The 127,643-nt window shown below is 36.6% G+C and overlaps 9 protein-coding genes and 1 long non-coding RNA gene across 12 annotated transcripts in view; 3 read left to right on the forward strand and 7 right to left on the reverse strand.

The window, feature by feature from the left end:
• LOC129750894 (dynein light chain 1, cytoplasmic) overlaps window positions 1-39,729 on the reverse strand; it is a 109,985-nt gene extending 70,256 nt beyond the window's left edge. Inside the window, exons 1-3 of one of the 3 annotated variants that reach the window (XM_055746047.1) lie at window positions 39,645-39,729; window positions 35,295-35,447; window positions 15,979-16,198 (exon numbers count right to left, since the gene is read on the reverse strand). In XM_055746047.1, coding sequence (XP_055602022.1) covers window positions 15,979-16,198; window positions 35,295-35,350 — 276 coding nt within the window. In that variant the 5' untranslated portion in view covers window positions 35,351-35,447; window positions 39,645-39,729. Of the gene's footprint in view, window positions 1-15,978; window positions 16,199-33,913; window positions 34,226-35,294; window positions 35,448-37,920; window positions 38,131-39,644 lie in introns of those variants that run through there. The other 2 variants (XM_055746046.1, XM_055746048.1) reach the window with 2 other exon arrangements.
• Window positions 39,730-40,985: 1,256 nt separating this feature from the next.
• Window positions 40,986-42,448, reverse strand: LOC129755720 (uncharacterized). Its single transcript, XR_008739311.1, has 4 exons — window positions 42,076-42,448; window positions 41,663-42,009; window positions 41,183-41,595; window positions 40,986-41,120 (listed from the first exon to the last, which is right to left on the reverse strand). It is a non-coding gene; the product is annotated as an uncharacterized LOC129755720 (long non-coding RNA).
• A 17,306-nt stretch (window positions 42,449-59,754) lies between these two features.
• LOC129754836 (60S ribosomal protein L17) lies at window positions 59,755-61,083 on the reverse strand. The gene is made up of 3 exons (XM_055751063.1): window positions 61,059-61,083; window positions 60,642-60,735; window positions 59,755-60,344 (listed from the first exon to the last, which is right to left on the reverse strand). The coding sequence occupies exons 2-3, from the start codon at window positions 60,720-60,722 to the stop codon at window positions 59,865-59,867; spliced, it is 561 nt and encodes a 186-aa protein (XP_055607038.1). The 5' UTR covers window positions 60,723-60,735; window positions 61,059-61,083; the 3' UTR covers window positions 59,755-59,864.
• An 840-nt stretch (window positions 61,084-61,923) lies between these two features.
• Window positions 61,924-63,634, forward strand: LOC129755840 (NAD-dependent protein deacetylase Sirt6). Its single transcript, XM_055752527.1, has 2 exons — window positions 61,924-62,758; window positions 62,826-63,634. Exons 1-2 carry the CDS (start codon window positions 62,039-62,041, stop codon window positions 63,162-63,164), a joined length of 1,059 nt encoding a protein of 352 aa, XP_055608502.1. The 5' UTR covers window positions 61,924-62,038; the 3' UTR covers window positions 63,165-63,634.
• Window positions 63,635-63,686: 52 nt separating this feature from the next.
• Window positions 63,687-68,231, reverse strand: LOC129755839 (Fanconi anemia group D2 protein homolog). Its single transcript, XM_055752526.1, has 3 exons — window positions 68,170-68,231; window positions 66,950-68,110; window positions 63,687-66,892 (listed from the first exon to the last, which is right to left on the reverse strand). The coding sequence occupies exons 2-3, from the start codon at window positions 68,093-68,095 to the stop codon at window positions 63,734-63,736; spliced, it is 4,305 nt and encodes a 1,434-aa protein (XP_055608501.1). The 5' UTR covers window positions 68,096-68,110; window positions 68,170-68,231; the 3' UTR covers window positions 63,687-63,733.
• Window positions 68,232-68,917: 686 nt separating this feature from the next.
• On the forward strand, window positions 68,918-112,496 carry LOC129757111 (COMM domain-containing protein 4). The gene is made up of 3 exons (XM_055754237.1): window positions 68,918-69,080; window positions 111,773-111,913; window positions 111,980-112,496. Exons 1-3 carry the CDS (start codon window positions 69,078-69,080, stop codon window positions 112,445-112,447), a joined length of 612 nt encoding a protein of 203 aa, XP_055610212.1. The 5' UTR covers window positions 68,918-69,077; the 3' UTR covers window positions 112,448-112,496.
• Window positions 80,532-85,026, reverse strand: LOC129757116 (uncharacterized). The gene is made up of 2 exons (XM_055754243.1): window positions 84,745-85,026; window positions 80,532-80,899 (listed from the first exon to the last, which is right to left on the reverse strand). Exons 1-2 carry the CDS (start codon window positions 84,935-84,937, stop codon window positions 80,733-80,735), a joined length of 360 nt encoding a protein of 119 aa, XP_055610218.1. The 5' UTR covers window positions 84,938-85,026; the 3' UTR covers window positions 80,532-80,732.
• Window positions 89,832-101,650, reverse strand: LOC129757109 (leucokinins-like). The gene is made up of 2 exons (XM_055754235.1): window positions 101,251-101,650; window positions 89,832-90,463 (listed from the first exon to the last, which is right to left on the reverse strand). Exons 1-2 carry the CDS (start codon window positions 101,528-101,530, stop codon window positions 90,060-90,062), a joined length of 684 nt encoding a protein of 227 aa, XP_055610210.1. The 5' UTR covers window positions 101,531-101,650; the 3' UTR covers window positions 89,832-90,059.
• On the forward strand, window positions 104,502-105,794 carry LOC129757107 (uncharacterized). The gene is made up of 2 exons (XM_055754234.1): window positions 104,502-105,015; window positions 105,074-105,794. Exons 1-2 carry the CDS (start codon window positions 104,599-104,601, stop codon window positions 105,401-105,403), a joined length of 747 nt encoding a protein of 248 aa, XP_055610209.1. The 5' UTR covers window positions 104,502-104,598; the 3' UTR covers window positions 105,404-105,794.
• LOC129757110 (uncharacterized) lies at window positions 112,461-121,641 on the reverse strand. The gene is made up of 4 exons (XM_055754236.1): window positions 121,491-121,641; window positions 121,219-121,425; window positions 112,979-113,068; window positions 112,461-112,910 (listed from the first exon to the last, which is right to left on the reverse strand). Exons 1-4 carry the CDS (start codon window positions 121,560-121,562, stop codon window positions 112,659-112,661), a joined length of 621 nt encoding a protein of 206 aa, XP_055610211.1. The 5' UTR covers window positions 121,563-121,641; the 3' UTR covers window positions 112,461-112,658.
• Window positions 121,642-127,643: the final 6,002 nt, after the last annotated feature.

A 127,643-nucleotide genomic window follows, 5' to 3' on the forward strand; every position in this document is an offset into this window, starting at 1 on the left:
TTTTGAAGGTAACTTTTGTTATATATAGAAGAACTTTTGACAAAAGATTCTTAATTTTTTTAAACATTTTCTAAAAATAAATTAATTATTTTTAATTTCATGCTTTAATCCGCATTACATTTTAAAAAAATGTCAACGCATTACGAAAAATGTTTAAAAAATTCTAAAAATACAAAAAAAAAAAATCGAATACAGTTTAAAATGTTAAAAACTGCTCGGAATCATACATTCAAAATCGACCATTTAGTCACTTATACCCCTCTGTCTCTGAGGGCTTCATTTGTAATTTGATCATGGCCGTAAGAACAGGGGGGTGAAGGTCGAAAAATGCCAAGTGAAATATTTTTTCACTAAACATAAAATTTAAAATTTCTAATCAAATGTTGATGAACAATTAAAATAATTCAAGAGTAACAATAGTGTAAAAATCAGAGCTCCAAATTCTCGAAATCTCATTTCAATACCACAATTCTACAATTCACAATTTAAGATTTTTTTTTTGTAGAGAAATGAATCCAACTTAGATGAAATTTCAGGGACTAGATAAGAGAAAATCGATGTTGAAAAACATGCGAAAAAATTTGCCTTGTCTCCCGGTGAGACTTGAACCCACATCTTGCGCCTCTCCGGGGCCCATGTATTAACATTCTACTACAGGAGACCAACCTGGCATATGAATATTATACTGGTTGAGTGTCGATGTCTATCGGAATGAAGGGAATAGTTCTCCCTGTGATCATAATCATTTTTCTTGGTCTATTTCTATTCCCATCATTTCATCTTACGGTAGTTGGAATCAAGTTTGGACATTTTTAAGCACGGCAAGATTTGCATTGCCTTTTCATATCCTGCACGGGTTGTCAGTTATGATGAGAAATGATGCGTTTGCCGTATTTGGATATCCAGCCAATTTCGGTGTTTGGCACCGCCTTATTTCTATTTTTAAATTTAAGATTTGGATCTGAAATTTTTAACCTCTCCATAATTGACAAATGTGAATTAATTTCATTACTAACAATTTTAATGTTCAATGTAAGTTCAATTTCGAATAAATAATTGAAAAAAATCACATTGAAAACCATAAATTCAGAATCAAATTAACGATTTCTGGTTAAGGTTTCTGATACAAATTTCGCTTTTTGGTTTCAAATTCAAAGGATTTCTTATCTGGTTAAGGTTTTGATCTTGGGTTCAAAATGCAGAATTCAAACTTGGAACCAAAATCCAAGGTTTGTATTAAGATTTACATCAAATTTAAGTCAATATTAAAATATCAATGTTTCAACAAATTTCATTAAGAATTCAAATTGATGGAGATTGCAGTTTCATAACTTTGTTTCTTGATTCAAAACATTAAATTCAATCAAAGCCTGTTTGGAAACACAATTCTGGCGAAAATGACGTATAAAAAGTAAAATCTGGATTCATTTAAAAGAAATTGTTTTTTTTTTTAAATTTAGTTTTTAATTTTGAGAACTTAAATTACAGGATTTAAATTATCAAATATAAAATAAAAAATGATAATCTTTGAACTTGTTTTTCATTTTCAGATAAAAATTCAGATGGAAATTTTAGTTAAAATAATTTACATATATTGCAGATTCTTCAAAATCAATGGCTCTGTCTAAATTCTTAAATTTTAATCGATTTTACAAGAGTATACATTTTCATCCATGCTTTAAATGGTTTTTCTTGTGGTTCGAAAGAATTAGCTGGCTAATGTTAGTGAGTAAAAAAGGGTTTTTTTTTTCTAAATGAAGCGTTCAAAATCTTTTTTTTGTTCCAATTATAGTCGTTTCTACATCATTCTGACACACTCGACTTTTTAACGCTGTAGTTGGCGCACCAGTCATTGAAACCCCTATCTGGAACAACTGTGTTCGATGTTTACTCTTGGGCTCGAACTCACGGACATCAGCTCAGGAGGCAACTGATTTACCAATTGAGCTATATCACAAGTAAAGCTTCAAAAAAAAAAAAAATCGACAACTCCTAGGACTTATTTCCAAAAAAAGCTTTTAATGCTAAATAACTTTAACCTTAATAATTTGTACTTTAAACATATATATATATATTTCAAGCAAATATGTTATAAGAAAAATTTGCTGAATTTGATAGTACGATTTTAATTTGATACTTTCAATTGTGTATCTGAAAAAAATCCGATTTTAAGTTTTGAATTTCACTGTTGAGCTGTCTGTAACTCTATGGAATTTGAATTTAATTCTGTTGTTTTTTTTTATTTTAGATTATTTGTTTAAATGTTACTTCCCAATATTTATATGGGAAATATTTATTCCGCTTTCGATGAAGCTCATACCAAGTGATGGATAATTAAATAAAAAAAAAGTTTTAATATCCATCCATATTTTTTTCTAATCCAGAGATTCATGGGTGGTGATAGAGTTTTTAAGTAAATTGTGAAATGCATTCTGTATTTAATCAAATTTTAATTTTCGATTAGTTGATTAATTCTTCCGCAATTTTTGTACGTGATGGATTAACAATTATTGTTTGAAGATATCATACATAATGGTTATTTGAAGGCAATTTAAAGAACTATTTACAGTTTCTTTGTATGTTTAAAATATTGTGTTCTCTGAGACAGCATATAAAAAAAATGATTCATTGAGGCCCCGTGAAAAAATGCCCCGGGCCTAATCCGGCCCTGTTTAGAGGTAAAGTTTTGATGAATGTGTGGCTAATTTGTGCCGTAATCGATGGGAAGAAAATTTCAAAATTACTATCAGAGGTATTCTCTAAACCGTTCCCTTACTCTCCTTAATCAATTCATGATGTGGGCCAGTATACAGTTGTAACCCCTTTCTTCTCACAAGAGCTCTCCAACCAAACCAAACGTAGAAATGTCATTATCTTTGATTAGACTAAACCCATAACGAAAAATATATCTCAGCACAGCAGGAAGAATTTCCTTTTTCACCTACTTTTGAGCCATACACACAACACTTGGATCAATTTTTTGATCTTCCATGCTCAAACTTGTTATAGAAGAAGCAAAACCATAACAGGAAACATCCCACTCTCTAGCCATATGCCAATCCGGAAAGTGAGTCCCAGCAGCAACACCGCTAGCTCCTACCCAGAACGGTAGCAGCAGATTGGGATAATTGGATGGGCAAAAGCAACTTGAAAGCTCGCTTCTACGCTGGCTGCTACACGCTTTCCGGTTGTTGGCATCGACCCGTAACGAATAGTCTTCCGTCGTAGTACCAGAATGATTGTCAGCTTTTTGCCCTTTTTTCTTGCAGGATTGAATTATTCCTGAAGTATGAATACATACCTACTTTTGGGGAGCTAAGAATCATACGTAGGATAATGCCAACTCGAATGTACAACCGGAACCACAAACGAAGAGGAAAAAAATGATAAAATTTTCATTCAAATGGACCGACAAAGGGATGAAAATTCGATTAACCGGATACCACAACAGGCTGTTATATTAGCTTAGCTTAGCTTAGCTTGATTGACTACTCACATCCACCTGAATCATTGAACCCGAAATGCTTCGTATTTAATTTTTACAAGATTAATCTCACAGAACTTTTTTTTAATAGTTTTTATTATTGCTGATTTATGATATCATTGTTTACCGCTCAATTTGTTTTAACAATGAAGCATTTCGAAAACCATGATTGCAAGCGTGGCTTAGTAGAAGTATTTCCACGTCGCCAATGGTTGCTACTCCGTGATTGACCGAGGCTATCAGTTTTGCGCAGAGGTCAAAAGAATAGTGCTTGGGCTTAGCAACTCATTCTCAATGCACAAAATTGATACTCTCTCTTTGACCATCAATAACGGCGCCGGCCACGTCCTAGTAGTCAATAGATAGTTAGGAAAAATAGAGAAAGGGATGAAAGACATAAATTTGCGCTTTAGGACCGAGGTTACCTCTGCATCCTAGCAAATAATTTGTTTTTGGAGTGTGGGAAAAAGGATAAGATCTGGAAGCACTTTTGACATGTGCGATCTAGTATGTTTTAGTCCTATTCTCGAAATTATTATTCGTGAACATTTCTTTACTGGTTAAAGTTTAACTCTAGATTATATAATCATTTATTTTTTCTTACTGGCTTTTAACTTTATCAATTTTTTTTTAACGCAAAAGCTTCCCTATAATTGACACTGACTATTTATAGAGACTGAACACGCATTACACGTTAAACACTATAAAAATAATGATATCCGAAAATGTATTCTCTTTTTTTCCGATTTCGGTGTAACACATCATTAAACTTACTTTTTTCGAAAACTTTGAACTGTTCCAATTTCGATTTGTGCTATTTTTTGGTACGTTCTTTAAATTAAATCAGCTCTAGAATATCTCCTCCATTTTAACAAAATTGATAAGCTCTCTTCTACTGGTTGTATGAGTAAAAACAAAAAAAAAAATTTCACCTAAAAACGAGTTAATTTGTTCGATGCTTCATAAATATTTGATAAATTAACAATAAAGCGTTTAAAAAAAAAAACAGAAACAAAAATAGCTGAGCACATTTAAGAAGGATAAAAGTTTATCATATTATTGAATATATATTTGTATCGCTGTCAAACAAACTGTTTTAATAAGAGTTAAAAACTTTAAACTTATCAACAATAAAACATTTGGATAGAGATTTGATAAAATTATCAAAACTATGAGTTTTGGTAAATATCATATTAGCAAATGAAAGTTTTCAACATCTAATAATAAGTCAAAGTAAATGCTTATCTTTCTAATTAAATTTTTAGAAAAAAAAATATTTAGAAAAAGTGTAAAGGGTGTAAAGATATACATTCAGATGTATTATTTATTATAAACGTTTTATTTTGATCACCTATTGTTTTTCCTAAACACGACCTCAAGTAAGTAGACTTATTTCAATTTAATGTATGAACTGGGATTAAGACAGAGTCTGCATAATGCTGAAAAAAATCCTTTTTTTTTATTAATCAAATAAAAGTAAGTTAATCTCAATTATTTTTCACAATTCGACACAAAGTTAAAAGTTTTGAAAATAAAAATTCCTAGATATTTTCTGAGTCTCTTCAACAGAAAAAGAATAACGGATTGTGGAAATCCACGTATATGTTCGTGTAACATTAACCTGCTTATTATGAGCATTTCTGCAAACCTTTATTATGTTCCTCAAAAAAAAAAATGTTTTCTATTTTAGAGTTTATTAATAATCAATCTATTGTATGTTTCCTTCTTTATTCTTTATTTAATTCTTTAAAAATCTGTTAGAATGTGACTTAATTTGGATTACAAGTAGATGCAAACGTATGCAATTATTTGACTTAAAATACTGCTAACTAAAAGAGGTTAGATTACTTGTCAGAGGTACATATATTATGCTAATTAATGTTGTTCAACAACACAGCTGCGTCCAGAAAAGTTTCAATTAAAAAAAAAATCGAAAAGAAAACAACAGGTGGACAGATCTTATTGTAAGGATCCGATAATGGTTATGGTCAATTTACGGTTTACTCAAGTTTCTAAGCGGAAAGAATAAAAAAAAAATGATGACGAGCAGAACAGGTGAATTTGTTTTTTTTTTTTTCAGATTCATGCTTTGTCGAACAACACAACACACCAATACATTAGATAGTTTTTAAAAGCCTAAAATAACAACCCCCTAATCCTTTTACAAACAGTGCAATTTCTTTGAAAAAATTCCTTTTTGCCTCCTTTAAAGTTAAACCATCTTCCATTAAAGTGTGATCCAATAAAAAAAATCTTATCCGAATACAAACGAAGCTCAAGGTCCTGTAAATCAAATCCGAAATAGTCTCCAAATTATAAGCGCTCATCGCTGCTATACTTAAGATCCAGAACTTTGTTCCCTCCAGCATAAAATAAAATTCAGATCCAGCACTTACATCAAACAAAAAGAAACCATAGTTATGATACTTATCTTACGTTCTGGTACATGGTTGATTTTTTTCGGACACATATTCAGAAAACCGAAGAACAAAAGTCCGTGCAATTTCAGTCCTCATATCAATTGAAATCAGCATACACGAGACAGGTTTTGTTTACCTCTGGAAGTGTTTGGTTTCACACTAACGCTAACGCAACGATGTTTGATTCTTCCGTTTTTAATCAAGACTCAAACCATTATTTGTCGAACATGGTGCTAACGCAATGCAATAAGTGACGAGGAACCAGATGGAAAGCGAAACAAAGAAAAAATTTAATCGTGGTTTTGTTGATCATAAATACGGCACTAAACACTTAAAATTCTAGCAACTTTCTAAAACGCTTGATGAGAAACCCTTTAATATTTGTTACGTAGCACAATTTCACATTTAAACAGCACAAAACTTCCGAAAAATACAATATTTTTGGCCGAGCAAATTTTGTTTATATCACAAAGGCAGGGTTGCCACTCCTCCATTTCGATACCACAACAGGCTGTTATATTATTGATAAACCGTTTGCTATGGCAGAGTGCAATGTAGAGTAATGTTTGAGCCAGTGGTATTAGACTTTGGTTGAACGTTGAACACGTAGGGGAATTGCGAATCAGTCCGGTTGGGTCTAATTGAGGAAGCTTTATGCGAGTTTTAAAACATCATAGCTCAAGAGATCAGGAAAATTAATTATTCGTAAAATTGTAATTTCTGCAGAAAAATCATGAAAATAGAGGAGCATTTATTAAGAACAGTAATATTCAGAAGAAAGTTTATAGGAAGTTGAAAATAGCAAAACAGTTTAGCGTTGTACTTTGCACCTCTTCTTTTATTACAGAAAAAAAACTTTTCTCAAGAAACATGCCTTTGAAGATAACACAAAAAGCTGCGGTGCCATGAATATTCACTAGCAGGGCGAGCAATACCAAGATGAAAGGCTGCAGACATCAAGCTTCCGTTGTTGCTGGGCATTTCCGGCTCTTACTCCCAGACAGTGCACATACACAAAAAAGCACCCGTAATGGCCTTTTATGCACCGGGGTACTGGGAAAAAACAGCCGGAAGTAATCTCGGTAGTGGGTGCGATAAACGTGGTAACTATATGGCTCTTAAGTGGGTTATTTCAACAAACATATGTTCAGCATTGAATAAATATTATGTTTTCTATACTATTCTAACTGTTATCCATTGAACAACTTATACTTAGAAGGAAGTTTTCTTAAGACAATCTCATAAAGGTGCTGCCATGTTACGATAAGCAGCCTCAAAATTCCTACTTAAAACTTTTGTTACACCAAAAGGCAATCCTGTTCAATCGCCCTGAGAAGTTGGACGAATTTCACCGTCATACATATTTAACCGACGTTTTATCCGAGCCAATAAAACTTCTCCCAACCGGTGGTGCCAGATCAGGAGCCCGGTTCTCAAAAAGTAATTGCCTCGTATCTGTCAGGTTGCCAGAATTGCACCCGAAGAAAACGAAAACGAAATCACGGCTGGAGCGGCGCGTCAAGAGAGAAAAAATAAACGCAAAAGGTGCCGAAATTTTTCTGGGGAAAGAATGTCCGTAGAAATTCAATTCCAGGCACCGGAAACTCCAGCCTGAATTGGGCATCGTTTTTCACTGTCTCATGTGAAATTGACTACTTTCTGGCTGCTCAGCACTGCCGAAATCAGGATCAGGACTTTTCTTTTGCTGTTGTTGTCCCTACACGTGCCCATAAATTTTGGATTGTAGTGTACTGAGAAAGAAGATTGTCTTTTGTGCGTTTCTAAGTGTTCTTGAGAAAAGCACTTCCTTCCTTTGCCATGCGAGTCTTGGAAGTGTTTTTGTTGAGTTTTCCGATAGACAAGGGGTCGGGAATCAAACGGACACAGTATACTGAGATGAGAAAATTGACGAAATTGACACGCATTTTTTTTCACAAACGAGATAAGTACCGTTTAAAAAAATTATGTTTATTCCAGAAAACTATTCAAAAATACCCTGCTTATTGTAAACATCGTGTAAAAACTATGCTGATTCCGTATATATTTGAATTTAAGACAGGATTCAGCGTTAAAACTTGCCACATGAGAAATAGAACTATGAGACCTGAGAATTAACACTTGAGACCTAGAACACAACACCTGAGACTTAGCCCTGCCAAAAGAGACCATGATATCTGGAATCTGAAACCAAAGACCTTGGAACTGGAGATTTGAGGCTGCAATTGAGAGTGCTCGAGCTCAGTGAGACGCGAGACGTGGGACGTGACACAAAAATCATGCGACATGACACAGATCTCAGATCTAATGTTTCAAGCTGGAGTCCCAGGTCTGAGGTGGTTTGTCTCCTCAAGTCTCAAGTCATTTTTTTTTTTTTTTTTTTTGTATGGGTTTATGAGCTACCTGGCTGACCCGGAAAGGAAAAACAGATCGGGGGACAGAAGAGGAAAATTTACATGAGAGTAGAATAGCTTAGAGTAGGATAGCGACAACAGAGCCCGAGGGTTCTGAAGCACCAGTTTAGGGAAGCGTTAAGATAGTGCTCGACGGACTGGGACAATTGGGCCCTACATGAGCTTCGAGTTAACCCAACCTCTAATTCAACCGAGCAGTAACAGTATGGTAGCAAAAGTTATCATATGCTTACGTCTCGATATCATTGTCAGAAGGGTTCACTATCTTACCGTAGTTGAGTTATCCCTGCCACCTAACCTTACTCGATGCAATAACTTTGAATTTATTATCGTTTTAGATTGACTAAAAAAACATATTTTTCGAATTCAGAACAAAACATCCAGATAAGAAGCTATCTCTCAATGCAGCAATTAATAGAATTTCGCTAAACACAAATAATAATTGTACCAAATGTTTTGGAAATTAAAAAATAATATAGAGATACAATTATGAATTGCATGTTCAATATCTTTTGTACTATCATTGACTTATCAAAATAACAGGATTTAAACCATAATGCAAATGGCGATGCTGTTCTTCTAAAACCTCATTGCTAATTTTGAACAACTTCTCAAACAACCTCCTCAATCTTTGGTTTGGTTAAAATGAATGTCAATTTTTAAAACCCCGATATTATTTTCCTGGACGAGTAGGTTCTTGTTTATCAGAATCATACCTTCTATCTTCTACATTCCTTATTTGAATTGCAAACCTAATCAAGCTATAAGATCGAACTACAATAAAAAAGTATTAAAACGAGAAAGAACTATGCTGTTCTTCTAAAATCTCGAACATTTACAACTTCACAGAACAACTTTCTTCAATCTTTTTCGGATGAAATAAATTACACTCCTATTTATAAATCTCCAATATTATTTTGCTGTGCTATCATCTATCTTTCACTTCATTATTTGAATTTCATACCAAACCAAAAAATAGACAATTCTATCAAAAAGTTTTGAAACGCAAAGGAAATATTTTTGACAGAAAACTATCTAAACAGCACCTTAATCCAATAAGCCTCTAGTTCTTGTAAAATGCTTGATTTAAGAATAAGCCTTCGAAATTCATAAACCGCAAATGCACACTTACTAGAGCATTGGGGAGAAGGAAATTGTTACTTTACCTTACCTAGTAGCACATTGAACATTGAACCTAACCATGCCAATTGTTAACATCCTCATCCATCTAATTCTTGTACAATTAAATAGCCTATCTAATTTTGGCAGTTATCATTCATTTACAATACTGTCTATTCTAATCTAACTTGCGCATAATAGAAAAGTGGAAATATCAACATTAAAACAACAAATTGTGATATTTCCACTGCGCAATGCTGTTGTTGTCCAACGGAAGGGAGGGCAAGTGTTTCAACTCCCATTCACCTTATCAACATGGATCATCTAAGAAAAAGTATACGATATTCAATCACCTTTTAATTTATTTTCTATGATCTCATATCGAATAAGGCTACGTGCAACCGCCCTCTCAGGTTTATGTTAGTTTGGAGTCTGTTTCCAAACCTTCAACTTCCATAAACACAGTAATGCACGCCGTCGCCGTGACCCATTACAGCCTAGGGTACGGAAGTCTCAAGTCATTTTATCTCAAAATGTTCTGAACTCCCCTGGTTTCCAAAAAAATATCTCCATTATAATCGAATTTGTAATCGAAATATGAGAATTTCGAACAAAGCTGTGATAAAAAACTGTTACCGATGGAAATCTTCGGTACAGATGATATTTAAATGGTGGTTTTCGATATGATCTGCAGGCCAGCCAAGAAGCTGCTCACGTTTGTTGCATAAATTAGGGCGTATACAGCACTTGTATTTCGCCTTTATTTATGTAATCAAAGAAGAACTGCAGATTATTTCCATAAATTCTTAGATGTCCTGAAAAATCCTGATTTTTTTAAAGCGTTGTTCTGATTTTTGAGAAAACCACCTGGAACCCCTGCTTGGTAGTGCCACCAAAAGTTTCTCATAGATCTAAGGTTACCGGTTACATGGTCACAACCTCGCAGTGGATATCCCAAAGAAAAGGGAATTTCGGGGTACGGGGAATACTCTCGGTGTATAGTGACTCTCGACGTCATTGAGCCGAACTTTTCGACGTGATTCATCCGAGCCGTTGCGTTAAGTCTCGAACGTGTGCTGTGACAGATGCGAGGCTAGGATAAGCTGCTCTCGATCGGCAACCCGACGGACAAAAATGCGGACCTCAAGTCTTCTCGAGAAGAGGTCAGACCTCGAGCCATTAGAGAAGAGGTCGGGTCTTGAGTCGTGAAGAGGAGAGGTCGTTATGCCGAGGGAATGAATTCGTCATGGAGCGCACTAACGCAAGTATGACCTCCCATCCATGAGTATAGCGTAGTTGCAGAACCGTATAGGAATTATGGCCAGAGGCCCCAGGTGAACTTTATACGTGAAGTGTATCATGAGTCCTCAAGTTTTTTCTCATCCCATGATCATGCTCATCCCAAGTCACTCGGATGATCTTTTTGTTGCTGAATCTCTTTCAACTTAACGACTTATTCTCGCCTTCAATACAACGAATGCTCATCTAGTCCAGCAAGCTAGTCATCGATCCATGGGCGACCTAACCATAGGCTTAAGGGTTGAAACTTCAATTGGGATGGTACTGCCTCGTAAGACCAATGTTCCGAAAATCAATCATTTTCACTGAGCCATGCTTGACTAGATTCAGAGCCAAAAAATCAAAGCAGTCAAATTTTCCTTCTTCAACCAAATCATACAAACAATCATACATGACAACGACGCTTCTGTATTTGAAACACTTTTGCGATACAGGATGTGGTAAAGAAGGGCGCCGACTATTAGCTATCGAACGTCTCGATGCTGATTTCCTTCCTTGGCGACTTTCAACCTTTAGGATCATAACTGATATGTGTCAGTTCTGAGCGATCTATGTAGGCTATCAGATAATTTTTTATTTTTCGCTTTGCCTAGAAGGACAAAATCATGACTAGGTAACCGCAATGAACTGTCCAGCATGTGCTACGGCTTTTTTGAACATGCGGTCTCGGTATTTCTTCAGATTTTTCCTTCTGAAACATTCATGATCGTCTATCAATAACGAACATTATCAACAATGATGCGAGGATAGACGTTCGGGAATGATTGAGGGAGCGACGTTCAAAATGTATCACCAAGTATGTCGATCACCTTTGAAAAACCACGTGAAGAATAGCAACGGTAGCCTCCGATGGGGCATGGTATATTTTCTTGTATCAAGTTAGTGTTGATTTTCGACATATATTCAATGGGTACTTTTACCACGTGCGTATCACAGCACTCGGAGATATCATCATTCTAGCTAGAAACCAATCCTGATTGCTTTTCTTGAGCGATTATCCGAACATTGCGTAAGACCTCCTGTTCTTTCCCTCCTATTAGCCAATATCCTGCCTGAACGCTGCTAAGTCGCTGCAGGTTACAGTTGCTTACCAGGGAGTAGGATGTCTTCACCGTCGGGAAACATCCGAGTCGTAGCGTTCCGAACGTCCCGAACGTGTGCCGTGACAGGCGCGAGTCCAGGACAAGCTGCTCTCGATCTGGCACACAACGGGCAGAAAAATCTGCGGGCCAAAAATCCTCGGGTTGCCAGCCAAGGGGGATAAAGAAGACCGGACTATGGTCGGAATAGACTGACCCCATCGACGGGGGGCTGACGATAAGGCAACATCTCCTGCGAAGCGGATGCCGTGGGTGCTCCACCTTCGGGGAGTATCCGAGTAGACAGGCTTCTTCGATTCTCTTGATTTTTGCTCACTTTTTCTCATCTGCTTGTCAAACGCCTAAGAGAAACATGCTTTCTCACACTTAAACTGATCAGAGCCCACGTTTTGTTGCAGAGCATTTCAAAAACGCAGTCACCCAATTTCATTCTCGAAGGGAGAAATGTTCATCAGCTTCTCAGTTACTGGCTGAGAAATCAACGACCGAACAGAGCTGGAGCTGGATTTGCATTTCTTTTTCTCTTAGGAGCGATGAGAATAGTAAAACTATGCCCTTGCCTTCACTGAGCAATTCATTCCACTGATCACACGTAGCGCTGATGAGGTCTTTTCAGAGTCACAAACCAACAGTGCTCTGACAGTAGAAGAGTGATCATTCGTTAGAGAAAAAAATTCTCTTGGCTCTCTCTGCAGCAGATGATGAAATGCTCATTTAAAATCGCCTCACAATTATTAGGAGCGAAAAAGTTCACTGCCTCCTTTTGGGCAAGATGAGCAAAATGAAGCCTGCGAGTAGGGCGGTTCTCAACGACAGAAGCTGCGGCGATAAGACTTAACACACTTCGCAGTGGAAATCGTTGGGAAAGGGTTATTCCACGTTCCGGGAATACCCACGGGTAGAGTGGCTCTCGACGCCGGGCGAGCCATTCGAGTCGGAGTAGGATGACGTCTTCGTCGGGAATCATCCGAGTCGTTGCGTTAAGTCCCGCGCATGTGTCGTGACAGGCGCGAGTCTAGGATAAGCTGCTCTCGATCAGGCACACGACGGGCAAGGTGGCAAACCTCGAACCCTGAAGATAAGAGGTCGGGCCTCGAGTCGTTAGAGGAGAGTTCAGCCCTCAAACCTTCAGGCGGAGAGGTTTGTATAGTCAACCCCGTGTCTTCATGATAAGGGGTCGGGTCTCGAGTCGTAAGAGGAGGGATCAGGCCCCTTATCAACAAGAGGAGGGGTACAAGTGGTCACCTCGAGTCATTGCGAAGAGAGGTCAAATATCAAGTCGTTAGAGGAGAGATTGGGCCTTGAATCGTGCAGAGGAGAGGTAAACCTCGAGTCGATGCGAGGAGGGGTCGGATCTCGAGTCGTTAGAGGAAAGATCAGACCTCAAGTCGCGAAGAGGAGAGGTTTGTGTGAGAATCTCGAGTCATTGCGAGGAGATGTCGGTTCTCAAGTCGTTAGAGGAGAGTTCAGGCGTCGAGTTGTAAAGATGAGAGGTTTTGCTAAAAGTGGTCTCGTTAATGAGTATTGCCTTGGAGCGCATTAGCACGAATAGACCTCCCACTATTGAAGCATAGTGTACTAAACAGTTCGAGGTGGAAACCAGGTCTGCGGCCGCAGGTGTAGTTTAGGAAGTAGGGGGTATACACGGAGTATATCATGAGTCTTCCCATTGTACCCATGGAATCAGGGAAGCAAATCGGACAGATCTGATAATGATAACTGGTTTATCACTTGTGTTACACTTAGCGATAAATTTGAGATAGTGATGACTTCTCATCCCTTTCCAATGCCGATCAAGATAACTCGTTCGAACTTAAATCTAGTGGGCATCAGATTTCTTGATGAGCGCCCCGTGCAATTGTTGGTATTTTTGTTGGTGCGTCTACCGGTCGGGTCGGCCCGGCCCGGCACCTTGTGCGTCATCAAGTAATTGTTGGTAACTTTGTTGGTGCGTCTACCGGTCGGGTCGGCCTGGCACCTTGTGCATCAAGCAATTGTTGGTGTCCTCCTTGGGTGCTAGCAAATTGTTGGTGCTTATCCTTAACGTTACAAGAGACGATAAATTTGAATCGGAATGCACCACTTATCGAGAGCAAAATTGAAGTTGATAAGCGCTATGTATAGTGTTCTTGCGGATGAAAATCTCTCTCACGGGTGTTATGATCGGCAAATTCTATCTGAGGATAACGATTTTTGGATTCCCTGCTTGGAATACAATCCGTAAACCGGGATTTACCACCTGTGGTTACCAACTAAAAAAAAAAAGCCAATATCCTGCCAGACCCCCAGTCAGCCGATTCTTCAGGCCACCAAGATATGGATCGCTAGGCGATCATTTTTGAGCTATTTGGATAGCTGAACTTAATACCTAAGGTTTGAACGCCGTCATCGATTCTTCTCCACCTCTCTTTGTGTGGTCATTGCGCTGCTGTTAAGGGTACTTACCAGGTCTAGGACAGCTTTATTTGCCATAGGTTATTCATGGCCTCTTTATGAATGTTTGGTTTGCTCAAGATCTCGCTAGCCAAAGCCCTCATATTCTTCATGGCATTCGAACGTTTTACCTGGAGGAAACATTTCTATGGAAGTTTTTGCTACTCATTTTCCGGTGCTCTAAGACCAAATTTATGAACAGAAGTTGATGGAAAAAGAAATCAATAGCATTTTCATGATCAACATAACAAAACTGTTTTGTTTGGTTAGGTCAGTAATCTCGCTGTTACAAAACAAATGTCACGAATTGAAATGCTACAAATAACGTCCAGGTGGTATCGTATTTTTTTTTGTTTCGATTATAGTCGTTTTAACACCTTTATGTCATTCGCGACTTATATTAACGATGCAGTTGGCGGACAGGCATTGAAAAACTTATCCGATACAACTGTGATCGATGTTTTCTCTTAGGCTCTCATTATTCACTAGTAACTATGAGACAGTCCATAAAACAGTCTCCATGATTGAGTGTATACGTACGTACCAGTTTTTGATAAAAAAAAAATCGGAACATTTTAATAAAAAAATGGAATTGAAGCTAGCTGAATAACTTCAACGGAAGACTTACAAACTTTTTTTCCATAGGAAAAAAAACTACGATTCAAATAAAAAGCTATTTTTGCCGACATTTCTCAGTCAATGGAATCAAAAAATATAACCCTAATTTTAGCAATAGGAAGGACAATCAGTAAATTTAGCACTCTCAATGGGTTGTTCGTGTCCACTTTCAGCACAACATGTAGAAAAAAATAAATCAAAGCTAGACAATTGGTTGATAAAACTCCCTGGTGTATCAAACGCAAGGTTACAAATGCGCCATAATAACAGACGGCAGTGCAACCAACAGCACTCTGTATCATCGAAAGTGCAGCAAGCAGCAAATGAAAGTATCTAAAAATAATCTAAATTTATTACAAGCGAATCTCCGACAACGCCGCCGAAGCCACCAGGCCAGAGACGTCTCTCCGTGGCGTGATTCTCAAGCTCGAATGTTTCAAGAATCATTCCACCGTCTATCTAACCGTGGTAAGGAACCGAAACAAAAAAGGGAGAGTGAGAGATCGCCATTGCCAACAACGGCGGTAGAGCTTCAAATGACCTTGCATACACATTTACGCCCATCCGTAACAATTCTGGTGCACCTTCAAATCAACGGGAAATGTTGTAATCCATTTCAATGAATGCAGGCACTTGGGCGGAAGGAAAATAACACAATTTCCTTCGGCAGCAATCTTCTTGGTCCCGAGTGAGACCTGCTGTTTTTCATTGATCCGCCCGGAGCTCTAGAATGTGGGTGGCGATACGAGGGGATATGGTGTGCCAGATTGAATTACGTGCCTGCCCAGATTGAGCTTCGAGCAGAGGTTTCACAAAAAAAATCTAAGGAATACAATTTTTCCTGAGGATAATAACAATCACTAAACTTTTTGCCCTGCTTTGCTAATTGGATCAGCACTTTAAAGCAAACAAAATCAAACTAGAAAGAAAAATCAACGTTATCCTAGATCAACAAAACCTATAATAAAAAAAGTCCTTAAAAATCACCCCACGGCATTCAAACGTTGGCCCATTGCCATCGCGACAGGACCCGGGAAAAAATACTTTTATAAACGCTGAGCTGACTGGAATGCATCAACCCAACCACCACCTACCTTTTCGATGTTGTACTTCTCCAGGGCTTGCGTCGCACAGTCGACGGCATCCTGCTGCATCTCTTCGCCCATGTCGGCATTCTTGATCACTGCCTTGCGGTCGCTCATTTTACTGGCGTTGCTGTTCTGGTGCTGGTTGTTCGAAGAAGTTTTGTTGGGGGTGGCGCTGCGGCTGTTACGGTTCGATCTGCTTGGGGACGATGAAGCAGAAGGTGAGGACCTGAGGACGACAGAGAGGAGAGCGAAAACAAGGTCTCGTTAATTTTTGGGGGTCAATCGAAAGAATGTATCAGCTAGTTGGCAGCTATTATCCGGTTTTGATGCTATTCGTGTCAAAACGGTACACGATATCAATTATCAGAATCATATTCGATAATCGATTCCACATCAAACTGACTGTTTTCCGTGATTTTTGTGATAACGTGATCAGGAATTTTGAAGGAATAAAAAATTTTCAATCAAATTTCAGAATCAATGCACTTAAGGGGGGGTAGGGTCTAACGGGTATAAAAAAAACACCATTTTCACGATTTTTTTCTAGAGCTATCGTTCAAACAAATGTATTCAAAATTTTTGCATTATACAAAGCATTGTTAAAAGAACATCTAGTAATTTTTTCGTAGAAAAATATTGAAAAATGAGCCGGTGACGGAGCACATTCGAGGATGCCTTTTAGAAAACAGGATTTGTGGTGGACACTGTATCTCAGCACAGAATCATCTGAAGTCAAAAAATCAGAGCAAAATATTTTTAATAGATGTTTTTCTGGACCCCAACGTTTTTATTTAACTTAAAATTTTTTTTATGAAATTTGTTAGACCCTACCCCCCCCCCTTAAGATAGAACCCACGAATCGAAATAACAAATTAATAGGATAAAAGATTAATCAGAATAAAAGAACACTGAAAAGGAATGGACTTTGATAGATAGATAGATATGATAGATTCAACTGTAATTGTATAATTGATTCAACTATACATATGATAGATTCAAATATAATTGTATGATTGACCTTACACAACAAACTATCAATATATTAACGCGCCAGCACTAAATATTACTTCGGAAGTTCGTACTGCCGACAAAGAAAAGTGAAGTACTAGATTGTCGGAAGTCTGTGTTTTGTTGCCAGTTCACCAGCGGCGTTTCTAAATTTTTTATTAAAATTCACAGTAATAGATTCAAATATAGTGGTATCATTGATTGAACTATAGCTAAGATAGATTCAAATACAATTGCATGATTGATTTTAGACATTCAACTCCAAATATCATGAATTCTACTATACTTTTATGATTGCATGCATATGGTTAATTCTAGTAATAGTTTAACAAAACTATGCAACACAATCCGTGGAATCAGGAGAAGGGGTTTTTGCCATGAGACCCCAATATAAAAAAAACGGAACCGGAAATCGACTGGTGGAAACCAAGTGTCCAGTCGATTTCTGTTTGTCTGTCTGTCTGTTTGTTCCTTATAGACTCGAAAATTACTGAACCGATTTGCGTGAAACTTGCCAAATGGGGGTATTGGAGGCCGGAGAAGGTTCCTATAATAGTTTGGGAGCGCTGCCTATCTTTGGAAGGGAGGAGGAAGTCTCTCAAATAACAATATAAGTTTTTATAACTCGAGAACTGATCATGCAAATGGAACCAAATTTAGCAAGGGAGTGTATTTCGGTACGAGAAATGTTTCTATGACTGTTTGGTACTCCTCCCTCCTTCCAATGTGGAAATAGGAAGCAAAAGGGGGGGCTCCCATACATTTTTTCGCACAATTCGAGAATTAATCAATCAAACGGAATAAAATTTGGCATGCGAGGGTACATGGGTAGGAAGAATATTTTAAAGATGGTTTGAGACTCCTCCTCCCTTCCAGTGTGGAGATAGAAAAGAGGGAGGGGGCTCTCATACGACTTTTTGCAAAATTCGAGAACTAATGAAGCAAATGGAACTAATTTTAACATAGGTAGTTATTTGGGTACGAGAAATGTTTCTATGATTCTCTGTGGCTCCACCCTCTTCCGACTGGGGAAATAATATTGAGGTCATTTGCATTATTCGATAACTAATCATGCAAATAAATCCAAATTTCACATAGGAAGGTAGAAGGCTACAAATCAAGTTTCTACGATGTTTGAGACCTATCTTTCCTTCCACTGGGGGGACAAGAAGGGGAGCGGGTTCTACCTTTTATGCAGTACTCGAGAACTAATCGAATAAAAAACCAAATTTATCATGGAAGTATATTTGAGTAAAAGAAATGTTTTTTTTTTTTTTTTTGTTTCGAGACCCTTCCCTCTCTTCAATGGGAAGATGAGAAGGAGGAGGGATGTTGTCATACAATATTTTTGATCACTCGAAAACTTATTTAAATAATATAGCAGAGGGTATTTGAGTAGAATTTTTTCTATGATTGTTCAGGCCTTCTTCCTCCTTTCACTGATTCGATAGAAAGAAGAAGGGGAGCTCCCATACATTTTTTTAATAGCTCGAGTGCTATTCTAGCAGATGGAAAAATTGGAAAGCAGATGGTAACAAATTGGAACGTTTGTTTTGATGAGCTCAAGAGCTCATCAAATAAATTTAACAAAATTTTACAGGGGAGAGTATTAGGGTACGAGTAATGATTCTATGGTTATTCAAAAAAAAAACCTTTTCACCTTCCAGTGCACAGTGGTCCGAAAGTACAAAAAGTGAAACTTTTTTCCTAGTGCCTGTTCTTTTATTTTATTTCTTAAGTGTTTTCAGAACATTTGCTCCCTCAAACATGTTTCATAACTTGAAAGCATAAAAAATTAGTCAAAATCTACTATGAAAAAAGTTATAGAGGTTTTGATTTAAAAGTTATTTGGAAGTTTCTTTAAAGTAGTTTTTTAAACTTAACCATAGTGAGATGAGGATTTACAACATGATAAAGTTGTTCCAAAAATTTGTTGGAGCATTCAAATCACACATTTTGCACAAGATTTAAACATTCTACGACGTTTCCTATTCAACTTATTGCAACTTTAAGTTTTATTTTTTCTCAACTTTACGAGCGTTTAGTTTCAAAAACGTGCAAGTGGATTTTTTAAACTAATAAATCACGTTGAAGCTTGAACTAAGTTCAACAAATTGGTGTTGGCGCCATTTGTTTTCACGCGCTTATATTTGAACACAACAAGCATATATTTGATGGGTTCAGCGTGTTTCCATACAAAAATTGATTTCCATGCGACGCAGGTGCTACGCAGAACGAAGGCAGAAGAATGTTTTTATCTATAGCAATTCGTGGAGACTTCCCACATTGCAAGGGGGAAAGGAAAATAAAAACGAGTTTTAAATATCAAATTTAAAACAAACAATTTTAGATCCAGTTTAAAAAAAAAAACAAATCAGAGAATCTTACCTTCTTTGTATTCCAATAATAATAACAGGCCGCCGACCGTGGCCTAGAGGATAGCGTTCAAGTCTTCTAAGTCAGAGGTCAAGTCTTAGACACGGCAAACACAGTACTCTTTCTGTGGGTTGGTGGTGTTAGCATTAGTAAAATGCTAGCCATTATATCCTTGAAAGATGTACTCTTAGTCTTAAGTTGAATTTAGATCTCTTCAAAGAAACATGAAGTTTCACTGAGATTCTATATGTAAAAAAAAAATTTGATATGAAAGCATTCATTTTACAATATCGACAATTTATTTATTATTAGAGTTTATTACTTTCAATACTTTGTACATTTTCGGCATGTTTTGTGAAACAACATACTTCCAATGATGTTTCATAGAAAATGCCGAAAATCAGTGAAAATCCTTCAGACTCTTAACAAATATCACAAAAAATAATACGAAATATTAATATTTTACCAATATTACTGTCTGTCTTGAGATTGCTTACCACATCATGTGTGAGCAACAAATGAATTATTCGACATCTACAAAACGGAGAGGGGCGGCAACACAACATCTGAAAACGGGTCCCATAAATTGTGCAATTTCTCGTGATAAACCATAATCGGTGTTTTGCGAACCGCTTTGTGACACTCTGATGGCACTTTCCCCTTTGAACTCAACCATCCATTAACAGCAAGCTCTCTAGTTGGTAGCCTTAGTATCATCGTCATCGTCTTCGATGAAAATTCCGACGTTGGCACATGCTGTCGTCTAAAGTGTCTAGCAGAAGTTTGTTGGGTACCCCAGAAACCTAGTTTTCCGGACGCCAAAAAGTTACCATCAAACCAACAGCATGTACCGGCAGCTCTCGTCGACTGATACTGAGAAGCATCATCGTCAGGCCATCATCACATCATCCACAAGTTTGAAGACTCGCTGCTGCTGGTTGGCTTCTTAGATGCACCACCAGTGAGATTCTCACTGTAAGAAGGTGAAATGTATAGTCTCCTTATATCAAAAACCTTGTGAGACGATAGATGCTCTACTCTATGGTACCGGATGGTACGAAAAATTTATCGGAACGAACGCCGCCGCCTTGTTCATTTGATTGGTGCGTAAGCTGGTGGTAATCAACGAGAGCAAGGTGGAAAATCATTTAAAAGCCTAATGGTGAAATATGGTTCCGCTTGGCAGCAACAAGCCCGTTTTGCTCCCACGGCTTTAAAGGCAGCGAGAAGACAGTCTTTGGGAAAGCCCGAACGTAAAATGATAAGAAACATTGCTTGGAAAGGAGCGTAATTGGGAGGTCGCAAATCTTTCAAATTGTTTTGGTGTAATGAAAAATTAAGTTTAAAAAATGTTTAGCATGTTTCACAATGTTAGTTTTTATAACGATTGTAACATAATAATAAATCTCTGAAAATTAGTCGCTTATTGAAGCGGTGTCTAGAGCAACTGTTTATTAAGTTGTGCAGACAAAAAACGTGTTCTATAGGGTGTCGCATTATGTCTAAGCACGATTTTGATACAACCCGGTTCATTCCGGATGACGTTTAAACAGTTGATTTCTGGGTGTTGTTGTTCACAGTTTAACTTAAAAATCAGTGTATCGTGAGCTCCAGTTTTCATCATTTTCGTGGAAATAAGAAGCATTTTCCCGGAAAAGCGCAAGAATCGTGCACAAATAGTACTCCATCCCGAACATTTCGCTGAGTCAGTTGGCGAAAATGGAAGAAGTAAGCATTGAAGCGGTCTGGTATTCGATTCGGAAGTATGGAAAGTAAAACAGCTTGTGGACAAAAAAATCTGGGTGGAAACCGGGTACGGTGGACAAAATTTTGGACCGGAATGTTATGTGTGCTTGCTCCAGTGAGAAAACAGTCTCAGTTGGAAAATCGGTGTGCGTTATCATTGACGACGAAACGTATTGCAAATTTGACTGCAAAACGCTTCCGGGTACCAGTATTTCACTGTAAGAGATGGCCAAAGTATTGACGAGAAGTGGACATCAATTTTTACGGAAAAATTCGATAAAAAGCTATGGCAGGCCTTATGTAAGTGTGGCATGCTTTCCGGGCCGTAACGCTGTTTACGTCCGAATGTGCCTGAACCGTTGTCTGCTGCCCATGATCCGCAATCATGGTCGTTTATCATGGCATGGCATCATGGCAATCATGGCATGTTTAGGCCGGATTCGGCACCAGTTCACTACTCAAAAAATAAGACACCTTGGTACGAATCCAACTAAGTCCAGATCGTACCAAAGGAGATGAATCCGCAAAACTGTTCTCAAGCAAGATCGAATGAAGTTTTCCGAACCCTTACCAAATCGTATTCGAGAAAACCCGTACTAAATCGTAATCAAGAAAACATGTGAAACCTGCAGATACTATCGAAAACTTAGCAAAATACTGGAAAAAGTGGCTAAAATCATCGCAAATCGGACTGTGCTGAAGCTAATGAGCAGTCTTAGATCAAAAATTCGATCACTAGCCTACGATTGATCTATTTCTTTTATTGATCACTGTAAAAGAAGATTATAGAGAGAGAGCGTAAAAGAGAAAATAAAATTGCTCCTTAGTTGTGTTTATACTGTTCATTTTAAATAGTGCTTAGACATAATGGGACACCCTATATTCAAACTTTCACTGAGATGAACTACAATGAAAATAAAATTTCACATTTTAAGGCCAAATATATTAAAATTATCAAAGTTGAAATTGATAAAAAAAAATTTTTAAATTAAAAAAAAACACTGTCATAAAGGTGCAAAGGTGCCAGGTGTCCTGATTTTTCAGGATTTGTCCTGATTTTCGAGAGACCAACCTGATTTTAAAACGCTTGAGGTGTCCTGATTTTTGAAAATTGGTTTGTATCCCAGTAAACATAAAATCGCATTAAAAATGATAACTCAAGTCTTTTAAAACGATAATGTGAATCGTAATTCCAACTAACGCAAGTAAAAGGTCGTAAAAATCGTTACTCGAAGTCGGATTAAATGGTTTAAATCGGATATGATAAAAAAGCCGCCATGTTTGCAGATTTTGAAGACGATTCAGTTAATTTTTTTCTCCCGCGTGGGTCAAGTGAGAGAACAGCCTTGTTGTTCTCTCTGCGACCAGCAGCGAACAGATTGCTAAAAATCACATAAAGTATTTGCAAGAATTGTCCAATGACAGAATATTGTCGCTGGCAAGGGTTCGCATGCGTTGAGAGAGAAAACTTGTTCTCTCTTGCATTCTCTCAGTATGTATGAATAAGGTGTCGAATATCGTCCAATTCGTATACTCTTATCGCTTTAGCCAATATTCGAAAATATGTAGGTAAATGGTAGGTAAATGCTGTTTTTTCGAGTTCCATACGATCATTCTATAGTGTATATGAAACGTATAACACAGTTGTTGAAAAATATACCTACGAAAATGTTTGCTGGGAACTGTTCTGATTTTCAAAAAATATCTAAATTATAACTGAATTTAGAGTTAAATGATGGGATCATCAAACGAATCTGCAATTAAATAGTTTAACCGATGATAATCTTTGATTCAGATGATATTTAAATGGTGCTTTTATATTAACTGCAGGGTTTTTTATATTAACTGACGAAGTTCTGCTCATTTCAGTTACATAAATTAAGGCGTTTTCAGTACATGTATTTCGCTTTTGTTTGTGCAATCTAAGCCTAACTGCATCTAATTTCCATTAGTTTAATAGTGTCCTGAAAACTTCAGATTTTTTCCAACACGGTGTCCTGATTTTTGACGAAAACCACCTGGCCCCTCTGTGTGTTCTTTATAAACACTTTTTTTTCAAAATCAGGGAACTGATGAAATAAAAATCAGGCAATATCAGGCTATGTTATAGTAACTGAAATTTCGTTCAAAGTGATGACCTTTTTTCGGTCATCACTCCAAATTTTCACTCTAATGTGTGTTGTGAGCCTACTTGGATGAAAAATTTGACGGAATAAAAGCAATCGAAAGATTCCTTTTAATTCCCTTTTTTAAAATAAGAATTAAAGGGAATCTTTCGATTGCTTTGATTCAGCCAGGCAAAATTAGGCATGTTTTCAAAAATCTGGGAAATTCAATGGCTTATCAGGTTATCAGGCTGAGCCTCGAAAAATCAGGCAAATCCTGAAAAATCAGGCACATTGGCATCTCTGATACCAAATGTTGTCAACCAGGTTTTCAGGATTTATTGAATTTCCCTGATTTTTGAGAATATGTCTAATTTTTGCAAATGCGATGAAAAATAGGTAGTAAGGAACTGGAAAAGGTAACACTGCTGACGTGAAAGAGTGAAAATGTGGAGCGACGAGCAAAAAAAATCATTACTTTGAGCGAAATTCCCGTTACTTTGACGTAGCCTGATTTTTAGTTCACCAGTTCCCTGATTTTTGAAAAAGTTGGCAACCCTGCGTACACCGCATCACCGCGCAACCAAGCAACTTGCAGACATGTCACAATCTTCGGAAATGATTCTTTCTGCTCGGCTCAAGGGATTTCATCTTCGGACTTGCAAGTGATCCTAACTTCGAAAAATAGTTTAATTTTCTCGGGACGTGAAGTCAAAGGATTTTATCGCACGACTGACTTTTACTTGCTAACACGTTCGACGTTATGTTCGCTGGGGAGAAAGAATCATTTTGCAACTTTGCAAGATGATTCTTTCGTGCCTGACGTCGGACTGTTAGAATCGGCTAACGTCATGCGCTGCATGCTACATGAAGAGATCTCTTTGCATCTCTGGTTAGAATTAAATAAATTTACCTTTGGATAATACTTCCTTAAAAACTGTTTTATCACAAAATAAAGATGTTATTAACATTATTCAACTTTTTCAATAAGTTTTTAATTGGAGTTTATTTCGAGCATACATAGCCTTTATATCCAAATTAAAAAAAAATATTTTAGAGTCTTCTTCTGAATACATTGCCGGACAAAAGTTTGGGATCATCCCCTCAGAAACTTGCTAAATTTGTTCGGTCACATCTCAGCCATCTTATCACATATTGCATATCGTTTGATCTCATTCGAAATATCATGAGCAAGAGCTTCTTTGTATTTTTTTTTAGTTGGTAACCAAAAAACGCGACACAACTGTGTGGAATCGATGGGGAATGGTTGAAAGATGAAATTCCAGCCGGACTCGTTCCTTAAAACGTTTCATAAGACATCTGACATTCTGCCGATTCCAATTTCCAATATAGATATTATAATTAGAGTATAATTTGTGAAAATTGATTTAGTAGTATTGAAAGTGTTCTATTCGTAAATCTGAATATGGAAAATCGTTACTCCTCAATTCATCCATTCCTGAGATATCGCATCGAGAAGTGCCTTATATACCCCCTAATACAACAGAAGGAAGGCTGCAGAATGTTACTCATTTCGATCTACATTTTTTTTAAAGAAATTAGAAGTTAAATGTTGGTGCATCTTCGTTTTGAGGGACAGATTTACTTCATAGGAAATTACGCCGCTGTTCATCCATTTTACCGAAACGGAAGGTTCGCCGATACTTTCGCTTTCAACAATAAAACACGGTAGCAAGGTCGCTAGCTTGCTCCCGTGCGATACCGGTTCGGTTCCCATAGTATCTTATAGAGCTCGATGTGATACCGGGGGACATCAGAAACAAAAGTGAAAAATGAGTAAAAGACCAAATTACTTTTGCATGTTGTTGCTCAATTATGAATCATCTACTTCGGCGCGTGTTTTTTTTTGCTTCCCATCGAATCCCGGGAAATCCTGACGGTACCACACCGCCATCATCAGCACAACACTCGTTAAACGGTACAAGGCGCCTTTGAAAAATGGATAAATACGAGCATTCGTTTTCTTGTGTTGCTTGTCCTGTCTTGGAACCTAGATCCTGAAATAAGGATTCGCTTTTTCTTCGGAACATTGCACGTGTATCCACAGGTAGCAATGGGAACAGAGAAAGAGTTCAACCGGGACCGAGGTAACTTTTGTTGCTTTTTTTCCATCCAATTTTTTTTCAGCTGGCCCCAATAATGCCAAACGAAATTGGGTCAACCGCGAACGGTTGCCTGGAGGGAATCGATTCTTGAAAAATGGTCCAAGAACATGCCAACTATCCCGATGAAGGGAAGTAAATTAGGTTGTCTATTTTTCGGCTTTGGGGATCCTAATTGGGACCAGTTTAAGTTTGATCTAATAGAGAGTGCAGTGCATAACAGAGATAAGTCGACTGAATCAAAGCATTCGGAAGATTCATTTTAACTCAACCACGGTAAAAGAAAAGTAAAGATACCGGTAATTCTATAGCAAATAACTATCTTCTTACTTCTTACTATCTATCAAAGACGGGTCTTCAGATTAAAGCGAAATTCGGTTTCCGAAATGGAAGTTGTATGGAACATTTTAAATTTTTCAAGGTTTCAATAGGGTAAGTACAGTTTTTTTTTATTTGATCATTGAGATTTTAACATTTGTGGTGTCATTCATATCTCATTTTAATTTTGTTAGCAGGTGGAAGGATTTTCGGTGTTCAGTCAGTTCCATAATACCTTCTGTTTTCATTCCGACGTTCCGTTCTTTATTTGTACTTTTTAACAGGAAAAAAAGTGATTCCTTGTCTGGAAGATCATTAGATCATTAGTCATCAATTCCAGGGCTAGAAACGACGATGAGGCAAAAAAGTAGAGCAAATTAGTTACTTTTAAATCAAATAAGGGAAAAATATGTGACCACATCAAATAAAAAATTACATCAATCAAAATATGTGACCACATCAAATAAAACATTACATCACTAGGGACTTCAAAAATAACAACCAGAAGATTAAATGATCAATTTGTCAGTTCTGTTTATTTTAAAAACAGTTTTTTTTTACAAAGATTCATAAGCTCCTGGAAAACGAAAAAAAATATTGTTTATCGCATGACACATGGCATCAGACTGAGTCAATTTGAGTCATTATTTGATTTTTCAGGTCTTGAGGTTTTAGTTCAACAAAAAGTTTAAGTTAAAAACTCATCCATATTTTAAAAAAAAATTATAGTAATGCATTCATGAGTCAATCTCATCAGGTTATTACAGATTTTCTTTAACTCAGAAAAAGAGCATTATAGTTATTTCTATTCTGAAACCGAGCTATCTGCCAATTTAAAATTCTTCCAATGAAATTTTCTGCTGAAAAACTTTGTCGAAGAATTTATCATAGTATCTTTTAGTTGCAAGAATTAAAACAAAATATGTTTTACCTTAGGATCGGAGAAGTTCATGAAAACTTTTTAAAGCAAATAAATTCAGAAGAATTGGAAAACTCAAATAAATTTTCGAAAAATTTAAGACTTGAGATATTTTTTTCTAATTACATATGTAAATTGTGAATAATAAATTTCAAAACTGTATTGAAATGCTCTATGTATGTGGTAAAACGTCCATGCTAAAAATACTCGACTGGAATTTACGAAGCAAAAATATATGAGACTTTTAAGAAAACCTTTTAAAACAATTGACTATATATTGAAAAAAAAACAAAATATTGTATCTTAAAAAAAATATGTAACAATTCATTCTCTTGAACATTAAATTCCACATTTTAAAGTATAAACTCGTAATCTTTTATTTCAAATATGACAAAAAGTCTACTATTTAAACACAAAGTAGTCTTCCGAATATCAATCATTTTCACCGAGTCATGCTTGACTACATTCAGAGCCAAAAAATCAAAGCAGTCAAATTTTCCTTCTTCAACCAAATCATACAAACAATCATGCATGACAACGACGCTTCCGTATTTGAAACACTTTTGCGATACATGATGAGGTAAAAAAAGGACGCAGACTATCAGCAACGAACGTCTCTATGCTGATTTCTTTCCCTTGACGACTTTCAAGCTTTAGGATCATAACTGATATGTATCAGTTCTGAGCGATCTATGTAGGCTATCAGATGATTTTTTATTTTTCGCTTTGCCTAGAAGAACAAAAACATGACTAGGTAACCGCAATGAACTGTCCAGCATGTGCTACAGCTTTTTTGAACATGTAGTCCTGGTATTTATTCAGATTTTTCCTTTTGAAACATTAATGATCGTCTATCAATAACGAGCATTATCAACAATGATGCGAGGATAGACGTTCGGGAATGATTGAGGGAGCGACGTTCAAAATGTATCACCAAGTATGTCGATCACCGTCGATTAGCCACGTGACGAATAGCAACGGTAGCCTCCGATGGGGCATGGTTTATCTTCTTGTATCAAGTTAGTGTTGATTTTCGACATATATTCAATGGGTACTTTTACCACGTGCGTATCACAGCACTCTGAGGAAGCATCATTCTGGCTAGAAACCATTCCTGATTGCTTTTCTTGAGCGATTTTCCAACCATTGACACAAAGAAATTAAAAACTTCATATATTTCAGTTTTAAAGATGATTTAAAAAAAAAACAATGCAAAGTGTGATAGAGCTTCATTGAATAAGACGAAAAATAAACGTTGATAAAAACACGTTATTATGAAAGAAATTGAGTCCTAAAAATACGAATAATCGAGTCAGTGGATAGTTCCGGATGTGTTAAAAATATTAAAAATAGTGACTTTAGTGACTGTAGGATCGCCTCTCGATGATAAGTGTTGTGATTGTCTACATGAATAACAAATATAAGTTTATGTATAATCAAAGACGGCATTGGAAAAGAGGAAGTAAGTGATTTGACAGTTTAGGAGTGAAAACGTGGAAATTAGAAGCTGAGTGTTTGATAGAAGAATAAACGTTTCCAAATCGGGAAATGATTTAACTGGACTCTACAAATTGGCGACGAGGATGGGATGTGAAAACGTTGATGATTTACTGATACGAATCTTCCACCCAAAGAAATCAGATTTGTTTGATTTTTCCCTAGGTGGTAGCTGTACCTGTACCGGCAGTTGCAGTACACATTATGTTTAATTCCTCGCAACCTGTTGTGAACTACAAATTGGTAATTGTGAAAACAATGCGAATATCTCGAGGGATTTTTATGATTGAATGTCAGTTCCATGGGATGAGATTACATCCTTAGTAAGTATATTGAAAGTAAAGCTCCTTGTGTGAACACAAGTTGTTTGCGTGAGCGCAAATCGCCTGTTGCGAAATTCCTTGTGTGAGCACAAGTTGTTTGGGTGAGCCCAAATCATGCCCTGTAGCGGAGTTCCTCGTGTGAGCACAAGTTGTTTGCGTGAGCGCAAATCATGTGCTGTTTGGAAGTTCCTTGTGAGAGCACAAGTTGTTTGGGTGAGCGCAAACTATTTCCTGCTGCGAAAAAATTGCGTGAGCGCAGATGAGATGCCGCTAGATGCGTGAGCGCATATATGGGTGATGTTTGCGTGAGTGCAAACGGGGAGACGAGTTCTTCAAATTGTTTTTGCGTGAGCGCAAAGAGCTATATGAGCAAGCACATTTTGAAATATATCTGGTGATTATGTGTGGGCATTAAAATGCATGTGTGGGCACATGAAAATGACATTTATCTAATACCGTATTTGTTTATACCGAGTGTTGCATTGGTGCACTACTAGGTGCTGTCAAATTGTTTGTTTATTCGGACGGTGTTGCACTGGTTTTGACCTGGTGTTGCACTGCCATCGGGCGGTAGTGTCAGTGTTGCGAGAGAGCGTGTGAGTGAATGAGGTAGCAATACACAGGCGACGATTTGTGTTTGTTTTTGTCGGGTACGGTGGAAAACTGATCGAGGGGAGAAAACAAATACGGTATAAGATATGTTACGCGAAATTTGAGAATTCCTTTGCTCAAATCGGAGAAACAGATCTTTTCAAAAGAAAAAAAGGAAAGAATAGTGTAAATGCTAGCTGAAATCTAGTGTAAGCTCGCAGAAGTTGGAAGAAACGTGATCAGTACTCCTGTAAAAGTGACTCATTTGATAAATGCTCGATGAATATGGCATTGTATTGTTGAATATACAGAGAATTTAACTACAGCGATCCATGATGATCATAAAGTACATTTTATTACAAAATACAGCCCATTTAATAGGAACCAATGTATTTCTATGTTTACGTAGAACATTGGTCTTAAAAAAGTAAAGGGGGGATTGTAGGATCGCCTCTCGATGATAAGTGTTGTGATTGTCTACATGAATAACAAATATAAGTTTATGTATAATCAAAGACGGCATTGGAAAAGAGGAAGGAAGTGATTTGACAGTTTAGGAGTGAAAACGTGGAAATTAGAAGCTGAGTATTTGATAGAAGAATAAACGTTTCCAAATCGGGAAATGATTTAACTGGACTCTACAGTGACCAAATTTTTCAAAAAAAATATTGAGGAGTGACCAGCTTGAATAAAGGTACTATAAAGTGATCAACTTCTAACCCTGCAATTCGAATTCGCTATTGGGTTAATTGTACAACAAATAAAATTGTAATTTCGGTCCAAGGTATTTCGTGGAAAATTTAGACACCTCGATGATGCCTAGTTTTGTTATCAAATTTATTTCTGTATCAAATTTTGATTCCATTTTGCTCTGAATAAGCTTAATTTGAGAAATCGAAATTACAAATATTAAAAAAAACTAGCTGATTTTACCCGGCCTTGCTCGGGTTCGCATAAAATATAAATCAAAATGAGTCGTTTGACTTTTCAAAATTTTGGAAGCTTTATATTCGTCATAATTAAAAAAATTGGCGCATGTTTAGCCATGTAAAGTTTGTTAGTCTTTTAAAAGTTTTTTTTTTAGATTATTCACTGTGTTTATCGTTTCCATATTTAAGAAAAACTTATAGGTGTGAGGTTTGAATTTAAATGCATTCAAAATAATTTCTTTTGAATGCTTATTCATCCTATCACGAAAAACATTTTTTCCCCACCATTTTGAAGGAAGCTTGAATGGATTTGGCCTCATTTTTTTATCTTCAAATGATAATTTTTCTTAAATCTTTCCTTTCCCTCATCTAATAAAAATTCATCCCTCTTTTCAAAATGAACGATCTCCCTGTACAATGGAATATTTAAGTTTCTGTGCTTAGAAATTTCTAAAAAGACTTCCGAATCTGATTTTATGAGTACTTTTCCTTAAATGCTGAAAGTTCCACAAACAGTTTTTTAAAGTTATCAAAAACAAATCATCTCTAAACCTGAAGTTACCATTATAATGTTGAGAGAAAGGTTTCATTTAAATTAAATATCAATGTTTCTATTCTTGGGCTCAAACAACCCATCAATTTGGGTGAAGGGTTATCACTGTTAAAATTCTTAAATATCATGTGTTTGAATTCGCAGTACTAAACGGTTCTACCATAAGTTTTCTCAAAATTGGATGATAGAATTGAACACATTGATGACCAAAAATGATTCAAAAGTGACCAATTTAATTGAATTGTATAATTCTAAAAATCTCAGATTTGTTATATTTATTATCTTATCTATTTTCATCAAGATTTTTTTTTATATCTCATCTATTTTCTAATTCCCCGTTTAAGGGGGGAGTAGGGTCTAACGGGTAAAAAAACACCCTTTTCACGATTTTTTTTAGAGCTATCGTTCAAACAAATGTATTCAATTTTTTTGCATTATACAAAGCATTGTTAAAAGAACATTTAGTATTTTTTCGTAGAAAAATATTGAAAAATGAGCCGGTGACGGAGCACTTTCGATGATGCCTTTTAGAAAATAGGATTTGCGGTGGACACTGTATCTCAGCACAGAATCATCTGAAGTCAAAAAATCAGAGAAAAATATTTTATTAGATATTTTTCTGGACCCCAACGATTTTATTTAATTTAAAAAAAAATTATGAATTTTTTGTGGCAGTTTGAAGTAAAAACTACGATTTTTCAAGAAAAAATCCGCTACGATTTTTCAAGAAAAAAATTTTATCTGTAAAATCTCCCCAAAGTAAAAAAAACAAAAAAATAAAATCGTTGGGGTTTGGAATTTTATATGTACAAAACATGTTCCAAATTTGAAAAGAATCGGTGAAGTAGTTTTCAAATGACGATGTCCACTGACTTTAAAAATGTGCTTTCGAGAAAAACGCGTTTGAAGTTTCTGCTCTAGAATTCTTACAGTATTAGATAAGAGGAGATAAAAGCCTATAATTTCTACAGTTTTGCTTCGATTGACTTGAAAATTTGACATAACATTCTTAAAATGTTTTACAATAAGAAAATAAAAAAAAATCGATTTTTTGAAAGTGTTAGACCCTACTTCCCCCTTAGATTCCCCGACGGCTATCAACGCGTTGAAATCGAAGCATTCAACTTATAGATCAGAATCTTATTATTTTTCTTTCTTTGTGTGGGATTCCAAAAATATGTTAATTCTTAGATGCTAGAATTTATTAAAAAATGTTCATTCGTTTTTCAGCATTGATTCCTAATAGTTATTCAGCTGAAGAAGACAATTCATTGTTCACTGATCAGTTCACTGTACATTCTTGTAGTCTCTCAAATCCCCTTGGCGGCGGTAGAGAACACTTTGAAAACCACTACAATTGAAGTTAATATATTTCTTACAGGTTTATTGTATTTTTTAATGCAAAATGTAGACTCATTATTTCATCCAAATATATCCACGTGCTTTGAACAGTAGAAGGACAAAAAAAACCGCCAAAGTTTCACCTTTCAAATCCTTAATGCTCAGCAAGCTTTGATTTGCTGTCCAGTACACGTGAACTCTGAATGGTCGTTTCTAATGCCTGGCCCATGGAGATGGTGAAAAAAACCCGCCAAAGGAAACGAAAATTTGTTAGCAAAATGTGTGCCATGACTTTTGGTTTGTGTGAATAAAACCGAAAGTTGTATGGGAGGGTCCCTTTTCTTAGGTGGGAGGGGCTCATAACTATTACTAAAACCTTACCCTGGTTCAACTACATCTCTGTGCCAAATTTCAGGCTGATCGGTTCAGCGGTGTGGATTTCTATAAGGTGCATACAAACAAACAAACATATATAGTCCAACTCATCTTTATATATTAGATAATTTAAAAATAATTTAAAAATTTTGAACAATTTTTATAAAAATAATCATGAGAAGGTTTTTGAAAGTCTAAAATACAATTAACAAACGGCTGATGAAAAAAAATCCATTTTTTTTCTTGATACATATGTGTTGAGTGATTCCTGGATTTTGATCAAATTTGCCTGGATACTGCCCGAATTTTTGGTTGAAATTTAAAAATCAAATGCCCGAATTTTTCCAGGTTTTTAGATAAAATAGAAAGGATTTGTCCAGCCCGGGTACGTGCTGAAAAAATTCTGGCAACCTTACGATAAAACTCTCATCTTTCAAAATTTGTTTTTCGCTTTTGTCATCTCTCGGATATCTGATAAATTTTAGAAATTTCCATAAAATACTTTTTTTTGTGGCGTTTAAATAGCTCGGGGAGCTGACGCTGGAAATGAAAATTAGAGATAGTTTGGAGAAGTAAATTTGAAAGTTTAGAGTAGGCAGCGTAGAATAGTAAGCGATCATGAGACGTTGGTTAATCCATTATGCACTTCATTATATCCATTCCAGCTGGATATGGACAGAATGCAGTTCAAGATAACAAACCAACCCCTCCTGATACCAGTTGGAGGAAGGACAAGGGTGGGTTCGAGACTGGCCTCTACTTACTCCCCAAGCATCTCGGCAACTTATGGGATTCGAACTGAAAAGTTTTTCTTGCCGATACCGGGAATCGAACCCAGTACGCCTGGGTTACCAGACTCGCGCCAGCCTATCCACTATACCACATCAGCGCTGAGAAATTTCCATAAAATACTTTTTTTTTTTTTTTTGTGGCGTTTAAATAGCTGTGAGAAGCTGACGCTGAAAAGGAAATGTGGGTAGAGGGAATTTCCATAAAATACTTGAAACTTTATTTATTCTCTTTTGTTTTTTTTTTAATTTTTAAAGTCAGGGGGTGGGGGTTGACAAAAGAAGACATTGATATTTGTTTCGGACTAATAAAAAGAAATACAAGGTATGTACATCAAATACAAACCATATTCAAAAAACCTTATCGCTGACAGTAAAATGACGAAATTTGGAACAGTGATAAAAACAATTCGATTGAGTTTATCTACTTTGTTTCACGACACCACATTGTAGCCCCCCACATCTCCCTTCAACAGTTGTCGAGAACTCAACTTGGTCACACCACGTTCTACCTTACCCTAGCCTAGCATAGAACAAGCTTAGCGCAGCAAAGCACCAACTAGGAGATGGAATAGGCAAAACTTGCCCGACCATTTATGTGTGAGGTGAGAGCGCCAATAATTATGCCGGGCGGGAATGACCTTGAATGTTGTGGGAGGAGGATGCCATCCGAAAAGGATCAAACTTTCGATACCTACACACATACTTGCGTCCCCGAGTCTCTGGAGGACCTTTCTTGGGACGCACTGGGCAAACTTCCGAAAAGGAAATCCGACACGGTATCGAATCGCGAGCGGAGAAAAAAAAGCTTCGCGATGGTTCGAGCGTTTTCTTTGGCGTTAAGCCTTCAACCGAACAATGAAATCGATAAGTACCAGTGGAAAATTCCATGTTTAACCGGAAGTTCCTTCTTATTATGAGGAAGTGAGACGGATTTGTGGACCCTTACCTGCTCTCCTGGTGGCGGCAAATCCGTGGAACTTCCCGGGAAACACACTAAACCAGAAATATCACGGTGTCACACACGTCGGATCAACTCCGTACTTTTTGCGGTCGAAATCGGACACAACCTTCGAAAAACCGAAACTAACGAGCAAAAATTGACCCGATACCGGAAAATCGACGCCTGCTAAGTTATAATTTCAGTGAAAAAACCTGATTTTTCGCGGTACCCGCTTTTCCAAACTTTTTCGCCTGTGGCACGAGCTCTAGCACTTGCAAACTGATTGGACCCGATGTTAGCAACTGGATTTTTGGATGCGAACTCGCGAGGCAGTTTCTAGCAGGCGGTTTCTAGCGGCCGAATGTCGCGTGCAAAAACTTGAAAACATCAAAAACATACAAAAATGGATAGGGGAATCGGGCGCTGGAGTTCGACTAGGATGCTGGGCTCGGCCAGTTTTGGTCGAATGTTGTGCAACTTCGCCGAACATGGGCGGGCAATATCATGCGATGTGACATGTTTGTGTTTCCTCATTAGATGGGTTCAATACTTTGATTGGAAGAAATCTACCTACGGAATTTCCATTAAAAAGAGTTGAAAAAGGGTTGAACCACAAAAATTAAATGAAATCACAGAATATTCATAAATGGGATTGCGGTTTCTAAATTCTGTTTTAGTTAAAACAGTAGTTACTGGATTCTGAAAACCAATTTTCAACATTAATTTTGAATTTATCTCTCAAAAACTTTTATCGGTTATATTACACATTGCTGATCAAATACGAGAAATTTGGTTTTTCGCTTACTGCGAGTATGATGGACGTAGAAAGAAGCATGAGCAAAATGTTATAAATTTAATGTTCAAACATTGTTCTTCAAAATAAGCAGGGGTGTCAGGTGTCAGGTGTCCTGATTTTTCAGGATTTGTCCTTATTTTCGAGAGGTCGTTCTGATTTTTCAAAATCGCTTGATTTGTCCTGATTTTTGAAAAATGGCCAATACAATGTCCTGATTTGTCCTGATTTTTTAAAATATTTAAATAATTACTAAATCTATTGCTTAATGATGAGAACATCTAACAAATCTTTCATAAAATAGATTAACCATTGGTTCAAATGATATTAAAATGGTGTTTTTCGATTTTAACTGCATGCCAGCCAAGATTCTTCTCGTTTCATTTGAATAATTTGAGGCGTTTTCAGCACTTGTATTTCGCCTTTAGTTATGCAATTCAAGCAGAGCTGCATGTTATTTTCATCAATTTAGTGGTGTCACACTTTGGGCAGCTCATAGAATTCCAAACTTTGGTATTTCCCGGCTAAGATTCCCGTGCGGTCCCTTACTTGTCGAAATAATAAAAAGTTTTAAGCAATAATCGGTCTACTCACCAACGGATTTTGATTTTGATGTGCTCGGTAAAGGTTGCTTTAACGGTGTGGCTCATGTAGTCATATTTTGGAGCAATTCTGCTGCACGGGTCGGGAGCAAAAACTTAACAGGCTGACGTATCCGGTTCCGGTTAATGTCATTCGCATTACAATCTGTGAAAGAGGGAAATTAAGACGAATGATTGATTACGTCAAACGCGGCATGATACAACAGCAGGGTTAGATTCAACATTTGTATACCACAGCACATATTTGATTTCTATTTATTATTACGAATTGGCTAACAGATATCACCTACAAACTTTATATTTATTTTATTATCCTATACCAACACTTTTTAGTGCAAAAAATATTCGGAAAAGCCTCATTTTTTTTTAATTCAGTTACCTTTCTGGGGTAAAATGCAACGAAATGCAAATCAAAGTGAAACCTAATAAACCTTGTTTCCGTCTGCTGGATTATGATTGTTTTGCAAAACGCATATGTTAACATTAAATTTCATCCATCCAAACATGCATTTTCATGATTTCAACTAGTTTTCTAATAATATTTTTAACCCCTAAATGTATGCAACACAATCTAACAGTATATTGACTGAAAAATGTGAAATTTAGTCCAAACAAACCCGAATATTATTGCACTTGGTAACGGTTATGGCCTTTAAAGCATCACAAATGCAAACACTGGTAGATTTCATACATTTTTTTTTGTAGATTTTCCATTAAAAACAAAACTTTTTGCAAGTTACGAAGTTACCCCTTTTTCTGGGTAGGATGAAAATCGTATGATTTTCAGAAAATTAAAAATTAATGAAGAAAACGGTAGCTTTTCTGATTACGTGAATCAGATGTCCCATCAACCTTAAAACTTAAACTGAGATAATAATAATGTATAATGTTATTAAATTTTTATGAGAAACTAGCTGAAACAAGCTAATATTTGAGTGGAAAAATATCTTTGAAGATTGAATTTGAAGGTCAAAATTCACAATGATTTATATAAAAAGTTATCAAAAACCATAACTTCAGTGTTTGAATGAAAATTTCTACTCAGAATACCTATTCATTTTTATTGAGTTTTTTTTTTATTGAAGCTGAATCTGCGGAATTTATTTTAAATGATTTTTTAAACACTCAACGCTGAACCCAAGATTTCATTTATGAAGGAATTCTCTTTCAAGTTTGTTTTATTGGAAATCTTTGGAAACGACTTCTTGCATGCCTCTGATACATGGAAATGGACAAAATTGGCGCAACATAAAATATGCAACATATAGACTGTGACGTATTCGCGTGTATCACTAAAATTTTGCGCGCAGACGCAGTTACAGCTGAATACTGACAGTTTCATTCAATTTTACTTTGATTCGTCTGTTGTTCGATGGAAAAGCTTACAACCAAACCGGAATCATGATTGATCGATGAGCTTTGCTTTCTAGATACCCACTTTAGTATCCGTTTCTTGGGGATTTTTTTCGGCATTTGATTCAAACCTAGAAAAAACGTTTTACAAATGTTTTGTTTCAAATAACCTGCATTTCAATTCTTTGTGCAATTTATGTACATGCTGCACATATTTAAATAGTTAACTTCAAGCTTTAAAATTAATAAAATTTTGAACTAAACTGACTGCTTCTCAACAAATCACAATTCATTTCAAAGGAAAGTTACACCACGTTTTACAATAAATCACATGAAGATTTCAAATGAAAGTATATCTGATAAAAAAAAGTCTACTTTAAACGATTTTAAACATTAATCTCAACACTCAACACATACAGTTCTCTGTGATACAATGTCGATAGTTGAAAGGTTAGAATAGAATCAAACACCGAGAAAAGCTTCAAAGAGGATGTCTTTGGCAGGGAAACTCCGCATTACATATCATTTAAGATACTTCTCGTATGTTGAAAGCTTAGTTCCATACATTAAGGTGATACACGTACAAATAGCTCTCATATTTGAAGAGATAAGTAATTAAAACGCCTGCATTCATGCAAAAATGGAAGAATTGCATACTTTTTCATTAAAACGGTGGTTTACGAAAAAAAAAACTTATTCGCATTTGTATACTAATTTTTGCCGAAACCACCTACCAGCTTAACTTTTTTTTGAAAGAGAATGATTACAATAAAAAAAATATAGAAAACTAAATTTAAAATTATTTTCCTCCCATGTTTCGATTAGTCACCTGATTATGGATTGTACTTCACTATACAAGAGGCACAAGATCCATCGAAAAAATGATACACCGACATAATGTCCGCAGCTAAAAAAGGAACCTGTACTAAAACAATAAATTTTTATGAGCCAACCATCGAGAAAACAAACTTCCCTGTAGGTACCGCATCTCCTATGATGAAGAGACACGGAGACACTTTTATTGGCTGCCATTCAAAAACATAACACTGAAAGCTGTGCGAGAGTTGGCAAACGAAAGCTTCGAAAGATTTCCGGAGAAAAACGAAAAAGTAACCGTCTAGCCGTAGCTCCTGAATTTATGTAATAAATGGCTTAGCTTCAGCAGCTTTAGAACGAGTCTCAATTAAGGCGTTGATGCAACAATGCTGATACGTTACAAAACTTTAGGATCCGCATCGGGTTAAAAAAAAAAGTCTAAAACTCACCTTGAATGACTTAAAGACACTTCTAATGTTCTAAAGTGTGACTTTTCTTCTGCAAATGAACAGCAAATTATGACCATTCAATAGCATGGAGCATGGATGTGGCCGGATTGTTATCGATGTGTGGCAGCTTTTGTTTGTTTTAAACACGTGGTGGTTTTGGGACGAAACTTTTCCGGCTCCCGCCTGGTCGACAATTCCGGATCGAAATCTAGGGGCTCGGACACTTTTACTGCAGAGCGGATGACATAATGAATTATTTATGGTTTTATGAAGAGGGGGAATCTATGCTAAATTTGAAACAAAAGCATGTTGACTTGCTTGACTTCAATTGAGAATGTGGCTTTAAATTTCAGAATAATGATTCAAGACTCGGATGTTCGATTTCATGACTGAAAAAACAAACCTAGAATCTTCAATTTTATAATTAAACATTCAAACTTGGAAGCTCAGTTAAGGTTTCCGAATACAAACAAAAACAAAAAAAATTAATTGATTTTAAACATTCTAACGACAGCATAGCACATGTCATACGTCCTAACGGTTTAAGATTCTCTGAATTTCAATATTCAAATTACTCTCCGAAAACGCCGCTTCTCACTAACACAATCTGAAAAGAAACTCCCTGAGAGATTTCCACGGATCGGAACGCATCACAGTTGCGTTTCCTGCCGGTTCCACCACCTGATGCTCCACAGCGCCCTCTCTTTCACTTTCTCATGGAATCAAACCAACGCAACGACCGCATTCACCCGGCACAAACATTTCACACTATACAGTTTGGTCATCTATCTATGGAACCACGTGCTGATATACGCCTGTATATAGGCACTCCCGTTTGAAGAGCCAGCAGCAGTGACACGAACCCTCTAGCACGGAACGAACCACTTGAAAGCTAGATTGCGGAATCAACCCATCAACCTCACAAACAAGTTATAAACAGAAGTGAGCCGAGCAAAAAAAAACCAATAATAATAACAACATAAACGCGAGCGAGAGTCAACCGAGAAAGATGCTCTTCCTTCCTTCGCTTTATTAAGTTTGTTGGTTCGTTGGTTCGCCTGAAGATATGCATGCATTTGTATACATCGCATTTTTCGTGATTTTCACGGCCGCGCAAACTTGCACTATATATACATATAGCAATCGAAACTAGCAGCAGACCAAACACCCTTCGTCGTCTGCTGCTGCTGTGCAAAATTCCAATAGATGTGATCCCGTAGAGCTAACTATAGAACTCGTTATAGAATCACTTTGGCCATTCGCTCGCACATCCCATCGTCTTCTTCGTCGGAACCATCGATTAAGTATACTTCTCCGCCGTGTGCCTTCCTTCCCCGTTATGAATATCTAATAATAAAATCGTGCATCAACGGAACTACTGCAGAAAGTAAGTATAGCGCCTGAATGTAGATACCGGACACACGGTTTAACTGCAGGGCAGCAGCAACTTTATGACATCTCCCGCTGGATGGTCTTTCGCTATGAAAAGTTTTTCTTCAACAAAGAACTTTTTTTCGGTCAACGTAATTTGTCACTGTGAAAATTTGTTTATATCACGGTATCGAATGATTTTAAATTGAAGTGTGTGCTAAACCAAAAAATCAGTGCAAAAATGTCACCACAAGTCTATATTTCATTCCGAAAAACATAACGAAGGGTCGCGTGACGGACTACCGAACAGAACTCGGTACGGGGTCGAAATATTCTCCTCACAGTATACCTACACTTTAATAGTAGCGAACGTTGTGTATCTACAATTCGCACTCCGATTTCCACGGAACGGAACCGAAAACTGCGAGATCAGCACCCATGTGATGAGGATGATGCGAGTACTAGCAGAGCATCATAAAGGACGTTCAGTTCAGTCTCGAGAATCAGAAGAATATGTAGCATTCAGAGAACCAACTGTTTATATGTGTGGGCTATGCTCCACTACTACTAACAAAAAACGGCAGCGACTATTTTGTTTTGAAACTGTGTGATTGCACTCCGAGCTTGGCTGGATTTAATTTTTGGATAAACAGTTAATTTTTGTAAAGAAAATAACTTCAGGACTCCAACGTTTTAATTATCATTTATTCTAACACCATCATTTTATCATTAACAATGTAGGGAAGAATGCCACGAAGTGGTAAATTCCTGGCAAAAAAAATTCATTGTTATATGTGGAAGTCTCAATCCTTTTTGACTGTTTAATAAACAGAAATCTCAATCAACTTTTCTCCTAAAAGAAGTATGAATCTGCTTTTGCCTGATAAAAAGCACAAGTTTCAATCCATCGCGCCATTTCAGACCAGCAGAAGTATCAGACAGTTCTGATTTGTCACACGCTAATCAATAGATGTCTCAATCTACACTCTAATTCTCCGTGACTCAGATTTGAAGGAAAACAATTCAAAATGCGCCAAAACTGGGAAAACTCAAATTTTGATTATAACGGCACAACTCAAATATGAATAATAAGGGTTTTCGCGATTTCTGAGTTGTTTTTAATCAGGCATTTCTAAAGAGCGTCTGAACGGTCTGAGCCAAAACAACTCAGAATTTTATAAAATTTTCACACGGTTTCGAAAGGGCTTATATTTTTTTAATAAAAAAAGTGAATTTCGGATCGAATTAAATAAATTTAAACAGCTTCATGCTTCATGAAAATAATTTTATTTACCGTCGCCTTTTTTCTCATCGATATTAGAGAGTGGCAACCAGCATTTTTTGCTGTTGACGAGTACACTGCAAAAAATCCACATATTGGGGATATGTGTTAGCCTTATAGATTTTTTCAATTTGATTCCCATTTGAAAATAACGTGTCCACACATATAGAATTCAATATTATGACTTTTATATGCGTCACATAAAGGTTATGAAATCCCACACATAAATACTATAAGCCTACATTGCTCTCAAATATCTGCCTACATCTAGGCGTTTAAGTGCTTGCCTAGTCGATTTATTTTGTTCGAATAAGTTTTCGGAGGGAAATTAAAAATTGTGAGGTGCTGACTCGAAACATTTTTGAAATATTTATTTTTATTACAAAGAAATATAAAAATGCTAAGCCTTATACATACATGAACATAAATGAGAATTTCGCACCGGAAAATCACCGCTAAGACGACGTTAATGGAACCATATCGACGGATTTGATGGACACCAGGCTGACGTCCTTGCCTCCTTTGGCAGTAGTCAGGGATTAGTTGCCTGTAGGGGAGAACAGAAGTGATCAATAATCGATCCTTTATTTTTAATAGAGTAATACTTACCTAGTTAAAATGTTTACACTTAAACGGGCACACCAACTTTTTCTTCAGGGTGGCCATTTTGAATAAATGGAAATCCTCAAAGACGAAAATCATAGAATGTATGAGTCAATATCATATAAACTTCATGTTTGAATATATAATTTATGTGTGACATATGATGTTCATATGAAGTATATGAAATCTATGCGTAGAGCAGTTTTGAGGACCTTATGTGTGAGGAAACATACATTCTAAGTGTGGATTTTTTGCAGTGTAGGATATCGTTCCCCTCCTGCCAACAGAAGAATTTCTCGATGCCGTTCTTTTAATCTGACTTCCACCGATCCCTTGGCCGCATCCGATGGAATTGGTTAGAATAACTCCCATTCGCCCCCAACCCCCACTGCCAGCAGGATTCTGTTGATTTTTTGTGTCTGAAAGAAAAACAGGAAATTGTACTGCATTCCTACACATACATATAACCTTTCACAGTAGACTTACTCGTTTTTGTTCGTTGTCATACCGGATTGTTGGACTAATAGTTATTTTCTCTCGCTAAACTCCTGTTACGACGACAAGTTCCATGTTGATTAGAATCAGCTGACAATTATGCGCAAGTTGGTTGCCAAACTGCAGCACTGCATTTTCGAAAAAATACTGAACTAACGCTGATTCTGCCCATAATCAATCCGCCGAGAAATGTATCCGATTTGTATCTGGATTTTATTTTAAACCCGATTTATCAGAATTCGAAAACCGTTAGGTTGGGTTTGATGGAAAAAAGATCCAGAACAACTGGAACTTGCCAATGTTAGTCTGACCAAAAAAGGCTTCTGGCGGGAATATACCTGGAGAGAAAAACTAGATTAGAAATCGATGAAAGTAAATAAAATCCTTAATTTTTAAAATCTTACCTGTCGCGTTTTCGCCGTGGTTTATAATCTTCACATCCTGCCGTACGATGATTAGCATTGTTCCCTTGAGCCAATGGATTTTTCCGCTGTATCTGCGATTACGCTGCATCCGGTGGAAACCTGTGGAAACTAACCTGAAAAAAAATAACAAACAAAAGAAAATTTAAAATTTAACCGCTACCGTAAAGATTTCTAGAAGAAAATATAAAGTCGTTAATTATTTTTTCTGCTTTTTCAATCACAAATGTTTTTTTTTGTCAACTGCAACTTCGACCATCGAAACCGAACAACAAACATTGGAAATTTGGATCACTCTGAGTTGTTTTCATTCATCTTGATCCAAAACATGTGCGTCTTCGCTAAGTTCCAGGTTTTGAAACTCACTAGATGAAAACAACTCAAAATTTTGATTGAATCCAATTCAGTTGTTTTCATCACCATACATGATGCGACTTCTGAACCAAAACAAATCAGTCTCTGAATAATTTAAAATTACCGTGTACGTAAGCACTTTTCACCATAGAGTTGTTTTTGACATTTCTTACGCACACTTGCTGAGCGAGTACAGATGAGACGGAACAATTAACCTCAAAAACTCTCGGTACAAAAAACGGGCACACACGGTTCTTTTTTAGGTTGATTGTCCCAAAACTGATAAGTGTTGGTGAAACAACCAACATAATATCACGAACACTACCAGCGGCAAATAGGACTATACTGAATCAAATTCTCGCGTGAGCTTTCATTACGTCGAATGAAACAGAAACACCGAACCGAGAAAAACGCTTCTGAAATTTGAAGAGTGTTTTTCAAATCCTATTTTTTTTCCTTCGCCGATAACCCTTCAAAAAATACGCAACAATCATGGAAACTAATTGTGTCAGATATTCCACATTATGAATTTAATTTTTTGCAATTTTTACACGCTCATATTTTTTTAAACATTAATGACTTTTATTGAACCATTTTATGAGATTTCCGATTGAACTGCGATAATTGTTGTTTTTCAACCACAGTATACGGTTTAATTTCAAGCATTTCGTAAGTTCTGAGGAAAAATGTTGAAAATGGTTAAATTTCAACCGTAATATATAAGAAAAACAGTTGCCATTTTTGGACGCGCAGATAACAATTGTTTGTTTTTTACTGCTGTGCGTCGAATCTACTGAATGTTTTAGCGATTTTTCTAACTTCAGGGGAATAATCTGATTAAAAGCTTGTAAGTATCTGCTAGACTGAATAAAATTGATAAAATTACTTTCGAACATCCTCCAAATCCCCCGTGCCACTAACTTTTTTTTTCTTTCTCAAACAGGACAAAGACGGATCACAGGCTGCTTCACATGGATCCGGATCAGGAGCTTCCAGTGAAAATCTGTAGGAGCAGAAACGGGTGCCCCGCAATCACCCCAGACGAGGCATACAGTGCATCATCCGGAAATGGCCTCATAAGAGGAAGAGGAAAATTAAATTACAAAGATCGGATTCATAATTGTTTCACATCGATCAATATATTTTAAAATAAAGGTTCTATTGATGAAACTCCGATTGATTCTTGTTGTTCTTCATTAATTCGTATCATTTTTCCCTGAATTTATCTCATTTTCACTTTTTTTACCATGCTTGAAAAATAACCATAATCTAAGTTCTCCCCGGAATCTCATTTTATGAGTTTTCACTGAAAACTCATAAAACGACTTAACCCACAAAACTGCCATTATGGTTATTTTTCAAGCATTAATGGTTCAATATGGCCGAGCGTGTAGAGCTATTTTTTAATCATAATATAGGAACATACGACATATTCAAACATAAATCGTTCATACGTCTGAACACATTCGTCGTTTGGAGGGGAAATTTGTTTCATTCGTCTCTTTTCTTTCGTCCTTTGATTCGTTCAACTTGCACATACGCCCAAATGTTTCTGATGAAAATACTATGGAAAATTTTCAATTTTCTCGGCGTAGTGGCTGTTTAATAAGTGGTGTAGCGGTAAATTGGTGAGTAAATGCATAATGAAATGTGTGAATCGGGTGCGACATCGATCAAACCAACTCGCTGCTGCTGATCAGCTTTCTGTTGCCGATCAGCTGGAGGGGAAATTTGTCTCATTCGTCATTTGATTCGTTCAACTTGCACTTACGCCCAAATGTTTCTGAGGCAATTACCGGTAAATTTTCAAATTTTTTGGCATAGTGAATGTTAACATTTATTAGTGAATGCGTAATAAAAGTGTGAATCGGGTGATTGGGTGACTAACAGCAGCAGGCTGCTGCCGATCAGCCTGCTGCTGTTCGTTGTTAGGTTTGCTGCTGTTCGGTTTCTTTTCCTTGCTGCATTATTGTACAGCGCTCGAAAGCCTTGAGTATCGATTTAAGGACGCCTGAAAACAAGAATCTGAAATAATATTGCCAGGTTGATATTCTGATTGCCTCCACCTGTATACACTGTTTGCTGGAGCTGGAATCCATAGCGAATGTGCTAGGTTTTTCTTCCTCTGCACATTCGCCGTTTGGAAGAAGGGACGTAAGCAACATTGAAATGGGCAAGCACGGTTTTGTTTCATTCGTCATTTTGAAAGTCTTAAATTTTATGCATTAAAAGGGTTTAAATTGATTGTTTCATCAATCATATAGGTAGATAATGTTATAATGAAGCTTTTTTAGTGAATATCTCAATTTTTCAAATTTTGTTTCATTCGACGTAATGAAAGCTCACGCGAGAATTGTGTGTCTGTATCAACATTCTCAATCTGTTTATTTTATTCCGCAAGTGGTCTCAATCCACTGTGATATATCAGTAGGCAGTCTGCAACATTCTAAATCCGCTGTCATTCTACCTAACGAGCCTACACGCTAACTTTTGGCTACCCCTTAAAGGCGTAAAATTGACCCGTTATTGAGAACCTCCACTATCTGTCAAATAAAGGGTCATTTTAACGGATCAATATTACCCCTTATTTCGGAAGGCTTGATTCCCTTCAAAAAGGGTAGTTTTCAATCTTGTCATATTTCAAACGTTTCATTTGCGGTCGTGAATCGTGGTAAGTTTTATTATTATTTAATGTAGACATCATTCATGAACATTAAGATATTAATTTGAATAATTCCCGCTACAGATGATCTTGGAACTAGGAAATGGTGTTTCATCACCTAATTTGCAGCACAAAGACGGCTTCGTATCGGCACTTCAAGCCAGCCGATGTTGTCGGATTCTAACGTAGGCTTCAAATTTATTAAGCAATTTTCATATTACAAAAAGTTTAATTTTCTTTCAGTTTTCGTCATTTCGATACCGCTACCGCTAGGAAAACGTCCAGGGAAAATGGGAATTCCGGACAAAAAAATCGTAACGGAGGACCGGCATTTAAAAACTTCCTAAAATTGTTTATGAACAATTTTTTTTTTTTTGTAAATCCTTTATTTGAAACGGCTCATACCTTAAGGCTTTAAGGAGCCAAACTCGTTTTTTTTTTAACAATTTATTTCTTAGCTTAACACTTTTATTTTTGAGGAAAAGAGAGATAGAAAGGGAAACATGAAAATAAAAAGATTCATAGGCGAAGATCGATAGCTTTAAGGAAAAGATATATTTCGAACATGTAGTCCAAGTCAAGCATAGCCAGCACATCTCTCACCGGAACGTTGGGTGGCTTTCCTCGGGCCCGAAGGGAGTCTATAAAATTCGTTCTGGCGATAAGGTGGACCTCACACGACCAAACAATATGCTCGATGTCATGGTAACCTTGGCCGCAACCACACAAATTGCTGCTAGCAATGTCAAAACGATAGAGTACCGCATCTAAGGAACAATGATTGGACATGAGACGGGAAAATATACGAATAAAATCCCGACTCAGGTCCAATCTATTAAACCAGGGTTTAAGGCTTACCTTTGGGATAATCGAGTGGAGCCACCGACCATCCTCATCCTCGTCCCATTTGCGCTGCCAGTTGACAAGAGAGTTTCTTCGAACCAAAAAGTAAAATTCGTTGAAGACGATTTCACGTGGATACGTGTCGCCTTCCATCGCTCCCACCTTTGCCAGAGAGTCTGCCTTCTCATTACCCTGTATCGAGCAATGAGAGGGAACCCAAACAAAGGTGATGATAAAGCGACATCTTGTAAGAGCACTCAATATATCCCGTATCTTCTCGAGGAAGTACGGCGAGTGCTTTCCCGGTTTTATCGAGCGCATTGCTTCAACAGAGCTCAGACTATCCGTTACAATAAAGTAGTGCCCAACTGGCCTTGAAGCGATACTGTCCAAAGCCCAATGAATTGCTGCTAAGTTTATGAACAATCTTATTCCAAATAATACATGATGTTTTTAAATATAGTAATTCAGTTTTATTTTGATTAGACATTTCATTGCTTTTTATTCCATTCAACAAGCCACTGCTCACATCTCTATCCAGCGCAAGCGTTTCAAATAAGGGGTAGTTTTGACCCGCTAAGGCGTTATCATACTGAGTACCCCTTAAAGGGTAAAGGGGTTTTATCCGAAAAAAGGAGTTCTCCCAGTCTTATTCAATAACGGGTCAAAAGTATTCGTTAAGGGGTAGCCAAAAGTTAGCGTGTATGGCGATCGGTCCAGCTGCACTGCTGCCATCTGGTGCACTTTTTCAATCGGAGTGAGTTAAATGTAAACAAACCGTGCAATTCAAAGCGTTTTTTCAACAAGTCTGTTTTAAAGGTTCGAACCGTTTTTTGGATTCATTTCTTCGAGGAGTTTGTTGTTCAATGTAAGTAGATTCAAAATTTCTAATGTTCTTGAAAATCAAGACTTGTATCTAGTGGCAAACAGAGTAACAAAATCCATAGTTTTATGCTACTAAAAATTAAAGGGTTTCAAATATCATTTTTTTCTGGTTAAATTTTCTTCAGAACCCGCGTTTTTTTTTATTGCTTCATTCAATTCAGGTATCCCTAGATTCAAAATGATTTTTTGATGAATTTTATAATGTGAAACAACAAGTATTTTCGTTGATTGAAATCATTGCTTTCACGAACAAAACCCTGCTGAATAACATGGCAAGTATGAAAGTGAAACACTTAAGCAGGAGCGTTTGGATTGTTCCTGAATGTTCACAGCAGTCGGAAGAAGGAGTTGCTTTACATGTTTTTCCAAAGAAGACAAATCCGGAAAAATGTAAAGCGTGGGTGAAAGCTCTTCGCCTGAAGTTTGCGCCTACTATTTCAAGTAGGGTCTGTAGCAATCACTTTAGCGTGAACAATTTTAAGCCTCCTGATAAGTTTTTAATTTGTAAGATAAATTAGATATTTTTTCTACTGCCAATATTATGTTTACCTGATTTTAGATGTACAAAGAACTACTTCTCGGATGCTACTACGGGATTCTACAATTCCAGATTTGAATGTTCCAGCGTCGAAACCAGAGCTAACAACGTCGAAATCAGTACTGAAAAAGAAAATCAAAGCTGAAGCTAGAAGAGCAAGGGCTCTGAAACGCAACTCGTTGAAAGCGGATCAAAATTCGCGTAAGATTAACGATGTTGAAACTTTTCCTGTTGAGACAACAGTTGTTGAAACAACATCTGTTGAGACAACGGCTTTTATGGATGCTTCCGTTCAAGTTAACACCATTGATATGGAAAAATGTTAATGGGCAGAAAACGATCCATGCCAATAACATTCAAAAGCGATGGTGAGCTCAACTCTTGGACTGGCCTGAGTTCATTTAAAATGCTGGAAACATTCGAAAAATTTATAATATCATTGAATCTGTTCTCAGATACATCTCGTTCTACTGTTTCAATAAAAGAACATGTTTTAACAACGTAAAGTACTTGTGTGTATTTCTTTTCGAAAATACTAAAAAGTGAAAAAATAAAAAGAATAAAAAATGATGGCTTTTGTTGAAGGACATATTATATCTACCCGAAAATTTTACCCTTTTTCTGACAATATTGTCCATATGATGAGATCATGATCATTTTAGTGAAATTCAATAGATTTTTAACGCGTTACTTAGCTAAACAAATCGATTTCGACGACTATCGGAACATAGTTTGTTTGAAATCATTAAAATTTAAAAAAAATCATAGGCAGAATAATGTTGTGAAACTCCTACTATGTTTTATGTCTGCCTTTTCAAAATTTCTTGGAACATAAAATAAGCAAGCATTATTTGATATGGAATTGGAATTAGAAAAACTTACCGATGAAGTATACATTTCAATCATATTGGGCCCAAAAACAAGCAAAATGAAGTAAAAAAAACCAACTTTGAACACGATTTTTCTCAGCTTAGCGACTAAATAAATAAAAATCTCGATCACTGATACTTTTTCAATTATTTTTCTTCAGTAGAAAGAAGAAAAAAATGTAATATTTTCACTTTTTAATTAATAAGTTAACCTTTTAAAACTGGTAGTTTTTACAAACGAATTATCACCACTCACTTCAACCACGCATTACTCGGCTTCACTAAGCTTAATACAATTAAAACACAATATGAAAAGATTCTTGAATCTTCATTAAAACTTTTAGCATAATTAGTTTGTTCGAATTAATTCGTATTAGTTAGAAAATTCTATTTCTAAAATGAAGTTTTTATGCAACTTTTGTTTACGTTTACCTTCACTCTATTCAGCTGTCAAAAAGCAGTGCGCCCCAAGGCGGGTAAAGCTAGGTGTGTTCTTATACCAATGCACGGAATCGTCCATCTTGTGACCCTTGTGACAGGCAATCGTAATCGTAGGCATGCACTCTAATTCTCCACGACTCAGATTTGAAGGAAAACAATTCAAAATGCGCCAAAACTGGGAAAACTCAAATTTTGATTAGAACGGCACAACTCAAAAATGAATTATAGGGGTTTTCGCGAATTCTGAGTTGTTTTCAATCAGGAATTTTTAAGGAGCGTCTGAACGATCTGAATCATTACAACTCAAAATTTTATAACATTTTGATACGATTTCGAAAGGAACTATGTTTTTAAAGAAATTTATTGAAATTTCGAATTAAAGTTAATGAAAACGAATGTCACAAAATATGTTTATTCTGGTATTTTCCACCGAAGTTCGTGAGTGGCATCAATTATTTTCTGCTGTTGATGCTTAATTTTCTGGTAGTACCGATCCTGGCTGTTCTTTCCTTGGTTACCGATTAGATCGCCCGCCTTCTCCTCGGTCACGCAAACTTCTGTCGCCGCCACTTCCGTCGTAGGCAATACGGTCTATACTGTTTTCGTGGCAAATGTTTGCGGATTTTGAGTTTGGAAGACTTCGGCTTCCTCCGACTCGACTGCCTGCCCTGGGAGGGAAGTTGCAGCTGCCATCGTCCCAATCATTGCCACCATCGAAATGTTCTGGTTCGACGAACGATAATTGCTGCTGATGAAAACAAAGATTCCCCTGCGGCATCTGGTGGGAATAGACCTGGAGATGAAAAATTAGATTGAGTATGCTGAAAATAAACAATGCTAGTAAATTTTAAAATCTTACCCTTTGTCTGTTTTTCATCGTAGTGACGATCAGTAGCATTTTCTTTCAAACACATTCTCAGGCATCTGCTGTTCAACCGAAACTTCCAACGATTCAAATGACGAAAAGCTGCGCCGCATCCATTGGAAACTAACCTAAAGGGAAACGAAATAGAACAAGAAAAAAAAACAAACAAATTTTGTTCATTTATAAAATATATCGTATATTACAGGATCTATTATTTAATTAAAAGTTGTACTTACCATTATTTTTCCGACAACTGCCCGCACTGAGTGCGCTGAGACCGTCGCATCCAAACAATCATTTTGTGTTTTGGATCTCTCTGAGTTGTTTTTATATATTTTGCTCGAAAAAGTGTGCGTTTTTGCTAAGTCCCAGGGTTTGGAGCTTGCTAGATGAAAACAACTCAAAATTTTGAAGGATTCCAACTCAGTTGTTTTTACCTCCATACATGGTGCGGCTCCTGAACCAAAACAAATCAGTCTCTGAATAATTTAAAATTACCGTGTGGTAGGCGAACAATTCGCTGTCAAAAAGCGCACCGTCTCCACCCCCCACCAATGAGAAACTTTTAGTACCCCTTGCCTACTTTTCCTCAGTATGCACCCACCCTACTGGAGGCACTCTGGTGCGCCCGACGCGAATATATATTCAAATGCAGTGCACTCTAATTCTCCTCGACTCAGATTTGAAGGAAAACAATTCAAAATGCGCCAAAACTGGGAAAACTCAAAATTTGATTAGAACCTCACAACTCAGAAATGAATAATAGGGGTTTTCGCGAATTCTGAGTTGTTTTCATACATGCACTCAAAAAGACCGTCTAAACGCTCTGAACGAAAACAACTCAGAGTTTTATAAAATTTTGACACGGTTCCGAAAGGGCTCATATTTTATTTGATGAAAAAAGTGAAATTTCAGATCGAATTAAATAAAATTAAACAACTTCAAGAAAATAATTTTATTTTCCGTCGCCGTTCTTGCTCATGGACAGCGTTCGGTGTAAAGTGACTTTCACCGGTCCCAGCAGCGAAATCCTTGGCCGCATCCGGTGGATTTCAACATTTCGAATTCTCACCTTAAATTGCGATGGATGATGTTCTTTTGGCTTCTCCATTCCAATCATCGCTTTCCACACATCCGTGACGAGTCGAACGAGTCTAGATCCATACTAGCTGAACCTCGGTCGGGTTTGATGGAAAAAAGATCCAGAACAACTGACAATGTTTGTCTGACCAAAAAAGGTAGGAATATACCAGGAGATAAAAAACTAGATTAGGGATAGCTGAAAATAAATAAAATCCTTAAATTTTAATATCTTACCCGTCGCATTTTCGCCGAAGTTGAAAATCAACACTTCCTGCCGTTCGATAAGTAGCATCTTTACCCTGAGGCCAATAGACTTTCCGGATAACATTCTCGGTCTTGAAGGGCGTCCGGTGCTGAGCTGGGACTTCCACCAATCCGAGTGGCGAAAAGGTACGCTGCATCCGGTGGTAACCAACCTGAAAAAAAGAAAAAAACAAAATAAAATTTAAAATTTTACTTGGCTTTCGTAAAGATTCCTAGAAAGAAAGATAAAGTGGTTGAATTCTTTTTTCTGCTTTCTAAATCACAAATGATTTTTTGTCATCCATTGGATTTTGCATCACTCTGAGTTGTTTTCATCTATCTGGATCCAAAAAATGTGCGTCTTCGCTAAGTTCCAGGTTTTTAAACTCACTAGATGAAAACAACTCAAAATTTCGATTGATTTCAAGTCAGTTGTTTTCATATTCATACATGATGCGACTCCTGAACCAAAACAAATCAGTCTCTGAATAATTTAAAATTACCGTGTGTCTCAATCATCTGAAGCACTGCTTGAGACATTTTTTTTGTAGAAGTCTCAATAACTTTATGCTTTTATAAAATTGATAATTTTTATTTTTTTTTTAAATTACAATCAAGGCAGGTTTTTATTTTGATTCACATTTTCTACAAATAGATATTGCAATCATCAGGGACTTCCCATCAGCGGAAGTCTCAGTGCTTTTCAAAATTTTCTTTTTGCAGATTCTGAAGCGTCTAAAATTAACCTGTTAAAGCATGCAATTGTGAAAATTAATCCGTAGGTACAAAAAACGCCTGAATTTCTACTGTAATATCGTTACGACATTTTACGCCTGCAAGATAACTCAAAGATTTCCAATGAAAAATAATGTTTGTTTGTTATTTAAATATACGACAGAGTTGACAGACTGGCATCGGATAATCTAGCTGGTGTATTCGATTCCGATGTTTACAAAAACAGTTTTTATTATATGCTTTACGCAGGTTAGGTTGGAGCTCGTATCAGCTACCTTCGTATGAATCTCGATGTATGTTAATTAAAATAGATAGTCTTGATAAACGACGTGAGTTTGCAATGTTAGCTTTTATAAATGATGTTATTGGGCAAAGAGTAAATGATGCAAACATTTTAGAAAAACTTAACTTTTATTCTCCCACTCGGTATTTAAGAAACAGGAATCTATTCTACATAAATAAACAAAGAACAAACTAGGTATGCCCAAAATGGACCTATAAATAAGATCATGATCTGCTATTACAAATACTGCACCATAATTGATATAACAATGAACAAAAATGAACTGAAGAGAGTGCTTCTATCATAACATTATACTTATATAGATTTAAGGCAAATATGTAAAACGGTCTACGCAAATGATTGACGTCAAATAAATAAATATTAAAAAATTACTTTTGAATCTGCTGCAATTAACTTAGAAGACTTCAATTTAGCACCTAAACAACTGAGTTACATGACTCGCTACACGAAACAAATCATCTAAAGTTAAAATTTGAACAATTACAAATCTTTTCGAAAATGGCTGACTTTTTACCTTTTTACCAAACAGTAAAAAAACGATACGGAAAACGATACAGTTCAGTCTTCCTCCCCCCCTATAGGCTTAAAGTACCTGCGCTAACGGCCCAATTTGGAACAACAATCAAATCAATTTATGAAACTTGTTCATTCAGTTTAAGATTCAGATTGCAAATGTTTGAGAGTAAAATTTTATTTCACATTGAGGTTTCGAACCTTATTTCAAAGGCTCAATAAGATGTTAGAAAGATAAATTTAAAACACGAATTGATTTAAGAACACCTACATGCATAATCGAAAGACAAATCCATTTCACTGGACTCTGACTTTTAGGATGTTTATCTCGCGAGAAACAATTACAGCGAAGAAATATTCAAAACTAAAGTTATAAATAAATAAATTCTTCCAGCTGGTGTGTACTGAACTTGCCAAAGCCGTTAGTCTTGCTTGCTTTGTTTTTCTTATTCCGAAAACAACAAAATAACATCCAAATTCATTTAATTAAACGAAAAAAATCTATATAATTTCATCAATTTATCGCTTATGTGCCTTTAAACTTCGAGCAATAGTGAAATCAACTTAAAAAATACCGGGTTCACGAGTTAGAACTTTATTTGAAATCACATTGATGAAAGTAAATCCGCTTATTGAAAAGCCATTGTAAATATTGATGATCATTTACAATATAATTTCTAATTAAAAAAGCGCAAAAACTCGAAATTGTTATAAAAAATTCTTGTAAAGAACAAAATTTGTTATAATTTTAAACGCCTGTAGGTAGACAACACTAGGATCTTGAGGCAAAACGAATTTCGAATTTTCGATTTTTTTTTAACTTTTCTAATAAAAAAAACATGTTTATTGCGTAATGTTTATTTGAATAGTAAATCGCTGAAAAATAATATTTGTTCCTAGAATGTGCATCGTTGCTCTAATGTTGAATTCTACCTGGGCGTATCGAGCTTAAGTCAAAAGAGCTAACAACCATCAGCAGCAAAGTTTTCGTTCTGCGAATGATAACATCCATTCGTTAAAAATTACTATTGATTGCCTACATTCGGGATGAATAAATATTTCATGAATATCTCTCACACCAATTTTGCTAGTTAATGGTGTTTTGACTAGCATACTTCAAAATTTTACGTCAGGAATGGAATCTGTAGAGAAAAATTAAAAGCTCTTCTCAATGTTTTGTGTTTGACCAACAACTTTGCTGTAATCTTTCTGTAAATCACGTTCTCCTATGAGCGTTTTCAAATGTTATACACCAAGGTTTTTTTACACGATGTGAAATCCGCCTGTATGGGCCTACATGGGACTAATTTTTTTTCTCTCAGAAACCTTGTTGATTCGTGAGAACCGTGTAAAAAAATCGTTCTAAGTTCTAATGAAGAAAAACCGTGTAAAATACGCCGTGTTTGGAATATGGATTTGATTTTGATTTGATGTTTTATTTATTCATAAGTTTGCTATTTACATTATTTCTTGAATACTCCACTGGTCAAGCCGCTTAAGGAGTACCTAAATCATATACTACTTATACCTAAACTAATCTTAATATTCTATCAAACTTAAATAACAAAAATGACTATAATACAGATGTCTCTTTTTTACTAAAAGTAAAATTGAAATTATAATATAAAGATGTTATAAGATTTTAGAAGTGTTGATAAGAAATGAGGTTGCAAAAGATGTTCTTCTATAAGCTTTTTCAGTTGAACGTTATTATTAAAAGATCCACATTTGTTTTCAAAATAATTGAAAAATTTAACGCCACTAAAGGCAAGAGAACGTTCACCAATTGAAGAAATAACGGTGGGGCGATCGAGCATGTTTCTATTTCTTGTAAGATACTGGTGGTTAGAACGGTTAAATGTTATATTGCAATGAGTAGTTCTATTAAGACTTTGAAAAATGAAGCTGCAAATCTGGACTATGTACAAACCTCTGACTGGAATGAAGTTGTTGATACTATTGTAAAGATCAACTGTGTGGCTACGGATAGGAAGATTGTAAATTAAGCGAAGAATTCTTTTTGGGTGATCTGTAATTTATTGATCTGACTATTGCATGCATTACCCCAAGTTGAAACCAAGTATGTCAGTATTGAGTGAAAAAGTGAATGATATATTATAAGTAGTACATTTAGTGGCAATCTTCGTCTTATTTTACAAACAATTCCATTTATTTTGTTCAGCTTTGCTAAAAGATTATCGATATGCTGGTTCCAATTTAATTGCTCATCAAGAATTATTCCAAGATATTTACACTCAGTGACAACTTTTATACTGGGATATATGGATTTGGTAACTGGTAAGGGATTTGATGATGAACGATTACTAGGTTTGAAACTTAATATGTTTGATTTATCTAGGTTCAAAGTTAGTTTATTGATACGGAAATAATCACTCAATAAAACAAGATCACTGCATAAGTTATTATCATTGATTGTATGACTATCACTGTGGTAAAAAGTGGAAGAATCGTCAGCAAAGAGTCTTAGTGTTCCTTTCAAAGGTAGGAGGGCCATATCATTCAAGTAAATAATAAAAAATAGTGGTCCCAAAACCGAGCCTTGTGGGACTCCGACATCGATAGGTAGTATAGAACTTTGGTAATTACTCATGCTGACATATTGAGATCGGTCAGTCAGATAACTTTTAAATAAACTCAACGATGTTCCCCGAATGCCAGCAAAATCCAATTTTTTTAAAAGAATATCTCTGTCGACTGTATCAAATGCTTTTGATAAATCTAGAAAAAGGCCTAACACATTTTCTTTTTTATCGAGACTTAACTGTATACTATTCGTTAATTAATCACAGCGTTAGTAGTAGAGGATTTCTCCCTGAAACCGTATTGCATTGAATGAAAGAAAGAATTGTTATTCAAGAAGGAAGACAATCGTTTAGATAGTATTTTTTCAAAAATTTTGTTGATTGTAGAAATAACTGATATTGGTCTGTAATTGTTACAAAGTTATGGATTACCTGATTTGTAAATTGGTGTTACTCTAGCTGTTTTTAAAGTTCTAGGGTAAACACCACTTTGCATACAAAGGTTAAAAATGTCGCTTAAAATTGGACTGATTGCTTCAACTATAGCTTTAAGAAGAAATACGCTAATATTATCTTGGCCAGCGCTTGTGTTATTAGAAAAAGATTTAATGAGACAAGTTATTTCCATTTCATCGGTAGGAACGAGGAATAAAGTTCTATTACTGAAAGCTATGGTATTGTATTTATTAATAGAATCGGTACTGTTTGAAGAATGTTTAGAAGCCATGATTTGCCCAATAGATGAAAAATACTTATTGAATTCGTTGCAGATTAATGGTTTACTAGTAACTACGGAGTTAGAATCTAATGCTTGAACTTTATTTATTGAAGTGCTACTGACAACACGACCTAAGACTTCGTTAATGTTGTTCCACGTTTCTTTTGAGCTTTTAGAGTTGGAAAATTTGTTTGTGTAATAAAACTGCTTCAAATGTTGTGAGTAACTTGTAATCCTATTATTCAAATCATTTATCTTCGCATCTAAAATAACAACTGACTTCCCATGTCTTAAGTATTTCTTTCTTTTATTTCTTAAATTTTTATTCATGTTTAATGTTTAATGTTTATTGTTAGGAGTACGTGAGCCTGTCAGTTATAAACTATAGTTCAGGTTAAGGATATGTAACATAAGGATTTCACTAGTTGATGTTCGAATGGAGATGAAATTAAACCTAGATCTAATCTTAATACAAATATCTCTAGAGTACACTATTCAGTGCTTCCTTAAAACTACGTGGGTTACTTGACTCTTTCACGGAAATTGGCAGACTGTTCCAGTAGGAGGCACCGTACAGAAGAATACTCTTCTTACAGCTGGTTGTATGGTGTGGCAGGATAAAACATTTAGTTCTGCTGTTTCTGGCATGTTGAAGATGTTCAGTGAGATAGTCAGGAAGTTGGTTGCAGAATCCTTGTCGCATAAAGCACCCAATGCGAAGATGATAGTTGTCTAAAAGATCTCGACCTAAGATGCTTTTTCTCACCGCGCTGGTACTTTCCCTTCTTTTAAGATTATAGATGAACCTGGAGGCAGATTTAAAGCAGCGCAGCAGTTGGTCTTTGAGTGCTGCCGATAGACCAGGGAAGTAGATGACATCTCCGTACAAGAAAATTGGAATAATTACTGCCTGGACTAGCTTCAGCCGAATCGGAGTTGAAAGTACTGATTGGAATCGACGGAACGTTTTCAATGTAAAGTATACTTTGGAGACAATATCGTTGGTTTGGTTTTTCCATGTAAGATGGCTATCCATTATGAGGCCGAGGTTTTTAACTTTTTCTTGAATTGGCAATGTTTGATTGCAGAAGGTAATTCTATCGCGTGGAATCAATGTGCCACTCTTTGAAAACACAATCGCTCGTGTTTTGTTTGGGTTGGGTGACAAATGATTGTGATAGCTCCATTCTTCGATAGCGGTAAGGTCGTTATTGATCTGTCTGACTAGAGAGTCGATGTTAGATTTAGGACCACTGACGTAGACTTGCAGGTCGTCAGCGTAAAGCTGGTAATTACACTCTAGCGCGGATGGTAGGTCATTTATATAGAGGCTAAATAACAAGGCACTCAAGCAGGAGCCTTGGGGAGTTCCATCTTTTAAGATTCTTACGGAAGATTCTTGATTGAAGCATCGGACTGTTTGGCAGCGTTGGCTCAGAAATGATGATATCATCTCGCAAGCAGGAGATGTGAATCCAAACTCATTTTTTAGTTTTCTGTTTAGGATGTTGTGTTTAACAGAATTGAACGCTAGTGAGAAGTCAACCAAAACCATGACAGTACAGTAGTCATTATCGAAGTTGGTGACAATGTCGTGGACCACTTTGGTGAGCGCAGTTGTTGTAGAGTATCCCTTGCGGTAGCCGGATTGGTTCATTGCTAGAAGTGGTGGATCGCTTTCATTGAGGTGTAATGTGATTTGGGATAGCAGAATCTTCTCTAACACCTTGGATATAGCTGGAAGCACACTTATTGGCCTAAAATCCTTAGCTGAAGTAGGGCTCGTTACTTTAGGTATTGGTGTGACGATGGCCTTTTTCCAACACGATGGAAAATGGTTCGATGAGATAATGGTATTGAACAGGTGCTTCATGACTGGAAGGATGAATGGGCACAAGAGCTTCAGAATTGCAATTGATAAGTTTGAGTAATTCATCCGACATCCATGGAGTGATATTTTCTGAAGAAGTTTTAAGCTTGATTTTTTTAGTGCATTCGTGTAACGTGTTTTGAACTGTATTTGAAAAGTAATCATAAAACTGGTTTGGATCTGTAAATGAATTCATATAGGATGGTGAAAAGCGCATTGTAAGAAGTTGATTCATTCTTTGAAAGTCAGTTCTGTACTTAAATCTTTCTTTCTGCTGTCGGTAAGGTGAATAAGGAAAATGGGTGTATACGAAGTTGTGATCACTATTTGGATTAAATATGGTGTCGTTCTTAATAGGAAATTTTTCATAAAAGTTAAAACAAACATGATCGAGTAGAGCTTGACTTGTAGGACGAGTAATGTGGATATTAGATATAAGAAAGCCATAACTCATTAAAGTATTATAATAATCATTCAATTTTTCAGATGGATTAAGAATATCAATGTTAATGTCGCACCCAGGATAAGATGAGGTGTATTGTTAAAACGGTCCAAATTGTTAATATGGAATATGGATGAAAACCAACCCGTGCAAAAAAAAACCTTAGTGTATTTGGAAAGAACGAGAGAACAAATTATAAGTATCGCAGGCAAATAACGTTACACACGCTAACTTTTGCAGGATGCTTTCTTCTAAGGCACGTGTTTATGGCACCGGAACTTAATCAGAAAAATTGAGTAGCTTTTGCCCGCACCATTTGTTAGCATCAAGTTGACACGCATTTTTAAACAGCTTGATTATTGTGTCGAAGATATCAACAAAATTGATTTACGAGTGCGTAAAATCGATTGAAGGGAGTGAACTTTACATGCAATGTGCGTTGCATACCCACAGACGTAGAATGTTTGCTATGGTTTTTAAATCTTCAGCACTTTTGTAGTATACAATTAGGCGTTTTCTCGAGACACTGAAATAAATTCGCAGCTACGAATCACATCCATAACACGGGGTTACAACATACATATTTAGGCAATTTTTAATAACTATTTATCATAGGATTTGTTGTATAGAATTCATAGATGGTTTTGACGTTTGTTCGATTTTAATCTGCATTAGGATTCCTAATTAAGAAATAAAAAATTCAGAATGAAAATTCAAACTTATATTGTGAAGATCTAATATAAAGTTAAGTTACATACATATTTCTAGATTGATTCGGAAAGAAACTTACTACTTACTTAATGATCCCGCGTCGATCCTCCGGTGCATAGGGCCGTGGTAAAAGACCTCCACTGTTGACGATCCGGAGCCAGCGTCTTCACCTGGTCCCAGTCAAGATTCTCGTCGACAGTTCGGATTTCAGCGGCTAGGCTTCGCCGCCACGAGTTTCTGGGCCTGCCTCTTCTTCGATGACCTTCTGGATTCCAGTCAAGCGCCTCTCTGCAAATCTCGTTTTCATCTTTTCGCAGCGTGTGCCCAATCCATCTCCACTTTCGTTCCCGAATCTCGATTTCTAGCGCCCTTTGATGACACCGGCGATGTAGTTCCTCATTCGAGATCCAGTTGCCAGGCCACCAAGCGCGGATGATGTTCCGCAGGAATTCGGAAAGAAAAGGAAGGACAAATGAACCAACTCGAAAGCAGCGAATTTCGATTAACGTTTTTTTGAACGAAACAATAAAAACCATTTAAAATTACTTTCTATTTGATGATATAACAGATACGCAGTTTTCGGTATAAACCGCTTATTAGTACGCGAGTAATTTGTTAGTAATCTATTTTTTCGGTTAACAATCGGATAAATAGACTTCATCACATGCAATAAGCCAAGTCAGAGTGCTAGTATAAGCTATTTCTAATCTTGAACGTTAAAAAATATAATTTAAAACGCAATTTTTTTTTGTTGACCAATATATCACTAGAGCACCAGATGATTTTTACCTTGTCACCAGCAAAATTGTGATAAAAGAAATTAGCTAGAAGAAAATAAGTGGACTAAATGCCGAACACTACAAACACGTCGTAATAAAGCAGGAATAAAGGTGAATATTATATTGATTAGCTATTACCATCTCTACCGAATAAAACTATTTTTCTATTTATCAATTTTTTGATTCGTAAATAATCAAACCGAGTGTTTTAATTAAATTGATGAAGGACCATTTTCTCAACTATCCAAGCAAAAGCCAGCAAATTTCTTACGCCTTTCAAATGTCGTATATTCTCACCAGTTTCGATTGTACACTTCCTCATTACTTATTAACCCTAAGCGCGGTTAAATCTTAAAGAAAACAAAACATCCATCTACTCGTTACGCATCATCTTTTCCTTCTGCCGCTGGAGCTTCTTCTTGGAAAGCTTTTTCTTGGCCGGTTCGGTTTCGGCGGCCTTGCTCACGACGTCTTCCTTCTCGGTGAGCGTCAGCTCGATGTGGCAGGGCGACGACATGTAGGGGTTGATGCGACCGTGGGCACGGTACGTCCGGCGCCTCAGACACGGGGCCCGGTTGACCTGGATATGGTCAACGACCAGTCGGTCGACATCGAGGCCGCGGAAATCGGCATTCGCTTCGGCGTTCTTGAGCAGCTGCAGCAAGAACTCGGCCGACTTCTTGGGCCAACGACCGACCGAGGTGTTCCAGTGCTTGGCCTGGGCACAACGACCGACACCACCGTTGAACCGGCGGAATGGGACGCACTCTTGCTTCTCGCAGACGTTCTTCAGGAACTTCTGAGCCCGGCGCAGGGGCATACGCTTGATGGCTAGCGCCGTTTCGCGGGTGTTCTGCAAAGAAAGGACCAAAGGTTATTGTGAATGTTTTGTTTAACTGAGCAACACAGTTGTTTATGTAGATATTAACATAAATCAATATAAATTTGGAAGACTTCCACAAATTTGAACTACTTTAACACAAACTTAACCAGAATGAGATAAGTTTAAAAGTCGAATAGGTACGAGTAAATTGAGTATTGATTAGTATTCGTTTTTAAAATACATTTTAAGTATAAGGGTTTTGATAAAGCGATGAATAAGATCCCATATTTATGAAATGAAAAGTTGGAAAGGAAAACTATAACTAACCTTGAAATGAACACGGAGGTTCGATCCGCGAGCCTTACAAGACTTGGCAGGATTATCTGGTTCCTTGGCGTAACGACCCATCTTGAACTTTTACCTGGAATCAAAAACAATAATGAAACCGTCAGACGCGTTAACCAAAATATTTAAACAGAAGTGTTCAAAATCTAGCTCGGTCGTAGTCGGTTCCGATTCAACTTGTATTTGATATCTCAAACTTCCGGTAGCTCTTCATAGTAACGTTAAGTTGAAACACGGGGAATTCGTTTTGTTGACGCTAGCACTTTCATACACATGAACCTTGACAAATATTTTATCTGGATATTCGTTCCTTTGAAGCTTCTGAATAAAATTCACTATAGAATCCAATAACCTAAGACACTAGTCAGTAAATCGAAACCAATTTACAACCGAACTCACTATTTTAAAGGGTAAATTTCGATAATTTTCACGGATCGCTGTGTCAATGCGTTCCTACACGAACCTTGCAAGATGCCGGAAAGAGAGTTGCTCGGCCGTTTGACAGTTGAGGTGCGGGCGAAAAAACAATCCCGATGACAGCACGATCGCTTCCGGCGTTTGACAGGAACGAGAAAATTTTTGGATGATGATTTGCTTTCAAGAGAACAAAGTCGAAACGGCGAAAATTGCAGTACTAGAAAGCAACGGGGTGAGCATTATTAAATGTTTGATGATTATTAAGTTTCATTTATTGTGAATTTACAGGAATAATAAGATGTATGTGAAATTCAGAACTTTTAAAGTTACGGGAAATAATTTCAGTTATGATAGCTTGATTTGAAAAAGCCATCAATGACACCCATGAATACAATTCATTTTTTTTTAAATTTTCACTTCAAATCATTGTAACAGAAAATATTTTTACCGCAAAACTGTTTAAATCTTCGGCATTTTTTTACCAAATAACTGAACCGTTGGTTATTTTTGAGGAACTGTACTTGAAATTACTTTCCAATACGTTTTGCTATCCCAATAAATTTATATCCTTTCATGATTCAAATAAAAATCTCAAAAATAATTTTGCGTTAATTTTGTTTCCGCTACTAATAGTCTTTGACTTAAAAATTCACGCTAAAGTTTCCGATAGATGAAAAACAAAATAATGAAAATTTATCCAAGTAATTCTTTGTTGAAAAATTATGCTCATAAAACGAATTTCTTCAAACGCGTTATAAAATATTCTAGTTTTCTGCAATTTTCTTTTCTGCGTGTATACAATCATCAATGATTTTCGCCCCAAATTCGATCCTTGATTGTTTGTAAACAGAACGTTTTTTGTCGATAAATCGCGGGCTTCCCTTTTCTTGCTGAAGGATTTTACAAACTCAACTGCATTTAATTAGCGATATTGACTTAAAAGTAATATTTTTAACTAGGTCATGTCTTGCAATTATGCCGACGGCTTATCGGATTACGCCAACAAAGGAATTCTCGGGGTACCGGAGATTTTCGACAGCGAAGAAACCATCGACCAGAAGTGTGAACAACTGGCCAAATGGATTCAGGCAGCCAAAACAGTAGTCGTTCATACCGGGGCCGGTATAAGTACCAGTGCGGGAATTCCGGATTTCCGTGGTCCTAATGGTGTGTGGACGTTGGAGAAGCGAGGGGAAAAACCGACTGTTAATATAGCATTTGATGAGGCTGTTCCCACTAAAACGCATATGGGCTTGAAAGCATTGGTTCAGGCAGGTTTGGTAACGTACGTTGTAAGTCAGAATATCGACGGATTGCATTTGCGATCCGGATTGGAACGGAAATACTTGGCCGAGCTGCATGGAAACATGTTTATCGAACAATGTCTCAAATGTCGGCGACAGTTTGTTCGAAATAAGCCGGCGCCAACGGTTGGCAAGAAGCTGACCGGGGATGCTTGCCGGCGTTCTTGTCGGGGAGGAAATCTCATCGATAACATTTTGGATTGGGAGCACGATTTGCCAGAATACGACTTGGATTTGGCTTTCATGCATTCCACTATGGCTGATCTCAACATTTGTCTGGGGACTACACTGCAGATTGTCCCCAGTGGAAATCTGCCCTTAAAGAACAAACGATACGGAGGCAAGCTTGTAATCTGCAATCTTCAACCGACAAAACATGCAAGTTTATTTTTTTAGAAAGTTCAAATTTAAAATTCAGCTTATGTATTTTCGGTTTCAATTTTAGGACAAAAAAGCCGATCTCGTAGTTTCGACCTATGTGGACACCATTATCGAAAAAGTTGCCAAACGACTGGGTATCGAAATTCCCGAATATTCACCGGAGGTTGACCCCACCAAAACTGAACCATGCACCCTGGAGTGGACAATTCCCGGAGACTTGGTTAAACGGGTAGACAAACAGTATTCCAAAGCGATAAGGGACTTAGGGAAAAAGCGTTCCAAAGCGGGTTCCTACAGCCAGGAAGAGCTGGAGGAATTTAAACGAAACTCAAAGAAAATGAAAAAGGAAAACATGTTGGACAAATCGTCAGAAATTGACACAAGTATTAAAAAGGAAAATTGATAAAAGATTTGCTTATTTTTTTACAAACATGATAGAGAATGTCTGCTATACCAAAACTTTTCGAGATTATCGTTACAGCCATATGAATAGGTACTTGATAATGATGTCAAACGTTCAATAAGTCGACACCGTATTCACTGACAGGTGGACTATCGAGGAATCGGAAAGGTTGAGTTGCGATATTCGATGCATTCAGCGGTATTCCTCAATGTACCCCATCTTTGAATAATTGTTGGAATGAATTTTTCTTTTTAAACAATTTTTTTTATACAAGGGCAGATTAGTATTCATATCGTAGTATGGTTTCTAATACTAAATTTAATACGCTAGAAACAGACCAATGTCTAGGACGATGGACCTTTATAACGCAAACCTTGAAGAAATTAGCCTAAATATGTCCAGAGAATAAATAAAACTTAGTATTAGGCAAATTTAAAAATAGATAAAAAAGTAAAATTGGGCAAAATCTTTAAAACAACTGCCACCTAAAGGATTTCTTTCTTTAAAATCAAGACTTTCGAGTTCAAATATTAACAGAATTTTCATTGGAGCTCGTGAAAGAAATATCTCTAAAAGCACTTACTTTGTGAAGATTTCTCGTTCGAAGTACTCTTCCTTAAAGGCACCGCATCACGGCGCCTTCCGGTGGTGGTCGTTGTTCCTTCCGCTTCATCATCGCTCAAGAAATCGGCGATATCTGATTCGGCCGTACTTTCCTCGGCCTCTTCCTCCTCCGTTTGCCTCTCCTGGGTCACGATCAGCACCCCATGCAGATCCTTGTTCTTCAGATTGCCCATCCAGAAGACCGAAGCGCAACCGTTTGCAGCCAGAACGGCTTTGACGCTGTAGATTAGTGTTTCTACGGTCTCTCGCAGAAACGGAATTTGTACAGCGAGGGCTCCGTCCTTGATTTGCTTCGAGTGGCAGCAGATGTTGTGCAGATAACGGGTGCTGTGCTGAAGGGTGCTTAGCAGGTGACTGACACGATCGGCGGAAACTTTTAATACGTCTTCTAGAGCTCGTAGTCCACTTTGTTGGAACAGTTTTAGGTAGGTGTGGGAGTTCTTCATGTAGCAAGAATAGAACTTGGGGGAATCGGCTTGTTTGACGACGTCTGAAAACTGCTTAAGGATTTCACAGGATTGTTCCCATAGAATGAACTTTTGGGTGGAAGTTTTCTTGGATCGGATTTCGGCCTGGATGCAGCGGATGAAGGCTTTGGTGAGTTCCCGGAAAAGAAGGGCGTAGTGGGAGCGTTGAAGTCCAGCGAAAATTCGGTCGTCGGTTTTGGAGGCAGCTAGATCATCGGCTAAGGCTTTTGTGAGACGCTTTATTTTTTGGAAGTCTACCGAAACGAAGAGTCCCTGGAGAAGAGCGGCCAGATGAGTGGCGTTCCCACTTTTCGATAGGAAGTTGGAGCATAAGAAGTTTTGGCAGAAAGTGGCGATTTGGTTAGATCCTTCTGATGTGGAAGAGATATTGTTGAGAGTAAGGCCAAATTTGAAAAGGTAGTACGCAGTTGTGAGATCCTTGAAGGCATTTTTGTGGGTGAGTTCAGAAGTAAGAAGTTGGTCGGAATCTTGATTGCTTACCGATGAAATCTTTCCAATGATCTCGAAAGTTTTATCCAATAATTTCGGAGCATCTCGTTTGATAAGAAAAAGTAGGGCAGAAAACAATCTTAAAGTCCAATCGAAGCAACATCCCAAGGCTTTGAAATCCAGTATATCCGCGGATCCTGATGTATCGAACAGTTCCCGTCTCTTTGATTTGATCGAACAAAATTTATCCACAGTTGAAGGCAACACCTGCAAAAGATCCTTAAGTTCATAGTTGTAGCGAAGCTTAGTTTTGCCAGCCTGTCGCGTTTCAAGTTCCACCGTTACAGTTTCAAGTAAAAAGCGATACTCAGCCAACCCAATTCGTACTCCCAATTCATTTTCAGGTAATTTATGGCAAAAATCCATTGGTTCACGGAACAATTGAATCAATGTTTTCTCCATCACTCGAAAACCTCGATGATGTTTAGAGAATAAGGTGTCTGTTCCAAACTCTAAACCCTCGGCTTGTCCAGCTTTTCGTGTCGTATCGAGTTGCGTTCTTGCCGTTGGGTTAAGCGTTATATTTGATTTTGAGTTGGACTCTTTGGCTGGTCTTCCTGCTTTCGAAGTTTGAACGGGGTCCGTTGAGAAATCGCATACCGGAGGATAGTAATCGAAGTCTATTGTACGAAGTAGAGCAGCCAAGCGAGTTTCCAAACTCACTAATTCTGATAGGCGCAGTAGAACTTTTCGGTGCAACAATGGATCAGTTTGTAGGAGAAAAGCATTGATAAGCTCGCGGAACCAATTGGCTGTGTAAAAATAGGCATCCAGAACTTGTCGACAGACGTTCTCTTCGTAGGTTTCTACCAAGTTCTTTTCATCTGGTTCATTGTAGAACGAAGGTACAATAATGGCACAACCCAACAGTGCATTAATGGATTCAAGATTACCATCATACCGAATCAATTGAAGAGTTTTCATTAGCTTGAACATAGATAGAAAAAAGCACATCGAAGAGAATCGACTATTGTACGCAAGCATGTTATCAGCAATGTTTACGGCGATGGCATAGGCCTCAGCATTACTTTCTTCTACATCAGATGTTTCATTGATGCAAAGTTTTTTAGCAAACTGAATTACGTTGCCCTTAGAAAGTTCTTCAACAATGAAATAACTTTGGAAATCATTCGTTAAAGTATCACACAACCAAATTGTAAAAGCTTTTTCCGGTTTGCCAAAACTTTTTTCGAAGCCCTGCAACATCTCTGCCAATTCATCGTAGCAGAGAGCCAAAATATCTGTACTTTCGTTAGAGGATGTTAGCATCAAGTTAATCATATTTCCGATTTCTCTTCCTGCCGCAGTTGGAATATCTGTCGCGGATTCAATAGTTTTCTCTGAATCGAAGCTGCAAGTTATCTCCGCAGAGCCCGAAGAATTCCTTAACAAGTACCGAATTAAACGAACAACTCCGATGACTCCCTTTTTCTTTACATCCTTATTGGTACTTAGAAGTTGCTTCCTGATGATGATATTCAAGCTGTCCCAATTTTCGCAGTCTCCTGATGGTTCACCTGGAACCTCTATAGCCTCACAGATCAGTTCAACAGCCGACCGATACTGGATCAAACTTAAATCCGGGGAAATATCCATGATTTTCAACAAAATGTGCGCATTGTTTCGCAAATCCTCTGGCCGTCGCTCCTGGATACTAGCCAACGCATTCATACATATTTCGATCAAAAATTCATTGCTAGTCCCAGTTCCATTGACCAGAGCTGTTTCGCACATAAATCCAACAAGCTTATTCAGCACCATCCTATTGTTCATCCCATCAGTTCCAAACAGATAAACCATAGCTTCCACACCAAAACCGCAAACCTCCGGCTGCCGTTCTTTCAAGCACGACTCCACAAAGTCCAACACACAATCCATGTGTTGCTGCATCACACACCGATAGTACTGAACAGCTTCCTTCCAATGGCTCATATTCAGATGGTTTTTGCGAATTTTGTTAATCAATATCTTCTGGATCGATCCCGCCTTCATCTCGTTAACGCTTATCATCAGCAGCAACACCAACAAATCCAGACCCATGTGACTGTCTTCGTCCGTTAGCAACCGGCTAAACTTGATCCAACTTTCGTAGAGAACCGCCGAAACAGTGAGGGCTTGGTAGACGATCTGTAAAATAAAATATGTTTTATCACTTTTTAAGAATCTAAGAAGAAATGAAATAACCTGGAAAATTTCCTGAATACACCTCTCGCTAGTGCCATCTTCCCAAAGTTGTATCAACTTAGCAACAACCTGACGTATTTCGCCGATGTTCTCCTGCAATCCTTCCACTTCGCTGTAGTTGAACTTGAGCAAAAATTTCACCATAGCAGGATAAATTGCGAAGGGACATCCCATCTCGACAAAATCAACAACCTTTTGTCGAGCAATTCGCAAACTGGAACCCGACAGACAAAGCTCCGAGAAAACGGTGACATTGGTCGAGGTGAAAAGATCCGCAGGACGTGGGAACAGCTCTAAAATCCTTCGAAAAGCAGCATCCTGCTGGGCAACATCGATAACATCCTCTAGTGAGGCAACGGTTTCCTGCAGCAGCCTAACGTCCTTCGATCTTTCCAGCACCTTGAAGTATCGGTCGAATACCAACTTTCCGTGCAGGGTGTGATCCACAAATTTGAGTTGCGAGAGTACCAGACCGATCATGTTCATCCCACTGTCGTTGTCCTCGGACACGCAACGTTCCACGCAATCGAACAGCACCGTTATCAGTTCCAGCTGTAAAAAGTCCACACAAAGCAGCATCTTCATCAGGCTTTCCTGAACCGGTTTAACATCTCCAGTGGTTTGATTCTGGAAGCTGCAACATTCTAGCATTTTCCTAAACGATTCCTTGGACCGGCTCGCTTGCTGAACCCCGTTGATAAAATCCTTAACGTTTCTCGGATGATCCGGGCTGCTTTGCAACATAACCCGGAGCTTCCTTACAAAATTAATCGGTTCACACTTCAGCAGGATCATGTTCGGATCGTCGAGATCCACCAAACACTTCAGCAAAATGCTCTCGAAATAATTCGTAGGTACCCGGCGCGAAGTCCTCGCGCTTTGAGACTTTTGTAGATTGTTTCGTTGAGAAAGATACCGGCGCTGGCTGTTCATCTGGCTGGCAGGAACCGAAAACTGACTGCTCCCGAACTCTTCCGGAACATTTTCCGTTTCCGCAATGGACACCGGTGAGGGAGCTGGCTCATCCGGACGACGAACTTTCGGTTGGCTTGGTCCGATGGCCAAATCGGAACTTTGCGATTCCCGTATAGTAGCCAGTTCTGAGGGCTTTTTCGCCACCACAGTAGATCGACGGTTTTTGAACATTTTTACGGCTTTAAACTGAAATTAACATGAAAAGAATTGAAAATTTCAACTTAAACTTGAATTTTGATTCGAACCGTATTTGAAAAACCAAAACATGGATGAACAGCACACTCATCTGGCGCAACCCCTTATAGTGTAGTTTTGACCCGTTATCGGAAAAGACTGGGTTAACTCCTTTTTCATGTAAAGCCCTTGTACCCTTTATAGTGTACACAGCATGTACGTCAAACAGAGGTGAAAATTAGTAATGTAAACATGTAAAATCTACACATTATTTTGGAAGCTCGCTTTGCATGGCGACGTCAGCCCTTTGATGTTAGCTCTTTAAAGTGTCAGAAGGATGGAAAGAAAATAATAAAAATAAAACTGATTTTGAATTTCTTTATTCATGCTGGTCATTTATTTATTTTCATGCTGGTGTTATAAAATATAGGTTTTAGCGATTCCATTTCAACAACTCACTTTTTAACTCAAACACAACTTTTAAACTTATTCCTTAATCCACAATGCAACTCGTATACCATCACTATCGGATAGAATGACAAGTTAGAAGACTACCCTTTATTTAGTAAGCTAGCTTTTCTAAATAATGTGTAAAATTGACTCGATGAAACGACACTTTTTTTGACAGATCTCGGCTGTTCGCAATAATGGGTCAATTTTACAAGTTTAAGATGTTGCGCCAAATGAGTGTGAGGGATGAACGTTAGAGCGCGCTCGAAGGGAGATTTTTTATTCAATTTGCCTCATCGGCCAACAGAAATGGATTCTAGTTAACAGTTTGAGAAAATATCGAAAATTTGGCACCACTTTGAGTTTGTTTTGAATTTGAATCATCGATTTCATCAGCAAAAGTTTTAAGTTTGTACGACGGTATTTTGTGATAATTTGTTGGTGCTCACGATGTTTTAAGTTTTACGGGCGCGTATTTGGTGTTCAGTGACTTTTCAATACAAGGGATTCATAAACCTGCGTTTACAAAATGGTAAGTACTAAGTTCTGGACTGAATTCACCGAGCGCAGTTTAAATCACATAGAAAATTATCATTAACGCAAAATAAAGAACTTTCAGTGACTGAAAGATAGTGGAAAATAAAGGCAAACTTTTGTTAACTTCCAATTAGGCGGCAATCGAAATTTGCCGAAATTCACTCCTTAAAAATTTCAAAGAGTCCTACACAGTAAACGAAAATTACCGAGTTCGGTAATTTTTTTTATCGAAATCCTTGTTACATTTAATATTTTCATTATTTATTCCGATACGATATTTGAGCGAATTTGCAAACATTTAAATTTAACCCATTCCCCATCAACAAATTAGTAGCGTGCATAAGAATTTAGCGCGAATCACCCCTCGCAAAATAAACAAATGAGAAAAACGAGTCGCGAAAAACTACCAGGAACGCTCAACGTGAAATCATTTAAGTTTGGCAAGTTGGCATTATTGTCCTGTCAAATAAGCACTTCCGGAAAAAAAGATAGAAGTGTGCAGTGCGAAAGGGGCATCCTCCCGGAAAAAAAAAGTCCGCGCGATAAGAAAAGGTAAGCTACAGAATTAGCAACTGGCAGCCAGCTAAAAAATCGTCACCTTTAATCTAGATTTCGCTCCACCACAAAGCGTAACGATACCGGGCCGCCAGCACCTGAAACGTGCGCTGGAAGATTGTGACAGCGGGAAAGAGGATTGCTCATCCGCATGCGATTTCCTCCATCACAAACAGAAGAGGAGAATATCCAAGGTAAGCGGACAAAATCAACGCCTTCAAAGCACCAACTAATTGCTTCTCATCCACCGCGCTACAGGGCCATTAGCACCCAAAACAGGCGTGAGAGCTAGAAGGAACTCCGCAGATCCGCATGCAATCTTCTCTGTCATACAACGAGGCGGAAAAAACACTATAGGGCCGAAAACATCTGGTATCGGGGCTTCTAGCATTCGAAGTCTGCACGCCAAGAGCAGAGAAATCCGGAGCTACTGTGGTGAAAGTCGATCATCGATATCGATTTCTGAAATCGCGAAGGACTCAAGAATAGCGAAGATATCGCCTCACTATCCACCACCAAAGAAAGGATTGAGACAGAAAAGCGATAGAGGAAGTTTGGTAGAAGAGCTAACCAAATCAAAAGGGTCGTCAGCGACCCTTTTTTCTTCTACTGGTGAATTCTCCAAACTCGTCCGGAGCGCCATCTGGTGGTGGGTCGAACTGCCTTTCGTTTGGAGGAACCGAGAATTTTTGTATCCATTCCGAAACGCTTCAAAGAACACCTCTCAAGGAAAATTTCGGTGTTTCTGCTTTGCTACGTTGCTGTTTTGGGAACGCCCCGCACTTAAGCGGAACTGCATGGAACGTGCTCAAGGCACTGGTGGAATATTTTTCCAAGCGAAGCAGAAGGTGAAAGTGCCACTTCATCTCGGAAAGGCGCGATCAAGCAGCTGTGCAGATTGTCAGAGTTCAGCATCGACTGGAATCAGTCGCATCATCCGGAAGGAAGCGCTCTCTCGGAGAACCGATCCAACATTCTTTTCTTTGTCTGGCAGAGGGCGATCTTCTCGATCTTGCATGTCCATCGTAGATTGTCGGAGTCGTCCGTTACGAGACTGTCGGAGTTGTCCGCTAAGAAATTGTCGGAGTTGCGCAAGGCGAAAGGTGGCGCAAGTTGGAGACCAGCGAAGGCTACAAATTAGTTTAGCAAGCAGGATAGGAGTGCACCTGCCGGGCGAGGTGCTTATTACTCATCGATCTACAGCAGAAAAGGAAAGCAAGTGCGTGTCAGTCCCAGTGTTCGACGGGATAGTGTCGTGTCATCCGCTGAATTGCAGCGTGCGCAGGGCGAGTGGCGTAGCCATCGCGGTGCGTCTCGGACACACCCAGGGAGGCGTGCACTCATTCATCTTCGGGACAACATTCCCAATGCAGAGTCCAGTGAGGTCGGAAGCGTAGTGCAAGCCGTTCAAGCAGGGAAGCGTGAACATGAGTGAACCATGCTACTGCAACACAACACACGTTAAGGCCAACAGGATGAGTAAATTGAATTAGCACGTAAGTCGCACTATATCATTGTTAATGGGGGGAAAATAATAAAATGGGTTACCCAAAATTATGCAACGATTGTTAATGTTGCTTCACCATAAGTTTGCAAAATTTTATTAGCTTTCCTTGGGGCATCGACCCGAGTAAGATAACGTAACATCCTATGTAAATCGTTTTTGTAATTTTCTTGAATAACTAGATTCGCCTGCACATTTCTCGATCGGTCAAAAATTTACATAAATTTTTTTCACACCTTGTCCTGTACGTTCTTGAATTATTTGTTTACACATCCCGAATAGCCAGGATCATGGTTTTAATATAACCGAACCATGATATCCAGTTTAACAATAAAATTCAACCAAATATCTAGGCATTATTCGAGCACTTTAAAATATGAAATCCCCATAAATTTCAAGATAACCGTGAAAAATATCGTTAACTCATGAAATTTCATAGTTGTCGAATGTAAATGAATCATTGTATTTCAGCATTCTTCTTGTGATTTCGAATGTTACAGTATTTTTCATGGTAAAATGAAAATCCGAACGATGATAAACGGTAGATTTTAGGTTTTTTCACTCGTTTATAATTTTTCGTGTAGAGGAAATTTTTCATACGCGCCATTATAATTGTTTACGTTTTTGCGGTCAGAAGAAATTCGCTTGCATTCAAATTCTGGACAAGTTTTTACCAAATGTTTTTGGTATTAAAGGCCATAATCAGTTCGGAAGGCAATGGCACCAATTCAGGTAACGGCGGTGAGTCCTTTTCTTGTACGTAAATTCTAGTTTTGAAAACTAATTAGAAAAATAAATAATAATATGAAGCTAAACTAAAAAGAAAAATTATTTTCCAGAGGCAGATGCAAACGGCAGAGTATCACCGCCGGTACTTCAGGCGTAAGCTGCAAACAATTTTGACTTCATCAGATAGAGGTTCAGCGCACAAACTGTACTCGCACATACAGGACATGGCTCTAGAAGGTGAGCCGGAGCCGTCTACCAGAGATTGGTTGCGCCGGAGGTCCACCGATACGCAGTGCAGATGGTGAATTTTTAAAAAGAAACAAATGTATCTCAGTGAGTGTAAGAAAGTTTTTATAATAAATAAAATTTAAAAATGCAAGGTAATACAGCTTCTTTTTAAATAATTTTTCTGGGAAGAGAATTAATAAATAATAATTTCAACCATGAAATTTCACGGTCGTGAAGGCTGTTTCCATATTATGATCAAACATTGAAGTTCATCATCGTTAAAACAATATAAAAACAATGAAAAACGATGAACTTTACAGTTTTCGCGAGATAGAACTGGAAGTTGAAATGACCATAAACTTCATAGTTTTGTGTTCTAAAATGTATGGAAAAAAGTTGATTTTTTCATTGTTACACCCAAAATTCAGCCTCTGTGCCAATGGCGTGTAGTCAATTTCATAGCATCATTGGTACAAGAAGATAACGCGACCGGCACTGATTCGATTTGCGCCCACCGGCATTAACCTCCCAGCGCAACCGAATTGCGTATGTCTGAATGAAACAAAATAAAAACGTTTTCGCGTCCCTCCCCATCGCATCACAAGCCGAAGAAGGATGGAAATAAATACCGGCCAACACCAGGCAGCCAGCGAACCGAGCACTGTGCGTGTGAATGTAGCAAAAGCAACAACAAAAACATCCTTCTAAGGCTGATGTCATGCTGAAACAACTAGCAACGCAACGCAACGCAACGTTCCAATAAGATTGCGTTGCATTGCATTGGTATGTCATGCTGGCGCGACCTGTCACTTTGAAATTCCCTACAAATCATCACTTCTCTACATCTGATAATGCTTTGAATCGTCTCCTTTCTTTCCGGAGCCATCAAAAACTCATCAAATCACGACCCGGATTGCAAGAATGCCGAAATTTGAACCGACCAAATTCCTTGTTTTTTTGCCGGAACTAAGAATTCATGAAAATTTTCTCGCCGATTAAGATACTTTTTAGTTTATTATCACAAGTTCGGACAGATCTTCGTACTATTGTGCTTAAAACCCGGAATCACTGCTTCAAATCGAGAAAAAACAATGTTCCTATTGGATTTCCTACTAGTCGCGCTACAAAACACATTGGCATCAGATTGGTCGCGCTATACAAAGCGACCAGTATGACAGGTCTGCACGATTTCCATGGAGATCAAATGAGAGCTGGTTAGTCGTGTGAACGTTGCGTTGTAGGTCGCGTTGCTAGTTGCTTCAGCATGACATCAGCCTAAGGCTGATGTCATGCTGAAACAACTAGCAACGCAACGCAACGCAACGTTCCAATAAGATTGCGTTGCATTGCATTGGTATGTCATGCTGGCGCGACCTGTCACTTTGAAATTCCCTGCAAATCATCACTTCTCTACATCTGATAATGCTTTGAATCGTCTCCTTTCTTTCCGGAGCCATCAAAAACTTATCAAATCACGACCCAGATTGCAAGAATGTCGAAATTTGAACCGACAAAATTCCTTGTTTTTTTTTGCCGGAACTAAGAATTCATGAAAATTTTCTCGCCGATTAAGATAGTTTTTAGTTTATTATCACAAGTTCGGACAGATCTTCGTACTATTGTGCTTAAAACCCGGAATCACTGCTTCAAATCGAGAAAAAACAATGTTCCTATTGGATTTCCTACTAGTCGCGCTACTAAACACATTGGCATCAGATTGGTCGCGCTACACAAAGCTACCAGTATGACAGGTCTGCGCGATTTCCATGGAGATCAAATGAGAGCTGGTTAGTCGTGTGAACGTTGCGTTGTAGGTCGCGTTGCTAGTTGCTTCAGCATGACATCAGCCTAATTCAATCAACCGGCAAACACGGCTAAGCTGTGCGTGTGTATGTAGCAAAAGCAACAACAAAAACATTCCTTCAATTCACAGGCAAACAACACCGGCCAAGCTGCCCGGCTTTAGCAGCTGTGTATATGTAGCGTGTGTATGTAATAGCAGGCAGTAAGCAAAGCACAGTTCTCATTCAATGGGTTTCCCGTTCCTTCACTCCCGTTCCCTTTCCCAATTCCATCGCAAGACAAAGGAATGCATTGAAAGGAGGCCAAACGCCGGGAAGCCGCCGTTGTACGTTTTTTGTGATTGATCGGCAACAGAAAGCCTATGACAAATATCCCTCGTCCTGCATGAAGCTCGAATAGTACACTGGTTAGAATGTCGGACTGGCAAGACGATACTATTGGTGATGTGAGTTCGATTCTCACTACAGCGCTGTGGTTTTAATTTTTATTTTCTTGTTTCTGGGATGAATTATCCAATAGGAAGGAAATCCCATAAAATGTTTTTCTTGTTTCGCTTAAATGTAGTGGTCATCATTTTGGTTGGGAGCCGAGTCCTTATGCCAGTTACGGTTTTTCAAACATACCGTCTTCGGCACAGTGCACATTTCAGCGCATTATCGGCACAGAGATTTGCTAAAAAGGCATTGGATTTTTGCAACCTCTTCTATGGGTGTAAGTTGCTTAACAACCCCCTTTTTTCATGGTAAATTTTGCCGAAACCATAAATTTCACTGTCAAAAACTATGCATTTGACAATACATTCAAGGTTGCATGTACCATGATTCGCATAGTCTGAATCATAAAGCTCATGGTTGCGTGAAAATGAAGTTTATGGTATTTTTACAATGTTTTTCTATTCGGGATGACAGCTGATAAATTTGTCATGTGCCGAAGTAAGCTTCATGAAATTTTGTCCGTGATATCAAGCTGTATCCGCACTAGACTGCCAGATATGTTTTTGTGATCATATCAGATCTCGTTAAAAAACATTCGAATTACAGTAGGAGCATTGAGCAACCAGATTTAAGCATATTTGAGGTTCATTTATCATATTTAATGTAAATGCAGTTGAGTTCTTATGTTTTTGCGTTGGTAGAACCAGCGACGATAAACCAACAACGACCAAATTAATAGTCCAAACAAACACCACGTATTTGCAATGCATTTCTTGATCAATGTTAAACCAACTTCAATTAAAAATGAATAGGTTTATAAAATTTCAATTCTTAATCCATGTTCAGAAAATCAAGCATTTCAGAAACTTAAAATAAATGTTCAGAAAATTTCAAATGTAGTTTTTTATTACACTTATTTATTCATAAAAATCACTTCCAGCACCGGTCAACACTATCTGCGAGCTCTGATGGTGGGATTGATGTAGACATGCTTTTGTTGTTACCTGAATAAATCTACTTCTAACTGTAATATCAGGACGGTTGGCTTCTAGTTTCAATGGAAGCAATTTCTTTAACCCAGTCGTAGGACGAATCCGAGTCAGCGTTACCACATATACAGATTTTTCAGTGAACATACAGATTTTTTTAAATTTTCAAACCAAGAATCTGTATATACAGATTACAGATAATTGGAAATTTATACAGATTTTATACAGATTTTCAGCAAATGAAAAAAAATCTGTGATATTTTGATTATGCTTTGAGTTAATCTAGAATAATCTCCTTTGATGATTACGTTCAAGCCATCAATTGTCATGCTCACAAATGAGAAAAATCTTTCAGATTTATAGCACAGATAGTTCGTAACTGCATCAATGCAAGGGTTAGAAAACAGTTTTCAAACCTGTATTCGAAAAATATACCAAAATCAGACATTGCATTACACGAAATGTAACTTTTAATGGCACCTGTTAAATATCATTGAGTTACTTCAGCTGCTGTGAATATTTTTCTTGCAGTATACAGCTATTACAACTAAATACAGAAACTGATCAGAGACAATTGACACAATTTTCAAATCCCATCTGATTGTTAAACTCCGGATGGACTAAGATCGTTGCATTTTACGAAACATATCCACTTTAAAGTTGGCGTGACCTTATTTTTTACATGTAGCGGTAGCGGATATGTATTTTGTTCGTTGTACTGGAAATTGGATTTCGTGCAATGTTTCGAAGTCGCATTCATTTGTACAAACAAACCAAAAAGCGGATTGTATGTAGCAAAATCACAGGATTAACACTGATTTGAAAGATCGCACAAATGTCGCAATTCGCAATAATGAAGAGGGCTACTAGATTAGAGCGCCACGCATTATAAAAAAGTTCGCCATAGTGCAATGTTAGTATCCGGAATCAAAATTTTGAATACAGATTTTAATACAGATTTTTGAGATTTTATACAGATTAAAAAGATTTTTTGCCTCGAAAATACAGATTTAAATGTGGCAACGCTGATCCGAGTCCCAGTAAATAATGCTGAGACTACCCAATAAACCATTAAGCCCGGTTGTAAGCCGCATAGGGGACAGATAACAGCACTTCAGTGCCTATTAGCCGTAAATAATGGTTTTAAACAGGGAGGTGGCAATCTAGTTCTTCTTTCGAACAAGAATCTTTTTCTTTTTTTCTATCCATCGGGAGAGACGTTTATGGTGTTTTCCTCTCAAAGCAGTACGAAGTCTCAAAAATCAAAATTTCAACCAATGAGGAATCAGAATAATTGATGTGTTAGTGAGCTATCATCCATACTTCTCTAGCATTTGACATTTAGTTCGGGTCCTTGACAGCTAAATGTCAGGTTTGTTATGGGCCCACAAAATCGTGGGCCCGTAATTTTGATGGTTGTCAAATTCAATGACAAAGGATAGGGATGCCATGTCCCTGGTTTTAAATGCCGATAGGCACTGTTGCAACTATAGGCCGTATATTGGTACTAAGGCGGTGCTTTAGGGCTTTCAAGCCCTGTATAGATTGAACTGACATGAATGTCAATGCATTTGACATCTGGGTCCATCGACATAAGAACGTAAATAGATCATGCAGCAAAGACAGCACTTAACGCATAGTCCCAGAAATTCTAAGTTCAATTCCAGATCCTATCCAACAGCAATTGAAAAAATACGAGTGTGAGGGAGATAGAAAGAGAACAAGGAAAGAACAGTCTTGGGGAAAAACGACAACACATCGATTCTTTTAATTTTCTTTTTTTGCGGGGAATATATTTTGACAGCTTCGCATTGGCGTGTTTCGAAAGTGGGGTCAAGCCGCATATCGGCCGAAATACACGCCAAAAGTGGCTTTTGGACAGCCCTTAAGTCGAATATAGAGCTAAATAGGCTTTGTAAGCAGGTACTATATTCGACTATAGGGCTGACTAAGGGCCAATTTACACGGCTTAATGGTTACTTGGGTACTCTATTTTGTCCGGTAGTTGATAGTCTCCGGATTTTCGGGTAGTGCAAATTCAGGCATCGGATGAAGTCCCTCATTATTCGCATTTATCCTGAAATGCAAGAATATTGTGTAGTGAATACAACAACAGCAAAAGATAAATTTATAAAAATGAGTAAATCAATATTCTCAATTGGATTGAATAAACACGTGCTACCTAAATATAAATTAAATCATTTGAACGTGTGGAATTTCGATGCTGTCAGTTTCGCGAAACAACGAAAATTACGAGAGAGAGAAAAAGAGAGTACCTATATAGCGATGATTCTGTTAACGAATCTTGGAAATAAAAGTCGCGTTATAACGAGTGAAAAAAGGGAATGGCGGCAAATTTCGTAATTTGTCAGAATATACGGATGAAAGTACGACAATGGCGCAGTTGGTAAGTGTGAAAATGAAAAGAAACTAGCACTACGAGTAAGCAAACACGGAATTTTTTCTTAATCCCGATGAAAGACTCGGATTGATTTAGGATATTCCGATGAAAGATTCGGATAAAGTGTTTTGATTCCGATGAAAGACTGGGATCGCCATTTTCAAATCCGATTTAAGATTCGGATTGTTTTTGATAATTCCGATGAAAAACTCGGACTTAATTTGATATTCCGATGAAAGACTCGGATTGCTTCTTGATTTTCCGATGAAAGATTCGGATAAGACTCTGGTATTCCGATGAAAGATTCGGATTGTTTGATATTTCGATGAAAGACTCGAACTTATTTTTTCAATTCCGATGAAAGACTCGGATAGGTTCTTGAAATTCCGATGAAAGACTCGGATAAGATTCAGTAAATCCGACGAAAGATTCGGATCGCAAATTGAAATTCCGATGAAAGATTCGGATTGTTTGATATTCCGATGAAAGACTCGGATTAAGATTTTGGTATTCCGATGAAAGACTCGGAACGTAGCTTGGAATTTCGATGGAAGATTCGAATCTAACTGTAATAATGAAAATGAGAAAGAAAAGCAGTGCAGGAGATTAATGAAAAAAGAAGAAACAAAATAAGAATGAAATATATATGGAATAATGAAGACGAAATAGCAGATAAAGAAAACAATGGTAGAAATAAAGAGAATGTGGAGTTAATACTGATTTACGAAAGAGAAAAGATTTCTAAGATAAACAGGAAAAATAAGAATATATATTTTCTCAGTGGAGAAAGTGGAGAAAAAAATAATGGAAATGATAATCATGAAAATATGAATTTAAATAAGGCCAAATATAAGGGGAAAGAGAAAAGAGCAGTAAAAACAAAAAAAAAGAGTAAGAGAGAAAAAAAATAAAAGAAAAAAATACAGTGATTAAGAATGATATATGAGCAAAGAAAAAGGAATAACAGAAGAAAAGTAAGAGTGAATTATGAAAAAAAAGAAAAGCAGTAAAGGTACCTAGAAAAAAAAATGCAAAAATAAAGAAAATGAAAAATTATTAAATATAACGAAAGCGAAAAGATAATAAAAAATAAGTAAAGATATAAAAGCAGATAAAGAGTGAGAAAAAAGAAGTGAAACAGTGTAAAAAAATCGAAAAAAATTAAAAATATTTGGAGAATAGAATAAATGAGACAAAAGGAAGAGGAGATTCAAATACACTTGAAGGAAGAAAAAAGATAAAGGAAAAATAAACTAAAAAGAGAAGGAATAAAAGAAGTGAAGTAGATAGAAATATGAATCGTAAATGCTGAAAAGTAAAAAAAAACAAAAAAAAGGAGAAAAAAAAGAGACAACAAACGTTTGGATAAAAGAGAGCAAAAGCAATAGATAAGGGTTTGAAGAAAAAACCGTAAAAAAGCTTACACGAAAAAAATGGGATCGAGAAATAAGAAGAATGAAGAAAAAAGAAGCAAAAAGAAACTTGAGAGAGAAAATAATAGAGAAAGATGAGGAAACAGAAAAATGCATACAAAGTTGGGAAGAAATCATGAAGAGTAATGAAATGAATAATTTCGGTATGCAACATTTTGAAAATTCGACTAAACAGAAATCAAAATACTGCCATAGAGTAAATGCGGGTAGCAATGTAGTGAATACAACAACAGCAAAAGATAAATTTATAAAAATGAGTAAATCAATATTCTCAATCGGATTGAATAAACACGTGCTACCTAAATATAAATTAAATCATTTGAACGTGTGGAATTTCGATGCTGTCAGTTTCGCGAAACAACGAAAATTACGAGAGAGAGAGAAAAAGAGAGTACCTATATAGCGATGATTCTGTTAACGAATCTTGGAAATAAAAGTCGCGTTATAACGAGTGAAAAAAGGGAATGGCGGCAAATTTCGTAATTTGTCAGAATATACGGATGAAAGTACGACATATTGCAAAAATAGTGAATCCATAGTTTGATTTATTGATACCTACTGAACATTTAATGCATAGAAATGTACCCGTTTTACTTTTTTTCGGAGTGAAATTTTTAAACTTCATCCTGGCAGTTTGTTTTGAATTGATATTGTATTAATTTTACCAATGGTTACCCTGATTGCCTAGAAATGAATTCAAGAGGCGTACGAATATGAAGGTGAGAGAAATACGGCGAAATCGTTGAACGAAATTCGAGACTGACGAAATTTGTGTGTACAAACTCTAGTGCAAGAAGAAAATCGCAATAAACTGTTCGGTAAATTTTTTCGGTAAAAAATAAACGAACATCGGTAAATCGATTCTTCATTTACCGATGTTCGTTTATTTTTTACCAAAAAAATTACCGAACAGTTTAACGATTTACACATGTTAGGATTTCGGTAAAAACAATTACCGAACTCGGTAATTTTCGTTTACTGTGTACGTCGTTTGGTCTAAAGACATTTGGCATAAAGCCGTTTGGCAAAACGCCGTTTGAAATAAAGGTCGTTTGGCATAAAATCATGACCATTATGCCAAACTACCATATTATGTCAAATGGCCATTATGCCAAACGATTTTTTACGAACGACTTTTATACCAAACGGCAATTTCTATGCCAAATGACTTAAAATGCATAAATGGATGAATCTAAATCTTTATTTGAAGTTGAATTTGGACTCGTAATCTTAATTCCTTATTTTAAGCGGAACTTTATTCTTCATTTTGAAATTTAAATTTTGAGTTTTGCAATAGAATTCTGACATACTCTTTTATTTTTGTTGGTTACAAGAGGAAAAACATCAGAGGAATTTCACAATCTTCAAATCAAGACTTAGTTTGCATGTATCATCCTATATATTTTAATTTGTTTTTTGCTTGAACGAAACTAAAAAAATGCTCTGACAACTAATCTATTTGATGCAATAGGAACCAAATTAAGTCAACCAAATAAAAGCTATCGTCCCTTCAAGTTTTCATGACGATAGACAAATGGATTCTTCTGGAGTCCACGGACGTTGATGGTTGGCTAGTTCGGGCTCTGATCGCTTTTTCCATTCCTGGCGCTGTATGGGATCTCGATAACGACCTTCGGATGCCTACGGACTCGACCCACGCTCCGCTTTCCGCCCCAGTTATGAAATTTCTGTTTGGACACATACTTCGGCTCGTCACGCTTTTCGATCCCACCTTCAGCTGATCGGGAGTATGAAAAGTTTTTTTTTATATGATGTTTATGAGATTAAATTGAAATACCTAATTAAAATCGAGACTTCAAATAGAAAACATTAAATTCATAATTTATGCTTATGCAATGTTCTTGATTTATCAGAAATTCTGTACTGTAGAAAGTACAAAGATCGTTTTCAAATTGGGAATTCAGGTTCGATTCTCAAAACTCAGATCCAGAATTAAAATTTAAAATTCAAATTCAGATAGTCGAGGTGAGATAATTTGGTATGTTTCTAAATAAATTCAAATTTCAAATATGATTTAAGTTCAGTTTAAAAAATTTCTTTTAAGAAATAGATGTCTATTTCTTAAAAAAAAAAAATAAGTTTACAAAAAATCATAATGAATATTTTTTAATGAGATTTCTTTATTGATAGAAGAACGTGTTATCTTTTTTCTAAGGATTCCATATTTTTCGATTTTATAGTATATCGTTTTTTTTATAATTTCATTATTTGAAACGGCTCATACCTTGAGGCTTTAAGGAGCCAAACTCGTTTTGTATGTTTACAATTGTTTGCTTAGATCTACATCACTTTTTTCACTTTTTGAAGAGAACAGGGAATAGATAGGGAAATATGAAAATGAAAAGAATTATAGACGAAGATCAATAGCTTTTAGAAAAAGGTATATTTCGAACATGTAATCAACGTCTATCGCAGCAAGTACATATAGTATAACGTATAACGTTATCAAATTTTATATTATGCAAAAAAAAAATTAAAATATTAAATTTGAATCAAACTAGCTAAGGTAAAAAATGAATCAGGTTTGAACAGCCAAGTTTAATCTCTCAAAGGGTGTCCACGATGAAATTGTTCTAACTTTTTAACCGTTGGGTAGAATTTAATGAAAATTTAGGTGGATTTAGTTCATAGTGCATTGTTTACATCCTGCAAGTTTTAAAGTCTTGTGATCAAAACTCGCGGAAATGGAGTCGAAAGAACAGCTCGTACGTGATAAAATCTTGCACATTCATCACGATAACAAGGATCTCTCGCATCGTTCCATCGCTAAAACGTTGGGAATCGCGAATTCTACGGTGTCGCGAGTGATTAAGCGGTTCGAGGAACGATTGATCACCGATCGGAAACCCAGAAGTGAGGGAAAATGTATTCCGTACAAAACCAAAAATCACTACCGCGTAGCTAGGGCCTTCAACCGAAACCCGAACGCCTCCGTTCGGGATGTGACTAAGAAGCTGCACCTAAGCCGAAGTTTTGTCCAGAAGGCTAAAACTAGGGCTGGGCTTCGAACGTTCAAGGTACAAAAGGCCCCTAATCGCGACGAGAAGCAGAACAAGTCCGCCAAAACCCGTGCCAGGAAGTTGTACCTCAACATGCTGACGAAAGTCGAAAGCTGCATCATGGACGACGAAACATATGTGAAGGCCGACTTCAAACAGATCCCCGGCCACCTGTTTTTCACGGTCAAGTATAAGTTCAGCGTTTCGGAGCACGTCTGCACTCAGAAGATGTCCAAATTTGCGAATAAATTCCTGGTTTGGCAAGTCATCTGCACGTCGGAGTTCACCTTTCGTGACCCGGGACACGATGAACGGACTGGGTACATAAAAGAGTGCCTCCAGAAGCGGCTGTTTCCTTTCCTAAAGGCCTACAACGTCCCAAAAATCTTCTGGCCGGATTGGGCCTCATGCCACTACTCCAAGGACGTGCTGAACGGACGTGGTATGCGGACAATAAGGTCTATTTCATGCCGAAAATGTTCAACCCTCCCAACACTCTGGAGCTCCGCCCCATCGAGAAGTACTGGGCGATTATGAAGCAGCACCTTCTTAAATGACCTAAGGTAGTGAAGGCAGTCGAGGAACTGAAGAAAGTATGGGTTTACACGCAAAAAACGGTTGATTCACGAGCTGTGCAGAATCTTATGGCCAAGGTTGAATGCCAAGGTACGAGCATTTGCGTATGGACTGTAAATAAAATACGAGTAAAATGATAAAATGAAGTTTAATAGTTATTTTTAAATCCCTGAAAATTTGATGGCAATCGGATGAAAACTCGAATTTTGCGAATCAGTTTTGTGTGTGACAATTTCATCGATGACACCCTTGACCGGTCTCAGTGTTTGAAACTTCTTTAAAATGTTTTTTATTTATTTCGATTCTACCAATATGATAAAATTTCCGGGTTGAATATCGGGGGAATCGAAATTAAAACAATGTAATATGTTTTGAACACTGAGACCAGTTCAAAATTCAACTTTTGACTAATCCCCATCAATTCCACGATGTTGTTTTCATTTTCACCCGAGGTGTACAAGCGACCTTTAGAGGAAGACGTTTAAACTTAAGGAAGAGAGTGCAAAAACAAATCTTTCAAAAAGCGAATCACAGTTTGCTGGCCAATTAACAATGTTTTTTTTTACGTTTTATGGTATTGGATAGGTCTAATTTCTGCTGAATTCTGTTAAAATTCTGGTTCTAAGATTTGAATTTCAATGATAACAAAAGGCAACAGAATTTACATACAAAGCTTATTTTGACTTATTTAGAGGCGCTGAATCCAAATATTCTATTTTTCTATCATATTTGCACGTTTAGGGCCAAATTGTAGAATTTTACAACCATTTTTAAAATAAAGGTTTGAAATTGATGGTCAACTTTCCCGAAGGCAGCGAGTTTTTTTTACTTCTGAGAGAAAGTTGTACAACTTTTTTATTTTATTTTTCTCCCGTTCTTCAAAACACGGGAATTTTGACGAAATTTCAAATCAAAATGAATCTTAGATATTTTTAAGAAAGGGATAAATCATCTGCACAGGATAAATATCCCAGAAAAAACATAAGAATATTTTTAAGAGGTAAGTCAAAACGCGTTGCTTCTTTTTTTTTTTAATTTATTTGATCATTAGGATTTTAACATCTGGATGTCATTCATCCCTCATCGTGCGTTGCGTCTTGAAAAAAGTTGGTAAATGAATTGAAATCTTTCTTTTCAAATACCCGAAGGCTTTCTTCTGTAATGTTAGAAATAGGTAAAATTCTTGAAAAGTTGTAGAATTTCATGTTTTTGAGCTTAGAACCAGAATATTTAGGGAAAATCTAAATTCTTGATGAATGGTGGATAATAAACATATTCAAAAATGGATTTTCCATGTAGATTTATTTGTTCACCTGATATTAATGATTGATTTGACTCAAGAAAAATTTTAAAACTTCTTAACGCCATATCACCGAAACTAGAAGTGTTGTACAAAATCTGGCAAAAGCTTCAAGTTCAGTGTAGAGAATTAGATGAAGACGTCGGACGGTTTGCGTTATGAAGTCAGGCAGTTGTTTCAGTTATTGACGCTGAATATGTTTCATCTTTTGAATCTTCCAAAATCAATATTTTTTTTTTAACAATGGCGTCGAAAATTCTTTTTTTACACAAGTGAAATTCAATTTTCAATTCTGTTTATTGTTCAGTAAAATGTATTGTTTTAAATGTGTAAGTTTAAAAATTGAAAACTTAAACGGATTGATAGTCAAAATAAGAAATCATCAGAGTTTACTGTATTGTACTGTAAACTATGAAATTTTTAATTATTATTCGTTTCAAACTGATTATATGAATTCAGATTCTTTATTCTATCCCAAGTTTTACTACTGATCTTCCCTGAAGGAATGCTAACCCCAAATTCCAATACTGGATTTTGGTTTCGAATTCCGATACTGAATTTTGAAACTCAATTCTCCTTTTCAGTTGAATTTTTCATTGCAGTTGATATTTGAATTTCGTTAATCCTTCAGTAGGTATAAGCCTTTTTTCACTGTTTATTATTTTTTCGTTTACCAAAAAAACATACCAAGATTCATGTTCGTACTATCAGCATCACTGTCTTCGGTCAACTTTGAGGCACTCCTTGAAATTTTATTCCATTCGTGCGCCGCATCGATTTTAACCAACTTTGGATCACTTTCCCTCAACTCTAGGCCACTGATTCGGCCCATCGACAGAGTCAAAATGGCTAGGGTGATTTGAAACATTCCCAGCAGCATGTTTGCTCCTTTCTCGATTGTAAAACTTTTTTTTTCAAAAATTAGAAAAAGTTTTTAAATATCACATGTTCTCTTAGCTTTGAAAGTGGACAAGTTACTAGCCTATAGCAGTCGGGACCAGTGCTCTTTTATAGTCCAACTGACACAAAAAGCTTTTCTCGTTTTTCTGGACAATCAGAAATAGTTACGTACTGGAATTGACCGGTGAATTGACAGAACTAAACAGTTAATTACTGGCTATGGTATTTAAAATTATCGGTACCTAGTTAAGTTTGACCTGCCTGCGTTTACTTGGTCAATTAGTTTGGCAACATTTTAAAATTTTCCGTTAAATTAGTTTAAAATGGTGACAACGTGAGAGTGATACAGTTTTTTTCATGTCAGAAAACTCGAAACAGTTCTTATTTCTCGTTGGAATCGATTTCAATCTCATCTATATAAGCAGTTAAATTACAAAATAATGCGTTTTCGTTTATTTTCACTGGCTCGGGGGCACACATTTTCCTCATAAACAAATAAAATCGTCACACGGGATAACGCATATAATGTATATGCGTCGTCCCGAGCGTCTGTTCTCCAGGTCAGGGGCGGCTCAAACAGCGTCTGTCTTGCAGCAAGCGGCTGAATTTATGAAATGCGGCTCCCGCCAGCTAAGTCCAAGATGGCAGCCCCATCGCGGGATAGGGACTTTAGGCTAACAACCTACTGCTCCCGATTTGAAATTGTAACGGAATCCGAAAGAAATGACCGACTTTGGCGACGACTTTTAGCATGAAAACACGGACACGAATTGGAACTTGGAATGTTTTAACCCTTGCCCAACAAGGCAAACTGGAACAACTTGCTAGAGAGGCTAGCCGCCTCAAGCTTGAAATTCTGGGACTGAGCGAAGTCCGTTGGCCTTATACTGGAGAACACAAGACACAATCCGGGCAAGTCCTGGTTTACTCTGGCATACGAGGAGAACATGCTACTCGGGAACGAGGAGTTGGTTTCCTGTTAAGCCCGCAGGCCTACGCGGCCCTCATTAGATGGGAACCGATAAACGAAAGAATAATCGTAGCCAGATTCAGAACACGGGTTATAACCTTACAATGGTCCAGTGTTATGCGCCAACTGACGTTGCCGACTTGCAGGAGAAAGAGCAGTTTTACAGTCAACTGAACAGCGTGGTAGAGAGAATTCCGAAGGGTGACATTCAAATCCATTTGGGCGACTTCAACGCAAAGATTGGCTCCGACAATCAAGACCTTAAGGGCATCATGGGGCGCCATCGCCTAGGACAGATAAGCGAAAACGGAGAGCTGTTTGTAGAATTTTGTGGCAACAACAACATGGTGATCGGTGGATCGCTCTTCCCCCATCGACCAGCACATAAGGTCACTTGGGTATCCCGAGATGGCCGAACAGAAAATCAAATTGACCACATCTGCATCAGCCGAAAATGGAGAAGGAGCCTTCTTGATGTCCGCAACAAACGAAGCGCAGACATTGCATCTGACCATCACCTCGTCCTTGGCGAGATACGACTGAGAGTTGCGCGTGTCCAACGGCGCGAGGAGAAAGTCGGGTGTCGATACGACGTCCGCCGGTTGGAGAATCCAGAGGTGAAAAGGGCATACGTTGAACAGCTAGAATCCCGAGACTCGGAGCTGCCGACAGACGGAACAGTCGAAGAACAGTGGTGTGGAATCAAGAATGCCATTATCACGACGAGCCATGGTACTCTCGGTAAAGTGAATGGATGTCGGATGAAACTTGGAGGATGGTCGATGATCGGAGAAAGGCGAAAGTCGGAATTGAGCAGGCATGTACCGGGTCAGCCAAAGCAGCCGCCCGCTTACGATATGCGGAGCTGGAAAAGGCAGTTAAACGAGCTTGTAGACGAGACAAGAGAGCCTGGACAAACTCCCTAGCAGAAGAGGGAGAAAGAGCCGCCGCCAATGGAGATATCCGATTACTATATGACATTTCTCGCCGCCTCAGTGGTGCAAGGACTAATGCAAGAATGCCGCTGAAAGACCGAGCAGGTCAGTTATTGACCGATCGAACAGATCAGCTCAAACGATGGACTAAGCACTTCGAACAACTCTTCAGAGTCACGAATAGCAATGGCCAACAGAACCCGCAGCTCGAAGCGCCAACAGTGAGTCGCATAAATGGCGTCAACTCGGAAGCGCCCTCGCTGGCTGAAATAGAAGCGGCAATCAAAAACATGAAATCCAACAAAGCACCTGGGATCGATTGCATCCCTGCTGAAATGCTGAAAGCCGACCCTGCCCTATCAGCACAAATGTTGCACCGTCTTTTCGCTGACATCTGGGATACTGCAACATTCCCGGCCGACTGGATGCAGGGTATCCTCGTTAAGGTCCCGAAGAAAGGAGACCTGACAGAGTGCGGTAACTGGCGAGGCATAACGTTGATCTGTACAACCCTCAAAGTACTCAGCAAAGTGATCCTGAACGAAAATCGACGCTACACTCCGACGGCAACAAGCTGGATTCCGATCCGGACGATCATGTGTGGACCACATCACAACGCTACGAATCATACTGGAACAAATCAACGAATTCGGGGACTCTCTTCTGCTGGTGTTCGTTGATTTCGAAAAAGCATTCGACCGACTTAACCATGAAAACATCTGGGCGGCTCTAAGGCGACGAGGGGTCCCAGAGAAACTAGTCCATCTCATCGAAGCACAGTACAAGGCATTTTCGTGCAAGGTCTTGCATGACGGTGTCTTGTCCGAACCAATCCCGGTAACTGCTGGAGTGAGACAAGGATGTATTCTATCACCGCTACTTTTTCTAATCGTAATGGATGAGATTCTGATTGGATCGATTGACTGTGCACCGAACCGAGGATTGCCGTGGAATCCTTCAACAATGGAGCAACTGAACGACCTTGACCTGGCTGACGATATTGTTTTGCTCGCCCAAACACAACCAGATATGCAGAGCAAACTCGACGACCTCACCGAAAGCTCCAAGGCAGCAGGTCTCAAAGCCAATGTCGGAAAGACCAAGTCGATGGAGATCAACACAGGAAATCCCTCCAGTTTCATGGTAGCTGGGCAACAAGTTGAGAAAGTGGAGTGCTTCCAGTATCTTGGTAGCCAGATAACGCCTGATGGTGGTACCAGAAAAGACATCGAAACCCGGATCAGAAATGCCCGATTTGCGTTTGCGAGTCTCCGAAACATCTGGCGGTCACGCCAGATCTCTCTACGAACGAAAATCCGAATCTTCAATTCAAACGTCAAATCCGTATTGCTGTACGGGTGCGAAACTTGGTGCACGTATGCGGTAACGACGCGAAAACTGCAAGTATTTGTAAACCGCTGTCTGCGGAATATTATCCGCGCTTGGTGGCCTGACAACTGGATCTCGAATGAGGAACTACATCGCCGGTGTCATCAAAAGGCGCTAGAAATCGAGATTCGGGAATGCAAGTGAAGATGGATTGGGCACACGCTGCGAAGAGATGAAAACGAGATTTGCAGAGAGGCGTTAGATTGGAATCCAGAAGGTCATCGAAGAAGAGGCAGACCCAGAAACTCGTGGCGGCGAAGCCTAGCCGCTGAAATCCGAACTGTCGACGAGAATCTTGACTGGGACCAAGTAAGGACGCTGGCTCCGGATCGTCAACAGTGGAGGTCTTTTACCACGGCCCTATGCACCGGAGGATAGGCGCGGGATCATTAAGTAAGTAAGTAAGTATCGTCCCGGGCGACTTTTTTGTTTGTTTATTAAGTTTGCTACTGCCTCCGTGCCAGTGGAAAAAATTGAAAACGCTATAAGTACTTTTGTTCAAATCTTTCACAACGGTGTTCAATAATGGTCTGAAGACGCTTTTTTGGAGTCTTCGCAAGCCGCACGCGCAACTTTGTTCGGCATTTCGTTCCAAATCTTCAGCAAACGTTATTGAATGAGTTCAACTCCAGATTCTGAAGTCTAGCGAACTCAACTAGGGTGACGATGTAGGTAGACCATTCAGATGAACTGATGAAATAAGGCAAATTTTGTTAACACCATGAAGAGATTAACCACCGTAATGTTTGTATGTTACTTTAATTTGTCGGCCTTAGCGGTGAAAAGTGATGTCGTTTTAAGTAGGGACATCTGAAGATTATGAAATTTTATAGGTGGATAGAAGGTTAGATGAAAATGAAGGATGTTGAAAATGAGCGGGTAGAATTTATTTATCATATATAAGCATATCATCACATATCAAATTTTTGTTCCTCACGGGCCTAGGCTAGGCCTAGGGTGCTGCATTCTGTTGAAAGGGTTGAAAGCAAAAACTGTACTTCTTATCTAATATTTTAAGTTTGGCTTGGTACATACATCTTCGTACCTGAAAATGATCACATTTTCCAAGGTGATGGAAAATATTAGAGCAACAAAAAAAAAAGAAGTGTATCGATAGAAGATCCAGTAGCCACTTTTGCCAAAAATTTGAAGGATTTTTCTATGAAGAGTCATGTCTGTATTGATCTGTGTTGAATTTTAATTGTTGTAATTTTACAACTCGTAGATGTTTGCTAAAATCGATTCCGAAGAGATATACAAACTAGTTTGACTTTTATGGCATAAACAACGTGTATCACTTTCACGTTGCCACCCTGTACTTTGTTAGAAACATTGTAATCTTTCTCAAATTACGTAATTAGCAGAGTTCTTTGAGTCCAAAATTGCCAGCGGAAATTTCCATCTTTTCTTTCCAATTTTATCCATTATCCAAATCTGAAGTTCTTTCTCCATGAATATACCTACCTTTTCGATGATAAGCTGAAATGATACATAAATGTATCGTAGGTACAAGATCGTATGGTTCAATAGGAAAAAACACCCAAGGAAATTTCACAACCTTCGAAAAAAAAAACCCAAAATAAGTTTGCTTGTGTTATCCTATATATTTTTGCTGTGTTTATTTGTTGCTTGCTTGAATGAAACTGGAACATGCACTGACAACTGATCTATTTATTGCAAGAGGAACCAAATCAAGTCAACCAAATATGAGCTATCCTCCCTTCAAGTTTGCATGACGATGGACAAGTGGGTTGTTGTAGTCTTCTTCTGGGGTCCGTGGACGTTGATTGTTGGTTTGTTCGATCGATTTAGTAACCCACCTGGTTCGGGCTCTGGTCCCTTTTTCCACCCCAGGCGTGGAATGGGTTCCGGATGACGACCTTGGGCTGCCGATGAACCCGACCCACGCTCCGCTTTCCGCCCCATGGGTAGAACACGGTTGCTGTGTTACGTTTGCCACCCCAGGAGAAAAACTTCTGTTTGGATACGTACTTAGGGTCACGCTTGTCGATCCCACCTTCAGCCATTCGGGAGTACCGGGGATCGCAGATGACCTCCAGATTGTCCAGGATCATTGCGTTCAACGTTGGATCACCCAGATGATCGGAGAGACAGAAAAACAGATTTCTGGCACTCTTGTTGCAGGAGGCGTGATCTGGGGGCGGAATTTCATTGTCGCTCGGTAGCAGCTGTTCCTGGTTGTTGCCGGAATCTGTTAAATAAGTCATAATTTATCGTTTATTAGTTATGTCCGTGTGGAAATTAAAAAAAAAAGATTTTTTAATTGCTGTGCAACTTTGTCGGTTCCACACAATCATCGCTAAGGTAAGCCTTGAACCCTGGTTTAATTGGGCGGACTTGAGTCGGGGTATATCCGCACAAGCAGGCGTTTAATCTAATTGACAGAAATTTATGCTGTTTTGACTAAGATTACTAGGTATGTAATTCAGCATACCGTTTGGCCCATCTCGTCGTCAGAATCGAACAGTAGATCAAAATCTATCATTCCTAAAAAGCTTCCGATCCTTTTTTGTTGAGGAGAGACCACTGCGACCGGTTGTTAGATCTTTTAAAGCATTACTCCGCGTTATTTCTTTTTACTATTTGCTTCCAGATACACTGCCACTATTCATAAGCGCCAGGTGAACACTGGTTGAGCATTTGTACGTCTCGGTGGTGGAGTGGTTAGCGTGGTAAGACGGTAATCGCTGATCCACTGATGGCATGGGTACTGGGTGTTAAATGTTAATCTTAAGTTGTCCACGTCATTGATTCAGTCTGTAAAGCCTAAATCGGCTAAGACGGTGTATGTCTTTTTTTAAATAGCATGTTTTGAATGCTAAAACCGTCAGCCTCCAGAAGAGGTACTATGTATGCCATGACCGAGATTCGATCTCATGACCTCTGGCTTAGAAGACATACGCTCTAACCTCTAAGCCAAGGCCGCTGGCTTAATCCTTGATACTCAACAATAATTCTTTTAATTTTTATATTTGTTCGAGCCAAACTCGAAGAATTGGCAACGTCGCAATTGCGCCGCCAACGAAAAAATCATCCCCGATCACCGCCTGCTACATTTGTGTGTTGTTTGTCCATTCAAGGCCATGCATTCATATGTGTGCATAAAAAAACGCCGGTAAACGCCGGCCGGCGTACAACAACAATTGCCTGCCGTTGCGTCGCCAGCAAGCAATGGAAATTTCCGTCGTCCACGCAGATGTCTGTGTGCGTGTGAATGAATCGATCATCCAAGCAATCTGCGTGTTCGTCATTCCATTTTAGATCCATTCCATCCGTCGACAAGTTAAGGCTGATGTCATGCTGAAGCAACTAGCAACGCGACCTACAACGCAACGTTCACACGACTAACCAGCTCTCATTTGATCTCCATGGAAATCGCGCAGACCTGTCATACTGGTCGCTTTGTGTAGCGCGACCAATCTGATGCCAATGTGTTTAGTAGCGCGACTAGTAGGAAATCCAATAAGAAAAATTGTTTTTTCTCGATTTGAAGCAGTGATTCCGGGTTTTAAGCACAATAGTACGAAGATCTGTCCGAACTAGTGATAATAAACTAAAAACTATCTTAATCGGCGAGAAAATTTTCATGAATTCTTAGTGCCGGCAAAAAAAACAAGGAATTTTGTCGGTTCAAATTTCGGCATTCTTGCAATCCGGGTCGTGATTTGATGAGTTTTTGATGGCTCCGGAAAGAAGGAGACGATTCCAAGCATTATCAGATGTAGAGAAGTGATGATTTGTAGGGAATTTCAAAGTGACAGGTCGCGCCAGCATGACATACCAATGCAATGCAACGCAATCTTATTGGAACGTTGCGTTGCGTTGCTAGTTGTTTCAGCATGACATCAGCCTAAGACGTCGATTTGAACAGGGTGAGTCAGTAGGGTGGGTGCATATTGAGGAAAAGTAGGCAAGGGGTACCAAAAGTTTCTCATTGGTGGGGGGTGGAGACAGAGCGTTTTTTGACAGCGAATTGTTCGTCTACCATGCCGACGATTACGATTGCCTGTCACAAGATGGACGATTCCGTGCATTCTTATAAGAACACACCTGAAGCTTTACCCGCCTTGGATTTGAAGTTTAGCAAGTGTTCCTCCTTTCTAGAAGATTCCATCTTACGAGTTTAAGTTGTTCCTTCAAGTTAAGTTTTCCTTTCTCCTTTAATTCCTTCTAAGTTAAGTTTCCTTTTTCTTTAAGTTATGATTCCTTCAATAAAGTATAATTGTAAATAGTGTAAATAAAACTGTAAATAGAGAACAATTAAGTGCTTTGTTATTCAAGTAAAATCCCTCCAAATACATCCGGTATATTTTGTTTTCGGACTTTCGAACGGTCCCCAAAATCGAGGAAAAATACAGTCCACGGCTCTTTCAATATGTTTCTTTATAAACAAGCTGAATAATAAATAGGAGTTTTTGGAAACTTTATGCACAGTCTCCGCCAAAAACTCAAACACCACTATATATTTCCGCTGAATCCCCAAACCGGAGTTTTTGTCGACATCAGCCAGGGTTGCTAGCGAACCGGGAAAATCGATAATACCGGGAAAAACTTTGGAATCACATCGCCTCACCGAGAAACCGGGAATTTAGGCACCTTACCGGGAAAATGTTCTAGTTTGAAAAACGTTCACGGAATTTCAAAAATATGTTTAAGTTAATTTCTAAATGTTTGATTAGTAAGCAAACGGACTTGACAGCAGATCGTGGCCTAGAGGATAGCATCTTTGTCTTCTAAGCCAACAGTCATGAGATCGAATCCCGGTCGTGAAATACCCTGGCACACATACCAGGAAAAACTTTTCGATTTCTAAGCGAAAAATCACTAGCAACCTTAACCAGCGACCAGCAAATTCGAAGATTTTTACCATTTATGAAAATAAATTAAATTTTCAAAAGTGTAATTGATTGAACCTGATACTTGCAATTTCGATAGAAATTCAAGTTTTAGTTTGAAATTTGGCTCTTGATAAAATTGCAATAAAAGTATTATTTAATTTTCTAACGGGATATTACATGTGTCTTTATCCGAAATTTTTATAGTTCAAATTGAATTTCTTAAATAAAATCCTGTTGATGTTTTTTTTCTCAAATAAAAACTGACTGTTTAAGTTTGCGATCTCTTGCAATTTGAATTCCTCAATTAAAAAGTATTCTTGATAACACTAGTTTACAAAATTTAAAAATAATCGTGAACTTGATTGACTGACCAATATTTTTAATGTAAAATCGGGTGCTGAATCCGAAAATGAAATTCAAAAAAATCTCAGTAGAACCGTTTTTAAGTTATGCTCCAAATATGAAATTTTGGAAAAATAAAAAAAGTTTTTGTACTTAGATGAAAATATCTCGGACTGCATAACAGTCATTTCAAATCTCTCTTTTGCATATTGAAGGTGAACAGATTTTCTATCGATCATCTGAACACAGTTTTTGCGTATGATCAACAGTATTGTTGATATTAGTGACTTTATGATAGAAAAAATTATAAAAAACGCATTTGAAATTTTGTTTCAGCGAAAGTTTTAGACTCGATGATAACATTAAAAAAATCTGATTTTCTTTTGCTCTTGAATATCAATTTAAAATAAAGATTTCAAGTGGTTATTTATCAAAATCGGTTGAAAAATGAAGAAGTTATGGCTACTTTATCATAACAGTATTTTTTGCAGTTTTTAATAATTTAACGAACCGTAGTACACTTATCATAGTATAGGAAGAATGAAAAATGATAAATCTCACTCGCTCGAAGTCAAAATTATGATTTAGCTTACCAAAAGGTCACATGCCAAATTTCAGGATGATCTGACCATAGGGAGGGGTTGCTTGAGTCTCAACGTGAATAAAATTTTAAGGTATTTTGCCCGGGAGGAACGAAAAATACTGGTTTTCATCAATAACTTTTTGCATCACATGCCATCACAATTACATTAAAAATGACCTTCAGTTTACTAAGTTCAAGAATGCTGTAAAATAGTGTAATTATAACTCATTTATGAGCTTAATCTGAATTTAAAATATTGATTCTGTATCTGAATACTGAATCTGAACATGAATTCAGGTTCAGAATTCAGCTACAGCAGCAATGTGCAAAATTTAGATTAAGCTCATTAATGAGTTAAAATTATCGAGATTACTTATTATAAAATTAGAATTTTTGATCTTTTTCCAAGTTTCAATACGATTTCTGAAATGTAAAAAAAGCATTTCTGAATTTAGATTCCAGATCAATATTCCGATATGAGCCAAGAATTGAAATTCGTTCCAGAGCCCTCTTTTTTTTGTTAAATTTGATGTGTTGGGTCTGAATGCTGAATCTAAATTTGTTATTTAATTTTATTATTTTTAATCTGAATAAAAATATAAATTTGTAATGATAGGTTTTATATTGAGGTTTTAATTCTGGAATGATATTTTGAAGTCCTTAATTCGGCAAAAGAATTAAGTTTAAGAACTGCGGATCTGAATTCGAAACAAAAGCTTAGGATGATTTCTAATGCTATGATCATTTAGAGTCTTTCGATCAAACGATTAGTTTTTAAAATACATGGATTCTAAATGATCATAGCCTTAAAATTGTGTTTTTTTCCTATTCGAAAAATAATTATTTTAACGCATTTGAGTTTCAAAAACTATGAATGAAATTTTGAATGAAATTCAAAACGAAACTTGAATAAACATTTCAAAACACCTTTTCAATTAAATTTATGTTTATTTATTTATTTATTTATGATGAGCGAAAATAAAATCATAAGATTCTTGATACATAATGCGAAATATGATAACAAAAATACAATTTAAATTTTAATAATTGGAAACCAGAACCCTTGAAATGAGTTTAATCTATTAAAAAATAGTATTCAGAAATGAATTTCTATCATCAAATAAGACAATTTTAGAAATCCGATGCAAAATTCTTAACCTGGGATTAGCTTTCAAGGTTTTGGCATTATATCTGAGTAAAGATTGTTAATCTTGAATAACATTACTCAATCATCAAAACTTGATTAAAAATTTAAAAATTTGAGTATAGAGTAGAACACCTCGCTTACTTTTCTAAGGGGTTTAACCCCTAAACCCCGTTCCTACGGCCATGAGTTAAAGGTGTTTTTTTGTTTGTTTTGTTTTAACTATGCAACAGAACAAATAAAAAACAGTTTTACGAATGTTCAAGTAAAAAGAAATTTGGGATTGTTTTTAAGTAGGTAATAACTGATCACGAAAAAAGTGGACATCGGTTATTCAATCTTACTAAGTACACTAGGTAGAATTGTGAAAATTATGTTCAATTGTTTTTTAAACTCTGCTTCAAGCAATACACGTGCAAAAATGTTGAAAAAGTTGGATCGGAGCTGGCAAAGGTGGAGTCACCCATCGTTGGACGAATCAATTCTGCACAAATGATGTGCGAAAAAGTTGTAATTCATGGAATTACTACTTTTTCGCACATCATTTGTGCAGGGTTTAAAGTTTTAATAATACAAGTTTTCGGTGTTTCATATAATTAAATTGCTTGGAGAAATTTATTTTCTTGAAGATCTATCGGAAAGAGACCAGGAAACAAGAATAGAGAGGAAGTTGCCGCTCACTTCTTAAATTAATAGAATGTTTTTTTCCGAAAAAATTACCAAAAAAAAAAAACTTAGAGCCATCATAAAACAGAAAAAAAAAATTAATCGTGTTAAAATAATAAAAAATTGCCCTTTGATCCTTATCCGGTCTTGGGTGTCAATATGACACTATTGGAAGTTTGGCGGGTTGTAACCTCATTCGGGTAAATCCAAATAAATAAATTTCTTCGGAGAACCTCGATAAATTCTTGAAATCTTTAATTTTGCATCATTACTTTTTTTAGAGGCGCAACCTGAAAGCTAAGGAAAAAAATACTTTTTAATTAAAGGAGTGTCAATTGGCCACTCCTTGCTTAATACCGCTATATCTTTCTTGTTTCCCAATCGATTTTTACAAAATTTCTAGTTTTGGATAATGTAACTCAACTATGTTAATCAGACAATAATCAGCTTCAGTTTTTTGTTATTCAAAGTCTAAGTAAAAATCCAAAAAAAATACGCTTCGGAAAAAGACTGTAGATCAGCTACGGAATGCTCTATAAAAATTCACTTAGTGTCCTAGAAAGCTAAAGTTAGAAGCTTTTCGTTGCGCACAAGGATATTTTTTTTTTGGAACACAAAAAATGTAAGAAAGTGGTGTAAAACCGTACTTTTTAATCAATAAACCGTTAAGGATTTGGAAGCTGAAGTGATTCATTTTCACATCTTCAGATTTTCGAAATACGAATCACAGAATTTTTGTACGAATTTTCGAAGGTAGCATTTTTTAGTACTATGTTTTGTCAAATGGCGATTTCTCAGGTTTTCTAACACTTAATTTCAACTTTGCACTGGATTTTGGGTACATTAACCCAAGATTTTCACAATGAAATCATATCTAATATATAAAGATGAGTTGGACTATATATGTTTGTTTGTTTGTATGCACCTTATACAAATCGACACCGCTTAACCGATCAGCCTGAAATTTGGTGCAGTTATGTATTTGGACCATGGTAAGGTTTTAGTAATAGTTTTGAGCCCCTCCCACCCAAGAAAAGGGACCCTCCCATACAACTTTCGTTTTTATTCCCACAAACCAAAAGTCATGGCACCCATTTTGGCAACCGATTTTCGTTTCCTTTGGCGGGGTTATTTTTACCATCACCAAGGGCCGGGCATTAGAAACGACCATCCAGAGTTCACGTGTACTGGATAGCAAATCAAAGCTTGCTGAGCATTAAAAAATTTGAAAGGGAACATTTTGGCGGGTGTTTTTGTCATTTTACTTCAAAGCATGTGGAACCGGTTCGAGATATTTGGATGCAATAATATGCCTACATTTTGAATCAGGGTTACTGAAAATCGCTTCGTTTACTTCAAAATTTCAAATCGTTACCGATGCAACCACAGTAACGACGCTGTTTAGCATTTACCCACGAACGAATTAAAACATGCAACAGAAGAACGCCGTCTTAGTAAACTATGTACGATGATTTTCCGTTGTGTTTCTGTTGCCTAGGGTTCTTTATTGATTTTCTCCTCCAGATTTTCAGTCATTGTTTACTCCAGCAATCATTCACTTCGCAACAGAATCAATTCGTTAGCCAGTTGATTCGGCGCGAGTTGATGAAGATGTTGTTGATTCATGCCCAGACTTAGACCCTTAAGGAAGAATGCTACTAGGAGGACAATTCCCGAGATAACGACTAAGACCCATACAATTGACACAACTTGAGAGGAAAATAAGCCAATATTGGTCTAGATTTAGTTTTTGGGCACCTCTTGTGTTCCTAGAATTGAATCATTTTGCTTCATGAAGCATTCGTAGTGAAGCATGATCGTCAGCGAGTCGAGAAGGCGCCGAATAACACGACGCCGTCTTCGCGCAATGTTTTCATCAAGAGCGAATGATGATTGTTTGATGGTTACCGATAGTAACTCAGAAAATAACTGATCACTAGAGAGGAGAAGAAGAACAAACTAGGTATGCGTCGTTCGATGCTGAAAAGCGTCGTTTGTGAAGAAAACAGCGTTTCCATGTTGAGGAGTAAATTCATTGATGACTAGGATGGGGAGAAAAAATCATTCTGAACGAAGATCCGCAACCTTGTTTTGAATTGAAAAATGCAACTAGCCTGGAATATAGATATTGACAAGAATTGTACATAGTGGCTTTCAAAGCTCTTTACCGCCGCTGGGGGGCTTTGAGGGTCTACAAAAACATACAGTGAAATGAACAGTGAACAATTAATTGACTTTTTCAGCTGAACAAATATTTGGACTGAGCGTTGAAAAACTTATGAATTGATTTTCATAAATTCCAGCTTTTAAGAGCCAAGCATTTTCATATTTTTGGGATTTTTTATAGAGAAAGAAAAATTTATTAGATTCAGCTTTCAGCCTCTTAGATAGCCTTCGAGGAATTCAAACGGAGGTTTTGGAAATTGATTTGGAAATTAAATCTAAGGTTTTGAGCATTATGCAATTCAATTTCATTGGCCAATTTCTGACTTTTGAGTCATTTTTGGTCCAGGACTTGAAAACATTGATCACTTTTCACAATAATTAATGGGATGATTGTGTCCAACAATGGAAACATTGAAATATAACTTAAATTAACTCTATTTCATAACATTATTATGGTAACTTCGGCTCAGAGATAGTTTGTTTTCGATAACTTCAAAAGACTATTAGTAGAACTTTTAACGTCTAAGAACAAGTACCTACTCATAAAGCAGTGTGATTTTAAAAAGCACACATACAATTGAAAACATGCAAAGTGAGTTTTGAACATGGTTCAACAAGATTCGAAAGTCTTTTTTGAAAATTTCTAAGTAAATAAAACTTGAATATACCATTGTACAGGGAGATAATCACACTCGAAAAGTGGAATGATTTCCAAAAGAGATTTTTATTAAATGGGGGATTTAAAGGTATTAAAAAACACATTTTTATCAGCTGAAGATATCAGGTAAATGCTATTCAAGCTTTCTTAGAAATGATGCGTGAAAAAATGTTTGTTATAATAGGATGAACAAGCAATCAAGGAAATAGTTTTAAATTTCTTCAATCACAAACAAATATATTTTTAAATTATGAACACGCGAAAAACAATAAATAATCTCAATTCAAACCTAAAAAAGACTAACAAAACCTACATAGCTAACATGCCCTAAAATTGGCAAAAATTACAAAGCTTCTAAGATTTTGAAAAGTCCAACGACTCATTTTGATTTATATTTTATGCGAACCCGAGCAAGGCCGGGTAAAATCAGCTAGTTCACTATAAAGGCAATTTCATACTAATTCTAGTGGTGAGGAGTTATGCCGTATTCAAATTTTTGGTCAAGAGTGTCAAATTGACACTCCAGGAACTGTAACGGATGAAAATTTTATGGGACGGAGAAGGGTTGAAGAAATGATAAATGATCACAATGTTTATACGAGCTCTTTCCAAAAAAAAATTGTGAGACCAAAATTCTTGGCTTCTGGAGGACGATTGATATAACATATTATTTCTGTCTCATTTTTATTAACTGAGAAATCTCTTATTGCATTTGCCCGAATTGTGGTCTAATCCTCTTATCACTTTACAATTAATACAGTTTATCGGCTAAACCAAAAAAATAAATTTTATTGAGTAAAACCGAAATCATCAAAATGCCTCAAACTGCGACATATTGAAAGGCACTGGCCTTTAATCGATATACGTCTTGAGAAACATAGTAAAGAAGCCAACACCATGGAAAACTCGATTAAATTTGGTCATAAATTGTACTTAAGGTCACAATCGAAGGTATGCAAAATTTAACAGAATCTATTTTAAAAAATTTTCACGAACGCTCTTAACTCAAGGCTTAAAGCTGTGAATTCTCACACATCTGTTATAATGCACATTTTTTTACGATATCATAACTGAGTTTTTGATTGTTCTCAAAACTTTTACCATTAACCCTTCGTTTCATAAAGTAAAAAATTTGCAACAATTAATGTATGAAAAAAGTGAAAAATCGTATTTTATTTTTTTTTGTAGAGAAATGAATCCAACTTAAATGAAAAATCGTATTTTATTTTAATTTTTTTAATGTACACATCATTTCCGACTGTTTAAAACGATTTTTAAGGAAAAATAAAAAATCATGAAATGAAGAGTTAAAAACAGGTGTTCACATTCTTTCGTGAACACTTCTCACATATTTGGCAAAAGTAAAATCTATGATTCTTAAAAAATGAATACTTGAAAATTAAAAATAAATAAATTAAAAAGCTTGTATGCTTTTCCAAAAAAAAAAAAAAAAAAATAAGCATGAAGTGTTTGCTCCAGCAAATAATAGATTTTATGCAATTCAGTACTGAAAAGTGCACAGTTCGATATTGAAATCATTATAGAAATGTTCTAAAATTCGATACAGTTTTAGTTCACGACCTACATTATCGGAAATTTTCAGTCATTGACATGGTCGTCCACATGCGGTTATTTCCATAAAGAGTTAACTTTGAGAATTGTGTGATTTGTGAAAAGTCTTCTTAAATGTTCCCTTGGGCATTAACTTCAAAATTCGTGAGATATTAATATAAATATAGCATTTAAACACTGTGAAATTTTTTGTGAAGCCTTGAATGTAAACATTCTCTTCAGTTTAGTTAAATAATTTTTATTTACCTGTATTTGAAACTGCAATCAAATCAAATCTATCAAAACAGAAAAATAAACATTTTTTTGTCCTTTCGGCTCTGGTTGTGAAATATTAAATGAAGCTTGGCGATTTGAAATTTTAATTGTTTAATGGATTGATCGTAAACCTTGAAAATCAAAACAAGTATTTACAAAAAGAATAATGAGTTTTAAATTTTCAATTGACGATTTAGCTATTCTCGTTTGTAATCCTTTTTAAATTTCGAGTTCTAGATTTTTTCTTTAATTTTGGTAATATTCTTCAATGGGTTTCTGAGCAGTTTTCAGGCGCGGTCCTATGGGGGGGGGTGATCGGGGTGATCCAGTCCAACTGAACAGCCCCCAAGGAAAAAAAAGCTTTGAATAGCGATTGAAGGCTCTGATACCGAAAAACCGTGCTAATTCTGGAGAGCCAAGACCAAGTAGAGAAAGATCTCAGTGTGTTTGTCGTGCAAATGAACCCTCAATTTAAGATCCTTCATATAGACTGATTTTTGAAAATTTGGAAAATCACCCCCCCCCCCCCCCCCCAAGAGCCAACTCTAGGACTGCCCCTGGCAGTTTTAGAGCACTTTTGGGGTAAATTCAGTAGATATTCATGTTGTTCAAGTTTTCCAAATGGGTAGGTACCTACTATAGAACATATAGATAGACATTTTTTCACGATTTATTATCTTTTCCGTTTAACAAAGCTGCACAGAATTTTGTGCAGTGTTCGAATAGATAAACATTACAAGATTCATGTACGTACTCTCAGCGTCACTATCCTCGGTCAATTCTGAGGCACCTCTCGAATTTTTATTCCACTCATGCACCGCACAAACGTCGTCCAGCAAGAAGAAATTATCCATCACGTACTTCCGGTAGCGATCCAGTAGTATCTCGGAGATCACATTCTGCCGGCTAATCCACTCGCAACCGTTTATGATCTTAACCAACTTTGCGTCACTTTCCTCCAACTCTAGGCCACTGATCGGGCCCATCGAAAGAGTCAGAATGGTAAGGGCGATCTGGAACACTCGCAGCACCATGTTTGCCCCGGTTTTTTGAAAATTTGAAACAGTCTTGGAACAAAAAAAATATCTAGCTCGTCTTCAAAATCACATGTTCTCTTAGCTTTGAAGGTGGACAAATTACTGGCCTAGAGCAACCGGTACCAGCGCTCTTTTATAAGGGGCCAACACGCCAAAAGGATTGATATTGGCGAGAAATAATCCAACCGACACAAAAAGCTTTCGCCGTTTCTTGCCTAAGAGCACACTTTACTAAACAACGCATCACCTGAGCACCTTTTTCTTGGGAGAACCAGAAGGACCAGGACGACGACGACGGCGTGCGAATTCATTATTCCGTTTCTTGTCACTGTGGGTCCGTTGTTGGGAAATATCTGGAAACACATTTTAATAACATCTTTCGTTAGTGTTCGAATTTAAACAAAAAATTGTTAGAAATGATTTGAAACTCTAGCAAGCATTAATTAGAAAAATAAATTTTCATGGAGAGATTTTTTTTAAATTTTTTTTTATAAATGCCAGACAACGTTTCTGTACTCTCGCAAAGCATATAATAAGTGAATCGAATTCTAAGAACCTGATACCTGAAGAAAAATAAATTATCATGGATAAACTCGAAATTTTTGTTTATAGATTTATTAAATATATTTATGCCTAGCCCGTACGAACTTCGTTTCGCTTTCAGCTTTAAAACTAAAGAGTTTGTGTTAAATAGAATGGTAATTGGGAAGCGAAAATATTAAACAGTATTCTGAAGCGGACTATTTGCTCGTGTCTACCAAACTGTAAGAAATTGATTGATCGTCGAAAAGAATACTAGGTCGTTGATTAACTTTTCAGTGAAGCTACTTACACGGTGCGCCTCTGGACCGTTATTATAAAAAAAAATTGTCCATCAAATCCAAGTACGGGGTTCGATTCCTTAGGTCATTCTGCACCTCTGGGTAAATTTTAAAAAAAATCCCTAGCAGAAAATCCGAGAAATCTTGATTTTAAGGTTTTTGTTGAGAAATTTCAAAATAATTCATATTCAAATTATTCAATATCATCAAAAAACCTCCAAAAACGTCAAAAAAGTGGTCCAAGTCATTTCCAACCAGTATGTATTTGTTGCCGTTGATAAAATTATGATTATTTACAACTGACTTAACTCTCCAAACATGGCTTAAGTGTATTATAAGTATGGTTTATTAGGGGTTTAAGGTTAAATAAATCTTGTAATCATCATTGGCTTGAAACTACCTACAAGCGAATGACCAGCGAAACAGTCGACCGGCACAAAAGCGGGGACACAAGTGGGCTTTGAAAAATCAAAAGGATTCAACTTCAAATTCTCAACGTCAATTTTTGTCCTCAAAATGGATGTTCACGAAAAGAACAGAAATTTGGTTTGCGTACTCTGCCTTTCTAAGACATCGTCGCTTCGACCGATAAGTGCAGGTATAAGAGTTGTTATTCGAAAATTTCTCCAAGATTTTGAATCCAGAGAAAATTTGTATCCGTCGGTCATTTGCGGAACATGTCGCGCGTCGTGTGGAGAGTTCAGCAAGGGAGGTACAAGGGTCCCCAGGATTCGAAGTTACAAGCTCGAAAATTCAATCATCACGCGATCTCAAGGAATGTGCAAATGTGAGATTTGTGTTGCTGCCGGTATACATGAGGGCAGAAGCAACCTGCCTGGTTTTGAACCCAAGAAACTCAAGCGCGGAAGACCCAGGTCCAGTCCAGACACAGAAGACATTGATGGGTGTAAAGCGGTGGTAATTTGTAAAACTTGCTACAGTGAATACGGAAGAGGAAAAAGGCACCATTGCACTCAATCCACCCGAGCGTCGAATTTGAAAATCATTTTAATTTTGAATAATGGAGAGCCCTCGTCAAGCTCAGCGGATGCGGCAGTAGCTGACTATATGCGTTCAAAGCCAGATTCACCAGGTAAAACTATATTTTAAAATAATCACCTGCAGTGATGGTTTGAATCATTTGACTTATTTTTGAATCATTTGGTTATAACTTCTTTTGAAAACATTTTTCCATGAAATGATGTTCTAAACTTTAGTAGATACAGATCTAAGCTACAACTTTCTTGTATGTCATAAATATGTATCTTCAATGTGGTATGAATTGTAGGATTTAATCCAACCCGCTAATCCAAATGATTGTGATTACGATCATTGCTCAAAAATTTAAACTTTTCGATTTCTCATTCATAAGGCATAAGAGATACAGGTTTGTGTTGGTCACAAAAGTTGCAGCTAAGATCTAGTTCTACTAAAGTTTAGAACATCATTTCTGGGAAAAATGTTTTCAAAAGAAGTTATAAGCAAATGATTCAAAATTAAGTCAAATGATTCAAACCATCACTGATCACCTGATTTAAAAAATCCAAAAAAAAAAAATATTTTATCCATCAAGATGGAAAATGTGTTCTGCGAAATCTTCGTGGAAGACCGTCTGTATTCGAGAAAGTTTCAACTTGTCCAGAACCTCCCAAAAAACTACGTGCAGATGATTTGTTTAAGGTCAAAGGCGAAAGCATGAGGAAAACAATGGGTAATTAGTATTTTATTCATAACAATGGTTGTTTTATATAATCTATCTATTATCTAGGTGTGATTAAAAGTATTCGAGCTTCTGGAGTCGATATAGAATCTGGAGTGCGGTTGAAATTGATTGAAATGAACCGGCAGCTTAAAGACTTGTTTGATGTAGTTCAGTTGTCCAGCATCACAGGAAATGTAGCACCTTCGTCAGATCATGTTGTTGCATATTGCACTGATGTACCGGAACTCATTAACCGTATCAAACGTTCAAGACCACCTGTTGATGATTTTGTGGTGAAAATTGGAATTGATGGGGGTAGGAGCTTCTTCAAGATAACGTTATCTGTGATCTCTCCGCAAATGGAACATCTGGCTGGCTTCAAGGATGGCGGCGTGAAGAAGCTTTTCATCATTGCACTTTCACCAAATCTCTCTGAAAAGTATGACAATATTTCCCCCGTTTGGACGAAACTTCTCAAATTACACGAGCTCGAATACTTGGTTGCTGGGGACCTCAAGATTATAAATATTATAATTGGCATAATGGCCCACTCTTCGAAGAATCCATGTCCATACTGTGAGGCTTTAAAGAGCGAGCTCGGTGTAGCAAACGGAACCGCGAGAACCAAAGGAAGTATAAACGAAAATTGCACAAGAAAAAAGAAATTGAATGGAAAGAACTTCGCAAGCTGCGTGAATGCCCCGTTGGTCTCGGGTAGTGATGAAGACAAAATCGTGAACCTTTGCCCGCCTCCACCGTTACATATAACGCTTGGAATTATTAATACAATTTTTAAGTCACTTGAGAAGAAAGCACCAGACTGGGTAGACTTATGGGTGGAACAAGCACAGGTGAGACACCAACAGATGACGTACGGTTTCACCGGAAGAGCTTGCCACGCGCTATTGGATGCTACCAATTGTTTGGCAGACAACCCTGAACTTTCAGATTACGTTACGGTTGGTTGTTCTACTAAATAAACTTTACCAAGTTTTTAATAAATATTACGATTTTCAGGTTCTGAATAACTTCAAAAACGTGTATGCAAAATGCTTTTCCTTTAAACTCGAGCATGGGTTTGAGGAGGCTATTGCAGATTTTGCCAGCAGCTGGGAGAAGCTGAATCTTCCATTCACATCTAAATATCACATTACAAAGTACCATGTGGCGGATTTCTGTCGAGAAGCCGGAAGAGGACTTGGGCTTCACAATGAGCAAGCCTCCGAATCCGTACATGCTGATTTTGATGTGATTTGGCAGCGATATAAAGCTCCCAAATCATCAAAGGTTTATAACGACCGTTTGTTAAACTCTTTGATTGATTACAACAGCAACCATATGTGTTAGTTTTGAGTTTTTAATATGTTCCATTCATTATTTTTAGTTGTATTGCTGTTTTATAGTTTACTTTTACTTTTTACTATTTCACTGTTTCCTTTTCCTACTAACCAATAAAAGCACCACTGATTTGAAATTCATTTTCCCCCATAACTTCACGGAAACAATAATTTAAACTAAACTTAAACCCCTAATAAACCATACTTATAATACACTTAAGCCATGTTTGGAGAGTTAAGTCAGTTGTAAATAATCATAATTTTATCAACGGCAACAAATACATACTGGTTGGAAATGACTTGGACCACTTTTTTGACGTTTTTGGAGGTTTTTTGATGATATTGAATAATTTGAATATGAATTATTTTGAAATTTCTCAACAAAAACCTTAAAATCAAGATTTCTCGGATTTTCTGCTAGGGATTTTTTTTAAAATTTACCAAGAGGTGCAGAATGACCTAAGGAATCGAGCCCCGTACTTGGATTTGATGGACAATTTTTTTTTATAATAACGGTCCAGAGGCGCACCGTGACTTAGTAATGTAATGTGTACAAACTTTGGTTACAATCTGTAAAGTGTTTTACGAGATAGCGTCCAGTACTGAAGTTAATTGACAAAACTTTTTGGGCAGGATCGAGAAAAATCTAGAAAAGTCCCATTGGGAGACCCAAATACAGCTGGAAATCATCTATTCGACCAAGGTTCACATGGTTAATCGTTCAAAAAGTCTTAGAGGATCGAATATAGAACAAAATTTTGAATAAAAACGAAGATGATTGATTCCATGAAGTTAAGGAATAAGAATGGTTTTTTCTAGCTCAATCCGAACATTTCAATAGACGAAGTGATAAAGAAGATAAATTTTTCTGACTGGTTCATCTAAATAAACAGGCCTGACTTCATTTCTACAAGGCAAAAGACCTGCTCACTGATAAAATAAACAAAATACGGTGGTAAAATCATGCCCAAAATATTTGGCTAGTGGGGAGATATTTTGAAGAATTTCCTAATGGACAGCAAAACTAACTCTTTGGCGGTCATCTGGCAGGTTTCCAACCAGAAACTTTTCGTTGAAAAGTCTGGCCTGTATTCCCCGGAGATAAAAAGGAGAAAAAAATTGAGAAATTTATTGTCTAGTATTTGAGACTTGAGGACGCTAAGGATCTGTGGAAACTGCAAATCACTCAGAGTTTCATAACTAAGGCTGCCAGAATTTTTTCAGCACGTATCCGGGCCGGACAAATCCGGGCAATTTTATATAAAAACCTGGCAAAATCCGGGCATTAGATTTCAAAATTGACGACCAAAAATCCGGCCATTATCCGGGCAATTTTTTTAAACTAAAAAATCACCCATCATAAATCAAGAATCCTAAAAAAATCATCAAAACTCATCGATAGATTTTAAATCATATTTTAGGCTTCCAAAAAAACCTTTCATGATTATTTTTATAAAACTTCCTCAAACATTTCGTTTTAGAGGTATAAATGAAAAACGCAAATAACAATATTTTTTGTTATTTTATTTTGTTTGGTTGCCAAAATAAGTGAACAGACACAATAAGTGAACAGAATTCGGGCATTTTTCAATGAAATCCGAGCAACCGGGCCGGGTCCGACTGTTTCCAAATTTTGTATTAAATATCCGGGCGAACCCGAATAAAACCGGACAATCTGGCAACCTTATTCATAACGATTGACACGATGAATGGCTAAAAATACAAAGAAGACTGCCTCCAAATGCGAGCGTTTGCACTTCAATAGCTCTCACAAAGTGTATACTGTGTTAAAGTTGAACCCGGAATGGTGCCATTACGCAAAAACTGTGGCGGAGTGATAAAAAGTTAAATATGTTGTTTTTGTGCCGAAGGAGGACAATCGGGTAAATAAGTTATAACTTCGACCAAATTCAAGCAAAAGCTTGACCTTCGATTTCAGAAAACAGGGGCAATAAAAAATAATGCGAAAAACAAATAAATTTAGATAAATGGCACGGAAGCTTGTATGCAACAAAATTGCATACTATATCGTAGCACAAAACCTAGAAATCAAGTTTTTTTTATCGAATAATTCAATCAAATTAAGAAAACAATAGGTCAAATAATTCCCATCTTCTTAAATTTGCGTTTTGATCTTGTAATCTTTCAAATATTGGAAACTTTATTTCTTTTCCCCTTCGTGTTTTTTGAAATTTCGAAGGGGGGTGGGAGGGTGACAAAAGAAGAAATTGATATTTGTTCCAGCCTTATTTGAAATTAATCCAAATCTAAAGAAATAAAAATAAAAATTGCAAATGATGGAACTGTTTTGGATTTTTCAATTCTAGATGATCATTATGAAACTTTTTTAGGTTCCAATTCAGCAAAAGAATTATAAGTTGTAATATTGTAATAGTCATTTTTTTCCTTTCCACATTCCGAAACGATGAGTTTCGAATATGGAAAATGGATTTAGTTGAGGTTTGAAATGCAAAACCAAGATTCGAATCAGGTTTTTTTCCAAAGATGATCAAAACTGGATTTCAAGAACAAAACACTAAATAAAGAATGGGATATCTGATCACAGACATCGAATTTTAATGTTCATAAGCAAGTTTGAAACCACAAAATACGATATTATTCTAACCTAAGCTTACAAGATATTTTTCCGCCAATAAGGAGTGTATCGAAAATTAACTATAAACATATTAGGGCGTGAACGCGCATAACTATGCTCACCTGTATGTGGCATCTTGATCAGTCAAGGTCAAGAGTGAACCAGCGCTTTGTTTACGTTTGAAACATTCGTTTCTCCCAAAAAGTCGCGAATTAAAAAAGAAGTTAAAATTCGTGTGTTGGACATTTGTATGCGACAGAAGGGCATCTCGATGAATGAAGTGGCGAAACGTTTCAGCATTCATCCGGCGAGCGTAAAATCCATCATCCACAAGTTCGGGGAATACTATACATTCGATGATTTGCCAGGAAGATGCAGAAAACCAGGACCATCTGACCCAAATCTGGACCGTAAGGTAATCAACCTCATCAACCGGAATCGATCGATGTCCATACGGGATTTGGCGAAAAAAGCTGGGACATCGATCAGAATGGTACAGCGGATCAAGAAGCGGAACAACCTGAAAACATACAAGAAGCAGAAAGTGTCCAAACAAATGGCTGAAAAAAAATCACGAACCAAAACCAGAGCCCGGAAGCTGTATCATCGAATTTTGCAGAAGCCAGATGCGTGCATTCTCATGGACGATGAAACTTATGTAAAGGAGGATTCCAGTACTCTTCCGGGACCACAATTCTACACTGCAGCTATTTGGGAGGATATGAGTGACCACGAGAAGTCGATTGGGGTGGAAAAATTTGGCCAGGAAGTGCTTGTGAGGCAGGCAATCTGCTCCTGCGAATTGAAGTCGGCAAGTTTCTTTACAAAAGGAACAATACATGCCGATATCTACCAAAAGGAGTGTTTGCAGAAAAGGTTGCTGCTACTGTATAATACCGTGTTTCTTTTCTCCCCTCGTTCAGTGTTCCACCATACCCAATAAAAAAAAATCTTCGCCAGTATATTGCTACCTCACTCACTCACACACTCTCTCGCAACACTGACCAAATTTTCGGGGCAACACCGCCCGATGGCAGTGCAACACCAGGTCAAAACCAGTTCAACACTGTCCGAATAAACAAACAGTTTGACAGCACCTAGGGGTGCACCGGTGCAACACTCGGCATAAACAAATACGGTATAAGAAACATACGACTCTACCATTGTTTTGGCCGGATTTGGCGTCAGCCCACTACGCTAAATCCACTCTTAGATGGTTTGAGGATAACGATGTAGATTTCGTTGAGATATTAACCCACCAAACTGCCCCCAGCTTCGCCCCATGGAACGATATTGGGATATCGTCAAGAGAGTTTTCAAGAAGGATGGTAAAACCAACAGGACCATGGCGGTTTTCAAGAAAAAAAGGAATGCTGCGGCCAAGAAGTGTGATCAATCAGCTGTACAAAACCTAATGAAATGCGTCAAGTCGAAAGTCCGAGAATATTACCAATAATTGCTTTTTCACTTGTATTTCTTTATAAACTTTAAGAATAAGCTTTTTAAAACACTTCCGAATTGTTTCTTTATTTGAATCATCAATAAAATCAATACAATGAAAAAAAAGTGTTTATAACTTATTTTTGATACACTCCTTATCCGGGCCTTGCAATTTCGGGTAATTTACCCCAATATCCGCCAATATCCGAATTGTTCAATAAAAATCATTAAGAAAACACATGAAAAACTTTTTTTCTTTGAACACCTCAGTCAATTTGAAATCATATTTGAGGTTCCCTAAAATCATTTTTGATATTTTTTTTGTAATTTGCTCAAAAAATTGGGATGCACAATACATAATTCTAATGAATAAAATCAAATTTTCGTTTGATTTTACAAATAAAGTGAACAAAATCGGTCAACTTCTGGGCAATCTGGCAAGCTTGGTCTTATTTCATTAAAATTCGATATTCGGGACAAAATTTCAGTAACAAGTGAGAATTTTTTTTTTAAAACTGTACTAGAATTGTGAACCTGGAATAAGATTTAGAGGTTTTGGCTTTAGTTCTGAGTCGAGATTGTTACTCTTGGAACATTTTAGTCGTTCATCGAAATTTTATTAGGAATTTGAAATTTTGAGTTGTGAGGTATTTTTGGACCCTCATGGAGGGTCCACCAACCCCCCCTCTCCCATCACCGTACCTACGGCCGTGACTTACATCTATGCATTCAAAAGTTATTTACAAAAGAATGTGTTGCATTTTTTTCGAATCCACCCCTTATTTCTAAAACATATAAAAGATATAAATTTGAATCCAGGAATTATTTAGAAATCCGTTTTTAAAGTTTATCCAACAATAATTTTCCTCTATTTCTCTACTGTGAAGCTTCCACCGAGTTTAGCACTTAATTTCCCCATCCCGATTGAAGTTCGTCTACATGCTTCATTTAAATCTATGCGCACGTCGGAGGAAATTTAGCAATTTACCATCATCGGCACCCCACCAACGTTAAGACGGGGAGCTATAGTTTGACTTCTGCTGTAGTATGATTCAATCTTTGATGCACACTAATTTTCATTGAAGGAAGCAGCATCATCTGTCTGTGAATTCGATTTTTAGGGGAGGGAGGACGGCACTTATCCCTGGAAGCGTTGTGGCGGAGACGGTACATTCCAGGTATATTTTAATGTAACACTTTGACGAAACGGCGGCGACTTCGAATCCAAAAGTGACCCATCCTCGTCGATGGGGCTGAGTCTCTCATTGAAAAGTTTTCTGCATGACGTCACCGTTTCATGGGTTAAAAAGGCGCTTGTCCGGGATCATGGCTTAGTTATAATCATGAAAGCAACTGAGCCGAAAGTAATGGATGGATGATGATGGGTTGCTTACAAGGTACCTACTTCTCAATGGGTTCGGATTTGAATGATTGCACTGAATTTGTTTGATTTCATTTCTTCGGGTGGAGGGAAGTGTTGCTTCCCGGAAAAAAATCATTTCACTGGAAGGTGTGGAAGTCCAATGTTAAAATCGTCACGCAATCGTGCATTCAAAAGATGGGGAAAATTAACCGTGGAACGTTTTTTAATTATAAAATTACCGTTTGATTGTAAAAGGAAATGAAAAAAAAAATCCCTGAAATAACAAAAAGACAAAAGTGAAAACAAAAATCGACACAAATTACCAACAAATGCAAAAATAAATGACAAAAAAGACGAAAGTGAATGAATTTACAAAACTGACATAAATAAAAAATGACAAAATTGATAGAAAGACAAAGAAATTTTAAAAATGACAAAGAAATTATAAAAATGACTACATTGCGAAAATGAAGAATGACACAGATCATAAAAATTAATAAACATTACAAAAAAGATAAAAATTACATAAATCACAAAAATTACATAAATTACAGAGGAGATTTAAATGACATATTTGAGCATGGTTGGTCGGCTACTCCCAAACAACATAGAGCCGGGAGAAATCTACACTGTATTTTACAATTTTCAATTTTGAATAACGAACACTGAATTTCCAGTTCAAATGGTGTATTTAATTCGAAATTTGGATAACGTTATCTAGAATACAAATTCCTCAATCTGGATAAGATCCAGAGCTTAGATTTTGTAAATTGTTTCTGTGAACTCGAATTCAGCTAGGATTAAACAGAGGAGGGAGTCACCTTCTAAGTTTAATGTTAATCATTCCGGGTAAGGTCTAATTGATAATCGATTGGCCTTGCGCGTCCGAGAAAAAAACTTCACTTCAAACAGTGCCCATTAACAAGTTTTAATTGATTTGTTGCCTTTTCCTGATTTCACTTTTTTACTTTTTTTTGCAGAAATTTCGCTTCTGCGGCGATGGCGACTGCCCGGATTGGGTTTTGGCGGAAATTCACTCCAACCTAGCCGTACTAAGTTCGGAACAACTGGACCAGGTAGCCGAATTCGTGGCGAAAGGCATTTTGGGCAATGAAGTTCCGGTCAGTTGATTATGTCGACAATCGTGGAATAATTAATCTTACATTTTTCTTTTTTAATTTTAATAGGAAGATCAAGTTCGAAAAGTTTTCGGAATCAGCAAAGGTTCGATGGACACTCCGAAGGCGGCGTTTGCCTGCATCCGGTTCCTGTTGGTAAGTGCTGCACGTTTTAATACCGAAAGTTCAATTTTCGGAACCGAATTGCAACAGCTGGGATTGCCCAAAGATCACACCACGGTCATGTGCCGGGTGCTGGAAGATTACGTTAGCCAGTTTCGTTCCGTCCTCCTACGCTCTAGTTTGAAAATTAATGAGCTGGAAAGTGTTTCCAGCAGCATTCCGGAAGGAACCATTGATTGCGTTCAACTGCAGTTCGATATCGCAAACGAAATTGTCAATGGGGTTTCCCAACCGGCATCCCACACGGTCAATGTGAATCGAAGCGACATTCCCATCTTGCTAAAAGAGTTGAAAACAATTAAATCCATCATGGATGGGTACGATTTCGAAGCTAAACATGGTGAGGTAAAATGAAACAGACAACACATTCAGATAAATTAAATCTATTGCTAATCGAAGATAACGGTTATTGCTTCCTGTGCAAAAACATCACCGAAAGCCTTGACATCACATTTGTTTTTAAAGAATTTTTTTTTTACAAATCTTACATCCTAGGGTAATGCGTTCAGTCATTTTACAAACATGTTGCCTTAAATTCTAGAAAACGGCTCTCACAAAACCACATTCATTCCAATTCCGGTTCCGCTTCCTCGTCGGGTTCTTCGTCGTCATCCTCGTCGGGTTCCGTTTCCGTCGCCGCAACGGAAACCTTACTGGATGAGTCATCGGATTCCCGGAAGGGATCCAGCGTGAAGTTTACCTTCCGGTAGATGCGCTTCAGGTACAGACACAGTACATTGTCGGCCCAGGTGCCGTACTGTGCGTAATACTTTAGACATCGACGGTAGAAGTCCAACTTCAGGATGCCGGCTTTCATCTGGAAGGAACGAATGGTGAAAATTAAGCTAATCTGAACCACTAAGAGTAGGTATTGATTCAACAAACCTCAATGTAACGTATGTTGTCCAACTTTGTTCGCGTGTGATGTACTGTGTAATAATGCTTCGCCAGGTGGGAAGATTTATCGAAATGAATCTGGAAAGAAGTTGGAATTATCATAAGTAACACTCTAAGTAGGATTCGTGTCAAACTTTTCGTAAAATCTTCCAAGGCCTAGTCTCGATATCAGCTTTCTTAATTGAATGTATAAGTATTGTACGTTAGAGCTTCCTGTATTTATTCAAATTAGGGTTCAAAAATGAAATGTCGGTTTGAAGTTGTAATTCCCAATTTAGTTATGATTTTACTTTTAAATTGATTTTTTTTGAATACCTAACTTCAATTTCAACAATTTTAAGATTTGAATTTTAAAAAATTGTTCCCAATTTTCAAAGATAAAGAAAATAACCGACAAATCTAAGATTTTAGCTTCGAGTTTTAGATTTTTATAGATTTTTACCTTAATTGTTTATCTATTTTTTCGAATCCTCATTACAAAAAAACGTGTTCATTTCAATTTTGAATTTAGATTGAAATTGTTCCCATCTCCACTTCATATTTATTCGAGTTTCGAAAAATAATCACCGGAAAATGGCTTTCTAATTTAAAAATTTTACAAAAAAACTGTAAAGTAGCCAATCTTGAACGTGGTGTTCGGGTGAGATCTTTTTCAACAAAAAACTTTTTTTTGTATTTCACAAAACTCAATCCAAAATTGTTTTAGCCTTTTTAAAATATTATTCGATTGTTAGGTTTCAACTGGTTCATGAGATCTGAATACATTTTCTTATAAATATCTACTTATTTCTACACAGAAAGAAAAATGTAATCTTACATTACACTGTTTCGTCTCATCGCCGCAGAAAATATGAAAAAGAGTATAGCATCTTGACATTTGCGATGAAATTATCTTGCAATTTCATGTAAATCTCAGTATCTCAACCTTCGTCCGTGTTTTGTTGTACCTGTTCGTGTGCTGTTTGCTTCTGATCGAGTTGGAGACTCCTCCCGGAGGTGGAAGGCACGGAATTATTTAGTAAGGTAACTGAAAATATATTGAAATACCTTTTTGAGAAGAAGTTACAATGTTGATTAATTTGTTCTATTTGTTATTTTGCAGAAATTCGACAGTTGCTTTCGATGTCCTCCGGCACCTGTCGTCGTTTCCGTCGTTAAGGGAATCGGAAAACACCAACCGGCGTTTTGTGACAGTGAATAATTCAGTGTGTAATATTCAATTTGATCAAAATGTTAGCTTGTTATCATTAGATGCAGTTTTTATTTTTTAAAAATAAATATATTATAAACGAGAAACCCAATCTTTTTCTTATTGGATAAATAGCAACATCTAAGAGTGACATTGGAAATGTAAACCTACAGTAAACAAAGCAGTTGAATGCGATGGGAAGTTTACATGAAACAAGCAGTACTGTTGCGTGTAAATGCCCGATTCCCTTCTACCCATGCTGTTGCATGTAATGTTACATGGATTTTTCTAAGTGTGTATGACAAACCCTCAATAACTATATTCTTGCTGAGTTTTTACTGGAAATTACAAAATAATTGACCGGGAACTTAAATCAGTTGGCAGTACACTAACCTCCTAAACCGAAAAATGGCGAAAACACAATTTCACGAAAAAAAGTCGTTTGTTTTAGGACGGCAAACCTTCGGCAAAAGCGTTGGATATTGTTGAAAATTACAGATAATAATTAATTAAGGTTCCAAATCATTTTCAAATAAGAATTTAAAAAGTAAATTTCGCCTAAGAATAATTTTTCTAACTAGGATTAAGGTTTATAATTGAAAGTTCGAATAAAGACATCCATTTTTTGGTCGGACTGAAAATTTAGACTATGAATTTGGATAATATGCCTGGATTTAGATAAATAGTTTCAGAATCGAAATAAAGTGTCAGAATGCTTTGTAAGAATAAGATTAATCGGAATCTGTTTTCATAATTTTCAGTGTTCGGCATCGCTAGCTGAAAAATTAGCGCCGCTAATTAAATCGTTAACTCAATCAAAGTTAGCGATCGCTAATGAAATACGCTAAATGTGCCGAAAAAGTTATCGCTTCAAGCTTAAAGCGCTAATCGCTAATCGCTAACAATTAACCAACATTAAGGCCGGAAAAAATATCAAATCCTTCTTTTGTAACGCCCTTCCCCCCTTTGATTTTTTCAACTCACCGAGGGGGAATAATAAAAGTTTCAAGTATTTCATAAAAAAAATCAATAAATTGATCAAACTTTTATACAATTATATGAGCAAAACAAAACTGTGAAAAATGGGAATTTTATCACCCCTCTGTGTTCTACAAGTAGAAAAAATATCCAAATATTCAAACAATGACAAGAGCAAAATAACAGAATGTGGAAATAGAAGCCTTATTTTTCAAATTTTGGTAAAAAAAATTCTCGATTTATCGGTTTTATGCAAACTAGATAGTATACTTTTTCGTTGCAAAAAATCTTTTGTGCAATTCATTCCCATTTGTTGATTTTTGTATTATTTTTAATTTTCCTCATTTAAAATCTTTAACCAGCTCTCCCCTTTTTCAAACATGCAGGAGCATTGTCAAACGCATTTATACAATTTCTATTTGAAAACGAAGGCTACAATGAATCATGCACAACTTAACAATTTTAATTCATTTTATGTTAATTTTATTTTATCTTTATATGAACTGGTCTATAAAAATACTAAAACTCTGTATTTTGAAAATTAAATTTCTTAACCACTTTAAAACAATAAGCTGACAAGGGGATGTTAAAAATAGTTTTATGATGTATAAAGACCTACACCGTCTTAGGCGCTTTAGGCTTTACAGACTGATTAAATGACGTGGACAACACAGGTGTTATCTTCTTCTGTAAATGTCGCGAAAAAAAGTGCGACACGAGGGAAAAATGACACTTAATACATCTTTCCTCTAACTCCAGTACGCATTCTTTCAATTAATCCAATCAAACAATCAGAATGTAGCCCAATGTCACCTTAACTTGATTGATAAAAAGTTTATTCTATCACTTATTATTCGAGAGATTGAAACAAACATATGGAAGATAGCGGTCTTCAATTAGCGGAACCAAAAAATAGCGAATCTTTTTAATTCGCTAGATCCATCAAAACTTAGCAGCAAAATTAAACCGCTAACAAAAAATTAGCGGACTAACTAGCGATTAGCGATTTAGCGCTTTTGTGCCGAACACTGATAATTTTATATAATCTCAACAAACATCATCGTAATCTGAATAATCTTTGAATTTCAGGATTGAATTTAAAGTCCTCTTACATTTTCACGTTAGACTTTAATAAAATTGTGTACTTTTTGGGTAAAAAACGATAAACATATTTATTTATGTATGTATATTAAAACTGAAAAATCATAAAAACTCAATCGAGAAAACCGGGAATTTGAAAATGGAAACTCGCTGGTCACCTTGAACTTACTATAATGGAAGCAAAAAAGGTTGTCTGTTTAACATATTTCATAATCACTAAAATACTGAAAAATATTGAACTCGCTGATTGTGGTGAAAATTTCTATGTGCGCGTTGTTTCTTAATTACAATTTAGATATAATGTGTAATTTATAAAAAAATAATAGAACTACATTTTTTTTTTTGAGCTTTTCAACACCTGATTAGTATTCTAGGAAGCTCGGTGAAAATTTCTCAGTTTCTCAAAAAATACTGTTTTTAAAGCATTTGGTGACCTGAAATAGAATCTTTTGTCAGATTTTGTCTATGAGCTCTAGTTTTTGTGATACTGCATTTGGATTTTTTTTAATTTTTTTTTTGATTAAAATCGATCAATATTAACCTGATGAACAAACAATCCTTTACAAAACAAAAATGATTTCAAATCAAAATATAAACATTAATTCAGCACAGTCTTTCGATTCTGTAAAGCTATTCAAGTTTCAGAGATAAAATGCTTTGAAAAAGTAAAATTTCATTTTTTTTTATTTACTAGAATAAAAATGTAATTGTTTCAGAAATCACTTAAGAACGCTTCTGAGCTGTTGGTATAAAGTAAGGCTGCCAGATTGCCCGGTTTTATCCGGGTTTGCCCAAATATTTAATTCAAAATTTCCGGATTTAACCCGGGTTTATTCATTTTATTTGCCAAATCAAACAAATAAAACAAGTATTGAAATTTTTTTTTTCATGAACGGGTTTTTGGAAGCCTTAAATACGATTTAAAATCTGCTGAAGAGTATCGATGATTTTTTTCAAGTATTTTTACTTGATTTTTGTAGAGTAGTTGCTGAGTTCTGACCAAATTTGCCCGAATATTGCCAGGATTTTTGGTCGACAATTTTAAAATCCCGGATTTTGTAAGTTTTAGATAAAAGATGTTTTAATTTATTAAACAACTTTTTTGAAAATTGTTTTCAAAAATAACTAACTATTACTTTGTATAAAAAATCCTTTTCAGTTTCCTCAAAGTCGTCATGCTTTACCGAAAAATTAATCAAATGAATACTTTGTAATTTTTTTTCTCTCAATGGTCAAAATTACTCGCGGTCTTTGAGAAAGTTGATCATTAATTTAATTAAAATCCTCTAATTTGGGCTTCCAAAGTTTTGCCAAATAAGGAAATAAGTGTAAAAATATTGCAAATTTATTTTTACCTTGAATGTACAAAACTGTAAACTAATTGCATATTTGGAAGCAGCACCCCAAAATTAGTCAAAATCAGCTTTTAAAGACTTTTAATTAATTTAAAATAAAAAATATAAAGCTTAGATCCAGCTGTAGAACTCAAATTTGCATTGTGCATAGATTTCACTTAAAAAAACAACGGATTCCGATTCATATTACATTTTTCGAGTTGCTATAAAAACAGATTTTGCAATCATGAATCATACCTACATGTTGGTTCAGAATAATAATTCTAATTTCAAAACTCGAAATTCAATTTCAGACTCCTAATCAGCTTTCTTAATTGAATTTATAAGTATTTTGCGTTAGAGCTTCCTGTATTTATTCAAATCAGGTTTCAAAAGTGAAATGTACATGTTCTAAGTTGCAATTTACAATTTAGTTCATTATTCATGATTTTAAAGTAAATTTAGTTTTAAATAGATTTTTAAAATCGATTCTCCAATGTCCAAAGACGAAGAAAGTGATCGACAAATCGATTCTCCAATGTTCAAAGACGAAGATTTTTGCTTCAAATTCTAGATTTTTATATATTTTTATCTGAATTGCCTATCAAAATGGTTCGAATCCTCATTTCAATTTTGAATTTAGATTACAATTGTTGCCATCTCCACTTCATATTTATTCGCGTTTCGAAAATTAATAACCGGAAAATGACTTTTAAATTTAAAAGTTTTACAAAAAAACTGTAAAGTAGCCAATCTTTAATGTGGTGTTCAGGTGAGAGTTCTTTTTTCAATAAAATAAAAAAAAAATCAATATTTTAATACTTTTTTTTCATTTTCTTTAAATGCTTAGGGAAAAAGTTCATATAAAATTGCAATTTTTCTTTTGTATTTGCTTAAACATTTCAATTATCAGGTTCATTTTCCAAATATATTTTAGTTCATTCTTTTTTGCTACTCAAATAGGAAAATTGAATGAAAATACCTTCAGCAAACCCCCACAAAGTTATTCGAATGGCTCTGATAAGAAACGGTGAAACTATCAGAAAAGCTATAAAAAAGTTAAAAATGAAATTATTTTCACTTTTACTTGGCGGCATCCATAAATTACGTAACGCAAAAATGCACTTTTTTGACCCCCTCCCCCCCGTATGTCACAAATCGTCACGTTTCGATGTACCCCCCTATGAAAATTACGTAACGCTGATAATTACCCCCCCCCCCCTCTTTTCATGTTTTTGAATAATGATTTCCGATGGTAAGAAAAGATTTTAACATAAATTTTTTAAACGTTCTTCTAAACGGAATTAATAGCTATCCAAATTGCTTCTTAGTACTCATTGATGATAACTCTCTGATAAAATAAAACGATGGTCTTATTAATAGTTGTTCTGTGCTTGTTAACTGATGATCTAACATATTTCATTTATTTTGTTCATTCAAGGAGCATAACTTGTTATGCAAAATATACTCCTCTTAGTAATATTCGTCGGAATAACCAAAATTGCAGTTTGCAAATTGAGAAAAATAGTAAAATTTCCGTCTTAAGGATGAATTGAGTTCCTGGGTGGGGGTAATTGTACACATTTTCTAGCGATTATTTCTTGGATATCCAATACACAGTTTAAAGAGTCTATCTCAGAATCATTAAAGAGGAATGGTTTTTAAGGAAAAAATCGTTACGTAACGAGAAGCATACCTCCCCCCTCCCCTATGTCACGATTCGTAACGCTCGAGCTTACTCCCTCCCCCCCCTAGGAGCGTTACGTAATTAATGGATGCCCCCCTTGGCTGTTTATTATTGTTTTTCAAACAAACGATGCTTCTATTGATTTATAACAGCAACTTAAAGCAGAATATTCCACAAAAATTAGAAGATTTTGAGCTTTGACATTGGTTTTTAAATCTTCACTTTATACTATTGTTAGAGCAAGTTCACTGGTGTTGGGAAAAAGTGGTAGAAATTTTGACACTTACGGCACATTTTGAAAATTTTCCCATGCAAAAACATTTTCAAGATCTGTGGACTTCTAGTTTTTTTACAACACGTGTTGTATTTTCGCATGCTGTGATGCAAAAATAGCAATTTTTCTATCACATACGGCTAAAATAGAAACAGTGTTGTAAAAAAATACAACGCCCCAAGATCTTGAAAACATTTTTGCATGGTAAAATTTTCAAAATGTCAAAATTTCTACCACTTTTTCCCAACACCAACACCTTAGACACATTTACTAAGTAGAATGTAATAGAGGGATGAATAAAAAAATGTTACTAGCTGACCCAGTGTCCTTTGCTACACCTTCTAAAACTGAATTCAACAAAAGAGATTAATTCTTGTTTTCTGAAATATTGTTTTCTGTTTTCAAAACTTGTCCTAAAATTTGTTTTCAATCATTATTTAGTAAGCTCTGTATTCATTTATTCATAAGTTCCTAAATTCTGCCACAATAAATGTTGTACTTGTATAATATTCCTCTCTCAAGCCAAATTTGGTTCCATTCGCTTGATCACTTTCCAAGTCATTAAAAATAAAATTTTGAGAGTCTCCCTGTTTAATAACCAAGAAAACGTTTCTCGTACCCCAATCTCTTCTCACCAAAATTTGCTTGATCATTTCTCGAGTTATCAAAAAAAAAAATTATGGGTGAACCCCTTTCCTTTTTCAAGCTCCCCACTGAAATGAAAGGAAATTCTCATTTCCATATACTTTCCTATGACGAATTTGGCCCCATTTTCTTAAAATGTTATCGAGTTAGGAAAAAAATGTATGAGAGGGCCTCCCCATTGGAAGGTTTCCCAATAAGCATAGAAACATTTCCCCTTCCCCAAAACCCTCCCCTATTAAAGTGGATGTCTTTCGTATTATTTCGTATCCTTTAGATATGCAACAAAAATGCATGAGGCTTCCGTCTCCTCTTCCTAACTCACTCAATGGAAGAAGTTTACTCGTATCAAAATAACAATCCCATACCAAACTCGGTGCCTTTTGACTGATTAACTCTCGACATCTTTAAAAATAGACTGTGGTGACCACCTCTTCTTTTCCTATTTGTTTACTGGGATCAGGGAGGGGTCTCAAACAACCATAGAGTTTTTTCCGTATACAAATATTCTCCCATGCCAAATCAAGTTCCATTTTACTAAATAATTGTATGGAAGTCCCCTCCCCCTTTGTGTTTTTCTAATGAAAGGCGAGAAGAGCTTCAAACCATCTATCTTGGGAACATTTCGTTCACCCAAATACCCTCACATGCCAAAAGTGATTCCCCTCGCTTTATCAGTTATCGAGTATTGCCTAAATGTGTATGGGCCTATTCCTCTCTTTCTATCCCCCAATTTAAATTGGGAGGAGTTTCAATCGTAGAACCTTTTTTCATATCCAAATGTCCTCTCAAGGCAATTTGGCTCAATTTGTTCGAATAGCAATAAAAATTGCATGGAAGCCCCCCTCCCCCTTTAAACTTCTCCACTTTAAGAAGGAAGTCTCAAAAAATCATTGAAACATTGCTCGTATCCAAATACCCTCACATGCTAAATTTGGTTCCATTTGCTTGACTAATGCTCGAGTTATGTTAAAAATTGTTTTTGAGCCTCCCTCCCTCCATCGAATAAATTTAGGTACTTACATCACAGCAACGAATCTCCACCTTGGGCAGATGGACCGGCCTAATGTATTCCGTCGTAACGGTGGTATATTTGAACATAACGTCTGCCAACAATTCCTCGACCTGCCACAGCAACATCAGAAACTCCTGATCGCACAAATCCCACGTTTCCACGATGCTGTCGTAGTGCTCCAGGAAATATTTGGTCTCGATGATGAAATTGTAAGCCTTTATTTAAAAAAAAATCGCTGTAGATAATTTTATTTTTGAAAAAAGTCACTGCTCCAACGTACCAGTTTCCAGTTGGCAACATCTTCGGGAGTTTTGGCACTCATCCGGAACTTGACCGTATCTTCGAGAATCATTTTAAGCTCACTTCTAGTCTTCACTCGGCTAGACTGAGAAACTGAATGGTTCAAATCGTGGTTTGTGCCGATCGAGCAAAGAAAATCACATTTTGGGCCGAACCGATTTGGATGCACGCGATCGGAAATATCTTATGCGACGCCAATAAAACAACCTCGGGAATTATTTTAACCATCTACATTGTTATTGATATTGAGCTTTTTGTTTTTGGCAGGAAACCGTATTCTGAGAAAATGCGAGCTCGTAAAAACTATTTAGTAAAAAATTAGATATCAATCTGTTTGAAAATTTGAAACAATCTCGGAAAAACTGTATACTGGATTCTGGTATGTTTACCAAACCTTCAGACAGTAGATATACTTTAAATCACTTAAACTTAAACGTCGTATAAGTATAATCGTATATTAAGTCCCACTGTAACCAACAGATTTTGAACAACCTCTGAAAAGAGCTTCTTTTATTGAAAAACCCACCTGTTCATCATTTTTCTTCAAAATTGATCTAATTGAGATGCTCACTGAGTCCCTGCTTAAAAATAGGACGGTATTGCAGTGTCTAGTTGCAGTGCTGAACAGGCATCGTGTACAAAACTAAAAGGCTATAGAGTTTACCATAAATCTTTTGAAGTTATCCAAGCAAAGTTACAGTTGAAATCAGAATACAATAAAAACTTGTTATATTTTTGTTTAAAAAAAATGGATCTTAACATTCCTTTTCCAAAACTTAATCAAATTTGTTTTTTCCGCGAATTTTCTAAATTTTAGCATTCCTCCCTGAGACAAATTAAATTGTTTAATATTAGGACAATTCATTTGTTTATTTCACTAGTCAATACGAAATTTCCAGAAAAGCTAACTTTTATTTATAAGTTCATAGGTACAGGCCCGTGTGAAGGACCCGTCCATGGGGGGGGGGGGGGGTTGGGGGGGTGGGTTCCAATTTTAAAGTCAGCTTATTCCTAACAATACAAATTTATTTCTAACACCATTTTTTAAGGATTTTCAACGACGAATGAGATTTTTTAAGTGAAATCGACTGTAGTAAAAAAGTCGTCACCAAAAAACAACCTAAACAGTCGCTCCATTTTTAAATAAAACCATTTTCTTACTCATGTATGATCATCATAAATGCTAGAAAAAAATAATACTTTAACTGATACGATTCAAAATAAATCAGAATCCAAAGTTTTAAATTATTACGATCTCCGATAAATTATTGATAAATTAAATTATTCAGTGATGATCCTTATTCTGAATTAGAAGTTTGCAAGAAAATAAATTTTTAGCAGTCTAGTTTACAAATTTTATATCCAAACTCAATTGAAAAAAAAATTTCAGACTTCCATTCATCATTGAAAGTTTAAACTGACAATGTAAAAGTTTGATAAAAGGTGATTCTTTGAGTGTTAAATAAGGATCTGATATAAATATTAATATGGAATTCCCAGTTTTGTTAAATATTGAAAGTACGAAGCATATACTAATTTTCTTTACACTGAACATAAAAGCTTAGCTTTACAGCTGCTACTTCCAATCATCCTTCGATCTTTGCATAAATTATAAAAAAATATGATTGATTGTTTCTGAGAATAAAAACAACCGAAGATGTTGAAACATTTCAAAACGAAATCAATGTTTTCTTTGAATGGTGCAACAAAAGTTTACTTCAATTGAATGTTAAAAAATGCAACCCTATATCATTTAGCAGAAGACAAAGTCACCCTATCATTGAAACAAAATTAGGCAATCAACCAGTACAAAAATGCAAAATTGTAAGGGATCTCGGCGTCATACTGGGTTAAAAACTCACGTTTGTAGAACATCAGAACAATATCATCAATAAAGCAAATTGCATGCTAGGATTTGTAAAACGTTTCAGCAAACACTTTCAAGATCCGTACACCAAAAAATCACTTTATATATCCCATGTTCGTTCGATATTGGAGTATTGTAGCATCATATGGAATCCTTATTCAAATATTCACGAGCAACGTCTCGAATCAGTTCAAAAACAATTTTTGTTATATGCGCTACGTAAAATTAATTGGACCACTTTTCCTCTGCCATCGTATGAATCTCGTTGTAAGCTTATTGATATAGAAACTCTCAGTAAACGCAGAGAATTTTCCCAAATTGCATTTGTAAATGATGTTGTTACACAAAGAATAGACAGTCCTGAATTACTTTCAAAACTAAATTTTTACGCATCCTCCCGTCCATTAAGAAATAAACATTTGTTCTACATTAAACTTTACGACAAAGACTATGCAAAACATCAACCTATTAATCAAATAATGTACAAATACAATTTACAAAGTAAAATTATAGACGTAGCGATGAACAAAACACATTTTAAAAAGGCATTCAAAAACAACTTCATAGAATAACTAAACAATAGCTTACATTAGTTTCAAGTAGTTTTAAGTATTGTAGTCTACATAGTTTGACTTAATAAATAAAATAAAATAAAATAAAATAAAGATTCAAGAAAGATGATTAAAAATACTAAAGAAAAACAGTCAAACATCATTCATTTTTGAGCGCGATTTTTAAGCTCTGAATATTTTGTCATCGTCTTTTTGAATATTGATTCCAAGGACAAAATGTGGAAATTATATTTTTCGTACCGAAAATTCAGATTTATAGGATACCAAGATGATAATCTTTTCCAAACACAAAAATTCAGGATGAAAAATACTAATTTTTTTTTAAAGTTTGGCTTAAAAAATTCGGTAAAACTAAAATAACGATTCTTTAAATTTGGTAGATTTTTTTGGAAATAAAAACTAAATATGAAAATGGAACAGATTAGTTTTTTTTAACAATTCAGAAGGAAATTTTTCAATGATTATAAATCATGACATTTTAAAACATATTTAAAGAATTAAATTAATTTCTCAAGGAAACAGTATTTTGAAACCTACGATTTAAAAAAAATGGTAGATAGATAGGTGATCTTGTAAATTCAACAGTTTAAAAAAAAAACTATCATGACTCGCATTACTGATATTAGTGAAGAAAATTTGAAAAACAGATTTTATTGCATTCAACATTTTTTTTAAATCCTGTAAAACGGTTTGATGTTTGCTTAAAAAGATATCTTAAATTCAATCAGGTTAAACTCTTTTTTAAAAAATTGGAAAAACTTCCGGATTTTCCAAAACGGAGTGAAGTAAACAAATAAAAATTATCTTCAACTTTTTTCACAGAGTAGGAAAGTAGATCATTAGTTTAAATTTTAAAGGTTTTGCCAAAAAATGCAGAAATTTTTCAAATGATTTTTATCTATTTTCAAAAGTAATTTTGAAACTAAAAGCTGATAAAAAAAACTTATTGAATATTTGAATTAAGGGCTCCCAAATTAATCATATTAAATCCTTGAATTCTTTGCACCTTGAAAAAGTGTGAATTTTGTGGCCTTGTGTAATTTATCAAAACCCTTTTCAATGTGAATATTTAATTTAAGCATAAAATTTGTAACGACATGCTAGGTTGCTAGGATGCTAGGTTTAAGATTTTATTTTTGCTTATTCTATTGACCATTGTGAGTATTTCACACCTGTCAGATGGCTATAAATTTTTGATGTGTCAAATAATAATTATTATTCGATGCATGAATTTTTAAGTTAAAATTATTGGTTACAAATTCTGTACTTATTTTTTTTACACTTCTTGAAATAAACCCATTCTTAAGGTAGGATTTTTGTGTGTCAAGATTTGAGTTTCAATATCAAAGGTTTATTAAATCGCAACTCTAAACTTATAATAGAAAAATAAGTTTCAATTCATGTCGGTCACATAATGTCGTAAAGTGAAACGTCTTTGGCCTAGAGTGATTTTGGAAAGACTTCCGCCGGAGGCGAGCCAATTTTCTGATATGTTTGTTTAAACTTATTTTTGAACACCTTTTGGGATCAAAAAAATTCGTGATCCTAAAGTAACTCCATTTTCTTATCTGAAAATTATACTTGAAAAAAAATTCCATGGGGGGGGGTTAAACTAACTCAGAGAAAAAAGATATCAACTAGTAGGGAAAGTAACAAATAAAAAACTCAAAAAAGTAATTATATATCGTCATGCGGGAAGACTATGAGTCCAGGGGGTGGCTATGAGTTAAAATGAAAAATGTTTGTTTTTGATATATCTCCGTTTATATTGAGATATCGATTTCAAATTTTTACATATGGTAGCTGGAAAATAATTTAATCTTTTACTTTAAAAGTTACTTCTCGGAAATATTCAGTTTAAATTCTAAAATTCTTGAAAGTTCAGTATAGAATTGACATACAAACAACATCACATAAAATTGTCATGTAGCAGCAAATATTCAGCAGTTCTTTTTCTGTCAGATGCATAACATAACATAACATAACATGCATAACGATTCGTTTATTTAACAAGGAAATTGGTTGAAAATGTCATAAGTTATTCCAATTTTCGGAACACTGTTCAAAATGTGTTAAATGGAGGTGACATGCAAAGGTGCAGATTAAAAATATTATTGTTTACAAAAGGGGCTATGAAGATAACACTTTTATATGAAAAATTTCAAAAATACTTCGATTGGAGGTTAACCATGTTCATTAAACGGATGTTTAAATTGTTAAGCAATTATTATATGTCTAGTGGTGAATTCTAAATCCAAGCACTGCCATTTCGGGTATTGTCAGTCCATGTTTACTCAATTCAAATTTACATTTCGTGTATCAGAAGCATAAAGAGCATGTCCCAAACGATCGACTGCCAAATGGTAAAGAGTGCAAAAACGGATTGCGCGAAATTTTACCCACCGCCCGCATAATCAAATATCATACACCTTATCGTTGATATTATTCTGTTCTGATTACATGAATTGTGACTATTCGAGTAATGTATGTATGTATGTATGTAGATAATCCACCATGGGTGCACGGATTCACCGCAGTTTCGCCAACGTATGCGCTAAATTGCATTCTTTAGATTATAACTTCGGCCAATCTTCAATGCAAATTATCACATACCCGACACCATGGCTTCGTGTGAACTGTCATGTAATGAATGAATTTCGTGTATGTGTATGTCTTATTTGTAGAACGAGCAAACAGTTTCGCAACCGTATAAAATTCATAACATTCTCAGTGTTATGAATCTTCGACAGGTATTCCGCATGCGTGTAAATACCTGCCCAGCTGGCAACTGATTGAATGTTCTTATATCATATAATCAATAAATGAAATAGTTATACAACAGAATAACCTCACCTTTATAACCAACTTACCTCAAGACACACTAAGCTTACCTTTAGCTGTAACCGACCTTAATCAGTATCATAGCCATATTTATTTCCATCCGATCTAAAATAAACAATGTTTGAAGTATTAAAAAATTGCGAAGCAAAATATTTGAAACAACAATACAAAAAACTAAGAACATTAAACATGACCATGTCCTACTAATAATAATTCAAGGAAATTGTATTGTTAAAATAAATGAATAAAAAAAATGTTATAATAAATGTTTACATTATGATGGCGATGCACATGCTGTAGGAAAGAAACAATTAAATTACATGTAATTCAGACGTTAATTGCGATATAAATAAATAGTAAACAGTGAGATTCGAGGAAAGAGAATCTGCACAATTTCCAAGTATACCAATAACTGAAACTGTAAATTCCATGAATATCTAAAAATAAAAGAATCCGGTGCTGAGGTGAATATTTCGGCGATGTCCAAGTCGATAGCTGGAAATTGGATAAATCACCATATTTCATTATGAACAATTAAAGAAAAAACTCCAACAACAAGCCATACAAAACCAAGCTCGAACTCACATCGGGGGGGACTCAAATTGGCGTCCCAGTTTGTTTGCAAAATGAAGATACATATCGATGTTCCTAAAATACTGTTTGTAAAACAAACTAAATCTGCCGCTGCATCTAGAAAAGCTTAGTGAGGAATTGAATTGATTGATAAAATAGTAAAAATTTTAAGGCCAGGATATTTTGTCGATCAAGTCCTTTTCAGATAAAAATATTTGATACAATGAAAATATATTTGTATATAAAATAAATATTTTTTTTTTTTTATAAAGTGTGATGA

The sequence above is a fragment of the Uranotaenia lowii genome, chromosome 3, assembly GCF_029784155.1.
Source record: "Uranotaenia lowii strain MFRU-FL chromosome 3, ASM2978415v1, whole genome shotgun sequence".
NCBI lineage: Eukaryota > Metazoa > Arthropoda > Insecta > Diptera > Culicidae > Uranotaenia > Uranotaenia lowii.

What these genes read in the sequence shown, in the direction of transcription:
- LOC129757107 (XM_055754234.1), top strand. Translation starts at nt 104,599, where the DNA reads ATGGCCCACTCTTCGAAGAATCCATGTCCATACTGTGAGGCTTTAAAG. An exon ending in AACTTTCAGATTACGTTACG is followed by an intron (nt 105,016 to 105,073) that starts GTTGGTTGTTCT and finishes TACGATTTTCAG; the next exon opens with GTTCTGAATAACTTCAAAAA.
- LOC129755839 (XM_055752526.1), bottom strand. Translation starts at nt 68,095, where the DNA reads ATGTTCAAAAACCGTCGATCTACTGTGGTGGCGAAAAAGCCCTCAGAA. An exon ending in GTATTCAGGAAATTTTCCAG is followed by an intron (nt 66,893 to 66,949) that starts GTTATTTCATTT and finishes TTTATTTTACAG; the next exon opens with ATCGTCTACCAAGCCCTCAC.
- LOC129757110 (XM_055754236.1), bottom strand. Translation starts at nt 121,562, where the DNA reads ATGATTCTCGAAGATACGGTCAAGTTCCGGATGAGTGCCAAAACTCCC. An exon ending in TGGAGATTCGTTGCTGTGAT is followed by an intron (nt 113,069 to 121,218) that starts GTAAGTACCTAA and finishes ACTTCTTTCCAG; the next exon opens with ATTCATTTCGATAAATCTTC. An exon ending in ACAACATACGTTACATTGAG is followed by an intron (nt 112,911 to 112,978) that starts GTTTGTTGAATC and finishes CGTTCCTTCCAG; the next exon opens with ATGAAAGCCGGCATCCTGAA.
- LOC129757111 (XM_055754237.1), top strand. An exon ending in TTTTGGGCAATGAAGTTCCG is followed by an intron (nt 111,914 to 111,979) that starts GTCAGTTGATTA and finishes TAATTTTAATAG; the next exon opens with GAAGATCAAGTTCGAAAAGT.
- LOC129755840 (XM_055752527.1), top strand. Translation starts at nt 62,039, where the DNA reads ATGTCTTGCAATTATGCCGACGGCTTATCGGATTACGCCAACAAAGGA. An exon ending in ATCTTCAACCGACAAAACAT is followed by an intron (nt 62,759 to 62,825) that starts GCAAGTTTATTT and finishes TTTCAATTTTAG; the next exon opens with GACAAAAAAGCCGATCTCGT.
- LOC129757109 (XM_055754235.1), bottom strand. Translation starts at nt 101,530, where the DNA reads ATGGTGCTGCGAGTGTTCCAGATCGCCCTTACCATTCTGACTCTTTCG. An exon ending in CGAGGATAGTGACGCTGAGA is followed by an intron (nt 90,464 to 101,250) that starts GTACGTACATGA and finishes CTTATTTAACAG; the next exon opens with ATTCCGGCAACAACCAGGAA.
- LOC129757116 (XM_055754243.1), bottom strand. Translation starts at nt 84,937, where the DNA reads ATGCTGCTGGGAATGTTTCAAATCACCCTAGCCATTTTGACTCTGTCG. An exon ending in TAGTACGAACATGAATCTTG is followed by an intron (nt 80,900 to 84,744) that starts GTATGTTTTTTT and finishes ACTCCCGATCAG; the next exon opens with CTGAAGGTGGGATCGAAAAG.
- LOC129754836 (XM_055751063.1), bottom strand. Translation starts at nt 60,722, where the DNA reads ATGGGTCGTTACGCCAAGGAACCAGATAATCCTGCCAAGTCTTGTAAG. An exon ending in ACCTCCGTGTTCATTTCAAG is followed by an intron (nt 60,345 to 60,641) that starts GTTAGTTATAGT and finishes CTTTCTTTGCAG; the next exon opens with AACACCCGCGAAACGGCGCT.